The sequence below is a fragment of the Notechis scutatus genome, chromosome Z (assembly GCF_049901735.1).
Source record: "Notechis scutatus isolate UNSWTSFEM ecotype Mainland chromosome Z, rNotScu1.2, whole genome shotgun sequence".
NCBI lineage: Eukaryota > Metazoa > Chordata > Lepidosauria > Squamata > Elapidae > Notechis > Notechis scutatus.
The window spans coordinates 54,932,850-55,077,028 of record NC_142025.1 but is presented as its reverse complement, the minus strand read 5'-3'; the positions used below and the strand labels follow the sequence as shown (position 1 = coordinate 55,077,028).

The 144,179-nt window shown below is 36.7% G+C and overlaps 3 protein-coding genes across 4 annotated transcripts in view; 1 reads left to right on the top strand and 2 right to left on the bottom strand.

Moving 5' to 3' along the window:
- Positions 1-51,818, top strand: part of PIK3R4 (phosphoinositide-3-kinase regulatory subunit 4) — a 61,936-nt gene extending 10,118 nt beyond the window's left edge. The window contains exons 3-20 of one of the 2 annotated variants that reach the window (XM_087946072.1): positions 2,981-3,114; positions 3,228-3,810; positions 5,947-6,081; positions 8,075-8,296; positions 9,775-9,948; positions 13,451-13,596; positions 14,188-14,391; positions 15,275-15,476; positions 16,511-16,710; positions 17,531-17,741; positions 35,303-35,468; positions 43,607-43,771; positions 44,726-44,937; positions 45,686-45,817; positions 47,140-47,240; positions 47,717-47,805; positions 49,690-49,798; positions 51,186-51,818. In XM_087946072.1, coding sequence (XP_087802198.1) covers positions 2,981-3,114; positions 3,228-3,810; positions 5,947-6,081; positions 8,075-8,296; positions 9,775-9,948; positions 13,451-13,596; positions 14,188-14,391; positions 15,275-15,476; positions 16,511-16,710; positions 17,531-17,741; positions 35,303-35,468; positions 43,607-43,771; positions 44,726-44,937; positions 45,686-45,817; positions 47,140-47,240; positions 47,717-47,805; positions 49,690-49,798; positions 51,186-51,356 — 3,356 coding nt within the window. In that variant the 3' untranslated portion in view covers positions 51,357-51,818. The remainder of the gene's footprint in view (positions 1-2,980; positions 3,115-3,227; positions 3,811-5,946; positions 6,082-8,074; positions 8,297-9,774; positions 9,949-13,450; positions 13,597-14,187; positions 14,392-15,274; positions 15,477-16,510; positions 16,711-17,530; positions 17,742-35,302; positions 35,469-43,606; positions 43,772-44,725; positions 44,938-45,685; positions 45,818-47,139; positions 47,241-47,716; positions 47,806-49,689; positions 49,799-51,185) is intronic. The other variant, XM_087946073.1, reaches the window with a different exon arrangement.
- Positions 51,819-75,807: 23,989 nt separating this feature from the next.
- On the bottom strand, positions 75,808-84,942 carry LOC148128873 (collagen alpha-6(VI) chain-like). Its single transcript, XM_087947317.1, has 6 exons — positions 84,168-84,942; positions 82,960-83,056; positions 82,204-82,875; positions 81,973-82,069; positions 77,298-77,427; positions 75,808-75,940 (listed from the first exon to the last, which is right to left on the bottom strand). Exons 1-6 carry the CDS (start codon positions 84,720-84,722, stop codon positions 75,926-75,928), a joined length of 1,566 nt encoding a protein of 521 aa, XP_087803443.1. The 5' UTR covers positions 84,723-84,942; the 3' UTR covers positions 75,808-75,925.
- On the bottom strand, positions 84,880-137,501 carry LOC113421378 (collagen alpha-6(VI) chain). The gene is given in 16 exon segments (XM_087947316.1): positions 84,880-84,924; positions 85,393-85,404; positions 86,759-86,794; positions 100,795-100,857; positions 103,008-103,070; positions 107,279-107,756; positions 109,216-109,301; positions 110,014-110,366; positions 111,499-111,967; positions 111,969-112,060; positions 123,456-124,031; positions 129,784-130,341; positions 131,607-132,167; positions 133,060-133,677; positions 135,975-136,592; positions 137,413-137,501. Coding segments are annotated over 16 exon segments (4,689 nt in total). The 5' UTR covers positions 137,474-137,501.
- Positions 137,502-144,179: the final 6,678 nt, after the last annotated feature.

Sequence of the window (144,179 nt, the reverse complement as noted above, 5' to 3'; positions counted from 1 at the left end):
TATTAGACTTGATGACAGCATTGACTGTCAATTGAGGCCAAGTTCTGAATTAGTATTCTAACATATCAACCTCTAAATAAATAGGGCAAAATATGTGTCAACATGCCTTTATCATTATAGAGATAAATATGTAACAACATGATAGGAGATTCTGCTATATATTGAAACTTGCTTAGTGCCATTTAGTAATTGCTTATCAGAGTAGTTGCTTGTCGTCTTTGTGGTGAAGTTCCTTGGCTGTAGAAAGCTTTTTCTCAAAATTTGGAAGTCCCCTATTATAACACATTTGGGGCACTTCTTGTAATTCATGGTCCCCGTTTTTTAGTTTTAATTTTGTTTAAACATTGCTTATTTTATATTTTATTTTTATTGTAAGTGACTGAAGTATTTATATTATTTAAAACATTTATATAGCTGCCCACCTTTTAGCCAACTCTGAAAGATTTAAGAGATTTAACATATAAAATCATTTTAAAAACTGAAATACAACCAGTTAAAATATAAAACATTTAAAAGAAGAGAAACCTGGAATTAACCCATGTTAATGTAGCATCATCTAATCTCCCAACACTTAAGAGAAAATTCAAATCTTCAAGGCCTTAAAGCTAAAAGGATGAAAAGCAGTCAAACTTTAAGGGCACAGTGTTCCATAGGGTAGGGGCTGCCATGGAAAAAGCACACTTCCTAACTTTTATTGGATGACAATATTTGGGGAAAAGAACCAAGAGTGTGCCTACTTGTCTGACCTGGTAGGACAGATAGCTCTCCTTAAGGAAAAGTGGTCCTCAGGTAGCCTGGCCTTGTGCCATGTAGGGCTTTAAAGGTGATAACCAGCATCTTGAATTACACTCAGAAAGAAAATGGAAGTCAGTGCAGCTGGCACAACAGGAGTGTTATATGGGCAAACTTAGGACCCCCATTATTATGTGCATCACTGCATTCCAGACTTGCTGAAGTTTCCAGATGGTCTTTAAGAGCAGCACCATGTATAGCATGTGGCAGTAATCCAGATGGGAGATGATCAAGGCATGGATAACCCCAGAAAGCAGTAAATATAATAATTTTTTAAAAATTAATAAATTCACTTAATTCATTTCCTGAGATCATACAGCTTCCCTTTGCAATTGCTCCATGGTTCCAAGAGAAACAATGACTGTTTTAAAAAGTTGTAGATGGTGTTTCAAATTGAATCTTCAATATTGCACAATATTGCCCTGCTTACTATCTATATGAAGACTACTTGTCTCTGTGTGGATTTCAATCTTATGTGGAAGATTGATATTCTAACTAACCCTAAGTAGCTGAGAAATAAACTTAAAAATCATTTTGATGAAATAGAATATTATAATAATAAAACAGAACATTTAAAGGATATTTTTCTATTATATTTTCATCAGATTTTATATTAGATAGCTTGTGCAGTTTGTTTATCTGTATGAATTAGTTTGCAACTTTCAAGATTCAGTGTGGCATCACAAAAGGCTAAGGAGCTTTTTACATTGCTTGTAAGCAAGTCTTTGCTTTGTACTTTGTGCAAAGTAAATCTTTGCTTACTTGTACTTAAAATAATTGTTGTATGTAGTTGCAAAATCCTACATCAAATAAAAAAATGTAAAAGCATTATCTTTAGGTTTTGAACAAGCCAAATTGTATAATTAATCGTTTTCTGTTACTATATTTGATTACTCTTTTTTCAGTTGGTGAAAAATATTTCCAGTGAAGGAGATGGGTTCATCTATGCTCCTGATATCATCAGTTGACTAAATTATTTTAATGCAGGAATATGATGTTTTCATGTATATAGTTTGTCAAAATGATGCTCCAAGAATAATTGAGACAGGATTGGAAGTGTAGTGTACCTGTTTTTAATTGTAAAAAAATCATGACAAGTATTTGATCATTGTACTTCTGATGCTTAGCAACAACACTTCTGAATGTTACATACCTTGCCCATATATTCAAGGTCCAATCTAGCTTTAAAGTGAGATTCCAAATATTTTTAAATTATCTTGCTGCAGCCAGCTATTGAGAAATCTATTATCAGAGGCTGCATGTACTTGTCTATCAAGTTAAAAAGCCAAATCTTGTAATTTGTTTTGAGCCACCAGTTTTAATAGCCATAGAAAGAGAATCAAAACAGTTTTTGTTTGTTCTGGTGATTTTTGTCTGGATTTCTTAGGATACCAGAAAAAAAAAACCCAATATGACTAATACTTTTTTTCTCACTTCAACAAGATAAGGTCTGTTTCTTTTAAAAATTACAATAGAGGCAGTCACCTTGATAGCTTCTAGGTATTTTGGACAAAACTCCACTATCTATCTTGCTATTGGCCATGTTGCTTTAGGATTAGTAGAAACTGAATTCTTTACTCCAAGTTTAATTTTCCATAAACCTCACTGCCTCCTCTTTCCTAGCTGCATGATGCAAGCTAATACTGTATAATTAGGCTATTAAACACATGAGAATATATTAAGGAGGCAGATCCTTTTGTTGTTTACATAGTCTCAGAGAAATGTGAGTTTACATTGATGGGTAGATCCGTGTGATCTCATTGCAGCTATGTTATATATGTGAAGGAGTAAGCATGCTTTGAGAGTTCTCTCATATTTTTAACAAATGAACACAAATTAATAGAGCATATGGGTTTCATCCAATCAGGATCTTGACATGCAAATATGGAATGTTTTTTCATGTTAAACAATAGCCAAGTATGTGATATTTTTATTAGCAATCTAGAGCAGATATTTCCAAAGCAGATGATTTTAGATAAGCTTGTAATAAAAAAATAAAAAATTTGCATATTTATAGGGTTAAAGAGTGCTAATATAGTATATTGTAGATATACAAGATCTAGTAGTTAGAAAACATAACTGATTTAATTATGATCCTGGAAGCCAATACATGCACTTTATAAATGTTAAGTATAAATAAATAAATAATTCATAATTGTCTGGTCCTTATTTTCTTTTCCCCCCCCAGGTTGTGTAATAGCTGAGCTGTTTACAGAAGGTGTACCTCTCTTTGATTTGTCACAGCTTTTGGCATATAGAAATGGCCTCTTTTCCCCTGAACAGGTCTTGAGTAAAATTGAAGATCAAAGTATTAGAGAATTGGTAAATAATTCTACTCCCTTTATGGTAGCTTACTGTAGTTTTTTCTACTTATTTAGCAGCATTCTTTCTGAATCCTCCCCCTTCATTCTGCAATCTTGCCTTTTTTTCTGAAGGTTATTCAAATGATCCAGTGTGAGCCTGAAAAGCGTTTAGCGGCTGAAGATTACTTGAAGCAACAACGTAACAATGCATTTCCTGAAATATTCTACACTTTCCTTCAGCCATATATGGCACAATTTGCCAAGGAAACCTTTGTATCTGCTGATGAGCGCATCCTTGTTATCCGTAAAGACCTGGAAAATATAATCCACAATCTCTGTGGGCATGATCAAACAGAAAAGGCTGAGAGAGAGACAAAGGAAAATGGATTAGTCATCTTGGTTTCAGTAATAACTTCATGCCTGCAAACCTTGAAATACTGTGATTCAAAATTGGCTGCCTTGGAGTTGATTCTTCAGTTGACACCTAAGTTAAGTGTAGAAATCCTACTGGATCGTATCACCCCTTATCTCTTGCATTTCAGCAATGACATTGTGCCCAGAGTGAGGGCAGAAGCTGTTAGGACTCTCACTAAAGTTCTGACTTTGGTTAAAGAAGTTCCACGGAATGATACCAATATCTATCCAGAGTACATCTTGCCAGGTATTGCTCACCTGGCCCAAGATGAAGCAACTATTGTCAGACTAGCTTATGCTGGTAAGAAGTGAGTGCGGGCTGGGAGATAAGATGAAAAATTAGTATGACTCATTTATTCATCTGTTATTTGTTTTTCCTGTAAAATAATAAAGATGGCAGCTAATTATATGTAAGTGTAACTTAGATACTGAATTTTATTTCTTTATATCAGATATTGTTATTAAAAATTAATATTGATAATTGGACACAACTTTCATAGCAAGAATGTTTCTTGATTTTATGTAATATTCAATACCATTTATATAGGTATCTCTATATAATCAAGTTGGTGGATGCACTAAAACATTACGATAAAGTTCCAGGCTCTCATTCAGAATGTCTCTCAAGGATATGTATGAAGTCATACAATTCCTCCCTAGTGGTTGTGGTTAGTCTCAACCCCTATTTACAATAGGGTTTGTATAAGAAGGCTCTCTGCTACCTATATTGCCCAGTAGTATATTTCCATTAGCAGCTAATTTTTTAGACAAAACAAATAAGCTATTTATATTCCTTAAGAATGCTTATCTGGGACAAGGGGCACTCTTAATAATAAATATGATACTACAAATTAGCCTTTTTCTTGTAGCCTGGAGAGGGAGTCTGGATAATTAAAATTACCTGTGGAAATATTGGTGTCCATATTCAGTACACTACTAACTTTTTCCTGAAGTATAGATTGTCATGTTTGCATGATTGACAAAAATGTTTAGTTCATTCTTCAGTTTTCTCTGGGTGGTCAACCAATCATCATTCAGTTTTTAGGTGAATAAGCCGAATTATATACATTTAAAGAGAAGCATTTTTGCAAGTTACCTTAAAAATATACATTTTGAATGAAAGTTATTTTACAGTTATGTGAAAAAGTCCTGCACACTTTATGGTTTATGACATTTTTTGGATAGGCCATTGATTTTATGATATTTTATGCTAACTGCTATGCAAATATTGTTATATTTAAATAAATACTGGTGGTTTTTAAGTGAAAAGCATAAGCTTTTTGTAATTTGGTGCTGTTTGGATGGGGATTGTGAATTTTCTTGCATGCTTATAATGGCTATGAAAACATGATGCATACCCAGTGGCATATGTACTGCAATTACTAAGGCCGATGCTAGTGTTTTTATTGTTTGTGGCCCTGAAAAGGACCGTTTAGGTAACCAAACATGGTTACTAATATGAAATTGGCCAGCCCTTATTGCTTATCACCAGGCGGCATCGCTTTGACATAGACTGTACAGTATACCAAGTGGACCAACAAACAGTGGGCCAAGGTGACAATTTCTACTTGACTGGGAATCAGTGCAATAAGATTTCCAGCTGAAGAATTTAGGCCGTACTGCCTGAATCTATCTGAAGCATCCATTGCACGTGATGATCGTTGTATCACTGCTTCTGCTATTGGTCGGATACAAATCGTGCAGGGAATCATGAATTCCAAGCGGTATGTTGAAGTCCTGGAAAAGACCATTCTTCTTTCAGCTTAGCAACTTGTAGGGAAGGACTTTTACTTCCAGGATGACAACGCTCCTTGTCATTGAGCCAAGTCCATCCAACAATGGATGAAGAAGCATGGTGTTCGACTCCTGGATTGGCCAGCTCAGAGCCGGGATTTGAACCCAATTGAGAACTTGTGGGCCAAGATTGGTTATGAAATAAGCAAGAAGCATCCAAAGACCAGGCAGAAGCTGATTGAATCCATTATTGCAGCCTGGCATCACATTGTCACCAAAGATCACGTGCAAAGGCTTATACAGTCTATGCTGAAGCTAAAAATAGGATTGGCCTTAGTAATTGCAACACGTATTCCACTGGGTATGCATTAGTTAATCTGTTTTCATAGTCATTGTAAGCATGCATTGTAAGTATGCAAGAAAATTCACAACTCCCATCCAAACAGCACCAAATTGCAAAAAAACGTATGCTTTTCACTTAAAAACCAGCACTATTTATTTAAATATAACAATATCTGCATAGCAGTTAGCATAAAATATTATAAAATAAATGTCATAAACTGTCAACTGTAAAGCATGCAGGACTTTTTCATACAGCTGTAGAATGTTTGGAAAGCTTTGGTGAGACTTCTATGAGTAAGATTAATATAGTTTCAGTTATATTTATTCTGTGACACTTTGCTTTTTCTTTTAATCTTTGTAGAAAACATAGCATTGTTGGCTGAAACTGCTCTGAGATTTTTGGAGCTAGTCCAGTTGAAAACTCTGAACATGGAAAACGAACCAAACAGTGAAGAAACAGATGATACACCACATCCTAGTGAAAATTATGATACTGGTAATTTATTTCTTAAGTGTGTGATGTATACAATGAACCTGATGACATTTCCAGATAAACATCTATAGGAAAGGATTTCTGTTTTTCATGTTCTTTGAACATAACCTTTCCCATCCTAGAACTTTCAAGATATGCTGGCTTGGAACTATGGAAATTGGAGTTCCCTATATCTGGCAGAATATTTCTGATTCCAAAAAGATACTAAGACTTCCCATTTTTTGGAAATTATGCTATTTTTTCATAATCTACAGCATTTAAGTAACAGAGTAATAGTGAGGTAGTGTTATTAATAATCCACTCAGTAGGATTGCATCTTAATGTTCCTTTGTGAAATCACAGTTTATCTCAGAAAATAAATACCCCTATCTTAAGTTCGTCAACCTTCTGCTTATAAATTTTCAAATTCTACATGAATCTCATGTACAGTATATGGATTTATATACACAAGCAAGACTTTCTGCATGTCATGTTAGAAAGAAATTAACATGCAGTTATTTTAATAATGAAGTACGCTACTGGCAATTTTGAACAAGCTTACAGCCTTTTAAACTGTAAGCCTACATAATTGATATTATTATCTAATGCAAGATAAAACATGACTGCTAACTTGGAAGGGTTTCTGAATTGAATGGAAGTTACTTCACTAGTTGGAGGGTAATTGCTCTCTCAAGTTTCTCTCTTAAAGTTCTTTTTAAACTACTTTCCATTATTCACCTTTCCTCACCTGATACCCTATAGATCAGTGGTGGCTAACCTTTTTCGGCTCCCGTGCTGATAATTGCACGCACGCTCACTTGCGCGCTCATGTCCCAGCACCCAGAAGGCAATATGTGCTGCCCCCCCACGCCCCTTCCGCATGTGTACATGACCACCCCCTCGTGCACTGCGCGTCTGCACATGTGCATGCGATTCCCCCTCACGCACCATGCATCTGTGCATGCGTGTAGGATTCCCCATGTGTGCTGCGTGTCTGTGCATGTGTGCATGACTCCCTCATCGCGTGCTGTGCATCTGCACATGTGCGTGCTTTTCTCCCTCACATGCAGCACATCTGTGCGTACGTGCGCTATCCCCTCATGCATAGCATATCCATGTGCAGGCGTGCACGTCTCCTACACACTCCCTCCACCCCCTGCGCATGTGCACCAGATACCTGATATTCATTCAACTGTCAGGCAGCGGCACGCATGCATGCACAGTGGGGTTCTTCCAGGTGACCTCTCGCGTGCTGGGGGGAATGGCTCTGCATGCCACTTCCGGCACACAGGGCATAGGTTCGCCAACACGGCTATAGATTCTTTGGAGACTGACTCCTTGAATTCCAGGGTATGATTTTGGGCACTTTTTCATGATTTCCAGAAGATGTAAATAGTTGCTTTCCAGATATTCTTAGAATGCCCCAAAATGAGCTGATAAGTTTTAACTATGTCCCAACCAATAACATGTTTTTCTGAGACTCTTCAAAGGTTGAAAAGCTGAACTGTAACGCCCAACCTTTTAGAAGTTTCCTATCTCTTCTGTAATCAAATTATTTTAAGGTGACAGCAGTGTAGGAACTGTGTATGTTGCAGCTCAGACTGTGCTGAGAGCAAAATAATCAAGTGACTTGATCTTGGGTTTTTAATGTCCTGATAGCCAAATGTTATGAAGTATTACTATAGCTCAAGTTCAAAATGTGTTTTTGAACACATTTCATATTCAAATTTCCCCTTAGCTTTGAAGTTCCGTTCCCTCTTCGATTTATCATATGATACAGTTTTAAGAGAGTTGGGTTGTAGATTTGACTCTACTACATTTTTTCTCTTAAAATCTAGTATGTTGCATTTATCACTCATAGTGTCATGCCATAATTTACTGAAATACATAATTATGTTTTCATAAATATTAACAATTCAGCAGAGATAAAAAAGAAATTACTGAATAAAAATAATATATTTCATTGAATGATGACAAACTTATATTCATTTTATCTGTTTCTGTGTTACTCTTACAGAGCTTCAGGCCTTGCATGAAATGGTTCAGCAAAAAGTGGTCACTTTATTAAGTGATCCAGAAAATATTGTTAAACAGACTTTAATGGAGAATGGGATCACTCGTCTTTGTGTTTTTTTTGGACGACAAAAAGCCAATGATGTACTTCTCTCTCATATGATCACTTTTCTTAATGATAAGAATGACTGGCATTTACGGGGAGCATTTTTTGACAGCATTGTGGGTAAGTACTTAGCAACAAAAATAATACTTCCACTATATTATAGAAACAATTTTATATATAAATAAATCCCTTTAATGTGAACAGATACAGACTTAAGTCAGGTAAATCAACTTGTATTTATGTACCAGTAGTCAATAAGCTCTCTCACAAGATGACCAATCAGATGCACCCTGAATATTGTACAGGTAGTACTCAGGTTACAATGTTAGTTGGAACTGGGATTGCTCCACTAAGCAATGCAGTCATGAAGCAGAACATAGTGTGACCATATCACTTAGCAATGACTGTCAAAACATCACCCCTTGAGTCATTAAATCATTAAGCAGCAAGAGGTGATTATCCTGAAAAGGAATATGGGGGTGCCATGGGTCAGTCAGAGAGGCATGACAATATGCTATAGAGGGGAGTACTGCAAGATCTTGGTACTCTGTACCAAAGCACCTAGGAAGAAAAAGAACAGGGGCAACCTATAAAAGTGATTTTCAACCTTCCCTTCTGGCTTTCCCATCTTATGGGAATTTAGTTGGGAAGGTCTCAAATGGTGATCATATGACTATGGCTTACCACAGTGTCAAAATCATGAGCCAAACACTTGAAACATGATCGCACAACATCAGGGATACTTTGATAGCTATAATTTTATAGTTGCAAATTAGTTGGTGCCATTGTAATTTTTTAAAATAATTTTTTATTTTATTCCAAAGTTAAAATACAGACTTAAAGAAGGAAATAAAAACAAAGCAAAATAACTAAAGACAAAAACAAAAAAATGTGCATAAAAGAAAAAAAAACATAAATTGTCCCCCCCAGTTGAATACTGATGAATATTTCAACAATAATAGTTTCCTCCCCTTGCAAAATAGATTTACAATTTATAAAATTGGACAGCTCTATTTACTCAAGTAATTTGACCTATCATCTTATTTACTGCAAAAAGAGTTAGCAGTTAAACCTAACATCAAAGTGTCATTTATAATTTTGGTCATTGAACAAACAATCTTAAGTTGAGAAATCAGGAATGATGTAAACATATAGCTATGATTCATTCCATGTTGTCTGCCTTCAGCATATGATAATCAGAAATATATTATATTTAGCATTAATGATTAGTCCTTCATCTTATCCTTAAAGTTAATGCCATTGTTAGGGAAGCCATATTCCTTCAGATATTGCTAAATTACATTCATAGTCCTAGCCAGTAATGAAGGATGCTGAGAATTGAAACTTAGTTAGATGTGAATGGTCATGGGCTTCCCATTCCTGATGTTTTCCATTAAGCACTAAAACAGCGTTAACAAATTCTGAAAAAGATGATGAGAAATCTACAGAAAACAGCTCCTGTTCTTAAAATGGCATTCAGTTTCATTCTTTTTCAAAATCGGGTAAGTTGTTTTGCAATATATGTTGAATTTAGTTTATAAATTATTTAGTTTTTAGGAGTTATAATTTGTATTTTTTAAAATCTACCTGGATTTTAGGTGTGGCTGCTTATGTTGGCTGGCAAAGCTCTTCCATTCTAAAACCTTTGCTTCAGCAAGGACTCAGTGATATTGAAGAATTTGTAATATATAAAGCTCTCAATGCCCTTACCTGTATGTGCCAATTAGGGCTTCTTCAGAAACCTCATATATATGAGTTTGTGTGTGATATTGGTAAGTCAGCTCCCTCTCCCCCCCTCCAGTTTCAAAAATCTTTATATGGCATGTAATTTAATCACTAGTATATAGTCATTCTCCCTAATTTAATATTACCCACGTGGTTCCCAGAATATGCAATCTTCATAGTTTTTGGCTAGAATTCTTGCAATTGTTGTCTGAACATATCTAGAGAGTATCAAGTTAGGAAAGATTCTACTAGATCAGTGATGGCGAACCTATGGCACGCGTACCACAGGTGGCACGCAGAGCCTTCTCTGCGGGCACGCCAGCCATCGCCCAGCCTAATTCCACTGTGCATACGCGCGCCTCCCACTGGCCAGCTGTTCTTTGGGTCTCTGCCACGCATGTGCGGGGGTGGCGCAGTAACCGATCTCAGCAGTTTCCCCGTCAGCGCCCCGTACCTTTCTCCTCCCAGCGTGCCATTGCTTTCTCCTGAATTCCTTCCACCCATTCCTTCCCTGATCTCCATTGGTTCCACCCTCCGCAGGTGCCTCTCTGTGGCAGGAATGGAGGAGAAAGCCTGGGCAGGCAGGGAGAAACTGCAGGGATTGGGGAAGGCAGGAACAGAGGAGAAAGCCTGGGCGTTGAGGTGAAGGAGGAATCATTATTTTCTGTCCCATTTGGTCCTGAAAAGCCTTGTGCACCAACCTGGAAGCCAAAATGGGGGCTGGGGTCGGGGCGCATGTGTGGGGGGTCACATGCGCCGAGGTGCTTGCATTGCATTTTGGGGATTGGGGCATGCATGTGTACATTTGTTTGCACGCTTTGGGTACTTGGCACCAAAAAGGTTAACCATCACTGTACTAGATTAAAATGGCTTTATCTAATTATCAGTTGACATAATTTATTAAATTATCCTACTCATTCAAATGTAATGGAATTCTTTCAAAATAACTTTGATTAGTCATTGATAGCATTTTACATTCATAAAATTAAAAAGTTCCTGCACAATCCTATTGTTTCCACCTCTTTACTTACCCATAGTATAGAAAAAGGCAAAAAACTGCATCATGTTTTTTCATGGTAGTGCTAAGAACCATCCATTTGGAATCATCCCCAAATCCATCATCAGTAGATGTAGCCATAAAATCCTTTCTATTTCCCTAATTGAAAGTAATTGAACTATCTGGTAGAATATTAAGTTATGACTTTTGCAATGAATGATAGCAGGGGTCCTCAAACTATGGTCCCCAGGATGTATCCAGCCCTCAGAAGCAATTAATCCAGGCCACGGGGCAGTGCCACCCACATTGTCCTGCCCACCTGCTGGCCCACGCCCTTCGGTCGAGCACGGGCCTTACCTTCGTAGGCAGCTGCAGTGAGCAGAGTGGCACAAGCCCTGTTGGCTGGAACTGGAAGGTAAGGCCAATGGCAGGGGAGGGAAATCCGCCCTGGTCTGCCATGCTCAGCCAAAGAGCTGCCTTGAGGGGGTAACAGTGAGGCTTACCCACCTTTTGGGCCTGCCTCTTGGCCTCTGCGGGACCTCCAAGAGCCTGTCGTTCACTCGCCCACCCGCATCCAGGGAATGCACCGCTTCCAGGCCAGTCTGGCTGGAGGGTGCACAAGTGTCAGTGCACCCAGGTGGAGGAGCTGCTCCGGGACAACCAATGGGCCAGTCCTGTGACTAGAGCTCTGGAATATGGGACCAGACGGGCAGCTGGTGGCGCGGCTGGAAATCTCTACCATAGAGGGTGGTACAAAAAAATGGTGTAACCTGCAACGACTAGTGCAGTCTTCACTGGCTAGAGTGAGGTAATGGTGCTGTTGCGGCAAGGAAAGGGTAACGCATGCAGGCTGAAGCAGTGGTGGCGATGCCCGGAGCCTTAGTGTGTGGGAGCCTTTGCGCAGCAATAGCATTCTGCCTTCATTGCAATACATTGGTGCCAGCTGGTGCTGCCAAGGCAGCTCCCACCACCTCGAACTTGGAGCTGTAAGCTGAGAAGCCAATCCAGGAGCATCGCTCAGCCCCTCCCTGAAAGCCAGAATGCTCCCCTCTCACAGCCACCGTGCCCACTGCAAATAGTACTTTCCAGGAGCAGCGGCCTTCCTTTCTCCTGCTCAGCAGCCCCGTTGTACACGATCTGGCAGTCCAAGCCCGTCTAGAGAGATGCTCGGGCAGTTCTGCAACAGCAGGCAGGAGCGACTTGGTGCTTCCCTTGGGCACCCAGGGCTGGCGAGCAGCTTTTCCGAGAACCAGGGGAGGGGAGGCAGGCACACTGGCAGAGGAGATGGGCTTTGGTTGCTCGTTCTGCTGCAACCCCAAGCGACTGGCCTCAACTGTGGCTCACGGGCACTCTGTCCGCCAGGGGAACTGAAGCGGCGAGGCGCTGCCTTCTGCTGACCTTGCTTCCCCGGGCGAAGCTCCAGGAGGAAAGGCTTGCGAGGAGGGAACGGCATGAAGGGAAGCTGCAGGACCGGAGGACTGCAAGAAAATCGCCATCTTCGGTGCCACTGGCATGATAGGCCTAGCCACTCTGGCGCAAGTCCTGGAGATGGGTGAGGCAGAGCAGGGGGCAGCCTGTGAGGCAGAACAAGCAAGGGACCTGTGAAGGGGTGCCCTGTCCCCCCTGCTGCAAAAGGATGTGCTCAGGACACAGCTGCTTCCCAGAAGAAGTGGTGCAATGGCTGACAATTGGAGGGGGGAGAGTACCAAAGGATCATTGCCTTGCACTGTGGCTACTGCAATGAATATGAGAAACCCAACCAATGTTTTGAGTGTGGTTAACATCTCCAACCAATGCGCTTAGGCCACCCTGTTACTATAACCAGCCCTTTGTCCATGACTTGTCCATTAACACTCACCACACCTGTCAATATACCAACTCAAATTACTGCTCTAGTGAACATTGCACATCCAGTCACTATCACCTCACCAATGAATCTCCCAATACCAATGACATTAGCTGGCCTTTAAATATAGCCAAGAGACCCGTGGAAAGAATGTATTTCCTTCCCTAAGCATTGCCAACCTCTACACACTGGTTAAAAAAAAAACTAGAGCAAAAATGTAATGCAATATTAAAAAGAAAAGGGTGTTGCGTTGTATTGTTAATGAATTTTTAAATTGGCAAAATGGACTGCTAAATTGGCCATGCCCACCCAGTCACATGACCTCATAAGGCAAATCAAACTGTAGTCTGGACCCCCCAACAGTCTGCGGGACTGTGAATTGGCCCTGTTTAAAAAGTTTGAGGACCCCTGAATTATAGGTTTGTGGGTATTATTATGAACAGTTTGGAATAAAATCAGAAATATTACAAAGCAGAAAAGAATTAAATTCTTAATGGAATATTCTGCCACATGCTAAAATTATAATTACAAAGGGATGATAGATGAATAAATAGAAACATTCTTCCTCTGGATTCATTGATTTGAAGTTTGAGTAAGAATTATTACGTGCATGTGTGTAAGAAATAGTATAAGTTTTTCCTCTAGAATTTGAATTATGTTTCTCATCCTATCATATTAATTAATTAAAATTAACATTTCTTTTTAGCTCCTTTTTTGTGCCATCCTAATCTCTGGATATGTTATGGAGCAGTAGGATTTATCACTGTTGTAGCACAGTATTTGAATATTGCTGATGTTTATTGCAAACTAATGCCTTACTTGCACTCCTTCATCACCCAGCCAATAATACAGGTAATAAACCAAGTGGCATATTATTATCATTCACAGCAGTGCATTATATAAGAGATCTTAAAATTTGCTTTACATTTCATTTTGTGAAATCTGTTTAGACAAAAATGAGTGGTCACAGCTCGTATAGCTGCAATGAATCTTGCATAACTTTTCTTCAATGACAGTAGTACCAACTGTTGTTGCAACTTATTAAATTTCTCCATTTCTGTATTACTATTTTTTTTTTGGAGATAGAAGTATTAGAATCTGATAATAAAAATTGTGACCACATGCAGCCAATGACTTGTTCACTTTCTCTTTTTAAAATGAAACCAACAGTTGATTATGATTCACAAGACTTTTCAAAGGAAGCAGCAATTCTATGGCATTTTAAGTAGAAAGAGTATTGTAAAAGTAACAAATGGAAGCCAACAGTTAATCTAAAACAGTATTTGAAACCATTTAACTCAAAGTTAATTTTTACACTTCCTCTTTCAAAAGTCTGCCATTGTACTAGATCTCTGGAAGAAGAAAACTTTCTTTAAAAACTGAAATCCTTATGTTTTGTTTCCAATGGAACTGGATGTCTTCCTTGTTTTCTCTCAACTGCAGATAGATAAAGAAATTGTTCTCCTGAGTGTTCTGAAGGAACCTGTAAGCCGATCTATATTTGATTATGCTCTAAGGTCTAAGGATATAGGAAGCCTTTTCAGAACTCTACAGCTTCGTCAGAAAAAAAGAAGTGAGATTCTTTCTGACTGTCCACCTCCTGAAGATCCTGCAATTGCACAACTCTTAAAGAAGCTACTTTCTCAAGTAAATATTTTCGAGTATAATAATAGTAAAGCAAGGCAGAATCTATGGTTACACAAGGATATGAATCATGGCAGTAGCTATGCAACATTCAGATAGATGGGTGGCACTGTCACTCTTTTCACAAAAGCCCCCTTGAATTTATGTTGTGACATACCACTAGTCATTTTTCCAGTACTTCAGTAATGACCTCTAAAATAGCATACCTGTATTAAATAATAGAAATTGCTCTCAGGAAAAAAGAAATCTAGGTTAGAAACTTTGCTTATAGAGGAAGAACACATCCAGACTGCCCTGAAATGTGTTTTTATATTTAAGTATTGCTCTTTATTAATTGGAATTCTTATAAGCTTAAGGTTCAATCAGTGATTAAACTTGTGTGGTTGATAATTTTCTTAAAAGTGATATGTGTAGAAAATCCTTGTGTCAATTGTGTGGAAATATTAAATACTTTAAATAACTGACTTGTATAAATAAAATATAATACTATTAGTTTCCATTAATGAACAAAAATATTTTATTAAACCTATCATACTTTAAAAGTTATAATCTTTTTGACAGCTCTGTTGGATATGTTAGATTACCAAAATAATAATTGGTTATGTGGCTGAGCAAGGCAATCCGTGTCCTAAATTATTTTGATTACTAAAAGGCAACTTATTTTTATTTTTCACTTTGCTTTTGTATTTAGCAAAGGATTTATTAATACATAATAAAATATATAACATATAAAACATATAAAACAAAACATAATTTAGTTCTTGATTTCTAAAATGCACTAAGATTAATTCACTTTGATTCTATTTGCTACACATTATGTATAACTTGGAATTCTCACCTGTTTTTCACCAGTTATGATAATTTCAATACTGTGTTTTGGGAATAGGGAATGACTGAGGAAGAAGAAGACAAGCTGCTTGCCTTACGAGATTTCATGTTAAAGTCCAATAAAGCCAAGGCCAATGTAGTGGATCAGAGCCACCTCCATGACAGCATTCAAAAAGACGTAATCGACTTGGCAGCTTTGGGAATTATTGGGAGACAAGTTGATCTAATTAAAACTAAGCAGGAATCTGATGATAAACGTGGTTAGTATAGTTTCATGATTCACATCTTTTTACTAATTTGTATGTGGGAATATTCCTTAGTGCACCTAGGATTCAGATTTAGTCATGCATAAAGTAGGCTTTCCTATCATTTATACTATTTCCTGAAAATATTACTCAAAGGACAGGGGGATTGTGTTGAATGAGCATCTCTGCCATGGCTTGCCTTACCTTGTCTTTTCAAGGTAATACTACCTTGGCATATACAGGTAGTCCTCGACTTATGATCATAATTGAGCCCAAAATTTATGTTGCTAAATGAAGCATTTATTAAGCAAGTTTTCCCTCATTTTATGACTTTTCTTGTTGTTAAGGTAGCAACATGGTTGTTAAGTGAATCTGACTTTGCTTGTCAGAAGATTGCAAAAGGTGTTCATATGAATCCTGGGACACAGCAGCTGTTATAAATATGAGTCAGTATGAATTCTGATCATATGACCATGGGCTACTTCAGTGGTTATAAGTGAAAAATGGATATAAGTCACTTTTTTCAGTGCTATTGTAACTTTGAATGGTCACTAAATGAACTGTTGTAAGTTGAGAACTATCTGTAATATTCTTCTAGATGTGTCTCATGAAGTGAAAAGCAATAATTAATAATGAATGATTCTCCACCCCTTGCAGTTCAGGACATTGAGCACATAGCTGATGTTTTAATATCTTGTTGGAAATGAAATCAAATTTCAAACTAACAATATGTGGCTTTGTAGGAAATAATATACCATTATGGTTAAGCTAAGTCTATTTTGAATACAAATTAAATAATCTGATGTCTATATGGTTTAACTGCTTTATAAACATGGAGCACCTTTGGGAATTAAGTTGAATGTTTCAGAGTTATTTAATGTTAGGCTGAAACTTTTGTCCAAATTCTTACTTAGTCACTGATTTATTTAAATCAGGGTGGGTAAGTCCATATATGTTTATTCTGCAATGATCCCAACCATTCTGGATTTTTTGCTATACGTCATGTTCAGTCTCATGATAATCCTTCTTTTGGGACTTGCTGATTTTAGCTAGAAAACATGTAAAACAAGATTCAAATGTAAATGAAGAATGGAAGAGTATGTTTGGCTCTTTGGAACCCTCTAGTATACAGCATCCCCTTACCAAAGGCTATGTCCAAACCTCTGACCAGGAAGCTATCCAAACTGGAAAACCTCTTCGATCAGAATCCTCTGCTGGCATTTGTGTGCCTTTATCATCTTCTCCACAGGTATTTGAGGAAATATTTTAATTATTTTTTTGTTTCACCCTTAATATCTTTGATAAAGTATAAAGAGGGTAAATGCCAAATTCTGGTTAATTATGAATCAGATATTGAACTGAAGAACCAAGAGCCATTAGAAGGATCTATTATGCTTTTCCAATGTCATCTTATGATCAATAAACTAGATTCTGAGTCCCTGTTTGATGTAGTTTAGAGTTTCACAGAAGAACTTAGCCATTGATCTTTCAAAACAGTACAAAGTGCAGTTGTATAACATAACATATAACCTTGGCCTTTCGCTAATAATAAATATATATGTGCGTGTGTGTGTGTGTGTGTGTATATATGTATGTATGTATACATATATACACACATACACACACACAAACAAATCTAGGTATTTTACATATGTAACATATAACGTAGGCCTTTCACCAATAAAATATTTTTTCTTGCCTACTTGGTGAACATCAGAGCACATTTTCTCAGTTACTGTGATGAAAGACATTTTTTTCAGAAAACTTGCCAGTATTCATAGAATATTAACAAATGCATTTCTAAATGTCATTGAATTGCTTCATGCAAAGAAAGGCCTTGATGCTCATTCTTGATTGCTTTTGTTTGGATCTTCATATCAGTCATTGTAATTAATGAACCTAGATTCTTGATGCATTTGTTTTCCTGTTATACAAAAATAATGCACTAGCAGGTGAAGCCAAATTGAAGTCAGGAATAATCAGATTTCTAATGCAAAAGCTTAGAAGCTAGCTCTGTTTTTTATTATATATTATGTGATTATCCAGCATGATTTATGTATGGCTTTCAGACAGCAAATGGACAAGCTATCCAAGTCAGAAAACCAACTATACAAGTTATAAGCAGTGTAGTTTCACCCTCTACATATCAACTGCGCATTACTACTTGTAAAACTGAACTTCAACAACTAATACAGCAGAAGCGTGAACAATGCAATGCAGAAAGAATTGCAAAACAGATGATGGAGAATGCAGAATGGGAGACAAAGCCACCACCCCCAGGTAATTCCAGTGTACTTTTAACCATTAGAAAATCTATCAAGGTAACACAACATAGGATTTTAGTCAGTGGTGGTATTCAGCCAGTTCGCGCCGGTTCAAGTGAATCGGTAGCAAGGATTTGGCATGGGTCGCCGAACCGGTAGTAACTTCTGGCTGGCCACGCCCCCAACCTGGTTGCCCGGTCGCTGCTCGCTCGCCCCGTCCATCCAATGCGTCAGCCCGATGCTCGCCCGCCCAGTAACTCCTTAAGGTATTTCTTTTTTTTTTAACCTCCTGACAATCAGCTGTTCCTACAATCAGCTGTGCCAGGATTCCCCTCCTTCTCACTGCTTCACCCAGGAGGTTTCCCTGAGGCCCAGAAAGGCAAAAAATGGAGGGAGGGGGAGCAGCTCAGCAGGAAGGCCCCAAAAATGGGGTGGGGGGGTGCTGCCAAAAAAGGCCTCAAAACTGAGCGTGGAAGGGTGCTGTGTGCCCCTCCTAAGCTCCATTTTTTTTCTTCCTGAGCCCCTGGGGAGCCTTCTGGGAGCAAAAACCACCCCCCAGAGGCTCCCCTGAGGCCAGGAAGGCCCCAAAAATGGGGGGAGGGGGGCTGCCAAAAAAAACCCCATGCCTATGCAATCACATGGTCACGCCCACCTAGCCACGCCCACAGAACCGGTAGTAAAAATTTTTGAATCCCACCACTGATTTTAGTCCTGCTGAGATAACAGCAGATTTTGGAAAAGAGAAATTCTACTTCTTATGTTCTTTCCAATAAAGTCTAAAGTGATAAAATATCACTTCCTTGTTCTAGCTGTAACTTATGTTTTGTGAATGTAATAAGCATTTGCCTAGAAGTTATGAAATTCTCAGATTATCTAATCTTATCCATCAGGCTTTAATAAATCAAGTTAGTACTGTGCTGTATTTATTTATGTTTTTGAAATATGAAAATATGACTATTATTTTAGGTCAAAAATAGGTGGCTTCTTCTGAGCTAAAATAATAGCCATATTTTCATATTTCTGATGTCCATATTTCTGAAGTCCTGTTACCTTTTCCTTTCTTTTTAGATCAAGATCTGAAGTTTTTGAACAAGGATATGTTTTGTAATATATTGTGTTTCCCCAAAAAATAAGGTCTGGTCTTATATTTTTGGGGGCTCCGAAATAAGGGTTAGGGCTTATTTTTGGGGAAACACGAAATCCGGGTGATCAGCCTGGCTGGGCGCCCTAGTCCCACCCCCAATGCGTGCATAAAAGGCAGCAAGCACACAGGGTCTGACGGTGTTTAGCAGCAGCCACAGCCCCCCGGCCCCTTGATCGGCACACTCTGGGGCTGTGCAACTTGCAGAGCACTAGTGAGTTGATTACCTCTCTAAGCAGCAGACAGAGGCAGAGGCACAGAGACAGGTGATCCAGATGCATTGCACAGGTCACAGGCAAGCCTAAAGCCTCCTGCTGTCCACCCACTTTGTCCCACCATCTCTCAGCTTGCCTGCAGCCTGCATGGTGTGTTTGGATCACCTGCCTTCCCCTGCCTCTGTCTCTGCCTGCTGCTTGGATAGGCAATCAGCAGGCTGCAGCTGCTGCTGGACATCATCGCCCTCGCTGACTCCGATGCTGCCACAGCCACCCACACACCCCCTGGCTGATGACGACCTTAACTGGAGCTTATTTTGTGGGTAGGGTTTATATTAGGAGCACACTAACAATCAGCCTGGAGCTTATTTTCTGGTTAGGTCTCATTTTCAGGGAAACACAGTAACAGTAGTTACCTCTTTATATTATCTAATCTTAAGTATTAAAAGGTATGGCAGAGTACTGACTTCCTGATAATTACAATTGGCATTTATTTGGATATTTTTGAATTACTTATTAAATTTTCTACATAAAAACATTGGCTTAATATTGTCTGAAATGTTATCATAAGAAAACTTCAAAGTATATTATAAGATTAAAATAATCTACAATAAAATCTCAAAAAATTATGAAAATGATTGCCAGCTATTAAAAAAAACAAAAGTCTAGGTGATATAAATTTTTCTTAATTGCCATTTTGCAACTAGTTAAATGAGTTTCTTGTATTAAAAAGTATTCATAGAAATAGTCTTTAGTTCACTGAGTGAAATAGTTTTCTTCACTCAGTAATGATTTCAACATTCAACATAAGAGCCTCTGTGGCGTAGTGGTTAGAGTGCAGTATTGCAAGCTGCTTCTGCAGCCAGCTGCCTACAATTTGGCAGTTCAAATCCCACCAGGCTCAAGGTTGACTCAGCCTTCCATCCTTCTGAGGTGGATAAAATGAGGACCCAAATTGTTGGGGGCAATATGCTGACTCTAAACCACTTAGAGAGGGCTATAAAGCACTATAAAGCAGTTTATAAGTCTAAGTGCTATTGCAACATCTATGTGGACTGATTTTAATTGGTGATAAAAAACAGCCAAAGACATGTTTATATTTATATTTTGCAACTGAAAAATAGTATCTTAAGCACATATTAATCCATATGAAACTTCTGATATTCCAAGAAGAAAACCATATGCATAAATGGTCTTAGAAAATTAAAGATACCCAGCATAAATTGTGACAATTATTGACTAAATTATTTTGAATTATAAAATAATTTTTTAAATTATTTCATATATTATTATAAAAGTTTTTCAAAAGCGGCATGTATCAGAAATTTATAATTCTTATTTCATGCTAGTTTAAAATGTGTAAGCTGCTTTTGTTGATGTAGGAGCTGTTCTGCATAGAATCATTTTTGAAAAGATAAAATTGCTATTAGTTTGCCCTCCATATGTGCTACATTGTCAACATGCAATTTGAGAATACCTTTGTAAGTTTGAAGCCTCTAGAAGAAAATTATAGAATACAGGAAGATAGTGAACCTACAGTGGTGAGAGAGTTTGTGAATTTTATAGAACTATCCATGCCCTGCAGTATTTGACATACACTGACATAATGAGTCTTATTAAAGTTATTCTAGTTAAGCAAATCACATTCTGAACTATAGACTGCATCATATCTTTAATGAACACATTCACTACCTTGTTAGAAAAATTACATGAAGCCTTAAGTTATTCAGCTTTCAAGAGTGTCAGTTAAATCAGATGTTTTAGTTAATGAGATAACAGCCATAACTTTTAGAAATTCTGCCCTACTAAAATAGACATGTTGATTGCGGCTATGAGAGTCTGCGCTTCCTGATACAGGGTTGTAAAAGTGAAGTGAAGTGATAACACAGGGCAATGCAGAAAAACAATTTCCAAGGCTCCTACAACTAGGAAGGGCAGTAAAACTTTTGCCACAGACTTAGGCCTTCACCAATTTACCAAAGGACAAAAAGTGTACAAATAAAGAAAATGCAGTATCATTATTATTCTTTCTAATGGTTATCCAACAAAAATTATTCCAAAGACAAGATATGCAGTCTTCAGAAGGATTCAAAAGAAGTCAGGTCTATGAAAAAGTGCTTGCAGGTCTTTTATGTCAGTGTTTGTGAAACTGTCATAAGATTATTGGGCATGGGAGAATACAAGAAGTAAACCATCGTTCTTGAGAAATTATATGCTGCTGTTTCAGGTTTCTCATGATTTGGTAAGCCACTGCAACAATGTCCTATAGATAGATGAAAGTGGAACATTCTGGCATTAAAAAATGTTATTTGAGAAAAATAAAACACTGAATTACACAAAAAGAACTTCATTGCTACTATGAAGTTGTGGTAGAAATATAATGGACTGGGGTTAGTTTGTAGTCTCAGGGCTCAGCTGGCCCTGAGACCTTTGAGGGATAAGAGTTTTGATTGCACCAGGAAATTTTACAGGATAATATTGGGATATCTGTCCGTGAGGTGAAATTTTAAAAACTGTGGCTAGTGCAACACAAGAACAATCTTAAAAATACAAATAAGTCTACAATAAAATAGCCAAAGAGAAGGGTACAATAAAAATTTAGAAGAGTACAATAAAATAGCCAAAAAGAAGTGTCTGAATTCAGATTTTGAGTTTTGAATTGAAGCTTGAGACATGTAAAGAAATTAGTTCCTGGAAGATAACGCCAAAATGTCAATGGGTTGAAACAGTTTTAAAAAGGAATGAACCAAAATATCTCCAAGTAAGAGATTGATCAACAGTTACAGAAAATGTTTGGCTAAAAATCATTGTTGCTAAAAAAAAGGTGTTACTACATATATTTATTCCAACAATGAATATAATTGAACAATGAAATTTGACTCCATTATAGCTCTAATTGAGCTATAATTCATATATAATGTGTGTTGTTGGTTTATATATGAACAGGACTTGGGTGAAATTTAGATTAAATTACATGGCACAAAACAGGTAGCTGTCATTTAGTGACCACAATTGGGACTGGCAATGTGGTTGTTAAACAAAGCAGTTGCTAAATGAAAATCATGTGAGTGCAACTGTGCTTATAATTTTCTGCAGCTTTTCTTTGTTTTACAGCATCAAAAGGAAATGACCCCCAATAGCCCAAAAATTTAAACAATAGGGAAAGTTTGTGGAATAGGCAAACTTTGTTGCAAGGAAGCCAGATAAAAGGGCAAACTTTTTGCCTACTCCCTCGCCATTTGGAATGATGGTGGGATAATTAACAAGAGAATTGATATTTGATTTACATTCATTGGACAGGAAGAGACTGTAATAAGTGATCTAGCAGGTACACAATGGGGTACACACTGAAAAGAATGTGCTAGTGCCAGCTGCTTGCCTAGCAGGGTTGTAAGCTGTTTGGAAGACAAACAAAAGCCTTTAATATGAAATTGATTAGGGTCTTGTTTATCTCGAAACAGCAAATGTGAGCTCATTAGAGGGTTCTGAATGATTATAAAGTCACAGACTTTGTTTTTAGCACTTTTTACAGATGTGCTGCACTATGGAGAAAAGCTGCTCAGGAAGGCATAGCTTATTTAGGCAATCTCTTCACTTGGCGAGGAGGAGAGAGGAAAAAATGGGTCAGGCACAAGGCAACTTGTGGGCATTGATTGCAGAATTATATTTCATCCTCATAGCTGAGAATAGTTGGTTCTGGGGCAGTTATTAAATGAGGACTACCTATATTATAGAGTTACAGATATTCTGAAGAGTTCACAACTTTCTCCTACCACTGTAAAAATCTACCATTGTACGCCATAAACAATGAATTCCGTATAAATAGTTTACCAATGAAGTCCTGCTGCATTACATGGTCCTATTAGAGCTGCAGAAAATTTTAGTTTAATTCTAAATCAGGTACTCCATATGCAATATAGAAATATTTTATTTTAACACAAAATGCCTCTCTCCTTATCCAGTTACTTTATGTACTTAACATTGTTGCAGTTTTTCATGTTATTTTGATGTACAGTAGTGGCCAAAATTGTGGAAACCTTTTGGTAAAAGTGTATTTTTTGATGGCTAATAACACCACTTTTTTTGGAGTAGTACCATAAAATTATATATCAATGGAAAGATAATTTAATCAAGAATGTACAGTAATGCAACAAAGTTTGTTCAATTATCTGTATTCTATGAAACGTTATAGCCAAATAACCAGAAAAAGGAAGCACAACTTTCTTAGGTTGATATCAGGTAGCTTTCCTTCATCTGATTGCAGCCCAAAAGCATGAGTGTTTAGAGAAGGTGTCATCTTGTTTTTGCAATGACTCTTCTGTATGAATCTCCAGTAACATTTAATCTCTGGTAACATTGAACTGCAAACCAAGTCATACAAAACCTTCGCCAGACCAATTCTTGAATATAGCTCATCTGCCTGGAATCCACACTGAATAATGGACATTAATACAATTGAAACTTCTGGGGGTGACGTCGGGACAAAGAGAGGAGACGAAGAACAGGCTAGTTTCTTCACCCCCTTTCTTTGGTGCTGGAGTGATCCTGTGGGGAACATGAATCCTGAAGAGAATCGTGATAGTGTGGGGATACTCTAGGAGTGAAGCTGCGGAGGGCAAGCACCCTTGTGACAAAGAGGAAACCTTCGAGCCCAGCAAGAGGCTGTCATTTCTCTTTTTCTGTTTTTCTTCTTTTGATTACAAAAAACTAGGAGATTTAACGAAATAAGTGTTCGTATTTACACAAACTGCTAGCAGAGTAGTTTTTACAAGTTATTCTAGAGAAATTAAGAATAGATAAATTTAGTAAGACTTGATTAGACTTGTATATAAATCCCTATATTAATTTAGATTATATTTACTTAATTATAGTCAATATAGCAAATTTATTAACACTTAAGCGACTGTACTCCTATCTAGTAGAGCTATAATTAATACTTATAGACACGTATATTTGAACAGAACAAATACATATTTGAACAGATAAATTAACTTTTTACTTAAGGGGGGATTGTTGTATACCTATTTATTATACTTATTATACTTACAGTTGATACATTATCTGTATATTTTTATATATCTATACACTGATATATTTAGATAGTTATATATATTTATACGGACAAGATAAATTGTGTATTTGTGTGAAAGAACTGGAAAATTTATAATTATTCGAATAAGCATCCGAGAATTGGGAGAATTACATTGGTAACTTCATAAACTTTAATAATAATTTTAACAATCCATATTAGTTAATGCCAATTTGGGATAACGTGTATAGTATTTTAGGAAAGCAGACTGAAATATTAAAAGAAATGACAAGCATTACTACTACAGTGTTGAAGACTGGGAAAAATCCTACACCGGTGGCAACAACTTCAACGATAGTAGCTTCACCCTCGACACAAAAAACAATTGATGAGATGCTAATGGCAGAAAAACAGAACACTGCTTCTAACATCAGTATACAAACTACATTATTTACATTACAGGAAATGATGCTAAAGCTTCAGGAAACAATGATCATACAGAAATGAGAGCGGATATAAATGTAATCAAAGAAGAAATGGGAAAACTAAAAAATGAAATGAAATCGGACATATCTAATCTTGATGGGAAAGTTGGCTCAATTCAACAAGCCCCAGAAAAGAATGAACACACAATAAAAGAAGTCAAAAAATGAACGGAACAAAATGAAAAAAGATTAGAAAGGATTGATCAACAAATGAAAATAATAAAGAAATGGAAGACTCCTTGATCCACCTTGAGATGGATTGGACATCATTGTATCTTAGATTTCAAAATGTTGTGGAAACCAAGTAAGAAGATCTGGAAAAGGTGATGGCTGAAATCTTAGCAGATACATTAGGAAGAGACAAAAATGAAATACTGAACAAATTGGACAATGTGTATAGGGTAAGCACGAGTTATGCCAGGCGACATAAACTCCCAAAAGAAGTACACATAAAGGCTTACAAGAAGAAAGGTACGAGACATTATATATAGAATAATGAGATGAACCTGTTATCTACAAGGGAAAGGAGATTCAGATATTGAAACAGGTCCCGAGAAGGGTAAGGGAACAGAGACGGGGATATAGATTTCTGGCTGTGCAATTGAACAAAAGGGACATTCTCTTTTGGTGGCTGATTCCTGAAGGGATGCTATTGTGTGGGAAGAGAATTAAAATTGACACTCCAGAGAAGGCACAGGATTTCTATGACCAACTAGTCGGTCCGGAAGATCAGAGCAGCAAGGAGGAACTTGAATCAAATACCCAAGAGGAACATCAGCAACAAGAGAATAAAGAGGAAGAACAAAGAATGGGAAAGACAGATAATCAACAGGAACAAGAAGACTAGAAGAACTAGAAGAACTAGAACACAAAGAGAGATACAGGCAAGCAGAAGACAAGGAATTAGGTACAATTAAGAGAATGGGAGAAGAAATAAATCTACTATCAATTAATATAAATGGTTTAAATTTGGCAATAAAGAGGAAACGAACATTAGCAAAATAAAGTAAACAAAAAGTAGATATAATATGTTTACAAAAGATACATATTCAAAAAATGGGACGAAAAATATCTAGAATGCCAAATTAGGGAAATTATACACTGCGCCAGCAGATAAGGGAAAAAAGAAGGGAATAGCTGTATATATTAAAGAGGAGATAAAAGTGAAATTAATTTTTGCAGATCCCAATGGAAGAATTTTGATGATGGAAGTGTGGATAGCTCTAAAATCAGTATTATTAGTAGTAATCTATGCACCCAATGAAAACCAACAAAAATTTTACAAAATATTACATAAGAAAATTATTGAATTAGAACAAAGAAATATCTGTATCATAGGAGACTATAATGCAATAGTAGACCATAAAAAAGACTATAAAGGTGAAAAGAAAAAAGGAAAGAAAAGAGAACTACTAAAAGCATGTCTTGAAATGTTTACAGAACTTAATTTGATAGATGTTTGGAGAAAACTAAACCCAGAAAAAAAAACAATTTACTTTTTATTCTAATCCACACCAATCATGGTCACGCATTGATATGGCCTGGATGGGAGGAGAAAGTGGAAGACATAGAAATTTTACCAAATTGTTGGGCTGACCACAACCCACTTAAAATAAGCTGGAGAGGTAGAAAGAAAACAAGACGTGGGTGGACTCTAAACACTGAAATATTAAAAGATACCAAATTGGTTCAGAAACTGAGAAAAGAACTAACATATTTCTTTAAGGAAAATAATAGACAACACACGTCAACACAGAATTTGTGGGATACCATGAAAGCAGTTACTCGGGGGATCACAATATATATAGCAAAAAGGATCAAAGAAAAATTTGCTCAACTAAATAAGTTGCAGGAAACAATTAAGAAATTAGAGACTAAATTACAAAATGCTCCACAAAACATTAAATTAAAAGAAAAATTGACTTTAACTGAACATAAACTTAATCTAATAGATCAAGAAGAAATGATGAAAAATCTAAAAATACCTAGGCAAACATCCTTTGAACAAGCTAATAAATCAGGAAGGTGGTTCTCTTATAAGCTTAAAGAGAAAGAAAAAAGAATCATCTATCAACTACAAGATGAAAATGGAGAATATCATCATACAATAGAAAGAAAGAAAAAAAATACAATTGAACTAGTCCGGAGGTATTTCAGAGAAGAGTACTCTACTCCTCAGCTCGTAATAGATTACCTTATGCCACCAGGCTTGAAATTTTGAACCTAGACAACTTAGAACTGTGCCGCCTATGGTCTGACCTAAGCTTAGTACACAAAATTGTCTGCTACAATATCCTACCTGTCAATGACTACTTCAGCTTCAATCACAATAACACATAGGCAAACAATAGATACAAACTCAAAATAAACTGCTCCAAACTTGGTTGCAGAAAATACGACTTCAGCAACAGTGATCAACGCTTGGAACTCACTACCTGACTTTGTTGTTGCTGTGTTTTTAAGTTCTCCCTCTGGTCCGATCCAGCAGGGGGTGCCCAGCCGCAACCTGACTGACTGTATAAAAGCTGTATAAAAGGAGCTGTCAAACAGGCCAACAGCTGTTGCCTCATGGCTGAGCTTAATCTGTGGTGTTAGTGAGCAAAGCTTAAATAAAACCTGAACAACCAAGCCAGCTGCCTCACCTCATTTTGTAGTGTGTTTATTTCCAAGAACAAAACACTGGCAATGAAGGTAGGATGCCTTTCCTACCCCTGAGGCAGAAGGTGAGCTGAAAGAGCAAGTCACTAAGGGTAGACAAGTGAGTTAGAAGATCTCTGTTTGAGGCACATTAAGAATGAGTCACCCTGAGGGGCTTGAGAGCTAAATTCTACCTGTCATCCAGCCTCAAGGAATCAGAGATTCTGTGAAGCCGTCACTAAGAATGACAGTGTTAAATTCGTTTGTGCCATTTGGTGCTGCCACAGAAACCTGGGAACCATACATAGAGAGCTTTAACTGTTTCCTTGAGGCAAATGATCTGGTAGAGCTAACAAGCAGCAAGCGGAGAGCGCTGTTTTTAAACTTATGTGGCAAACAAATGTTTGACACTGCCAGAGCTCTTTTATCTACTCACCCTCTTTCCATAGTTTCCTGGGACGAGCTGATGGCTAAGCTGAAGAACCACTATGCCCCAACACCATCCCAAATTGTCCGAAGACATGCATTCCACCGTCTTGATCAAGCTGAAGGAGAGTCCGTTAATCAATATGTGGCAGGACGACTGCCCTGCACTGTGACTTTAAGGAGCTGGATGACGTCCTACTGGACCGGTTGGTATGTGGGCTTAAAGATCTTCACATCCAGCGCAGACGACTAACCAAACCAGACCTGACACTTCAATCAGCCCTAGATGAAGCATGCGCAACTGAGTTGTCAAATAAATCTACGGTTGAAATATATGGCGCCACCAACCCTGTTGCAGGAAGAAAAGCCTTAGCTGTCCATCAAGAATCCATTGACGAGGACATTGAACTGACAGGCGATGTCGACATCCATCGGCTTAAGATGGCGTCAGGTAATAAATGGCCAATTAACAAAACCCTTCATTCACAAACATGCTTTGGCTGCGGAGGTAACCATCCACGAACAGCATGCAGATTTAAAACCGCAAACTGTCAGCACTGTGGCAAAAGAGGCATCCTGTGCAGAGCCATCCAGCCTGATGATAGGGTCCAGACAAGACCAGTACCTACCAAGAGAACCCCCAGGAAATTTCCTAAGCTAGGGGAGTTTCACAATCCAAAGGGATAATTACCCTATAGATCCTAGAATTGGGCAAACAAATTTGTCAATTAAAAGGAAAAATTTTCTAACAGTAAAAATAGAAGGGCAAAACTGTCAAAAGGAGGTTGACACAGGATCTTCCCTGTCTTTGGTATCTTGGAGCACTATCGAAAGATTGGTGCCTAAGATGTCAAAGAAAAGATTGAGACCTGATTGGCTACCAGTTTGACAGCTCAGTATAAAAGGAGCTGTCAAACAGGCCAACAGCTGTTGCCTCATGGCTGAGCTTAATCTGTGTTATTAGAGCACGAAGCTTAAATAAAACCTGAGCAACCAAGCCAGCCGCCTTGCCTCATTTTGTGGTGTGTTTTGTTTCCGAGAACAAAACAGTTGTTACATCCTCAAACCCCAAAAATTTTAACCTTAAACTGTACCGTGGACCTCACTCCACTCCTAAAAGGTCTTTAAGGGGGCATGCATAAGCGTACCAGTGTGCTTACCATCCCTGTCCTACTGTTCCCATTTATTTGTACTCATTTATAATGTATATATACTTATACCTGTTTATACTTATATGTTTATATGTTATGTTCATACTTATACTTGTTTTCTCATACATGATTGACAAACTAAACTAAATAAATAAAATAAACAAATAAATTAACCAATCAGATCACAGTAGGATTCAGTTATTGATGTCATGTATTGAAGCTGAGAGGATATTTGTCAGCATGTTATGTGATTGTTATCAAGTTGGGGGGGTTGTGTTCATTTATTTAGTGAGCTTGTAAAACGTAATAAATTTAAAGTAATGATGCAAAGACTGGTTGCCCAGAAAACGATGTAAAATAGTAGTATTAAGTGAACAAGGCTACAGTTATAAGAAGAAAAATTAATGGAAACTTAACCAAAGGTGGCAGAGGTATAAGAAGATTCAGTCACTACAAAATCACACTGAAAGGCAGAAAAAGGTGCGCAACAGCAAGCGATGATAGAAGAATTAACAGACTGTGCCTACGTGACAGAAGAAAATCATCTGGGTGTATACAAGATGAAATGGTGCAATGCAATGTGAAGTTGAGTGCAAGGACTGTTCGGCGCAGACTTCAGGAATTTGGCCTAAAATCTTGAATTCCACCAAAAAAGCCACTTTTATCTCTCAAACAAAGATTGAAAAGATTAAACTGGGCTAAAACCCATGTTACCTGGACAGAGGAACAATGGGACAGTCTTATTTGGAGTGATGAGACCAAGATGTCCCTGTTTGGAAGTGATGACATAAAACACGTAAGGAGAAAAATAGGAGAAGATTTGCATCCTGATTGCATTACATGTACGATGAAACACCCAGTCAGTGTTATGATCTGGGGTTATATGACATCAAAAGATGTGGGCAGAATTTGTGTGATTAATGGGAATATAAATGGCCAAAAATCCATTAATGAAATACTTGAGCCCAAACTAAAGCCTTCCGCACATGATCTTTTCCAAGACAATGAAGCATTTATATTTCAACAGCTCCATGTTATGTTGCTGCTGTGTGAAAAAAGTGGTTTCAAGATAATCATATTCCACTGCTGGAATGGCCTGAGAATAGCCCAGACCTTAACCCAATTGTAAATCTGTGGAGCTGACTAAAGAAACTTGTTAGTCAGAAGTGATCCAGCAATAAAACCCAGTTAATAGAAGCAATCATTCAGTCTTGGTTTCACATTATAACAGTTGCAGAACTAAGACTTGGTTCACTCCACGAGAAGACGTTGTAAGGCCGTAATTCATGCTAAAGGTTACCCAGCTAAGTATTAACTGTGTGTTTTTGTATAATTTTTGTATATCTCATTTTTCCTTTTTTATATATATATATTTTTATTTTAAGACAAACATACACAGACAATACATAAAAAAAAACATAAAACCATCTTCCATTTTGTACATACAGTGTGTCAGTGGGTTTAGAATCTTTTGTGCGATCCTTTCATAATCATTGGTCACAATTTATATCAATCTCACATTGTCAAAGTAAAATATGCTTATCTATTTATCAATTACTAATTATCCTGCTATTTATTCCATCAATATTATATTATGCTATCATCCAATGGTTATATATGTCTACATTATATTTTGTAGCAGTCTATTAAACTTCTATAACAAAATTATCTATTCTGTTACCTTACCATGTCTTTTTATAAAACAAATCCCATATTATATAAAGTTGCTTGTCTTCTTGTTCTCTAATTTCAAATGTCAGCTTACTCATTTCAGCACAGTCCATAATTTTTTTAATAACTTCCTCCTGCATAGGTATTTGTCATTTTTCCAGGTCTTCACAAATACAATTCTAGCTGCTGTTAAAACGTTTACAATCAAATATTTCAATTCTTTATTGTATATGTCCGGTATGACTCCCAATAAAAAGATCTCTGGCTTAAAGTCTATATGTTGTTTTATCCTTTTTTCCAACCGTGTGTGGATTTTAGTCCAATATTTCTTTGTGTCCAAACATGTCCACCACATATGGTAATATGAACCAGGTATCTGATGACATTTCCAGCATTTATCTGATTTATTCTTAAACATTTTCACAAGTCTCGTCGGGGGTAGGTGCCACCTGTAAAACATCTTATACAAATGTTCTTTATATGCAGTTGACATTGTCATTTTATAATTTTGAGACCACAATTTTTGCCATTTTTCTAAATCAATCCCATATCCAAAATTTTCCCCCCAAGCAATCATCGTTTCTTTAACTTGTTCCTCCTCCAATTTAAATTCGAATGGATGTCCATAAAGTTTTTAAATTACCTTTTCATCAGTACCCATCAAAATTTTATCTAAATCAGTCAACTTATCATAAATACCTTCTGCTTTAGAGTCTTTATCAAACCTAGATTGTATTTGCAAATATGAAAACAAATTCATTTTTACACCTTGTTCTTCCAACGCTTGCATAGATTTAAGTTCATCCTTTTCATTCAATATCTCACCATATCTAACTTTGTTCCTTTTTATATATTATTGGATAAGAAAAAGCTTCAATAGTTGATATCCATGTTGGAATTTTTAAGTAATATTGTCTTTTTATGTTCTCCCAGTTCAAAAACAATGCCTCTATATATGTCTTCTAAAATACCCCTTTGTTTTAGTTCCCTTATACCAGAGAAAGGCATGCCATCCCAACAGCAAGTCATGGCCTTCTAAAGTCAATAATCTACTGTTCCTTAGTGTTATCCATTCCTTTACCCACATCAAACTTGTCACCTGGTAATGCAGCTTCCAATTGGGCAAGGAAAACCCTCCTCTTATTCTTGCATCTTGTAACAGCTTTATTTTTATTCTTGCTTTTTTACCCTGCCAAATATATTTCAACACAATTCTATTTAAATCTTCAAAAAATTCTTTCCCTAGTTGAATAGGAATTGTCTGGAATAAATATAAAACTCTAGTTAATATATTCATCTTAATTGTAGATAATCTCCCAATCAATTATAGTTGCAGTTTTTCCCATTTTATCAAATCTGTCGCAATCTGCTCTTTGAGTTTAACATACTGTAGTTATCTTCCTTCAGTGTACTACATCTTGATGTAATATGTATCCCTAAATATTTAACCTTGTTCGTGACCTGTATTTTAAAATTTTCTTCCAACTCTTTCTTTCATCTTGCTAACATATTCTTTATTAATATCTTTGTTTTGTCTTTATTTATTCTCAAACCTGCTACTTTTCCATATTCTTCTATTTTTTCTATTTGGGTGCTGTTTCCAATGGGTCTTCTAATATAAATACCAGATTGTCTGCAAAAGCTTGCAATTTATATTCCTCCTTTTTAATTTTCATTCCTTTTATTTCTCTTTCTTCTCTAATATTCCTGTTCAACACTTCCAATGTTAACACAAACAGCAGAGGCGACAATGGACAGCCTTGCCTTGTCCCTTTCAGAATCTATGGATTCTGTTAATTCTCCATTCACCATCACCTTTGCAGCTTGTTCATGGTATATTGTTTTAATGGCTTGGATAAATTTTTTACCAAAGTCCATTTGTATCAATTGCAGTAAAATAAATTGCCAACTCACATTGTCAAAGACTTTTTGTGCATCTAGAAACACCAAGGCCATTTGCTTTTCAAGATGTGCATCATTCCAGAGTATCCAAAATAATTCTCACATTGTCTTTGATTTGTCTCTTTGGCAGAAATTCATTTTGATCAGTACGAATAAAATTATTTAAGTATCTTTTTAGTCTTTCTGCCAAAATTGAAGCAAATATTTTATAGTCTTGAGTTCAATAGAGATATAGGTAATAATATATAGGTATAATTTTTAACTTGCTGCAGGTCTGTACCTTCCTTCAGTATAAGTGTAATGTATGCTTCTGACCATGTTTTTGGTATTCTTTTCTTCAACATAGCTTCATTCATAACTTCTAACAGATGAAGATTCAATATTTCCTGAAATGTCTTGTAAAATTCCGCTGGCAAACCCTCTGGACCTGGTGCTTTCCCAACATTCTGTTTTTTAAGGCTTCTGTTAATTCCATCATTGTTATATTTCCTTCTAACATGGTTTCAATATTTTTAGGTATCTGAGGTAGGTTCGCTTTCTGTAGATAATAATAATCTTCTTAGTAAATCTAATGTGAACTTCTCTTGGTAGTCTATACCTTGTGGCATATCTTGTATTGACACGAAACACTTCATTCATCCCATCCATCATCTTTTCTTTGGTTATTTCCAGTGCTTCTGCCAATATTTCTGCCATTATTTCAGTAAGGTTTTCAGCTTTTCCTTCTTCTATATTTTGAAATCTTAGATAAAATTCTGATTTATCTATCTCCCATCCTAATGGTTCACATCTGCCCTTCTCTACATTGCTCAGTCGAATATCAATTTTTCCAATTTTCTTATCTCTTTGTATATCTTCAATTTTTTAAAATCTGTCTTCATATTTCATCATCATCTGTTAAATATTTCCACTTTCTCATCTGTCTTTTCAATTTTTTGCTCAATCTTCTGGATTCCTTGCATAATCATCTGTAATGTCACTTCCTTCTCTTTCTCTTTTTCCTGTTGTAATATTGTCTGTATAGATTGTTGTCCTCCAGATGGTGAGGGGATTGGTATCGAAGAAGCTGGAACTGTTGTCTTTCTACTCATCTTATAATGCTTATCTGTAAAGAAAGAGAGAGAAAAAAGAAAAAAAGAGGAAAAAGGAAAAAAAGGAAGAAAAAAAAGACAAAGGCAAACAGTTGCCACTCCAAAGGAAAAAAGGAAAAAGAAAGTCTTCTGGCACTTGTATACTTAATCCAATTAGTTACAATGGTAAATGTAAAAAGTAAAAAAATCAACGATAAAAAAGAGAAAAAGAGAAAGAGAAATATTCTATATGTTCCTCTTAATAAAAAAAAAAAAAAAGATTTACATTCTGGTTCCTGGTTTAAAAAGTCCAAATCCAATTAAAGAGAAAAAAAAAGCCCAACTGCGGGGAGGGGTAGAAAGGGAGGCAAAAGGTAAAAAGCAATTCTCATATAAAACAAGCCTCTGCCGCCAAATATCCAAGACTCTTTGATAAATCAGTTTTTCAAGGTCACTTCAATCTTCTTTCTTTCAACTTCAACTCCAGCTATCTGTTCACAAATGAGCACCTGAATAAACAAACTGCCATACTTATCTCTATCTTTTCCAATACACAGCTCAGAGTCCTTGATTGTAACACAAACTAGTGAAAGAAAAAAGAAACAATGTATCCAAGCCTCTGGGTGGCAGCGCTACTTACTTTCCTTCACTTTCACTTCCCCCTCCTCAATCTACAGCCAGGAACTAAAAGAAAAAAAAGTAAAATATTTCCCCCCCTTTTTTAAAGGGAAAAAAATCTTAAATCAAGCAGAAGAGTGTTAATCAAAAAAGAATTTTCGAAAGGATTGTTAAAAAAAGGAGAAAGAAATACAAACAGAAATAAAAAGATTAACAAGTACCAGTCCAGCTTAAAGTTAAACAGCTTTGCCAAGTTCAAAATTCCAATAAAAAGGGGGGAAAAGAAAAAAAGCTTTCACTTTAACAATTAATCACGCCACTTAAACTCTTTTCACTGTTAGTCCACTTTAATTTTTGCAGGGTGTTCTCTCCAAGAAATAATAAGTAAAAGTTCATCTCACCAAACTGACACACTTTCTTCCAATCTCTTCCATTCCGGAGCTGTCCCAGCTTCAGCAGCTTGGAAGGCTGCCTCTCCGCCACCAGCAAAAAGAGCTTTCCCTGGATCAACCAGGGACTTTGCGACTTCCCTGGGATCAACAGGATGTGCCCTTGTCAATCACCGTCTCTACGGGACGATTTAGGTCCGTTGGGACCAACCAGCAGCTGAGATATCGACGGTGATCTTGGAGGATCAAGATCGCCCATCCAACCACTGCGCCGCCAGCTCTGCCCTCAGTCATATATCTCATTTTTTCTATGAGTTTTACTTCTTTATAACTGCTATTCTAATAGCAAATCCTTCATAAAAGTTATTGCATTACAGTCTTGATTAAATTATCTTTCCATTGATATATAATTTTATGGTACTCCAAAAAATGGTGTTATTAGCCATCAAACCTCAAAAATACATTTTTCCAAAAGGTTTCCACAATTTTTGGCAACAACTGTATTGCCATATTCAGATTAAATGGAATGGGGAAAGGGAAAAGAGAAGGAAATTGGTTTGTCTTGTGACATTATCAATAATTCCACTGTATTATTTCAATATTTGCTTATAAGAACTATATGAGTTGGTGATTCTCTGCCTAATAAGTTTCAGTGTCAGAGAGAAAGGATTAAGTAATACACAGCTAGCTATGTGTGTGCTTACTAATATTTGCATTTTATGTTATCTACCTAGTTTTGTATTTTATAATGCCTGCATGACATTGGGGAAAAGCAAGCAAGCAAGCAAGAATCCTTCATGCTTTTGTTGAATAAATGAAAAATACATTTTACTTTGCCTTTAGGTTGGCATCCCAAAGGGCTTCTGGTTGCTCATCTGCATGAACACAAGTCTGCAGTGAATCGTATTAGAGTCTCTGATGAACATTCAATTTTTGCTACATGCTCAAATGATGGAACAGTTAAAATTTGGGACAGTCATAAAATGGAAGGCAAAACAACAACCACTAGGTAATTTATAATATTTAGAGATGCAGATTTAATTCTAGGAGTATCTACCATATAGTTTATGAAATTAAAAAGCATAGAAAAATGAATAGAAAATATGGTTAGGGATCAGCAGGGAGAAAGAAGCATGCTTACAATATTTGAGAAACCTTTGTCTTTTTTCATACATGGGACTAAAACATTTTAATTTTTTAATATTAGGATACTGTACGGTACATAGTCCTACTTCATTGGGTCAGTTTGAGGTACTGCAGTTTTCTACATTATAGATAATTAATTATAGAGATAAAAATTCAATATTGGTTTTTTAATGAAGACTTTTTGCCACTTCAGTTTAATTCTAAGGGGCTTAACAAACAAGGAAATATAATAATACAATGCAAAAATAAAATAATTATAAACAAGTATGAAAGAATAGTGAGCCTAATGATATAATAAACACTAATATTAGTATCTCCGTGTGTTCCAATTACAATAATAGCTGCCTCAGTTCTCTGATGCTCTGGAACATTAATGTTGTTTAAAGCTTATATTAATAGTGAAAATACAGATGTCATTTAAATGGAGTTTCTGCAAAAAAAAGTGCTCACCTCTGGCCAAATCATCATATCATTAGAGGTAGTGTTCACTTAATGACAAGTTGCTTAGCAACCATTCTAAATTACAATGAATCTCCCAAAAGTTTCTTAAGACCCAGATTTCAAGTTGTGATGCCTGATCATGTGAATGCATTTTAAACACTTGGCAACCAGCCTACATATACTGCACCCTTTGTTCTCATCATCACAGTTTATGAGTTTTTTGACGGAAACCAACATTTGCTTCCAATTTCTGGCAAAAAAGGTCCATTTTAAAAGCCAGTATAACTTAACTATCATAATTCCATGCTCAATTACAATCATATATTGAGATCTTCTTGTATATCATTTAAGGAATGGTTTTTCCCTATATCTTGAATGCTTATATAGGACTGTGGAGACCTTTATGCTTACAGTTGCACAAACATTGACTCTCATGAGTTTCAAATTGATTGGTCAATCAATTCACAGATGGTTTTATAGAGACCTCAGTGCAAACATCTAGGCTGTGCATGCAGATACTTATCTTTAAACAATAACACATGCACAATATTATAGGGAGCAGGACTTCTTACTATTGCTTACACATTGAGCATTTTAGGTTTTGTAATACCTGAATAGAGCTAGTGTTATTTTCTTTGATTGTTTGGTATCAATCTCACTATTAATTGCCTAGGATAAAACCCTTGATTAAATCATGCGTATAATATAAATTCATTGAAATCTATTTGATTTCAATTATCATTCAGTTTTGTTTAAGAAAGTATTGAAAACAATTGAAAGGCTCAGTATTAAACAACCTGTCCAAAAAGTTCTTCCTCCTGAGTGGGAATGTTCTTTTCTAAGCTTTCACACTTAGCTCAATGCTTTTGAGACGTGCTGCAAAGGTACGTAAAATATGCTAATTTTTTTCCAGAGTTGTGACCAGTAGGTGTATGTAACTTTAGTTTCAAATCTTTGAAGTCAGCTTTTCTTTTAAAGCAAGGAAGTAGAGTTCAGTTGTGAATAATAATGATGTACCTATTGCTCTGATATTATATAAGCAATTTTATTTTACACGCCTATCTCTTCAATAAATTAAAAATTAAAACCCATTAACCCTCATTTTCCAGGCAAGGTTGCCCTTATCTCTGTCAAAGAACTACTGTGCATACATAAATTAAATACATGTTCCAATTTGTTGGGTTTTTTTGCCTGGAAATTCTGGGAATAATAGCTTTATGATAGAAATAATGATCTCTTAACAGAGGATCCTTATTAGAAGGGCATCTTCTCAGAATTTTATGCCAGACCTCATAATAAATGAAATGTATGTAGCTCACTGTTGTAATGACGAGGCAGTCGAGGTGTTTGATCATGATCACATGAATCATGATGACTTTATTGGAGTCTAGTCTTGTATTTATACACATTTCTAGTAATCCTCTAACATTGGTTAACTTTGGTTGTTGCTCAACCTTTGTTACTGTCTAGCATAGTAATTAACACAATTAACTATCTCTAGTTAAAGTCTAACACATGTTTACTTCCTCTCTAATCCTTCTTTGCATTAGTGATTTTGTTTGCCTGAGTTGTATTTGCTTTTGTCCTTATCTGAGGTTTGCCATCCAAGATAATGACATTCCTGCAATTACAACTCTACATATCCTCGTTTTTTATTTTAAATGAAGGATTCAAAGATTTATGAATGTATCTCAATCGTAGAGGATTTAAAGAAGAGGAAGTAGAATGAAACAATGTAAACAAATTTGGAATACATTGAATAAAACAACAGGTTACAATTAGTACAATAATAATAATTATAACATAAAAGAAAAACTGTCTGAGCCAAGACCAATCAGGGAGCCAATTGGTTAGCCACTCAAAAGGTGAGTACTGAGCATGGATATTATTTTGAATGTAGGATTGTAAATTGGCAAGCTCATCCTCAATAGTTTTATTCAATGAATGAAAATGCACAGCACATCCATGGTGTCCAACTAACTTACAGAACCCGCCTTGACGGGCTAAAAGATAGTCTATGGCAAAACGTTGCTGTAAGACATCTTGATTTAAGTCTTCTATTTCATGCTGCAAATCACGAATAATAGCAGCAGTAGCATTGATGGATTTTTCAAGTCTGCAGGTGAGACCAAGAATAGATCGTCTGTTTTCTTGAGCAATTATGCCAGGATAAGAGGCTAGAGTAATGACTCCTGTAATGGCCCCTGCCATTGCACGGCCAAATGTAGAACCAGAAGACAATTGTGTGTCAATAATAACTTCATCATTACATGTAGGCCCCAGAGAGAAACGCCGCTGTTGAGTTGATGGGAGTGTACCTATTTGAACAGGTAGAGTAAAATAACCTATAGCTGCACATTGATAATTCTGAGGATGCACATTGGTGGCATATTTATCAAAAAAGAACCACATATTAGGATCTTTAAGCTGCCATCCAGCGCATATCGATCCTGTATTAGAGTGATCAGAGGCATTAAAAATAGGAAAATTGTTAGGATACATATTAGGAGCTATATTAAGTCCATACAAAGAAGAATTAAAGGTACCTGACAACCAATAGTAGTTAGAACAATAACTATAATTCCCCAGCTTTTTTAATATGTGCTGGGCAGCATCATAATCAGACCAATTATGAAGCCAAGTGTGTTTAGCGTGACAACAGAAACACAGACCCCTTGTAAATTGACTAACTTTCAAATAATGCCAACGACAGAATTCAATTACATAGGGGGTTTAGAAAATAGCCAGGAGTGTGAAATAGATTGTAATTGTGGGACAATAAATGTAGAAGACATGATCAAGTTAGGGGTAAAAGAAATTTGACCAAATGCCATTGGGGCTCATAGTATAAAATAATATTTGTGCCATGGGTCATAAACATGTATTGGGCATGACGAACCCACAAATTAGGGTTAAGACGAACCACAGAAGTGTCATTTTGAGCAGAAACACCATTAACCATAAACAAGAAAATACAAAGCAAAATTGTAACAGAATTAGCAGTAATAATAGCAAAAACAGCAGCAACAAGATTTTCAGGAGTCTGAGGTAATGAGGCCTGTTGCAGTTGTTGTTGAGCTTGATATGTAGTAGATTTAACCTGTCCCCAAGTGATGGGTTGCGGGCGCTTCGACCTTGGAAGCTGGACTTCTGTGTTCAGATGAAGATTGAAATCCAGAATCAGGTTGTGAAGGCCCTGATACCATGCCATGATACAGACGAACACAGCGCGCTGGAACCCACACTGCTTGTCTAGTAGAAGGATCTTCCATGGCAGTGTAACCACAACCCCAGATGATCAGCGATGTAGGGCCTTTCCAGGTTGAATCTGGAGCTTGGCGATACTTTACCAAAGGCCTTGCTAAAGATTCAGTAGTTCGAAAATGCAAATTAACAGGTGAGTCTGCAAGAGAATCTAAAAAGGTTAAATAATTCCAAGTATATAATGCTACAGCAATGAGATTTTGAATCTTTCGCAGATGGTAAGGGCCAGACTCAGTTTGTAATTGTTTTTGAAGCAATGCCTTAAAGTATGATGAGCTCGCTCAACTATAGCTTGACGCTGAGAGTTGTAAGGAATTCTGTGCACTAAAGTAATATTCCATTTCTGTAAAAGGTTTGAAATTCCTTACTAATATAAGCTGGGCCATTATCAGTTTTCAACTGAGAAGGCCGACCCATCACAGCAAAAGAGGATAGGCAATGAGAAATAACATCTGAAGTACATTCATGTTTTAAAACAGTAACCCAAAGGAAATGTGAATGAGTGTCAATAGACGTGTGAAGATAACAGTATGGCTTAAAAGTTGAAAATTGAGTTACATCCATTTGCCAAATTTGATTAGCTTGGGTTCCTCGTGAGTTGACACCTACTGGAAAGGGAACTGCCAGTTGCTGACAAGCTGGACAAGCACGGACAATATCCCAGGCTTGAGATAATGAAATTTTAAATTGCTTTGCAAGCGATTTGGCAAAATGACTATCAACAGGATCAACAAACAAAGACACAACATCCTTTAAGGATTCATCTGCCTTCTGATTTCCTTCAGTCAAGGCATTAGTAAAGAGAGTATGACTTCGAATGTGTTCTACATACAAGGAATACAAGCGAGTTTCCAAACTATTCTTTAAAGATAAAAACAAGGATAACAAATTCTTATCCAAAAAGAGAGCACAATAAGAAAAATGAAGAGATTGCATAGCTAAATACACATATTGAGTATCAACAATCAAGTTAATAGGTTGGTCATTGAGCAATTGTAAAGCTAAAATCACAGCAGCCAGCTCAGCACGTTGAGCTGAAGTCTGCGTGGCAGTAAATTTAAAATACCATTGTTGTTGAATCTGCCAGACGACCACACCCCTTGTTGGTGAGCCATCAGTAAAAACTTTAAGAGCTTTAGAAATAGGATTTCTAAATGGAAGAAAAGGCCAGATTTAAAGTAGTAGTAACCACTATTCTAGGATCCTTGGGTAAAGAATATAATAAGTTTCCCACATATTGAGAAAAGGCTATCTGATATGATTCTGAAATCATCATCAAATGCTCATGTTCAACTTTTGTACGAGTGAAAGCTATGCTAATGAGATCCTGTCCTGTAAGATGTAAGACTCTTTTACGACCTTTAATAATCAAATCCTCTAATGCTAATGATTGATAAGGATAAATGTTTCTAGGCGGAGTAGCAGACAAATTAATCCAATCATGAATGTTGACTGCTTGTGGAGAGGCATTAGAATAAAGACATCCTGTGGGTAAGGGTGCAGTAGGAAGAATAGCTAAACAAAGTCCTATTGTTAAGGATGTTATCCTGTCCACATATCGATGCTTAAACTTATTCAATATTTCTTGAAGGCATGTTCTTTGAAGATCAGTTAATACAACTAGATCTCCTGGTGCTTGTGCCCCCTTCAAAGACTGAAATAAAGACAACATATCACCAGTTGTAATGTAGAAGAATGAGCACGCCCAATTAATAATGCCAAGTAATTTTGCCATTGTACTAAAGTATATGATTTCTGTACTTGTAATTCAGGAAGAATTGGAATGGAGCAATTATGCAACATTCTATGTCCTAAGTAGGTATAAGGTTCTACCTTTTGAATTTTTTCTGAGGCTATATACAGTCCCTGTTCTCAATATATCATCCATATAATGATAGACTAAATAGGAAGGAAATTTATTCCTAAAGGGTTGAAGAGCATTATCCACTTAAATATTGACAAAGTGTAGGGGAATTAAGCATTCCCTGAGGCAACACGCACCAATGATATAGTTTTGTGTGCATGCTATTACTAAAAACTCGAACAGTAAATGCAAATTTTTCTTTGTCTTGGGGCTGCAAAGGTATAGTAAAAAAGCAGTCTTTAAGATCAACTACCAATAATTTATAAAAATTAGGAATTAAGTTAGGATTTGTTAGACCACATTGTAAAGGACCCATGTTTTTATAAAGGATCAAATCCTGCAAGAGGCAAAATTTCCCATTTTACTTTTTTATAAAAAAAACAGGAGTATTGCAAAGACTATTAGAAAGTTCTATATGACCAACAGCCAATTGTTCTTGAACCAATTGTTGTAAAGCAGCAAGTTTTTTCCTTGATAATGGCCATTGTTCCACCCAAACCAGCATAGAACAGAACCATTTAAGAAGAAGAGCCATCATCAAGAATCAAATGTGCATTAAGAAGAGAAAAGATATCACTGCTCCAAATATTAGTATGAATATATAGAATGTATGGTTGTAGGAAAAAAGACTTACCAACAGATGTTGTAACATTAATTTCTTGAACACTCTGCCAAGCAGCTGTAGAACCTCCTATTCCCCACAATGAAGAAACTTTTCATTTTTGCCACTGTACTGGCCAATGTAAAGAGATGACAGTAACATCTGCTCCAGTATCCAATAACCCTTGAAATGGTTGTTTATTTAGGAAGAGTGTTAATAAAGGACGAGAGGAGTTCAGCTGATGAAGTAAACCTACAGATAAAAAAATTGATCCAAATCCTGCATCCACATGATTACCTATACCAGGAGATGGATTTTCATATAGAAGAAGAAACAATTGAACAACAGAAGAATTACAAGGAAGAACTTGAGGAAGATTCGCCCAAATCTGAATCATGAAGATACCAGTGTAATCTGAATCTATTACACCAGGCACAACAAAACAGCCCTTTTTGTGTGCAGAAGAACGAGGCAAAAATAAGCCAACTAATCCTGAAGGAAGAAAACCTTTAAATTGAGATGAAAATATTTTAACTTCTAAAGGAATTTTAAACTCAATTTCCTCTTGAGTGATTAAATCAATCCCGGCGCTACCAGCTGTGGCTAGGGCGGAGTGAGAGAGACTGCTGAAGCAGTCAGGTAATATTTGCTTCCAATCTTCAGGAATCATTGTATAACCATTTTTTATTCCTTCTACAAGTCCTTTTGTAAAATTACCACTAATCCCATAGTCTGTACCTACCTTTTTTAACTCTCCTAAGATCTGATAAGGCAGACCCTCCCATCCTGCTACTTGCAATCCAAGCTGTGGTCCCTGACCAGGATGATATTGTACTGGACAAACAGACACTAATTCTGCAAGTCCTGTTCCTGAGACAGAGGCATCATTTTTCTCAACCATTTTCTGAAAAGAAGACTGAACAATAGAGTCAGGAGGTTTTTGCCCTGTATCTGCAGCAGCTGAGGGAATGGAAGACATATATTCAGGTGAAGAAGGAGGATAAATGACAACATTAGTATAACGTGAAGGTGGAGGTGTTAAAAGAGAAAGTTCATTGTGACCAAATTTTTCAATTGCATATCTACATAAATGCCACACCTGCAAAACTTCTATTTCTGCTCTAGGTTCAGTATGCAATGTTTTTCCTATATCGTTCCCAATCAGTTAATTTTAAAGACCCCTCTTCTGGATACCATAAGCACTGAGCTGCAATCTCCTGGACCAGCCTTAAGAGATTTTTCTCTGGTACCTGAGTATTATTTTTCTTCAACAAATAGCCTAATTCATCTACATGCTTCCTTTGTTCCTCTGAAAGCAAAGACCCCATACTTACAGAAACCAATAATGGTTGAGAAACCCCAAAGGGTTGAAGGTGCACCAAATCCTTGCCGGATCGGTAAGAGGGTCCCTGTTCGGGCGCCACTTGTTGTAATGACGAGGCAGTCGAGGTGTTTGATCATGATCACATGAATCATGATGACTTTATTGGAGTCTAGTCTTGTATTTATACACATTTCTAGTAATCCTCTAACATTGGTTAACTTTGGTTGTTGCTCAACCTTTGTTACTGTCTAGCATAGTAATTAACACAATTAACTATCTCTAGTTAAAGTCTAACACATGTTTACTTCCTCTCTCTAATCCTTCTTTGCATTAGTGATTTTGTTTGCCTGAGTTGTATTTGCTTTTGTCCTTATCTGAGGTTTGCCATCCAAGATAATGACATTCCTGCAATTACAACTCTACAGCTCACCATGTTCTTTATCTGTGTAGCATGGAGCATCAGGAATTTCATTGTAATTTTGGATTTTTTTCTATGACTTATAACAGATCAATTTTAACATATTCTCGGATTGGGGGACGTGTAACAACACTTACTTTTTGCCAGGGTTCTCACTATTTGGCTATAGCTTCAGATAATGGGTCCATCCAACTTTTTGGGATTGAAGCTTCAAAACTCCCCAAATCACCTAAGATTCATCCAATACAAAACAGGTATGTGTAGTGTTTATGTACAGTTTTTATTTATTTCCTATTGATTATCTGCTATGCTTACTCCTAAAGTTAGCAGTAAGAATACAAGACGGGTTATTATGGATTTCACTACTCAGCATATTTCAGCAAGAGCTGTGGAGCTAACATTTTCGAGAGGATGTCTAGATTGGGGGAAACTGTAATAGGACTTTTGGGAGATATTTCATTTAAAATATATACAAATGTTAAAACTAAATTCCGGTACACGTATTAATGTTATTGTGCCTGGGGAAAAAATTAGTTACTTTACGCTTTAAGAGAATATATTGCTTTTGTCCAGTGACTTACTGAGGTTGCTTTTTCTGCTCATTTTCAGAATGAGCTAAACTAATATTTACTAAAGATAATAAATCCAGAATTAGAGCTACAAACTGTCTGCTACTCCAAAACTAGTAAGGTTAAAGACAAGTCCTTGTCCTTGCTTAAAGACAAATCACTAGGTGCATTTGAAGTTATGACAGATTCTTCCCTGAAATTACTTACAATCCTATTTCAAAGTTAAGTTTGCTGCAGTTTCCCCACAGTCATTCACCATTATGACCTGCCACAGGGATGCTGCATCCCTGTGGAAAGCAAAACAGGGTGTTTCAGGACATGTGGGGAGGCCTTGAGAAGTCCAAAACAGACAGGCTTGACTAGCACTAGGTCTCCCTCATCCCCAAGGTACCCTGTGCTCCACTTAATGATGCACACATTCATTTAACAACTGCGTTAGATAAAATAGGGTATGGAAGTCATCAAGCAATGTTGTCTTGCTTAACAATCATCACTATTTGTGACTATAATGGAAAGGCTTCATTACAATCATAGATCAAGGACTACCTATATTAATAAAAGCTGTAGGAAATATTTTTCAAGGGTGTTAACCATGATAAATTTCAATGAATAATGTCTAGTTCTTTTTATTTTATCTAGGTTTTTAGATCAAAAAGATGATGGCTGTGTGGTAGACATGCATCATTTCAATTCAGGAGCCCAGTCAGTGCTGGCATATGCCACTGTGAATGGTTCCTTAGTGGGATGGGATCTGAGATCCTGTAATAATGCCTGGACATTAAAACATGATTTACGCTTGGGACTTATAACCTCATTTGCTGTTGATATACATCAGTGCTGGCTCTGTATTGGTAAGTGTTGTTTTCTTTTAATGAAATAATTATATTATTAATGTGTAAATAAAATTGTTCTTTACCACATGTGCTGAGTGCAGATGATAACATGCAGATGATATAATGGCCAATTTAGATTGGTTCCTGGTAATTGAATTGATCTGGGTTCAACTCCCACTATTTCTAGTGCAAGAAATAATATTACAAGAGCAAATTAAATAAACAATCCTCATCTTACAACTGGTCATTTTACAACTGTCCAGAGTTATGACAGCCTTGGAAAAAGTGATTTACAGCCAGTAAAGCTGTCATAAAATGTCCACCATCACCACCTGTAATCACATGATTGCTTTTTGGGTGCTTGTCAGTCAGCTTACATTTATGACCGGTTATAATTGTTGACAGTGATTTTTGACATTCTTTACTATTTTGCTTCTCTCCAATAAAGAAAAACAATGATTTGGAATTACGACCACATAATTTGTTTAATAACTGCCATAAAAATGAGCATAAAAAATCACATCTGATCACATGGGTGCCTCAACTTAAACCACCATGATTAATGGCTGAAATTTCTATCCAAATTGTGATTGTAAGTCGAGGACTACTTGTAGTCTAAATTTCTTTGCAACTGACATAAACAGCTATACATAAATAATAAAAAGAAAATGTATCTTTAAAAATCATATGGACATCAGTGCTAGAAATTGGAAGACATTGCTTAAAATGCATTATGTTACTGATCTGTTTACATTTTTCTTTCAAGGTACAAGCAGTGGGACCATGGCATGTTGGGATATGAGATTTCAATTACCAATTTCCAGCCATTCCCATCCTTCTAGAGCACGGATCAGGCGGCTACTTATGCATCCTCTTTCCCAGTCATGGGTGATTGCAGGTACAGTTAATCATCTTTAAACATCCAAATGCTTTCAGATTTTATGATTACTTTAAGTTACTGGAATAGCATAACATAGCATAGCATAACATAAAATATAACACAGCATTACAGTATAGTACATTGCAATATAACATAACAACATAGACAAATTGCTGAGGATTATCATCCTCAGTCATGGGTTTACTGTATACAGAGAGCATTTATTTTAGATGAGACGGGCTGGAATTAGTTAGCTTACTTTATTGTCAATGCACCTCGTACGCGAAGTCAAACACCATCTTCAGTGCACATCATGACCATGACAATCAAAATAAACACAAACACACATCCTTCACCCTCCACACATTGAACCGAAAACCCCCGACACCACACCAATACTGCACTATACAGCAGAATTCAAAAGAGCTACTGCCCTGGGATAGAAGCTGTTTTTCAGCCTATTTGTCCTTGTTTTTATTATTCTGTACTGTCTGCCAGATGGTAATAGTTCAAAAAAAGGGTTCCCAGGATGAGATGGCTCTTTGAAAATGAAACTTTCTTAAGGCAGCAGAAGCTATAAAACTCTTTCAAAGAGGAGAGAGGGCAACCAATGATCTTCTGGGCAATGACGTTAACCCTCTGGAGTGCTTTCCTATCTGCCACTGTGTAATTGGCAAACCATACAGAGGTTCAGTAAGTTAAAATACTCTCTATGGTGTAGCGGTAGAAGATCAGCAGAAATTTTTCATTCAGTTGTTGTTTTCTGAGAAGTCTCCAGGTAGTATAATCTCTGCTGGGCCCTTTTGACCAGTGCTGCAATGTGAGCATCCCAGGTCAAGTCCTCTTTTATGGTAACACCCAGAAACTTAAAACGTGACACTTGCTCCACTTACTTTCCATTGATAAGCAAGAGCTGGATGTCTGATCTGTTCCTTCTATAGTCCACTATAAGCTCCTTGGTCTTATTGGTGTTGAGGACCAAGTTATTGTCTCCACACCATGAAAGCAACTGGTCCACCTCATCCTGATAGGCAGATTCACCCCCCACCCCCCCGGAGATGAGTCCCACCACTGTTATATCATCTGCAAATTTAACAATAGTATTCAGAATAGAATTCAGGTAAATGGCAAAAATTCTCCTTGAATCTGGGATCATAATAAGAAAAGAGGATTAATAGGAGGCATACTGCCTCACTAAACATCTATAAATGGCAACAGTAGAATGTAGGAAGGTAACAGAACAGGTGGCAATAGTGGAATGTAGGAAGAAACCAAAAATGTCAGTGGGTAATCAGGCCATGCTGTCAAATTATAACTGCTATTTGTTATTGTTAATATAGCTGTTCAAGGCAATAATGAAGTCTCCATGTGGGATATGGAAACAGGTGATCGACGCTTCACATTGTGGGCTAGCAGTGCTCCTCCTCTTTCAGAATTACAGGTTTGCTTCTGAACTTGGGGTAAAACATTTCATAGTGTAGATTACTGGTTTTAAAAGAGCTAGATCGATACTAATGCTTTTAATAATGAAGAAGCATATAAAACACATTCACCATTTCTTTCATTGGGTGCCTATGCATTTTCTGGTGTAATTCAAAATGCTCATGTTTACCTATAAAACCCAAATAGCTTGGGAGAAAAAGTACCATAAAGTGTGTAAAAAGAGTACCATCTAGTGTAAAAAAGATGATTTGAAATCATCTGGAGAAACTCTTTCAATATTGGTAATGCATTTTTAAAAATGTTAAATAATCAAATCTAAAATATGATTTTTAATTAACACATAATTAGGTGATGCTGCAAATGGGTATTTGCAATGAGTTAATCATGCAATACTATTTAAACTATTTTGAAAATCTTTCTTTCAATATTTTAACCCCAAGGCCTGTATGTTTAATACATGTTTCTGTCTATTAGCCTTCATCTCATAGTGTTCATGGAATATACTGTAGTCCAGCAGATGGAAATCCTATATTATTGACTGCAGGTTCAGACATGAAGATAAGGTAAATTATTCATTAAAGATAAGATAAATGCATAAATTGCAGGGGAAATTTAAAATCCATCTTACAAAGTACAGAGAAATGTCATCCAATATGAAGCAACGTTTTTATCCATTCCGCATCTCTGAATCTTTGTCACACTTGTTGTGAAAATTTTTATCCAATGTGGTAATTGTTAATATGTAACACAATACCTGATAAGAAGCTTTTAGCAGATGTACTTCAACATTAAATTGATTCAATTTAACTATTTCTGGGGATTCTGGTTTAAAGAGAGATTGCATGGATAATTGACAATTATGGTAGCCTGACAAATTAAAGAATAATTATACAGTCCCACCATTATCTTGCTCAGTCTGGCATTGCTGAAAAGTGGTGCAAGCATAGATTAAAATTTGAATTAAATGAACAATTCTATCATTCTTCATGGATTGTGTGCTTCTCAAATGCACTGACAAACATACGATTAATTTGTAACTACTTTCTAGTGACAAATATTCTTTCAACATTTTCCAAGTTCTCTGTACTCTGATAGTTTTTCATTGGCATATGTGTTTGTAGGATACACAAATGCATTTTATACAGCAACTGATATTGGTTGTCTGTATTTTACTCTTACTCTTCTTTAAATTGCTGTTCTGTAGCCAGGCTGGGAACATTTCCAGCTTTCGTTTTCCTTTTCAAGTTATGCCATTGTAAGGACCAGCCTTTTCCCCCCACCCCCTTCAAAATATAAGTATGAACCCTTGAAAACTTTGTATTTCAAAAGGAATCTTTTTATTAAAGAGGGGTAAAGCAGGTGAAAATTTAGAGACGAGTCTGGGGTCCCTCAGGGCATGCAACTAAGGTAAAGGGAATTAGAACCACTCCCTGCAGTTCAATGTGGATTCCACCAATCCTCAGGTGTGAACATGTTATTATCCCACTGTCTCTGAGAAAGCAGATAAGGAAAGGTTCCCAGGAGTTATCTTCTGGTGCTGCAATCCACATGGCCCCTTCCCTTACATTCCATGAAGAGGTGAGTTTTTTCCAGGCATCTGGGGCACCAGGCAACGGTTATAAATTGTGTAAAAGGTTATACAAAGCCAATGTAAGAAATAGGATATTTAGGATGCATAGAGAGGAAAAGAATTAAATGTATCAAATCCAACTCCCTCCCCCCCCCACTTTCTTCCATCGAAGAATGGCAGACACACAGATCTGACAGCCATGTTATATCTGTAAGCTTTCATATATTGAAAAAACTGAACATTAATTATTGTGGAATGAAAGAACAAAAATGGTGGCAATTTCATCTTAATCATTATTCTTGGAAGCATTAGACATATCTTCATATGACAGATATGGATGCAGTATTTCTCTATCTGCTTAAAATAATATTTTCATGAAAAACCATATCTTTATCAGTTGACTATACCTTCACTAATTAGCCAGTTTTTATCTAGTTCTTTGTAGTATTTTTAAAAATCAGTTTTTAAAGTTATATTTGCAAAATAAACAAAAAAACAATATGTTTCTTTTGAAACAGATTTACATATTTTGGTAATTTAAAAAAGTGTAAAGCTGGGTAATAATAAGAGTCTCAGAGAGGGATAGAAATAATTATTGAGCATGATGCACCAACCTTATTTGATTATTTAATTTTTTGAACATATATTTTGCTTTTGAGTAAACATGGTTAGGATTGAACTGCTGGTCTTGGAAATATATGCATAATTAAATATCATTCACAATGTACATTCTTTTAAATACTGGGATTTGATTACTAGTAACAGTTAAACATGAAGTAATAAGTAGATACTAGATACAGAACTTAACAGCTTATTCAAATTATTGCTTTTGAGGTGTTTTTTGTTTTTCTTTCGTTTGTTTGTTTGTTTACTGCAGATTCTGGGACTTAGCTTACCCTGAGAGATCATATATTGTTGCTGGAAGTTCTAGCTCTGCATCAGTATCATATTATAGAAAGATAATTGAAGGCACAGAAGTTGTTCAGGTACATTAGTTATGGTTTTTACCCAACTCATCCAATTTCTACACATTGCTAAATTTATTTGTAAGATTCATTTAATTTCTCTAGCATAGAACTTAAAAGGTGCTTCCAGATGGAGTACTCACTATCCCCAATTCTCACATTCACCACCATGCTCAAGCAACTTCATGCTTTATTCAGCCTTCAAAGTCTTAATTTCAGCATGTTTTTGTAGTTAGAAAATCCCTTGGCCAGAAATCATATCCATTCATTCATCACATCCATATCATGTCATGATATTTTAAATTAAATAGCTGCCACTTCAGCAGGCCAAAAAAAGTCCTATATTACATTGTTAGCTGTAACTCTCTCTTCTCATGAAAGTTAATGGTGTTTTTGCATCAGCCACTTTTCTTGAATATAACTATTTAGTGAGGCTACTGTATTGAGGGATGGGAGAGGTATTCATATTATCCCAGATTGGTGGTGAGAAAGCTGGGTATAAAATGCTATAAAGGTAGTTTATTTAAGAAAATGTATATGACTGCCCAACTCACAGTCAGTGATTCTGAGTGGCTTACAAGCATAACATCTCAATAAAAAAAATTATAAAATCAATAATCTGCCATGCCCCAAGCAACAATAACCAAACAAGCCACTTGATGGGCTACATATCATTCTGGAATCCTCAGGCAGATTGGCAGAACCACATTTTCAGGGCCTTGCAAAAGAGTGTCAAAGTGGAGAACATCTTTGTAAAAATGATATTCCACAGGGAAGAAGCTAGAATGGAGAAGGCCCTTCTTTTGGTCCTACCAGATAGGTGTTCTTAAGAGAGGGGACCTGAAGAATTCCCTGCCTCCCCACTCTGTTATTTCAAACACATCTAATTGGGAAAATGTGGTCATTCAAATAATCTGATCCCAAGCCATGATGGACTTTAAAGATGACAACCAACACCTTGAATTAAATTAAAAAGAATTTAATAATTGTAAATTTTACTTTACAATAAAGTAATGTTGCAATGTTTTGATAGAGCATCTCATTAAAGCATTAGCATATGTGCTTTTTTAAAAAAAAAGGCAATTAATTAATTATCCTGTAATAATGGAATAGAATATTTGTAGATCAGAGTTGAACTGTGCTGTCCTTTGTTCTCTCTGAGCTTGTTTGTCTTCTTGCAGACATTTCATTACATACTTTAGCTGCTTTTATCAACAGCTAAACTCAGAGAGCATCAAGGACTTCAGCAAATGTATAACAAATAAACACATTTAGTGGTAAAGGATATGAAACAAATTTCCTAGTTTTAAAATAGAGAATTAACAAACTGATTTAATATGGGAAATCTTATGCTAAAACAACAGTTTTTATAGTTTGGCGCTTCTATTTCATGGTTTTCTGTCATCAGGAAATTCAAAATAAGCACAAGATGGGACCTACAGATGAAACCCCTCGAAGGGGTCCTGAATCTTTACCAGTTGGTCACCATGACATCATCACAGACATTGCTACTTTCCAGACAACTCAAGGATTTATAGTTACTGCATCACGAGATGGTATTGTCAAAGTGTGGAAGTAACGTTTACACTGATTTATGTATGTAAATAATTGTAATAAGGAATTAGCATAGGATTAGTTTTCTTTGAATAATTGTTTCTATAGCACAGGGGACAATGGTGTTCATGAAAGTAACTAGTGACTCTCTTGTCAACAGTGATCACTAATACTAGTAGCCCTCTTGGAACCTGCCATTATATTTACATAGAATGATTCATGTAGCATTTTATCAAACTGCCAAACAAAGGAAATTGAAGTGAAGAAATTGTATTTAACTTTTTAACCATCCTATTCTTTGAAAGACTTTAGAAATTTGTTTATAAACATGAAAAAATGCATTAAGCTACATCAACAATATTTATGTAAGCTGACTTTTTTCAACAAAGCCAAGTAAGAGAGTGTTAACACAAAATTATTGCACTTTTGTTTCTGTATATTCAAACTCTGTATGTGTAATGTTGAAAATAAAGTGTTCGGATCACTTTTCTGTGTCAAAATAAAGTTTAATATGAATACTGTTCTATAGCCAAGTATGAGAATATGAATGAAAGTATCAGTTGTAAACTCTATTCGGGTTTTTTTTTTTTTTTTTGCACATTGCACCATATTTCTTTTATATAAACATTACAAAATTTATATGGCCTTTCAAGTCAGTGACTCTGGGCATCTTACAGATAATACAATATAAAATACAAAACAGCAGTAACACCTCACCCACCCAGACAAGAACAGTCAATCAAATAAGTTATTTGATGGGCTTACCATCTCACTCTGCATTCTTATTGCAAAAGCAGGTGTTCAGGGACTTGTGAAAGAGTCTCAAACTGGGGGGGCAGTCTTATATCTGCAGCAATGATATCCCATAGGGAGGGAGCAACAGTGAAGAATGCCCTCCTCCTTGATTCCACTAGATGTACTTTTTAAGAGATGGGACACGTAGAATTCCCCATCTTCACATTCTGGTGGGTTTGGTAGATATGACTGGGAAAAGACAATCCTTCAAATAACCTAGTCCCATGCCATATAGGGCTTTAAAGATAACCAGCATCATGAATTTTGGAGCTGGATGCAGCCAGTGCAGCTCCCACAAGATAAATGACACGTGCATCTAGACCAGCATAAAAACATGTGGGTCACTGCATTTTGTATTTGAGCCATGGTGGCGCAGTGGTTAGAGTTCAGTACTGTAGACTACTACTGCTGACTGCCAGTTGCCTGTAATTTGGCAGTTCAAATGCAGTATGTTTTAGACCATATGTGTTCAAACTTAAAACAGGCATATAGAGCAATTCCCTTCCCCCACCTGGGCATGTCTGCTGCTGTGCCGCCTTAGTAAAAGAATACAGCCAGTCATGAAAACAGTCAAAATCTGGCCAAAAGGAGCACTCACCCAGTTGCAGGATTGCTTTGAAACCACTGAGTGGAGTATATTTGAAAATCTACTGGTAGAACTGCATGAATACACTGACACTATACTTTCATATATTAAAACATGCACAGATAATTTAACAGTGGATAAGTCATCAGAGTCTATGGGAATTGCAAACCCTGGATGTCAGCAGAGGTACAGATACTTCTGAGAGCCCGAAATTCCGCCTTCAAGGCAGGTGACAGAGATAAATATAGAGGCCAGGGCAAATCTAAGGAGACGTATTAAGGCAGCTAAACAAATATAAAATGTGGAGAACCATCTAGCAGACAATGACCTGAAGCAGGTTTGGCAGGGACTGCAGCACCTAACCAACTACAAGGGCAACACAATGAAGAGAGTCAATACTGATGCCTCGGTGGAGGAGTTGAATATTTTTGCCCGCTACAAGGTCAAAAGACCTGACCCTGTACCCCCAACCCACTGGCCCTCCAACTTCCAGCTATTCACCCTGCATGAACACTAAGTGAGAGCTGTATTGACTGTGAGCAGAGAGTGTTGGTCCAGGAAAGGGCATAACTGGTGAACAATCCACATTTGCATTAAGGCCTTCCTGGTCATGACTGCCACCTGCTCCATGAACTGGAATTGTAAACCTAGAGCTCCCCAGTTTATGCACTTAACTCACCATGGTTCAAAACATAACTGAATGTCATCAGCATATTGATGATATCTCAGCCCATGGTGGCAGATGATCTCACCCAGGGAATTCATGTAGATCAGAGGTGACAAACTCAATTTCATTGAGGGCCGCATCAGGTTTGTGATTGACCTTGGCCAGCAGGATGTCACCATGTCAGGGAGCGCCTGTGGTGGCCCGAGTGCTCTGCCAGCAAAAATGGGCTTCCGAGCTCCATTTTCAGCTGGGATGGATACCTGCAACCCTCTGCCAGTGAAAATGGAGTTCAGGAGGGCTACATGTGACCCTTGTGAGCTCCATTTTCTCTGGCAGAGGCACTGTGGGCCGGTCCTTTGCCATTTCCAGGGCAGTCCCACAGGCCAGATCTAAGCATCCCATGGGCCAGATCTCCCCAGGCCTTGAGTTTGATACCCCTGATGTAGATGTTAAACAGAAGCAGAAAAAGTACCAAGCCCTGCAGGACCCACATAGCAAAAAATAAGGACAAGGCTTTTGCTTCCTATCAACACTGAAAGCAATCACAGAGGAAGGAAGTGAACCAGGGAAATAGAACTCCCCCACTCCCAATTCCTAAAATCCCTCCAGAAGCATACCATGATTGATAGTATAAAAAGCCACTAAAAAATTAAGTAGAGTGAGGATAGATACACTACCACCATCCTGCTCACACCAAAATTCATTTAAAAATGCGACCAATGCTGTTTCTGATCCATATCCAAGCCTGACTCCTGAATATAAAGGATCTAGATAATTAACTTCATCCAGGGACCTCTCAAAGCCACCTCAACAATTTTCTCCAAAAAGGGAAGGTAGGACACGGGATAAAAATGCATAATATGATGGAATCTAGCAATGGCTTCTTAAGAAGGTGAACCTGCTTCAGATGCCTCCACTAGACCAGCAACCATACCAGCATCTAACTGGAAACAAATCCAAACATTTTTGCTTTCTAGATAAACCAGCAAATTCTGCAGCATGCCACTTCAGATAGACCTCTGTATTCTCCTTCCCCAGGAGAGATGGCTCACCTTAAAGGGGATTGCTGGCCAATTATATAGAATAGAATAGAATAGAATAGAATAGAATAGAATAGAATAGAATAGAAGGAACCTTGGAGGTCTTCTAGTCCAACCCCCTGATCAAGCAGGAGAATCTATACAAGTGACTGTCCAGTCTCTTCCTAAAAACCTCCAGTAATGGAGCACCCACAATTTATGAAGGTAAGCCGCTCCCCTGGTTAATCGTTGTTCCCTGGTTAATTGCCCCTTATTGTTAGGAAGATTTTTTTTTCTTAATTCCAGGTTGCCTTTCTCTTTGATCAATTTCCAACCATTATTTCTTGTCCTGCCCTCTGTTGCTTTGGATAATAATTTGACTCCCTTTTCTTTATGGCAGCTTCTCACTGAAATGCTACTATCATGTCATCCCTAATTCTTCTTTTCTTTAGACTAGCCAGATCCAAAACCTGCAGCTGTTCTTCATGTGGTTTAGTCTCCAGGCCTCTTCTCTTGAACTTTTTCCAAGGTCTCAACAACTTTTTTGTAGTATGGTGACCAAAATTGGTTGCAGTAATCTAGGTGTGGTATTATTAGGGATTTGTAAAGAGACACTAATACTTCACGTGATCTTGATTCTATGCCTCTGTTTATACAACCCAGGATTGTATTAGCTTTTTTGGCTGCTGCTGCACGCTGCTGGCTCATATTCAAATGATCTCTACTAGGACTCCAAGGTTTCTCTCACAGTTATGTTTTTGAGCCAGGTCTCACCTAATCTGTTCTTACACCTTTGATTTTTCTTGCCTAAATGTAAAGTTTTGCTTTTCTCCACATTAAAATTCATTTTGTTGGATTGGGCCCATTATTCAAGTTTGTCAAGATCTTTTTGTACCCTGAGTTTGTCTTCTGGGCTTTTACTTAGGCTTTGCTACCCAAATTGCCACCAACTAGCCTTTAGTAGCAGCTATTACCCATATTCGATTGAGTTCATCTCTTGTCAGCACTCTAATCGTCTCTATCCATTTTATCCCTGTCAATTTCCCTATATACCATGCACAAGGTTATGAGTTAGAAGAGGTTATGAGTTAGAAGAGGTTGTATAGGCACAATCCTATCCAGAGCTCCTTCACCTCTTATTCCAAGCATTGACTAGAAGCTCAACAGAGCTATACAGCAGATCTGCAATTATAACCTCCAGTTTCTTCTGAAACCCATCAGGGTCCATTGTATCCACCTATTGGTCCCACCTCTCTGTGGGGAGGTACAACTCTGGATAGGTTGTGTCCATCTATACCAAGCTGACCATGACAGGGAGACCAAAGATTAATTCCAAGTCCCACAGGCAGTGCTCTAAGAAAACACCATGTCAGATGTGTGATCACAAGTACTAATCAGGCTTGGATAATCTGGGACAGGCCCATGGAATTAATGCTTTCCATGAAATCCTGAGTTACCGCCAACCTCACCTCCAGGGGTGACAGGTTGAAATTTCCCAGAATTATTAGCACAAGGAACTCAATTGCCAGATCTGCTGGACCTGGGGTGAGGTCCAAGAGCCTGGAATGGAAAGCTTCCAGGTAGAAGTGAGGTACAAGTGAGCTCCTAGGTACAACAACAGCAATCTCACATGATCCCTTGAACCCAATTTAAGAAAAAGGGTCACATAGCTGCCCATTTATGGAGTTATGCCTCTGGAGATTGTCAGATATTCTCTGATGACAATAGTGTTAGGGATATACACCCTAGCAGAACGTGCAACGGTAGTCAGGCAGGCAGGCGGATATGTGAGACAAACATTGTTGTAGTTTACACTCAGTAAAACAGATACAATGTGCTAGTTAAATAGTTTATTCCAGTAAGATTTATAGCATAGTCAAACAGTCCATATATCATACACTAAGTTCAGTCCATCCGGGGATTATTTATTAGCAAAGTCCAGTGTCGAAAAAGAGGTCAGTAAACTCACAAATAATCAGTCCAGTAATATATCTCTTTTTGCAGTAGAGATATGAAGAAAATCAAACCTCTTTTCTTCGTTCAGCAATAGCAGGGAAAACACGCAGTTATCACCATCAATCCATCATTGTCAGCAATCCAGTAAAAGCCAGCAAACAGTGAGCTCTCTTGCTCCCTCTTATGGTGATTTTACAACCGCACCCAAAATACATGTTTTACAGTTAAAGTGATACACACACTTAAACTCACTAACATAGTTTATATATATTATTTTACCCAAACTAAGTTAGGTAACCAATGTTATTCCTAACATTCTCCCCTTTTGGGTAATATAATAACATATATATCTATTTACAACTTTAACCCATAGTTTTCACAACTTTCCTTGTGCTTTACTGCACCTTGGGCTTTTGTAAAGTGATCAGCAAAATTTTCTTCAGTCATGCAATATTCCAGACTTATTAAACCATTTTTTACAGATTGTCTTACATTCAAATATCTAAGATCAGTATGCTTAGATCTCGTTTTTACAGCAATATTTGTAGCCAACCGTATGGCTGCTTACACTACAATGGAATCATTAACAGTTATTCCCATATCTAATAACAACTGTTTATACAGAATTAAATCAGTACATAATAAAGATAGACATGAAAATTCTGCTTCCATTGTGGACATACTTATGTGTTGCTGTCTAATTGACCTCCAACCAATCAGTGCTTTACCTAATAGTATAGCCATACCTGAAGTTGATTTTCTAGTGTTTATGTCTGTTGCAAAACTTGCATCAGCATATGCACTTAAAATCAAATCATCTTTTGGCTCCAAATACAATGCATAGTGCATTGTCTTTTTAAGATACCTTAATATATGCTTTAGCGCTTGCCAGTGACGTTCAGTGGGTTCAGCGTTGAATCTTGCCAATTGATTAACGCCATATGCAATGTCTGGCCTTGACCAATTGCTAATATACGATAAACTACCAATTAATGACTGATAAATAGTCTTATCGAATTTTGAACTTTAAGCATCAGTTCGGCAAAATTCCTGACTCATTGGAGTTTTTGCTGGCTTACAAAGTTCCATTTTATACGTTTTTAGCAATTGGTAAATTTTATCTTCTTGAGATATCTTAAAGCCACTCTTGGTTTTGTTTATTGTCAATCCTAAATACTGTCTTAACTCCCCTAATTGCTTTAATTTTATCCTCTTACTTAATAATGATATTATTTCAGTAGCTTCATTATTAGTCTTTGTAATTAAAGCAATATCATCTGTAAACAACAATAATAATGACACCGTTCCATTAGTCTCTCTCTTAAATAAACATGGCTTAAACCCTATATTGTTTAACTCTTTAACAATATATTGGTTCCATTCATAACCAGATTGCTTTAATCCATAGAGACTCTTTTTAAGTTTCCAACAGTCATTATTTTTATTATCCTTAATACCTACTGGTTTCCTTAAATATATAGTGTGCTGCAATGGTGCATGCAGATAGGCAGTTTCTACATCTAAATGATTTATGATATAGTTTTTCTTAGCTGCCCACGCTAAAGCTGCTCTCAAGGTTGTTGCCTTTAAATTCGGTGCAAATACTTCATCATAATCATATGCAGTTTGATTAAATCCTTGAGCTACTAACCTAGCCTTATGGGTAACAGTCCCATTTTTACCAGTTTTTAATTTAAATATCCATTTGCAGCCAATGGACTTTTCACCTGGAGGTAATTTGGCATTTTCATAAACTTTCATTTCCTTTAATGAATTTAGTTCTTTCTCCATTGCCTTATGCCAATTTTCCTGTTCCTTTGCTGGATACATCCTAAGTTCTTCAACAGTAGTTGGAACTTTACTAACTTGCAAACTACACTTGCTTGGTACCTGTCAGGTGGTCTGGTTACACGTGTAGAACGTCTAGGTATTACAGGGCTTACAGGTGGACTTTCATGTTCTACCTGTTTCTGGTTATCTATTTCTTCCTCTTCTGGTATTTCTTCCTGTTCTGGTCCTATATGCTCTTCCTGTACTTCCTCTTTGGTCTTTTGGTCTTTTGTAGGTTTCTATAATTACTTCCTCACTTGAATCTTGCTCCAGTTTTTCCCATCCTACATGTTCCAGGAATTGTGCACTAGCACTACAGTAAACTCTAGATGTACCTTTTCCCCAGAATCTGTATGATTTGTGATTAGATTCATAACCTACAAAGAATAACCTTTTAGCCCTATGCTGCCCCTTTTGTCTCAATTGTGTAGGGATATGCACCCATGCTGGTGCTCCAAATGTATGCATGTAGCTTAGGTCAGGTTTTCTGCCATGCCACTGTGTGAATGGTAATTCACCTGTTGTTGAGTTAACAACATTATTCAATATATGATTACCACACATTATTGCTTTTTGCCACAAAGTTTTAGGTAATCCTGAATCTGACAGCATAGTACGAGCCATTGCTTGTATTGTTTGGCCTTGTCTTTCTATAAAGGCATTATGTTGTGGCCTATATGGTGCAGACTTTTTATGTTCAACACCTGCCATCTTCAGTCTGTTTTGGAATTTATTGTTTATAAATTCCGTACCATTATCAGTTATAAGAGTTACTAATTTCCTTTTAGTTTTTCTTTCTGCAAATTTAAGCCAATTAAAGAAATTTTGATATGTTTCCATTTTGTTCTTCATTAGATAACAGAAACCATATCTTGAATAATGGTCCATTATACTTAGTATATAACGAGCACCTCCCACACTTGGTTTTTTAGGACCTATAATATCAGCAAATATGACCTCTAGAGGCTCTTTAGTTTTAAATCCATTTATTCTATTTGCTGGTATTACCTTGCTTTTTTCTTGACTACAAGCATTGCATTGCAAATACTTACTGCAAAGCTTCAGTTTTATACCTTTAGTTAGTTCTACCGTTTGTTTGAGCATTTTAAAATTTATATGCCCTAAACGTCTGTGTAACAAATGTATGCATTCATCATGAGGTTTAACATTATTATATACTGTGTTAGCTACCTCTAATGAATTATCATTTAACACATACAATTCACCTGTTAAAGTTGCAGTCACTTTTTTACCTTCTTTTTCTATTATGCAACTTTCTCCCCTAAAGGTAATTACATAACCTAGTTTAACCAAAACTCTAACCGAAAGCAAATTAAACTTAAGTTGTGGTACATATAACATTTTTACATTTTCTTTTATGCAAGAACAATATGCTATACCTTCACCTTTAGCTTTCAGTTTCCAGCCATTAGCTAACGATATCTGGTGTAAACTTGTGGATGTCTTAACAAATCTTTTCTTATCTTTCGTTATGCAGTGCAATGCTCCACTATCTACAACCCATAAATTATTATTCACAGTTTCGTTGCTATATATGGCTAACTCTATGCATTTTTTATCCTTTTGATGCCTTTTAGCATTCTGGCTGGCCTTTTGGCCTTTTCCTTGTGAGACAAACATTGTTGTAGTGTAAACTCAGTAAAACAGATACAATGTGCTAGTTAAATAGTTTATTCCAGTAAGATTTATAGCATAGTCAAACAGTCCATATATCATACACTAAGTTCAGTCCATCCAGGGATTATTTATTAGCAAAGTCCAGTGTCGAAAAAGAGGTCAGTAAACTCACAAATAATCAGTCCAGTAATATATCTCTTTTTGCAGTAGAGATATGAAGAAAATCAAACCTCTTTTCTTCGTTCAGCAATAGCAGGGAAAACACGCAGTTATCACCATCAATCCATCATTGTCAGCAATCCAGTAAAAGCCAGCAAACAGTGAGCTCTCTTGCTCCCTCTTATGGTGATTTTACAACCGCACCCAAAATACATGTTTTACAGTTAAAGTGATACACACACTTAAACTCACTAACATAGTTTATATATATTATTTTACCTAAACTAAGTTAGGTAACCAATGTTATTCCTAACAAATAGCCATACTCTTCCCCTGTCCTGTAGTCTAGGCTGTTGCCATACTGGATAACCTGCTAGGTACATTTGTAGGAATGTCTGAAGAAAATCAAATCAACTGCTTCACAATGATAATCAGTCTGAAATGATATGCAGTTGTTGATAATCAGATTACTATTATCTGGAGGCACCATTAAAAATGAATGAGCCGCAGGACCATGAGGCCTATATTTTGGTCCTTGTAATCAGGATAATCCAGAATTCAATCAAGAAGACACTGTTTGAACTTTTGGAGAAATAGGATTAGGCTGGAAAATTTGCATTCATTCAGGAAATACTGGGTGTAAACATCAACAAAAATTGAAAAGAGATGGGAAGGAGGAGAAGCAGAAGATATTTAATAGCTTTCTTAAACTATTATTCTCCATTAGTAGTCATCAGTAATCTTGCCATTGTATTCAATTTGCTGCTTCTAAATCATCTCCAAATGTGCTCCCCCCAATAATGTGTTAGAGTAGTGTAATATAGTATATAAAAATAGACACTGCAAAAATATAAAAGCCATAGACAATCTTATGAATATTATTGTAAGATAATAAAAGGGAAATTGCAACATAGGTTGCTGAGTTATGAAATGGTCTACATCTTAAACAACCAAATATAGAGATTATGGAGACTTTCAACATGATAGAGGAGGGATGAGTGGCAATATAACCTTTATTCACATATGGCTTTTCTGTGATGAATATGAGACAAAGATTTATTTTGACTTTCTGGTTGTGTTTTTATTTCTGCTTTGAAAACATGCATAAGAAAACAGATTTATTTATATTAGAACTTCTCAAACAAAAATGAGAACAAGAATAAAAGAATAAAAAGACAGTGGCAGGGATGATAGGCATATTAGTGCACTTATGCACACCCCTTTACTAACCACTTAAGCATGATGTAAGGTCCATGGAAGTCAATTTGTGACTGAAACTGTGAAGATTTGTAGCTAAAACAACTGAATGAGGTAGAGCATTAAAAACTTTGACAACTCTATTACAGAAATCATATTTTTTACAGTCAAGTTTAGAACAATTTACATTGAGTTTAAAGCGGTTGTTAGTTTGTGTATTATTGTGATTAAAACAAAAAAAACATCATTTACAGGTAAAACATTACTACATATAATTTTGTATGCAATACCTAGGTCTGATCACAAGCGATAAAATTCTAAATTATCCAAACTGAGAATTTCGAGCCTAGTAGCATAGGGAATTCCATTGTGTACAGAAGAGTGCAAAACTTTTCTTGTGAAATACTGAAATCTGAACCCACTCAATTGTACTGATGTCAGATATATTGTATGGTGGGGATTCCAGACAGGTGAACAATACTCTAAGATTGGTCTAGCATGAATTTTTTAAACTTTAATTAGCAATACAATGTTTCTAGAAAAAAAAACCATGCAAAATTAAATTTACAACTCTTAATGCTTTAGCAACGCTGTTACAGTTAACTTTGGAGCATAGATCATCAGAGATAAATACACCTAGGTCCTTGACAAAGTGTGGGTCATCAGCTAGTTCAATGCCACCTAGCTTTTACTTGACATTCTGATTATATTTACCAATATGTAAGACAGAGCTTTTAGTGATTGAAATTTGAAGTTGCCAAATAGATGACCATTCAGACACATAGTCAAGATCACTTTGCAAAAGAACAGAATTATCTGTAGTATTGAATAATTTTATATCATCGGAAAAAAGGATGCAATTATTTTTAAGTTGATCACATAAATTGTTGATATAGAGCAAACAAAGCATGGGACCTAAGACATTGCCTTATGGAACACTGTTAACTGATGCAGGATTAGACAGTGAATTCCCTATTTTGAATTAGGGTCACTCTTTTTAAAAATTGGTATAACTATAGCTGATGAGGCAGAGAACTAGTACTTCGAAAATTGTACACAAAGGTTCAGCTAGGATGGTAGCAAGCTTTTTCAAGAAAAAAAGCACACAAACCATCTGGTCCTATGGATAGCGATGGTTTTAGATTGCATAATGCTAATTCAACATTATCTACTGTAAATTTAATATTCAGCAATCATGAGGATGGCTGATGGTCAGATTCCAAAAGACCTCCTGTATGGAGAATTAGTGCAGGGAAAGCGCCCTAGAGGGAGACCACAGCTGTGATATAAGGGTATCTACAAGAGGGATCTAAAGGCCTTGGGAATGGACACCTACAGCTGGGAAACCTTGACCTCTGATTGTTCAGCTTGGAAGCTAAAGATGCAGCATGTCTTCAATTCAAAGAGGCAGTCCCAGTGAAATCCGGGGGCTGGACAGGAGACAGATTGTATCTCTCCTCAGTGTGGAACAGATTGCCACTCTCAAATTGGCCTTATTAGCCACACTAGACCTTTTTCGGAGTACGATACCATAGTCTCTTGAGACTGAAGGATGCCAATGATGCTACAATTATTTGTGGTTTGACTTGCGAATGAGGGACTGCAACCATTGCTATCCACAAAACTGAACTAAAAATGAATGGAAGAGTTTGGCGTGGAATCACTTGCAAGTCTTTTAAGTTTTAAGACATAAGACATAAGACATAAGAATTTATTTGTCATTACACTCGCAAGCGGGTACAACGAAATGAGGTGCTCTTCCACAAAGTAAAAACTGGACAAACACCACTAAAAAGAAAAAAATTAAACTAAACACAACCAACCATACAATCATCTCTATGCAATTTAAAAATGTAAATACCCCATTACTCTCAGCCATTTAATTCCACAAAAATCTTATGACCCTGCATTCAAACTCAAAACTGCACTTGGATAAAAACTGTTTCTTAAATCTGGTGGTCCTTGTTCTTAATACCCTAAATCTCCTTCTCCATGGTAATAGTTCAAAGAGCTGATGTCCCGGATGAGAGGAGTCATTCAATATATTAAGTATCTTCCTCTTACGTCTATTCCTATACAGTTCTTCCAAAGAGGGAGTGAGCAGCCAATGATGTTTTGGGCCGTCTTGATCACCCTCTGAATTGCCTTTTTCTCTGCCACTGTGCAGCTCGAGAACCATACACAGAGACAGTAGGATAATATACTCTCAATTGAACTCCGATAGAAGGTAGTCAGTAGACTCTCAGCCAGTTGTTGTTTCCTAAGAATCCTTAGTAAATACAACCGTTGTTGTGCCTTCTTAATTAAAGCAGTGGTGTTTGCACTCCAGGTCAGGTTATTTGTAATGATGGTCCCGAGAAACTTACATTCAACCACCTGTTCCACGAACTCCCTCTATATACAGTGGCTGAATGTCTGCTCTTTTTTTCCTATAGTCCACTATAACCTCCTTGGTCTTCTTAATATTAAATAGAAGATTATTATTTTTGCACCAGTGGGATAGCTGTAATACCTCATCCCGATATGCAGACTCATCATCCCCAGAAATAAGTCCTACAAGCGTAGTATCGTCTGCAAATTTCATTATCCTATTGTTGGGATGTTTATTTGTGCAATCAGATGAATAGATGGAGAACAGTAGTGGACTAAGGACACAACCTTGTGGAGTGCCAGTGCTAAGTGTCTTGACAGTAGAAATATAATCATTCAGTTTAACTCTTTGTGGACGATTTGTTAAAAAGTCCAATATCCATAAACAAATAGAATCTGGAAAATCTAGATCTTTGAGCTTGGCTATTAATCTGTGCGGTATGATGGTATTGAAAGCAGAACTAAAATCTGCGAACAACATTCTTACATAATTCCCGGTGTTTCCAAATGGGATAAGGCCATGTGAAGCACAGTAATAATGCATCCTCGGTTGATCTATTTTCTTTGTAAGCAAACTGAAGCCCATCAAAGGAATTGGGAAGGCAGGAGATAATATAATTTGAACTAGCTGCTCAAAGCACTTCATTAAGATGGAAGTTAGTGCCACCGTCTATAGTCGCTCGGACCATTTGTGGGCAACTTTTTAGGCAGTGGAACGATGGTGGAAGCCTTGAGACAACCAGGAACCACACATTGTGTCAAGGATCGATTAAAAATTTCGGTCCATACCCCAGCTAACTGATCAGCACAGTCTTTTACCACCCGACCAGGAATTAAGTCAGGCCCAGCTGACTTTCTGGAATTAACCACCTTCATTTTCTGCCTCACATCCTGCTCATTCACAATGAAGGGGAGGCTCTGCTGAGTAGATGATGGCAAAGGGACAGTTTCAGTGTGATGGATCTCAAATCGAGCAAAAAAGTTGTTCAACTCCTCAGCCACCGCCACACTACCATCCGAAGAGACCTTTTTTGCTTTATAGTTCGTTAGTTGTTGAACCCCCTGCCAAACCTGCCTCATGTTATTACTGAGAAAGCAATCTTCAATTCTCCTCTTATATTCGACCTTAGCTTGCTTAATGCCTCTCCTCAAGTTCGTTCTTGCAGCACTATAATCTAGATCATTCCCAGACTTAAAAGCCTTATTTCTTGCGTACAACAAGCGTCTAACCTTCCCGGTCATCCAAGGTTTTTGATTAGGATAAACCCGGATACATTTATCCACCGTGACAGTATCAATACAGTGTGCCATATACCCTAACACCGCAGCCGTGTGATTGTCGAGATCAGGATGATCAAAAACTTCCCAGTTTGTCTGTTCGAAGCAGTCCTTTAGCTGCTCCATTGCTCCCTCTGGCCAGCTTTTCACCGTCTTGACTACCGACCCTGCCTGTTTTCTCAGAGGAATATACTCCGGGGCTAAAAGCAGGGACAAGTGATCCGACTGGCCCAGATGTGGTAATTGTAATACCCTGTATCCATTTGCAATATTCGTGTAGACCTTATCCAAGGTGTTCGACCCCCTAGTGGCACACCTTATATGTTGATAGAATTTAGGGAGGACCACACGAAGATCTACATGATTAAAATCTCCTGCAATAATGTATACAGCATCTGGAAATTTGCTTTGCAAGTTGCCAATTTCATCACCCAGGAAGCCCAGAGCCAAATCTACATTTGCATCCGGCGAATGTAAACAGCAAGAATAATAACAATGCTGAATTCCCGTGGAAGATAGAAGGGTCTGCATCTAACAGACAGATATTCCAGCTCCAAAGAGCAGTGACGTGTTATAACCTCTGAGTTTGTACACCAAGTCTCTTTAACAAACATACACACTCCACTTCCAACCAAAGTTGTAAAAGACTCGCATAGAGTTTGAATTTAACAGCTTTTTCTCTTGTTTGCAGAAGTAATTGGTGCATTCATCTTTAATTTGATGACATAAAGCTTTGTAGCAGGTTTTGAAGATGGCAGTGTAACCTGTCTTCTTGTTCTGCCAAAGATATTTTTTCTTAGATTGTAATTTTCTTATTGCCTTGGGTAATTTACTCTTTATAACTTTTTTGGTTTTTCTTGGTACATATAAATTTATATGATTAATTTCAAGCAAAAAAATGTTATAAAAATCTTCTACATTTTTACAACCTGAAAACAGATGGTACCAAATTAAAGATGCAAAATTAGCAGCTATTAAATCATAGTTTGCCATTTTAAAATTAGTTTGAAGAACAGTCATTAAGACCCAGTTCAGGAGAATGCAGGTTAATGCAAAAATCAATCATATTATGATTGCTGTTAGAAAAGGGTTCTATAACATGTAAGCCATAAATTAAATTTAAGCTATTACAGAGAATTAGATCTAGACAATTGTTGAGCCTAGTATTGTTACCAACTAACTGCTCCAGCCCCAAGGTTGTAACAGCATTGTAAATGGACTCTAGGAAAACAAGCTGAGGAGTAGCATTAATCTTTTTCAATCCTAGGAACTTTTTATAAAAAATTGCAACAAAACCATCTCTATGATTTTCACAGTCAGACCGAAAAATGTGATAATCACTTGCATTTAAAAAAAGTGTCTAGAAAAGACACATTCAACCAAGTCTTACAAACAAAAATGAAGTCAAATAGAGATATGCTTCAAGAGCAAAAGGAATTCTGACATTTTGTTTGTGAGGCTTCTTGCATGAAATAGTTTACACATTAGATCCATAGGAGTGAACCTTAAGGAGATGGAGGGAGTGCATACTTAACATTGGTGGAACAGGATCATTAATATTAGGGTGTGGACCATAGTTTTTACATTTAATACAGTTAGCACAGTAGTCGACATATAGATAGGTTTCACTTTTGTCCAAACGTTCTTTAAGCTCTGCACAGAACTCATGGGTGCAGATACCTTGTGGGATGGACAAATCAGGCCACGAGCACAACTTCTTGTGCTTTTGGCAAATGAATTTATTGTGGATATGAAATCCCATTTACAGGCTTCACTTTTGCAAACAACTTTGCAAAAACAGAGTTTGGTCCACCACTTCATTTCCTTTCCTTTTTCTCTAGAGCTGCCAAATGCGCTTCCATACTGTCAACCCATTCAAACAGAACAATGAATTTGTAAAATTTAGGCTTACAAGAGGGGCAAAACAATAGAAATGCAAACTGGGAATTTTTAGGGATGTTGAATGTAAAAATGGGCAACACTTTTGGTTAACTCTAGACATTTGTAATGAGCATGTGAGTCGCACAAGGAACACTTAATAGTACTCTAGTCTTCCTCAAATTCTTCAGTACAGATGAAACACTTACAGGTATCATTTGACTCATCAGGAGATGTTACCGCCTTTTTAGAAGATGGCATAATCATAGGCGACGAGCGTTTGGCAGTCCTCTTCATTCTCCTTGGTTCTCTGATTCTCATTTCCAATAGCTGTCTGGCCCATGGCATTAGACCCTGCTCAGTGATAGATCCTGCTTAGTGTTAGACCCTGTTTGGCACTAGGCCCTACTTGCTCGGTGTTAGGCCTGCTCAGCTTTAGGCCCTATTCAGTGCTAGACCCTGCTTGCCGCTAAGCCATGTTCGGCACTAGGCCCTAAGAATTCTTTTATTGTACCTTTATGTGGCACAATGTATATGGCACAACTCACCTTATCCATTGTTTAGGTAATTTTAACAATGTTCTGATATCATTATGTTATGTCTCACCTTTCCAATGAGGATGGAAAGTCCGCAACTCTGACAAAATACAGGCAGGCAAGAAGATTCAGTAGTTATAGAGTTAATTCTTTGAAGCAGGCAGTCTCACACATGCTGCCTCCCAAGTCCGACCAGATAAGAGCAACATAAATCACGCAGGCTTTCAGGAAACAGAATGCACCGAAGCTCCACAGAAAAACTCACACTAAATTAACACGTTGTCCCGAACAAAAACCCAGAGCTAACACAACCACTTTTATTCCCTGTGGGGCGTGTCAGTCTCTCATCTCAGTCTCTGATTTGTCCTTTTTTTCTGCGTTGCATCTCACACTTTTGCCTGCGTCTTTGCCTCGCATCAAACCAGCATTCCTCAGTCAGAGGCTCTGATACGCCCTCCTGGTTATCTGCCGACACCTGAGGCACAACCAAGGAGGAAGGTCTTGCCGAAGAGGAGAGTCCTGGGGAGGAAAGCAATTCCAAATCCTCTAACAAAGCAGGCTCAAACCTCAGAGCCAAATCCTCCTCTTCCTCATTATCCAAGTCTGTGTCCTCCAACAGAGCAGGCTCAAACCTCCGAGTCACAACATCATTTGAAGTTCTAAAATTTGGTAGTACTGATTTTATTCCTCCTGTTCCCAGCAACTGTTTTTTCAGACTCTCTCTCCCCCATAATATTTGATTTGCTGATTTTTTTAAAAATAGATTTTTTATTATATTTTCCACAAATACAAATCTCATATACAGTTTTTGATAGTAGTTCAGCATTGACAAATATATATTTTATATATCTTAATATATACATTTTTTTCTATAAATCCACAATATCTATTGCTACATAGATAGGTGTCGGCAGATAACCAGGAGGGCGTATCTAGAGCTACATTTATCTTATATGCCTTATAGTCTATATGTCTAGTCTATTATTCTCTTAAGTTTTCTTGTAATAATTACATTTTCTATTTTCTTATTTTTTATATCTATCTTCTAACCATTCATACCATTTATGCCATACATTGTAATATTCGGAGTTCTCCCTTTCCTTCATTTCAAATGTGACCATTTCCGCACATTCCAATATTTTATTTATGACTACATCTTTGGGGGGGCGGGGAGTGTTGGGTCCTTTCCACATTTGTGCAAAAGTGATTCTGGCTGCCATCAGTATATGTAGAATAATGTATTTTATCTTTTTTGGGTATTGATCCATAGTTAGTCCTAATAAAAAGAGTTCCGGTTTAAGTTCAACTTGGTGCTTAATGATTTCCTGCAGCCAGTCTTTTATTTTAATCCAATATTTCTTGGTCTCAGGGCATAACCACCACATATGATAGAAGGTTTATATTTGATCTTCTTCCAGATCTGTATGTAGTCTCTTATTTGGTGTTGATTAAAATAAGCATGTGCTTTACCCCTTTTTCCCCACAAAAATGCATGCCAACTTATCTGGAGGTCATGACCTTCTAGCATTAAAATTCTCTTATCTTTTAGTTTAACCCAATCTTTTATCCAATTTAATACTGCTGCCTGATAATAAAGTTCCCACTCCAGTAGTCCAAAACCACCTCTGTTCCTACTATCCTGTAATATTTTTAATTTAATACGTGGCTTCTTGCCCAACCAGACGAACTTGCCCAACCAGATGAACTTAGTTGTCATTTTATTTAGTTCAGTAAAAAACTTTTTGTCTAGTTTTATCGGAATCATTTGAAATAAGTACATTAATTTAGGCAAAGTATTCATTTTTATTACTGCAATTCTTCCTAGTAATGACAATCGTAGCTTTCCCCATAATTCTAATTCTTTTCTAATTTGTTTTACTAATTTAATATAATTATCCTCCTTAATTGAAGAACATCTAATCATATTCCTAAATACCTCACTTTTTTGCAGTCTGTACTCCTATTTCATTTTCTAATTCTTTTTTTGTTGCATGGTACAATTTTTGATTATCATTTTAGTTTTATTCTTATTTATTTTGAGTTCAGCCACTTCCCCAAATTTTTCTATTTCTTGTAACAATATATCTCCAGTATTTAATGAGTCCTCTACTATAAATACTAACTCTCTGCAAATGTTTGAATTTTGTATTCTTCCTTCTTGATTTTGATCCCTTTAATTTCAGAGTTTTATCTGGTTTTGGTTAGTAACACTTTTAAGGACAGGATATATATGAAAGGTGATAGTGGACACTTGTCTCATTCCCTTGGCTATCTTAAAGTCATCCATACAATCTCTGTTTAATAATGCACTTGCCCTTTGATTCAAATATATTGCTTGTAATGTTTTTTCTATATTCATACCAAAGTTCATTTTTTTTATTTGTTGTAACATGAACTGCCAATTGAGATTATCAAAGGCTTTCTGTGCATCTAAAAATATTAATGCTGCTTGCTTTTCGGGGTGGGCTTCATAATATTCAGTTACATTTAACATTGTTCTAATATTATTTCTTATTTGTCTGTTTGGTAAAAAGCCATTTTGATCAGGATATATAATTTCACTCAGTATTGGCTTCATTCTTTCTGTTAATATTGTCATAAATATTTTATAATCAGCGTTCACCAATGAGATCGGTCTATAATTCTGGATTAGATGTTGATCAGTACCTTTTTTTGAAATTAGAGTGATGTATGCCTCTGACCGGTAGGATATTTTAATAACATATTAAAATATGATATTTTAATAACATATGGAGATAGTTAATAACAAATTCCAAATCTGAGTAATGAAAAAGAGATTTGGCAAATGCATGCAAGACAAAAAAATAATAACTAGTACCTATCATGGTTAGTGAATCTGTTAAATAAGAGTGGGAATTACTGAGACAGACTAGATGATTCAGGGTAACTCTTTTATTTTAATAGCTAACAGGGTAAACATCAAACCATGTGCTAACACAGCAGCTGACAGGCGACAGCGGATCATGTCTGACAGCGCTCTTTATATAGCGCGCTGTCAGATGTGGTAGCCAATCAGCTGTCGCACTGCTTCCTGCTTGTATCTCCTCCCCACTACACTGCATGTGTAGTCTTGTAGATATGCAGGCTGTAGCTTGTTTCTTCAGAGCAAAGACCTTGGAGTTTGTTCGCTGGGAGCGATTGTGGTAGGAGTTGAGTTTGTCGGCCTTTGTGTATTTATTCTGGGTGAGGTAGTCACCCTATTGGGAGCACAGGCAATTGCTGAAGATGGAGTATCATCATCGAATTGATCAGGGAGGCCCAGCAGTGATTGCACTAGTAAGTCCTGTGTTGTTTCCGTGTGGCTGGGGTTTGGTGCTTTTGGTTTGGAGTGGTGGCTACTTCAGAGTTGGACTCTTGGGTGTTGCTAGGGTGAGCTGGGTGGCTTCTCAGCTGGTCTATGTGCTTATGCCACAGTCTCCCATCATCCAGTAACACCTTGTAAGAACGGGGTCCAGTTACACCCAACACCTTTCCTGGTGTCCATAATGGCGATCCCCCATAATTTCTGGCAAAGACCCCATCACCCTCCTTGAATGCCCTGAGGTCCATGTTTGATTCAGGTGTATGGTCAGGGGCATAATTGGGGTGCAGCCTATCCAGATGGTTATGAAGGCCCATTAATAACTGCTGGACTGTAACCTGTGATGAGGCTCGGGGTCACATGCTGCACCAACAGGTATTTGGCCACTTTGGATTCCCAATCTCCTGGGCCCATTTTCATCAGGGCTTCTTTGGCAGAAGACTGCCTGACCATTAGAAGCAGGATGGGAAGGGGCAGAGAGGGCATGCCTGATGCCTAGTCCCACCAAGAATAGTTCCATGTTGGCAGCAGTAAATTGTGGACCATTATCTGACACCAGAAGGTCTGGAAGACCATGCGTTGCAAATATTTTTTTTAATGTTCTGATGATGGCATCTGAAGTGATGAATGATATGGGCACCATTTCTAGCCACTTGGAATAAGTGGCCACAGCTACTTAAAAAGGTTCTACCTTGAATATGTACTGTTGACCAAGGCTTTTTTGGATTCTCCTGTTACATTGGTGTTGCTTTTGGAGGTACAGGATGTGAGACTTGGCAGGGCTGGCACCCAGAAACCCAGTTAGTGATGTCTTTATCAAGTTGGGGCCACTGAACATAACTACGTGCTAAGCTTTTTATTTTAGCAATTCCAGGGTGCCCCTCATGAAGGGATTCCAATACCTGCTTGTGTAAGGTGGATGGTATTATTACCCTGCAACCCCATAACAAACAGCCCCTTTGTGCTGAAAGTTCATGCTGTCTTGCAAAGAAGGGTTGGAATTCTTTGGAATTGTGCTGTATGGGCCACCCTCTTTTAACCCAGTCCAATACTTGTGAGATTACTTTGTCCTGTGCAGATTTCTTTGCTACATCAGAAGCAGTGACATGAGTCTGGAATTCATCTATCATTAACACAGGCAAAGCAGGAGCTGGGTCATTGACAATAGTTGGCAAGGGACAGCAGCTCAAGGCATCAGCATGACAGCCCAGTATCATGAGCATGACAGCCCGGTATAGTAATGACAGCCCAGTGGCATCAGTATGACAGCCTGGTGTAGTAATGTGTAATTATAGGCAGCCAGGAATATAGTCCAATGAATCATGCATGGTGACAACACTTGGGGTGTCTGCTTGTCCCCGTCCAATAAACCCAGTAATGGTTTGTGGTCTGCCACGAGCTCAAAATGTCTACCATACAGGTACTCATGAAATTTCTTTACACCAACCTTGGCAAGAGCCTCCTTGTCTGTCTGGCTATAGTTACGTTCTGCAGTAGCAAAAGTCCTGGAGAAGAAAGATATTGGGACTTCTTTGCCAGTGGGTAATTTATGGCTCAGGACTGTCCCAATGCCATATTGGGAAGCATCACATGCTAATACAATAGGTAATTGTTCATTGAATTGAATTAATACACTATCTGAGGTCAGAAGAAATTTTACAACCTGAAATGCTGCAGCCTGCCTCTTGCCCCTGACCCAGGGTGTGCCTTTATCAAGCAATCTATGTAAAGGCTCTGCCAAAGTAGCCTTGTGAGGTAAAAGGATTGCATAGAAGCTTAAAAGCACCAGAAATGCTTGAAGTTCTGTTTTGTTTTGGGGCGTTGGTGCCTTTTGAATGGCAGTGATTTTAGATTCAGTAGGATGGAGACCAACAGCACCAAGGGAGTATCCTAGGAAATCTACCTTGGTGACCCCCACCTTCCATTTATCTTTATTAACTTTAAGTCCTACCTCTTGTAGTCTTTTGAGAACTATGTGTAAATGTTCAAAAGTTGTTTTCTAGATGTGGCAGCTATCAATATATCATAAAAGTATGGTATTATTCCTTGTATGCTTTGCAATATATGTTCCATCAAATTTTGAAAAATGCCTGGACCACACTTACTCCAAATTGAAGGCACCTGCACCTAAAAGCCCCTCTATGTGTGATGATGGTTTGAGCTTTTGCAGTCAGGTCATCCACAGGCAACTGTTGGTAGGCCTGTGAAAGGTCTAACTTTGTGAAAATGGTGCTGTAGTCTATGGAGTGTATTAAATGTTGAACCACAGGTACAGGGTAAGAGTGTACTTGTAAAGCTCTTTTAATTGTACATTTGAAATCAGCACAGATTCATACCAATCCATCACCTTTGACAGGTGTCACTATTGGGGTCTCCCATTTTGAGTGATCAACAGATTCCAATACCCCTTGTGAAATTAATTTGTCCAATTGTGCATCAATCTTTGGTTTAAGGGAAAAAGTCAGGTTCCTGTATGGAACTGATTCCCAATCCCAATGACTGGCACCAGATTTGATTGGTAGTCTCTGAGGTGAATGCTGCAGGGCTGTAAACATTTCTTTGACATCTGTGGAACCAGGCTTTTGATAGTACTCCAAGAAATAATTGATAGGGAAGCCCCTGTATCTATTTCCCTTTTTAAAGGGACTATTCTCAATTTTTACATTTACAAAAAAAAATCTTTCCCCCTAGTCTATTTGTTTGCCCAAAAACTGCTTTGATATTCCTATCCAGCCCCTCTAATGTGAAGCAATCTTCATAATGAGCTGTTCCTTTCTCCCTGGTATTTTGAAAATTTGGGTTCTGAAGTGGTGGTAGAAGAGCCCTACAAACTTTAACTAAGTGCCCTTTCTTTTGGCAGCAAAGACAGACTGCATTTTTAAATGTACAAACCTGTCTCTGGTGATTTCCCCCACAGCCTAAACAAAAAGGTATTGTCTAGTGAGGTTTTGCTTCACCAGACCATTTTTTGGCCATTGGTGTTCTGAGGTGATTAATATCCTGGTCAGGATCTATATCTTCTTCAGTCTGTTCCATATGAACAGACTGGTTCTCTCTACCTGTAACTGTCTCACCTGATCCCGGTATTTCAGCTGGAGATTGATTAGACAGCTCAGCTGCCTGAGCTTCATCAATAGCTTGCTGCAGTGATAAATCTGGCTTAACTAGCAAATGTCATTGAAGGCGGAGGTCTCTAACTTCATAGACTAATTGATCCAAAAGGATTATCATCTAGTTCCCTGAAGCCACAATGCTGAGTGGCTTTTCTTAGAGCAGCCATGTAATATATATTCTTGCCCTCAGCCTGATAATGCCTATGAAAAGTGTGTCTCCTAGCTATTCTGGATGGCTTAGGCACAAAATAGCTTCCTAGGACCCTTAAAATAGTCTCCCAAGATACCTCATGTACTGTCTGAGGTGACAAGAGCGCAGCTGCCATGTCAAAAACTTCAGCGCCACAAAAACTTTAAAAAAAACCACTTTTTTCCTTTCTGCTGAAATATCGTGCAGGTCATTTGCCTTAATAAAACACTCAAATCTGTCAAGATAAGATTCCCAAGTATCAGTTCTCAACTGATATGGGGCAAAGGAGAGTGCCATTGCCATTTCAGCAATGGACAGCTCTGAGTGACTTCAACAGTAACTTCAGCTCTGAGTAACTTCAGCTAACAGATTCTGAGTGACTTCAGCAAACAGATTCTGAATCTCCAGCTGGTTGTCTCCCTTCTCTATCCCATCTTCATCACCAGTGTTAAATAAGAGTGGGAATTACTGAGACAGACCAGATGATTCAGGTAACCCTTTTATTTTAATAGCTAAATGCTGTAAATGTAAAACATAAACAGCGCACTAACATAGTGACTGACAGGCGACAGCTGATCGTGTCTGACAGCGCTCTTTATATAGTCATGCTGCCTCCCGCTTGTTTCTCGGACCAGACAGAAGACTTAATTCACAACAGAATCTATATAAGTATCATAAATCAAGAATGATTATCTGTATGTTTCATGGAACTATACTATATATAAGAAAATTACTTTTGTGTGGAAATTTATAGCAGCAGTAAGGAATCTATGGCCCTCCAGATATTATTGAATAACTCACAATCTATGGCCACTAAACTTGCTGACTAAGTGTGTTTGAAATCCAACAGATTGAAAGCTAAGGACCCAGAACAAATTTCTGTTGTACTTGATTGTACTGTAATCTGTCTGATGTTAATGTCCTGGAAGTCCCAATGAGAATAGTATACAAGGTTTAATTGTGAGAGAACTACTTGTGTTGATACCACATGACAAAGTAGCAAGAGGCAGCAAAAGTTCTTTGGGTAATTATCCAGAAAAACTGAAACTCAAAAACTGAAACTAATAGACATCTGTCTAGACAGAAAGTTGTGGTGATTCACCTAATAGCTATTGTCATCTATATTTTATTATTGAAAAATTACTGAAGTGGTCAAAATAGTTGAAGTTTCATATGTGTTCATATTTGTTCAGTTTCAAAAACTATTTTCTCATATCCATGTATCTGTTTGTGGCTCATCTTGGTTTTAACTTATTAACTTAACTTATCTAGATGTAGGATGGAAGAGAGCTTCAAAAATGCAGAGTTTAAGCATTATAATTCAGTATGTCAGTTTTTGTCAGGTATACACAATTTGTTTGTGTTTCCTTTTCCCCTGCAAATTTAAATTCAGATTGAAGAATTAATTAAGAAAACACAGCAACTGTTGCTTAAAACATTTCATAATTTTATACTATGCATTATTCTAATTTAGGACTATATTGCATATATCAACAGTCTTCTATTGCTTCAGCACAATTGCCAAGGGCATTATAAATTGGGACATTAATCATTTTTTAAGAAAAAATCCAGGCAATATTGAAATTTCAGGTCTTTATTACTAGTGACTTTATACTCAACTAACTTATATGAACTGGAATAGATTCTGCATACCAATATTATCACATTGAATATAAAGCAAGTTCCCATTTAAAAATATTATACTGGCAATGTGCAGTTATTGTGTTTAAAGTCTTTTCTGTCCAAAATTCTTCAAGCTATTTAAATTTCATGATCTTCCTATTTCAACAGAAAAACTAAAATTGAGGTTATAGATTCACAAATGAAAATCTTTTGTCCTTAATAGCCTTTAGCTTGTCTTGCTAATACAATCATGTTGTTCTTTCCCGATTTTTCTTCAATTCTTTTAGATTTTTTTTCCTGCTGTTCTGACATCAATTGGTTTGTTTTTTCAAATTTTCAAAGAAATAATGTGGAAGATTAGTCAAATTTACGTAAAATATTTGACAACATTCAACAAAGGTTATTTCATTAGTCTAATGGTAGATTTGAACACTTCATTAATTTCCAAACATCTGAAAATGAAAGGAAAAATGTTTACTGATTAAAAATTGTAATTTCTTATATTGTTATAAAAGAATAATCAACTTTTCCCACAAGACATCCTTAAAATATGATTTATAGTTCCCATAAATCCTTGATCAATACCAATCCTATTAACTGACTAAGGCCACTGGATTAAGAAAAGATATAAAACTCAAAACTGCAGAGGTACACATGTCTGTCACCCCAAATCTTAGATCCATTCTTGAGTGATTTCCATAAATTGTTACAAAAATATAATATTTAATCACAGGAAGATTAAAATTAAGAATTGCCATATGGATTATATAATTTTCAATACCGTTGAGCATACATTGATACTTAATGCTACAATCACTCCCAGGTATATAATATAATATAATATAATATAATATAATATAATATAATATAATATAATATAATATAATATAATATAATATAATATAATATAATATAATATAATATAATATAATATAATATAATATAATATAATATAATATAATAATATAATATAATAATATAATATAATATAATATAATATAATATAATATAATATAATATAATATAATATAATATAATATAATATAATATAATATAATATAATATAATATAATATAATATAATAGTGACCCATCTAATTCAGTAACAAGCAATTTGATGCTAATCACATTTCTTGATCTTCAGTCAGTTTATCCTGGCCATGCTGGCTGGTAAAATGAAAGTTGGAATCTTAAACATTCAGGAGATGTCTGGTACTACTGGTAGCAAATAAACTGCAAGTCTGTCTGGGATTGTTCAGACAGTCAGCTTACCTCTGCATGGTGGTCATCAAGGCATGAATAGCTAAACTGGTCACAAGCTTATGTACTTTGCAGAAATGAACCAATTGGGAGGAAAGAAAGAGAACCAAATGCCAAACCCATCCTACCACAATCAAAATTGGAAGCCTGGAAATGAATGTCAAGTTTTTGTATCTTCTTTGAACTCCACATAATGGTCAAATTGTAACTTGTAGACTATACCTTCTGCATGTGGCCCAGCAGAAATATGGTAAGGTAGTCTGAGGCTGAAAGTTTAACTATCCAAATATCTTTATATATTATTAATTATACAGCTACTGTACATGCCTGATCCAAGTAATATTTAGTATTAAATATTCTTTATACATAGACGTGTAATGGTGGATAGTGGAAGAAATCACAACAAAGGACATTATCTATGCAACAGCAGGGAAAGAAGCAATATTTGCAATGTTTATATCTTAATTTACACAGTTACATAGCTGGCTAATTAAAATAATGTAATTGGGCAATGTATAAAAGGTGCTTTAAAAAATGAAAATCTACTTACAATAGATGGATGAGCATTGCTGGCTATCTTTTCAGGGAATAAAGAATCACTTTGCAGGTGTTCTGGAAAAGCAGAGCCATTCTCATCAATTAAATGAATTTTATTTGGTGGAGTCTTGTCAAATGGAGTGCTGCAAAAAAATAATGTAATAGAAACTGGAGTCAATGTATTGGCAAATGTTTTAATGCAATACATAAAAATGCTACATATTTTTTCTTAATTTCATTAATAAGCAAATTTTGAAAGTGTTATTATTTTTAAAAAGTCTACATTAATGTCTCCATCAACTGATGGAGAAAAAAGAATCTTAAAATTTGGTGAAATAAGAAATAGCTGAATTTTCAAGAATGGATTGTACTGAGTTTTATGACTAAGCTAACAATGTCTGACTAAAAATTTAAACTTGGAGAATAGTGAAATTAACGGAATATACAAAACAATAAAAAAGAAATAAAAAGGATCTGTCTGTAAAAAAATAGCAAGATAAAATTCAAATTCAGCAATAATGGCTTACGTATACACAATACATGGCACAGCAAGGCAAATAGAAATATTTACAATATGGTTTTTAAGGCAGTCTAAATGTCTACAGACAATGTAAATTGTATAAAGAAGGGGGAAGTTAGAAATTAAATAACTATCTATTTTTTCCAAGAAGATTCTTTTTGTTTTTGTTTTGTTTTTCCTTTTTCTCTTTTTTAATGTTCTTTTTAAACATTTATTGTTTAACAAAAAATAAAATAAAAAAATACAGTGGAAACTTCAGTATTGATGGGCTGTGTGTTAAAATAAAGCCAGGTCATGGCACACACTTGAAAATAAATCAGGAAGACTGCAATTGTGGAGTCAGTCTGGCAAGAACGAAGAATTCTTATCCACAGGAAATATGCACATGTAAAGCTTGTAACAATTCTGGGTAGTTAGAAAGCTGATAAAAGTAACAAGAGTTAGGCAACTTGCAGACCTCAGCTAAAAGTTAGGAATAGAGATGGCTTACAGCAAACCAAATGTGTATTAGATCACTCCTGAAGCATTCATTAGCCAAGTCTTAGGAATAGGGACAACTAGAGACCAAGAGAACAAATTGTAGAATTATTACTAAAAAGTTTATTAAATAATATTTCTTATTATCTCACTTTGTCCTGCCTCCTCCTTTAGTGAAAAAGTATACAGCTTACTTAATCCTTTGTTCTTGGTTCTTGGCATTTTGACCAGGAGCCCTTTTCCTTGGAGTACTCCAATTAAAAGCAATCAGAAAACCTGCACCTCGTGTCTGGCGTCCATCATTGACTTTGGCAGCAGACTTAGACCCGAATTGGGTACAACAGTATTAAATAAACCTTCATAAATAAGTCTTCAAATGCAGAGGAGCCATGACAGGAAAGTATGCCATTCCATTCAGGGTAGTGTCAGCTTTGAAAGCTTTCTCATAAAATAATTTGAAGGATTTTGCAACTGTTTATCAATGTCATACTTAGCATTAATTGCACTGTTTAAACAGCCCAATGTTCATAAATATTTTAGAAGTCATATTTAACATTCATTTAAACTTTGTTTTCCTCAGCTTTAGTTTAGCTTATCTAAATTGTCACAGCTTGTAATCTGTTCTAGTTTCTATCATACAAATATCACTTTATTCAGCTATCTGTATTTATAATTTTTCACATTTTATAATGTAATTAAACAACAGCAAGGGGGAGGATTATTGCTAAAAAGTGGGTTTGAATGGTGTGTTTGTAATTTTACTGACTTCTCCAGTCCCTTGCTTTCTACAGTAATTAAAACTCAAAGCTAGATAGCATAACATAATCTTTATTCGCTTTTGTAAAGAACTCCTAAATAATTTCTAAATCACCTGAAAGAAGACCTGAACCTTCTTTCCCAACAAAACAAAACATTGGTGGAACTTGGAGACATTAATTTCTAGTAATTATATGTTATTTATTAAATAAAACCAAGATGTATCACGTTAGAATTACTGCTGTTGCATAACAGTTTCGGGGGGAGGCTGCGCGTGCACACACGCACACACACACACACTCTAGCCTTATGCAGCTCTCTACTGAGGTCCCAAGCCTTTTCAGAAGGCCAGAAGGTGGGGAGGCATTTCACTTCCAGCAGCAAGATGTTCCACAGGGCAAGTGTCATGGCATAAAAGGCACTTTTCCTGGATCCTGGCAGATTAAATTCCTTGACTAATAGGGTCTGCACTAGGCCCCTTCTGTCAGAATAAGAAGAGTGGGCCAATCCCATTGAAGCAACATATGCAAGTTAAAAGTGAAGCCTATAGCCAACCACACTGATTAATATGGTTCTTGCTGTTGCTGTATTGGACTGCTGGCTGCCTTGCTTCAGTGAGCTTTTATATTTTTGTTTTCAACTTGATGAATGGTTAGACAACAAGTGAAGGTTGTGCTGAGCCTGGAGGTAAATCTGAAGGATAAGTGAACATTTTAACATGCTATTTTCATAGAAAGTTGTTTCACAGGCCTTCAAATGCAGAGGACTCATGACAGGAAAGGATGCCATTCCATTCAGGGTAGTGTCAGCTCTGAAATTCATTGCTGTCATCAGTGCTGGGAGGTAAGTGATGTAATGACATAGTTTTTAGTAGGAAAAAATATGAGTTTGAAAGTCAAGGTCACAGAGAGTGATGTAGTAAAAAATTGTACATGCAAGATAATTGGTTCACGTGATTAATGAGGTGTGAAAGTGGATGGAGGTAGGTGGAATTTTGTGGGAGGTATACCAGTACTGAAATTCCACCGGAGGATACCAGGTTTTTTTGTTCTGAATAAAGTTTTGAGATTATGCCTGTCTTGGAGTTACTGTTTCAAACGAAGGATTTCTGGAAGTCTCACAGGTAGAATAATTAGATAACAGGTAGATATTTACTTTCACATGTGAGAAAACTGCAACCTCAAACTCTGTGCCAAAATAAGGTTTTACTGTTTTCAGTTCCTATCTTAATATAAAACATAGCCTAATGTTTTATTTAATCCACTATCATGTACTTTCAAAGCACAGTGATTCTCCAAAATTTCAGATATAATCTTTAACTTAATCCTTAATCTTTGTTTTCTGAGATTATTTGGATTTTTAAAATCTTTTTTAAAAGTATGAAGTGTTTCTTTATTATAAGTGTCATGCCCCCGTGAGAGTCTGAATCCGAGGAGGAAGACAAACAGTGTCAGGGAGCGGGAGAATGGTTCTGTTGGCTGTGGAGGAAACGGGAAGGGCAAAATCAGGCTGGGCAGAGTAGGGAAGATGTAGAACAAAGAAGAGGGGGTTCAGAGGAAGACCAAGGCCCACCTCCTCTTCATCCTAGGGCACGCAGAGAAGAATGGAGAAGAGAGCCATGTGGGTTGCATGGCTTACAAGGGAGGAAAGGGCCCCAATTCCCTTCACAAGGCACATCTGGGGAGGGAGTTTAAAGAACCAGTTGGGAGGGGTGTTTGTTGGGAACAAATGTTGAGTTTATCTAATGTTGGTTGCTGTTATCTTAGTTCCTGGAATCCTCCCAACTGGTTGGATTTACTGCTATGTTACTTCACTTCTGGAACTCCTTAGTTTGCCCTGCCAGGTGTATTACTTTATCTTGCTTTGTTGGATTTATAGTTTAAAGTTTTCTGTTTACACTGTTTTGGATTGGAATATCAGCAGCCAAAAGCGGTTGCAGGTTCCTGGGAGAGTTTTTCTCAAGACTAGAAGGTAACTGGAACATTGGGTGGCAAAGTTGAAGCTAATAAAGGCATTCTTATTAACTGGCTGGGTTGCCTTTGTGTCACACCCCAGGTCATCACAATAAGTATTTCTGACTGAACCCAGGATTTCAAAGCAGAGAAGGATTGTTTCTTTGGGAAGGAATAGATGCACATGGACAATATTCTGTTCAGTTTCTAGGTATGCAGAGAGTCTCCAGTTTGCTTCTCCAAAACCCTGAAGGGTGGCACTGCCTATCCTGTAAAACATAGAGTAAAATGTGGGAACACTGAAATGTGATAAATTCATGATTTCCCTTCAAATCAAGGCTAATATTTACAATCAGACCAGAACCAGTTGTCAAAGTTTCAAAATATTCTGGGATGCAAAGGGCAGGTTTTTTTTTCCTATTTAGTTCTGATTTATCATCTCCAGTTTCCTATTCTAAATTATTGTGATAACTTTTCTTAATTACATTAGCTCAGAAAATAGTACTGGGAAGATAACAAATAACTATCTAAAGTTAATAAATGTTGCAAGTTAGAAAAAGTAAATTTTTAAAAGGTTTATTTATTAATTTATTAATAATTACAGGTTAATGTATTTATGTATTTATGTTAATGTATTTATTTATGTTGTTTTAAAATATATAGCCAACTTTTTCTTCTTTTTGTCTTACTGCAGGAAGACCTACCTGCGGAAAACCTGGACTAAGTATGAGATACTGAATCTCCAAGGATATGATAATTTTTCCTTACTTTTCTGGCAGATACATAAAAAGATGAGGTAGTAATAACCTGGTTCTTCTCATGGCAGTTGATCTGAACACAAAGTTACTGGTTTAGCATTTCAGCTAACTCAGTCCAAAGAATTCAACCCATGTCTTACATCTTTTAATTTGCCTTAAAAAAGATTGTATCAATCTTTTTTTCAAGATTATTTCAGTCTTTCTAGTTATGAATCTGGACCTCACCCAACTATTTTACCTGATTTGGCTAAAATATTTTCAAACATTGCTTTCATCTTTATTACTGCACAGTTGAAATAGATGTTTAATGAATTATCATTTTCTAAAAGATATAAACATTTCCCTAAAGAGAAAGTCCTGCATATTCAATAGAAACAAAAGCAACATTCTCTAACAGTATTTTTTCTTTTCTTTTTTGGAGAGCTCAGCAAAGCAGTCAGCTATCATGCAACTTACTTTTGAGCAGATGTATTAATGGCTTCAGAAATTTGACTGCATATTCAAGTTCAGCTTTGTGGATTCTGCCAAGCTGTACTATGTGATGTTCCAAAGGAAGGCTTGACAGTTCCATAAGTTCTATGTAATCATATTGAGGTCCTATTGAAAGCACAAATACAGCATAGCCTTTGCATTTGGCTCTTAGGGCTGCATCACTCAACACTTCCTTATCCCAAGGACTTGTTTCCCCAACAGATATGATAAAAATAGCCTTTTTTTCTCTCTGGTTAAGTCCCTCTGAAAAGATATTATCAATTGTCCACTTTATGGCATGGCCAAGTGCTGCTTCTCCATTTAGTTTCTGAAAAGACTTTTCAATATGCCTCTTCATTTGTTTTTTACTTTCATATGTCACCAAGTCAAATTCAATTTTTACTGGAAGTTCTTGTCTTTGGAATTGGAAATTCAGTGGAGCATGACTCACAACAGCTATCCGATCACCTATCAAAGAGGTCTTTGGATCTGTAGAAATTTCAAAGCTGTCCAATACTCTACTTAGGAAATGTTTTAGTTCTTCAAATCCAGTAGTGCTTATTTTCCTGGAATTTTCCAGAATGAATGCAGCATCCATATAAGCCTCAGTTTTGAAAGGTTGCGTTCTGAAGCAAGATTCATCTGGTCTGCATTTGTCTACAAATAATACACAAATATTTTAATTATAGAAAATTATTGAAATTGAGATCTGATTACTTTGCAATTTTCATTTGTTCTTACCATAGCAAATTACGCACACCTGAAGTCTTTCTAAGACTGAAAGATAATCACTCTTCTGATGGAGGTGGATAACTTGAAACAATCCTGTGCTGTCCATCTAAAGTAATGGAAAATAAAAATATAACTTGGCACAGCTTGGCAACAAGATGTCTGACTCTATCTGCATCATTATTAAATCCAATGACAGCTTGCAGGACAATGTTTGATAAGAATTGATGCTTGACGGTTGGGATTTCATAAAATATATATTCTCTTCATCATAGGAAAGATGTCCTTAAACCATAACTAATTAAGTTAATAAAACTGCAATACAGAAAAATAACTTCTGTCTGCTGCCCATGAAATGTATAATACCAAAGGATAAATACAGTTTTTCATATTTATCCACAATAGCTTCTTCATATAGATATGATACATTGTCTTTTGTTACTGTGCCATGGTGCCATGCTGGTAAGACAAGTAAACTCACACCCCAGTTTTGGCTTTCAAGATTACAATCCTTTGTGCAGAATCCTAGTCTGTGAAGAACATATGGGTGAATTAGCCAGACAAGATAGTTAGGCTGTTTGGTCTTCATTTCAGGATCCTTTTATGGGCGGAGGTTATTTCAATTTTAGATCAATATTGTCTCCCTGTGTCCAACTCACTTCATTAGGCTGAGCCTAATTATTTTGAATTAATATTTTGCAAAAACAGTTTTTGCACTGAGTCTTCTAGAGCTGTGATATAGAAATCCTCACCTTGTTCTGTTGCTTGATTTAAGATATTTCCATATCCTTCTTACAATTAAACAATTGTGCTGATTTGCCAGTATCCTTCTTCCTCCCTGGCTGCTTCAAGGAATGGCTTTATCTTTCCCCATAGAGAATCTAGATACAGTTTTATGCCTCTTTTCTCACAGTGAGAAAGAAACTCAGCAAAAGGCATAACCACAACAAAGCCAGAATTATATTAGTGGCTGGGTTTTTGTATTCCAACTACCACCCATTGGTAGCTCCATAGGAATAGTAGATGGAATCAGTATGGATATTTATTGAATAGCACATATCTGTAGGACAGAATAAAAAGGCTATAACAATGAAAAGGCCTTCATTTATAGTAATTTGATCTGTAACATTTAAATATCATATCAGGCTCCATACAGTATGTGCTAAATTTCTTGAAACAGTGCTTCTGATAACCAAAAAGAAAAAAGGCAAGTTACTCACCTCAAAAGCTTGGGTAATTTCAGGGATGCTTTTAAAAGAAATGACTGCTGGCTGGATACCTAAGGCACTGAACTCTAGGACCGCTGTACCAATCGAGTCAGGATGTTCAGACTCTCCATTGCTGAAGAAGACAGCAACTTTCCTCACATTAGCACCTTGGAGAGTTCGCTTGAAGAGATGCCTGGCAACAAACCTCATGGATCCACCAATGTCCCGTCTGTTGGTTGTTCTCTGCAAATAAAGTCTATTGAGCTCCTGTAACAACTTGTTCTTGTTCTGGAAATCTGTAAAGCGGATCAGATAGTTGGTGTTGGAGCTGTAGGACACAACAGCCACTCTGGCTCCCACAGGACAATTGCTCTCTCTGATGTTTGTTTGGTTCACAATATCAATGACAGTCTTTCTCATTTCTTCAAATATCTTAGGATTGGTATCTTGAGATATATCCAAAGCAAATACTAATTCTGTTGGATATGCTGGACATTTTGGTATTCCTGGAAAGCAAATAAGATTATAAAAATAATCATATCTTGCCCAAAGATAGCAATCAACCATATTGGACGACAATCTTTTTGGATAGTTAATTATCCTGCCCTTTTTAGGACTCTTTAGGGTTACAAAAGTAGACAGGACAACAAAACATAACAAGCAGAACTGTGTCACATATGCATACTAGAATAGAATAGAAAATAGAATAGAATAGATATATTGTCTAAATGTGATTGGCCACACAAGGAATTTGTCTCTGATGCATAAGCTGTAGTGAACATACAAGCAATAGGTGAAAAATCATGAACATAATCATAAAATAAAATCATCATAAATCATAAGATACAACATTCAGTGATACTCATAGGATACTATATAAGCAATCAACATAAATCATAATAGGATACTAATAAAAGCAATCAACATAAATAATAAGATAATGGTACAAAGCATTTAAAAGAGGAGCAAGCAAAGCACCCATCCTTCATTAATAAAAGAGCTGCATCCTTTGGAAGGCATGCATTCTGAAGCAGCTGCATCCTTTATCTGCATCTAACTTTCCAATAATCTTGCTTCAAGTGCCTGTACTCACTCTACTATTAATGGTGGAGCAAGGGCTGCATGTAGAAAACAGAAAAATAGTAAAAAAAAAAAAGGAGAAGAAGCTGCACAGGCCTGAGGTCATTATACTTTCATACAGAACAAAAGGAGAATTAACTATTGGGAAAATACTCACCTGTCCAGCAGGCTACACAGAAGAAAGAAAGTAAAATATTATTTCAAGCAATACGATTATGAAAATTCTTAAAGAGAGGAGATACTCTTATAAGATGTTCTTATTAATGATTATAGGTATCCAATAATTGCCTCAGCAAGGAACAATGTGTAAAAAAGAAAGCTGGTCATCTTGGTAGTTTTATCACTTTTGTGTAAATGTTTGAGTTTTTTTCCACACTGTTTTTTCCACACTGGGCTTGATCACATTGCCTCAACTATTTGCTAGCATTCTCATATGTAAACAGCCATACTTTTCATATTTTTGACCAGAGATAATGTTCTTGATGTATCTACATTACCAGAAGCTCTGAATGACTAGTGGTATAATCATTTCTAAGTGAAAAAAATAGTAGACAATTAACATACTGTAGTATCAAAACTAGTCAAAGAAATGTAATCTAACATGACCTTTTAGTGGTGCATAAACAAAATTTCTGGTCTCCTCAGTTAAGAGGTTAGTAATGTAGCTTTGGTTATGCAACCTATGCTTGTTCCATTATATTTTTATGCTATTATAATCCCACAAGAATCAAACAACATGATTTAAGTCTTAAACAAACATGTAATCATTTTTAATGGGAAACAGTATACATATATTTTAAGTAAATGAAATTCAATTAATTAGAGCTAACAACCTCACTGTTCCCATTATAAATGGTTAAATTAAATCAGTATTTTCTTATATAACATATTCTCTGTTCTTCACAATTTGTGCTCTTGGTTGATATTTCTGTCATTTAATATTAAAGATGAAGTGGAGATACTTACAGCTATGTTTCTGTACATATTCAATAAGTTCACAAGGATGAAAAAAATGAAATGTAAAAATATTATTAGATAAAAAGGTTTTCAAGAATGTGTATTAATGCAATGTTCCAAAATTGGCAGCTTGTGTGTCCTGAGGCAGCAATATCAAGGCATTATAGATTTTTTTAAATCAAGAATTTAAAAGAATCATCATTCCAATATGTTTTGAAAATATTAGGATTCATTTCAACAGATAAGAAATGATCAGATTTCAGTTTCTCAAATTTAAATGCTCGGTGAGTAATCCTAACCAGCTTTCTTTTAGTTCTATTTGGATATTGGACATGCTGACTACCTTCACATTCTCACTAACCACTCATAGTACCATAAAAATTATATGGCATCGTGCAGATATCCATATAACAACATATAGGTTTGATGTCTGCATGTGCATTAGCATTCATGGCAGAAAAGGTCCCAATGGAACATCCTTACTTTAATGGAAGCCAGTGTGTACCTGAGTCTAGAAATAAATGTATGATGAGAAAATATACTCAATTCATTCTAGTAATACATACTGAATAGAAGGACTGGCCCTTTGCTCCTTTTGGACCCTAGAAGAATAAAATTAGAATTAGACTTTTGCAAAATAATTTACAGTATAGCTTCATCTCCAAGTTTAAGATTTTTATATCATAAAGTGAGAAGCTTCTGTACTGACATAATTACAATGTAGCATTCCAAGTAATGCATCCATCAAAAGCAGAACTCCAAGGCACGTAGATTCTTCAAAGAGCATGTTTATTGGATACATCATATCAGCACAGCTAGGGAGAACCAACTCTACAAGTTCCTGCAGTTTTAGCCTAATTAAAAGAACAAATATTCCCCCTCATAGATGTGACCAGTCACATTATCTAATGAAAGTAGCTGGCAGGCTGCTTGGTCACTCCTCTCCTCTTTCAACTGCCACCTGTTGGGATGACCTTGATTCCCATAAGAAAACTTTTTGTTTTAACTGTTAGCCAATCTATCTACTTTCCCCCTCCCTTCCACCTCTCAGGATTCATGCAATTATGAGGCAGCAAAAGATGGCTTCAGCAGGTTCACTTCAGAGTTGACAGTCAGATCTCTCCCCTTAACTCAAGAGAAGTTCCTGGAAAATTAAAAAATAAAATAAATTAGTCTTCCATCAGTCACCCATCCCTCCCCCCAGAAGTTCTTTTGGCTTTTGAGGGAATTTATTGAGGAAATTCTTAATAAGTCTATCTGCTTTTATATCCCAGCTTTTAACCAAGGTGGCCTCGGACAATGGGTATCCCTTCCATTGCACTAGGTTGTCATGCCCCTGTCGAAGTCTGAATCTGGGGAGGAAGACAAACAGTTGACAGGGAGTGGGAGTGTGGCTCCATTGGCTATGGAGGAAACTGGGGAAGGGCAAAGTCTGGCTAGGCAGAGCAGGAGAGAGGTAGAACAAGGGAGAGGGAATTCAGAGGAAGACCCAGGCCCACTCCCTATTCATCCTAGGGCACACAGGGAGGAATGGAAAAGAGAGCAATGTGGGTTGCGTGGATTATGGGGGAAGAAAGGGCCCTGATTCCCTTCATTAGCCACACCTGGGAAGAGAGTTTAAAAGAAATGCATGCTGAGTGCAGTGTCTGCTGGGAACAAATGTGAGTTTATCTTGTGTTGACTTTGGTTATCTGTGTTCCTGGCATCCTCCCAACCATGTTGAATTACTGCCATTCCTTCACGTCTGGAATTCCTTCTCCTGCCCTGCTGGACTAATTACCTCACCTTGCCTTGATTGGACTTATAGTTACAATTTTTATTGGCTACTTTTTGGGTTTGATTCTCTGCAGCCAAAGGCTGTTCCTGGGAGAGTTTTTCTCTAGCCAGAAGATAACCAGGACATTGGGGGCAAAGTTGGAGCTAATAAAGGGACTCCTACTGATTATCTAACTATGTTGCCTTTGTGCCGTGCCCTGGATCATCACAGGTATTGTAGCCTCCCCTTGTACAGTCCAGATTCTAGGATTTTTTTTCTCTCATAATGCACTATGATAATAATGCACTCCCTGCACTATGATTAGCTTTGGGGCTATCCGGTCCACTGGCCTGAGACCCTATTACTGGCTTTAACAAGCTACTGTGGAAAACCTGATGCACTTTCCCTAATAGGCAGGGGAGTTTCAGCTGCATTGTGACAAGGTTAATAATCTTCATGATAGGGAAAGGTTCTATAAATTTTGGTCCTAGCTTTTTACAGGGTAGCTTTAACCGTAAATACTTGGTGGAGAGGTAAACCTTGTCCTCTATTTGGAAGGGCATGGGGGGGGGGGGAACCAATGTTTATCAGTTTGCATTTGGGGGGAAAGTTGAGTAATAATGGGGCAATTTGAACTATCAGCTGACTCTGTTGCCTCTGTGTTTTGCGCCGGGTCATGACACCCACAGCTACTGTGCACTGCATTGTTGTATGCCACCTCAGCAAAAGGTAACAAGTCTGCTCAATTAGTTTGTTGGTAATTGACATAGCATCTTAAGTATTGATCTACCATCATGTTAGTCTATTCTGCCACCCCATTAGTATTAAATAAAATGCTGAGCTAAGCCCCTGGGAGGACCTAATGGATCTGATAAATTCCCTACAGAATTTGGCTGACAATTGGACCCCCCCCCCGCAGTCTGAAATGATTCTCTTAGGAACCCCATGCAGCTTATAAATGTGCTTTACAAATAGTTTGGCTACTGGCGGGCTGATAGGAGACTGGAGCAGGCTATAAAATGGGCTTGCTTGGAGAAAAGGTTGATCGTTGTCCAAATGACTGTATTTCCCCAACTCTCTGGAAGCTCTACTATAAAATCCATGATGATTTCTTCCTATGGACGGGATGGGTCAGCTACTTGTTGGAGCAATGTTGCACATTTTTTGACATAGTTCTCAATGTCCCTTTTCATCTTTGACCACCAAAATTGCCTCCTCGCCAAGTACAAGGTTTTCAGGAAGCTGAAATGTCCTTCCTGTTATGCATCATGGCTTCTTTTAAGTACTTGGATGGAAGAGCTACTGCTGCTAGTGAAGCCCCACCCTAGCATGAATAGGTGTGGCAGACAACTATTTATCCCCCTGCCAGTCCACCGATAGTCTGCACTTCTCAATCCTATCTGGAAATTATCAGAATTCTTATTGGAATCTGCAGTGCCTCCTGAGCATGTGTGTGTGTATGTCTCTGATGCCAGAAGAAAGTGAGCACACCTTCCAGGACTTCCTTTTCAAGTGTACGAAGAGAGAGACAGAGACCCCTGGTGTATAGGGCCAGTTCAGGGGGAAAGGGAGTGAGCATCACTTTCCACAGGACATAGAGACTTCGTAGCCTGCTGTGAGACAGTGGCTGTTGGCACTCCTAATAAAGGGAATGTTTCATTAACTACAAAGGGCTTTTCATGTTTGGGAGCCGAGTCAGAACAATAGTCCTTTGTTAACCCTGTACCATGGATTGGCTGGCAATTTAGTTTTTAGCTTTTGAGTCAGACCCACTCCCTCTTCAGCTCTTTGCCTTTGCATTTGTTGCCTGATGGTGGCTTTTGTTGCTTTCTGGGATGGAGGCATCATGGCGTGGACCACTTCCTTGTGCTTCTGTTGTATTGTGGCATTTGTGACAAGGTGTCTACCAAAAGATTTAGTCCCTCCATCCCAGGATGTACATAAAAATGAATCGATTGAAGTACTGGGCCCACTGAACTTGTTTAGGTGAAAGTTTCCACAGGGTCCTAAGTGCCTCGAGGTTTTTGTGGTCAGTCCATATTTCAAAAGGCACTTGGTTTCCCTCAAGGAAGTGGTGCCATGTCAGCAGAGCCCAGCAGACTGCATATGCTTCCTTCTCCCATACTGCCCACCTTCTTTCAGTCTCCACTAGCTTTTGGAAGGTGTAAGTGCATGGCTGTAACTTCCACTCTGTGTTTTCTTGGAGGAAAACTGCAGTCACTGGCATCCACTTGGGTGATAAAAGGCTGCTCTGGGTCTTGATACTTAAGAATTGGCTCTTTGGCAAAGAGTCTTTTAAGCATCTCAAAAGCCTTCTGTGATTCAAGGGTCCATTTTAAGGGCTGACTTGGCTGAAGTTTCATTCCCCACTCTGGTCTTTAAAAGCTCAGTGATTGGGAGGGCGATTTCAGCAAAGAAGGGAATTAACTGTCTGTAGAAATTAGCAAACTACAGGAAGCTTTGGAGTTGCTTGTGGATTCAAGGGGGTTGCCAATCTAGGACAGCTTTGATTTTTCCTGGGTCCATTTCCACCTCCTCACTTGACACCTGATATCCGGGGTAGTCTAGGATGGCCTTGTGAAATTCACACTTGGATAGTTTAGCATACAGGTTTGCCACTAGGAGTTTCTTGTGCACCTGGTGCACCAATTTGATGTGTTCCTCAATAGTTTTGGTGAAGATTAGAATGTCATCTAAATATATGAGGACCCCTTTGTACAGGTGCTCATGCAGCATGTCATTGATCAGTTGCATGGGTCCCCTGAAGGCTGAACAGCATCACTTTGAATTGGAAACTCCCCAGTGGGCAATTGAATGCTGTTTTTCCCCTCCTTAATCCTCACCCAGTAATATACCTCTTGCAGGTCCAATTTGGTGAAGATTTTCCTCTTTGCTAAGTGCAACAGCATGTCTTTCATCAGGGGGAGTGGATACATATTTTCCATGCAGACTCTGTTAATTCCTCTAAAATCCACACATAGCCTCATTGTTCCATCTTTTCTTCTCTTTGAACAGCACTGGCGTAGCCACCCTTGATTTTGCTGGCTGTATGAACCCTCTGGCCAGGTTCTTATCAATGTACTTCCTTAGCTCCTTCATTTCATCACCTTGGGGTCATGGAGTTCAGCTTCACTTTGGGTGGTTTCACCTCTGTCACAATCTCTGTTTCGCAGTCAGTGGGGTGATGAGGGGGCCATGTGTTGCATTTTGCTCACTGAAAACTTCTGCTGGGTCCTGGTATTCTTCGGGAATCTGTGAGGTGTTCTGATGCAGCCCTCAATTTCTTGCTTCACTTAGTGTCCTTCAGATGCTGGACAGCTCCTCTTTCTGGAGTGCTGGGAGGGGGAAGATGGCCTATTCCTAGCCTTAACTTTTTCTTTCCCTTGGGGCCCCATTTGTCTAGCCAGGACACCCAGGATCACCGTCTCTGTCATTTTTAGCACCAGTACAAAGCGGATGATTTCCCAGTGCTGCCCATCTCTAGCCTTACTGGTTCTGTGAGTAGTGTGGCAGGGGTTCCCCCTATCAGTGATCCATCAACCTGCTCAAATCTTATAGGCTGAGTTTTGCTCTGATCTCTAGCTTCAGGACAGTTTGCAAACTGACTAGGCAGTGGGTGCATCCTGAGTCTATTAGGGCTTCCACATTCCCCTGGATCCAAGTCTTTGGTGCAACAACTTTCACAGAGATGGTGAAGGGGAGGATTGGCTTCATTTATAATCAGGTCTCTTCTCCCTCATTATTGATATCATGGGGTGCAGGCTGCTGGGTGTTCCTCACTTAGGGGAGGATGACCTGGTGTGTGAACTCTCACCTTTTGTTGGGGCTTCTTTGCCTTGGTGGGCTCCGGTGGCTTCCCCTTTGGCTGGGAAGCTGGTTCTAGACATTCGGCCACCTGATGGCCTTGCTGGCCACAATGGAAGCACTTGATGGGTGGTCCCGAGGCTTTGCTAGGGGACTCTGCGACTTGGCCGGAATTTGATTGTCTCCCAAGCTGGCACTTCTCTGACTGGGCCTTTGTCTTTTGCGCCATGGTTCTGCACTTCTTGTACCAATTGAGTTTGAGATCCATTGCCACTGCCATCTGATACCATTTGTGGATCTGGTCAAATGCATGTGTGCAGCAGCTCACAGACCAGGCCCTCCTTAAAGAAGTAGACCAATAGGCTCTCTGGCCACTGTCACAGCTTCCCAGCCACTATCCAGAACTCTTGGACATACTCCTTAATGGACCAGCCCTTCTTCTTAAGCTCATGGATTTCTACTTTGGCTTGCAGGGCCTGGGAGTCATCTTCAAATCTAGCTCTTAGCTCTTGAAGAAAGGTGTTGATGTTCCCCAACTCTGGTGTGTCCTCATCATGGAGTTGGGTCAACCATTCTGTTGCCTCTCCCTCCAGATTCATGGTCACTGCACAGACTATTGCCTGGTCACTTGGGTAGTCTGCCACATGATTGTCTATATGAGCTCACACCTGATTCAGGAAGAATGCAAGTTTCTCTGGGTCCCTGTCAAATGTGACTTTTATTGGGGGAGGAGTGGCTGATCAAGGAGGAGGTTGCGATGGCACCAAAGCTGGAGGCCAATGCCCAGGGACCCAGTTGGCTCTGGGATAGTATGCCCATGGTAGGGATCCCTACCACCCCAGAGGGTTGTGCAGGTGGCGGGCAGGCTCACCACCTCATGATGGCATGCAGTGCTTCACGGTGGCCCTGGGCTTTACTGTGCCATTGGCACCTGGGAGGGCTACTAAGCTGCTATGGCTGGACCCGGGCTGTGGCACAGTGGAAACAACAGGGTAGGTCAGCTCAGGATCACTCTGGGCGGTTCAAACCTACACGCCTATCCCATCCCCTTGATGCTTATCTGATAGAACCTCTCCTGCAGGTTCTCTACTGTCTCACCAGGGAAGGGCAGATTTGTGCAGCTCAAGGGTTCCACTCACCCTCCAGTGTGGGGTGAAGGTGACTGAAGTCCTACGTGGATGTCAACGGGAATCCATTCCAACCTTCTGGCCAGAGCCCTGGTGCTGGAGGTCTTCTTTGGCCCAGTACAAGTCCCCAGTGGCTGGTGTCTCCTTCCGGACCTTTGGCTGGGTCACTGCCAGGAGGGCGACATCCACCAGCATTGCTGCCATCCTCAGGCTTTCAGTATGGACCACACTAGCACCGGTAATTCCTTCTCTCTCTTTTTTTATTTACACAGCCTTCCCTGAGTCTTCTCTACTCCTTCGAAAGATTGGGTGATCAACCAGGGCTCAGGACTCCGGAGAGTGGAAAGTTAGGAGAGTTGGTTTAATGTTAGCATTCCAAGTAATGCATCCACCAAAATCAGAATTCTGAGGCAAGTAGATTCCTCAAAGAACATGTTTATTGGATAAAGCTAATGAAAACCAACTCTAAAAGTCCCTGTGGTTTTAGCTTAATTAAAAGAGCAAATATTTTTGAGAGTTCCAGTTTGCAGGGCTTCGGAATCCGCGATCGTGCATGGTTTCTGCCTGGGCTTGCCGCTGGAGCGTCCCGAGCCAGCTGGCTTCAGGGCTAAGCCACCCCGTAGAGGTGGTGAAGACGGGGGAGACCCAGCAGGGTTTGAGGGGAGCCGCATCTCTCCTCCTCAGCTGGCTAAACTCCCTTTCCCAAAGGTGGTAAGAGCGGCGGTCAGAAATGGCCACCTCAAAGAAGCACTCAGCCGGAAAAGAAAGTGCAGGAGGAAGTTAAGAAGTGAAAGTTTTTGGCTGACCAGGACAAAAAGTAACAACCAGGGTACCCTGGAATTTAAATTTTGCAAAAGACACATCACTCCCAAAGAAGAGTCGGAAACAGCGAATGAAAGTGAAAAGGGAAAGTTTTTTTCCCTTCACTCTCCTTCCTCACGCTGAAGATCTGAATAAAGAAATCGGAAAAATCCGCTTTCGCACCAACAGGTAATTAAACTGGAAATATAATTAAATGCCAAAGATTTCTGAACACTAAAAAATCCTCTTTTTTTGCTTTAAGTGGGAAGGGAGAGGAAAAGAATAAGGGCAGGACTTGGAAGGAGGAGACTGCTTGGAATTCAAAAGAATTTAAAGTTAAATCTTAACAAGACTTCTAAAAGGATACATTTTAACTGGAACTTTGCAACTAAATAGTAACCCCAAGAAGAGAAAGTGAAAAAAGAAGAAAGTGTTAAAAGAAATAGCTTGTGTGTATTTGGATTGCTTGGTGATTTTGGGACTTTTGGAAATCATATTTGAATGACTAAAAGCAATTGGGTGGTTGTTGTTGTTGTTGTTGTTTTTTAAAAAAACTCTACAATGGCATCACCTCTGGATGAACTGAATGAACTGGATGAATTGAAAATCGAATTTAAAAAATATAAAGAAGAGGAACAAGAAGGGAAGGGCTCCTTTGGCTCCATTTTTCAATTCTTAGAAATGGCGATTGGTGTCTACAAGAAACAACAAGAAAAGACTGCGCAACAAGAAGATTGGGACAAAGAAGAAGCCATTTTTAATGAACAAGTAATTCTATCTGGGGAAGAAAAGGAAAAGTGGGGAAAGAGAATGGAGAATTTAAGACCTAAAAAAACAGCCAAAAAAGGGAAAAATAATGTGAAAAGAGGATATAATGTTGGAAAGCAACAGAAAAGGGGAATACAGAAGAGGGAAATAGAGATGGAGAGACAGGGGGGTAAAAAGGGGAGAGAGAAGAAAAGGAAAAAGGAAGGGAAGTTACAAAGGTTTGGAGCAAGATGTAAAGAAACAGGATTTATTCAGAGATAATGGGTGAAAATTTAACTGAAAAAGGGATTCTGTAAAGGTACATAAGATTGTATTGTTATATTAGTAATAGAAATAATATTAGAAAATTGGAAACAACATATGATTAAAAAATGGATTAAAATAGTTAGTGTAATTTAGTGAAACTTTTGTGAATAAAATAAATGAAATGAAATAAATCAGAGATTTGAACTAGGAAGGAATGGGAACATTTGAACTACTCAACGTTTTATAAAATATAAGTGAAGTGAGAGGGAAGTAATTATGGAAAGTTTATTAGTGTTTCCATAGAAATATGATACTTATTTGAAAAGTAATGTGTAAAATGTTCAAGATTTGAATGAATATTAATATTAATGATAGAATCGAATTGGTATGGATTGTTGTTTTAATTATGTTATATATTTATAATTTTTTCTTTTTAAAATAGATTGTGTAGTTTTAGAATGTACCAAGCAGAATCCGAACGGAAGTTATGTATTATATTAAGTGTTATAATTTTAGGGGAAAGATAAAAAGGCATCATACTCCAATCAGTGATCACAGGAGAAATTTTGCTTAATGAGAAAAGATAATAGACAGCTGAAACAGGACAGACAAAGAATATAAGTATGATGATTTGAATTGAGATGAAATAAATAAAATAAAATTAAGAAAGTTGAAAGAGGGGAGAAGTTATATAGAAAATGTAGAATGGTAATAAGATATGGAATGGAATATAAAAATGAGCATGAATTTGAATTTGTGTCTGCACGAAGAGATGTAACCCGGGATCAGGCTGCTTTCAAAAAAGATGTTTTATGTTTTTATGTTCTATGTTTTGTTTGTTTATGTATTGTTTTTAAAAATCAATAAAATTTTCAAAAAAAAAAAAAAAGAGCAAATATTTTTCCACCCTGATGTCACCGGCCACATTGTCCAATGAAAGTAGCTGGCAGGCTGCTTGGTCACTCCTCTCCTCTTTCAACTGCTATTCTGTTTGGATGACCTTGGTTTCCACAAGAAAACTTTTTGTTTTGACTTTTTGCTAGTCTATCTACCTTCCGCCCCCCCTTCCCCTTCTCAGGATTTGTGGCAACTATGAGGCAGCAAAAGATGGCTTCAGCCAGGTTCACTTCAGAGTTGACATATACATGTGATGGTATGCTACTGGTTTGGATCGGTTTTACCAAACCAGTAGTAAAAAAAGCTGAGGATCAGCTGAGAGGAGGAAAAAAAATCTCCAATCAGCTGAGAGGAAAAAGAAGAGAAAAGCGCGGGATTGCGCTTTTCTCTTCTTTATCCTCTCAGCTGATTGTAGGTCTCAGCTGGTATGAGTGACATTAGGCAAAGCTGCATGCTGACATGAAGCAAAGCTGCATGCTGACATGAGGCAAAGCATGCCCACCAAGCCATACCCACCAAGCTATGCCCACCAAACCGGTGATAAAACAATTTTAATCCCACCACTACATACAACATGTAACTAAGTTATCTAAGTTGGAGGCAGAAAAGATCTGACATTTCCACAAGAAAACAGTTTAAGAGTACCCAATAGATTTCTTACACTCTGCAATACCAACTATGCAGATCCTTCCTTGCCTTCTTCATTAACCCCCAGGGGTAGGAAACTTACTGTTTGCATGTAAAATTGCACCAAAATTCCCATTTTGGTGGCCTCTTGATTTAAAATTTAAAAATGAGCCTCTTAACATCATGTTGTCCAAATTATTTTCAGTGGGGTGGTTTTCATTGTCTTCAAAAAATAAAGACAAATCACCCATAAAATTAATTCACCTAGTCTTCCTCCAAGTCCTTTAAATCCCAACAAAGTTTATATTATCTGTCCTGACATAAAACTAACAACGGTTAACAATGGTTTCTTCATTATATTTTACTTCATTTGAGTTAAAAAGTTAGGAAACCTCTGACTTGCGGTTTGCAAGGTTTCGGCGGCGGCAGGGATTCGCGATACCGCGCGATCCCTGCTGCGTTCACCGCCAAGGTTCCCCCGATCCGTTTGGATCTGGGGGATATAGCTGCCCCGTAGAGGCAGCTGAAGACAGGGGGGATCCAGACAGGGGCTTGGAGGTGTCGCAGACCCCCTCCCCAGCCGGCAAAACCTCCTTCTCCCAAGGCAGAGGAACGGCGGTCAGCAATGGCCGCCACGAAGAAATCTGCAGCCGGACAAGCAGGTGCAGGAGGGAGAAAGCTGGAAGAAATATGAAAGCTGCTTTTAACTGGGACAAGGCAAGAGAAAGTGACCTGGAATCTTGAAGGCTGCTAAGTATACATTGTTTCTAGTGAGAGTTACAAGCTGCGAATACCCTAAAAGGGAAAGGTGTTGTTGTTTTTTCGTTTCACTCTCCTTCCTAACGTGACAGCGGATGGGAAAAATCTTTTCGGCTGTGAGTGGGAAGGGAGAGGAGAAAAAAATTGGAGCAAAATTTGAAAATAAGGAGAAGATTGCCTAGAATTTTAAAGAGTTTAAACATCAATAAGGCTTCTAAAAGATATATTTTAAAGGGAACTTTGTGATTAAACTTTAACCCCAGAAAGAGAAAGTGAAGAAGGAGAAGGTATTTAAAAGAAATAGCTTGTTTGGATTGTTTGGTGATTTTGGAACTTTTGAGAATTATTTCTGACTAAAAGCACTTGGGTGGTTGTTTGGAAAAAGTTTTTCTCTACACAATGGCATCACTTGTGGATGGACTGAAACTTGTATACCAAAAATGTGAAAAAGAAAAGCAAGAAGGGAAAGATGTCCTTGGCACTCTTTTTCAATTTTTAGAAATGGCGGTTTATACTTATGTAAAGCTGAATGAGCAACAGGATGGTGGGGACAAAGAAGAAGCCATCTTTGATGAACAAATAACTTTGGTCGGAGAAGGGAAAAAGAAAGAGAAAAAGGAAAAGAAGACTTTAAGATCTGGAAAAACAACCCAAAAAGAGAAGAATAAGGTGAAAAGGGGACATTATGTTAGGAAACAACAGAAAGGGGGAAAGCAGAAGAAGAAAAGGGAGATGGAAGGGGGTAAAGAGGACAAGGAGAAGAAGAAGCAAGGGAGAAAGGAAGGGATGAGAAGCCTTAATGGTGGGGAGCAAGATGTGAAGAAGGAAAAGTTTTTTAGAGATAATGGATAAATTTTATTGAAAAGGGGATTCTAGAAAGGTACATAAGATTGCATTTTTATATTTGTATTTAGAAATAACCATAGAAAATTGGAAATAATATGTAATTTAAAATGTGATAAAATATTTAGTATAACCTAGTGAAATTCTTGTTAAGAAAAAGAGAGTACTGTAATGAAATATGATTTAAGTATGTGATGTGGGGGGGGGGGGGAATAATTTTTGGAAAACATAAGTGTTCCCACAAAGGCATGATATTTAATTGAAATGAGTAAAATGTTTAAGATATAAATGATTGTTAATATTAATGATTAGACTATGTTATCTTAGTGAAACTTTTTGTGAAATGAGAGATTTGAAGTAGAAGAAGGAGGAACATTGTAATGAAATAATGAGCTATAATATGTGATGGGGGGGGAATAATTATGGAAAATAGGTGCTCCCATAAAAGTATGTGATTTAATTGAAAAGTAATGTGTTAAATGTTTAAGATATAAATGAATATCAATATTAATGAATAGATTTGTATTGGTTTTGATAATATAGTATAATTTTAGAATGTACCAGACAGAATCCCAATGAAAGTTATGTGTTTTATATTAAGTATTATAAAGATAGGGGAAAGAGATAAAGGCATCACACTCCATTTAGTGTACAGGAGAAGTTTTTTTTTTTTTTTTTTAAAAGAAAGATAAATGGATAGCTGGAAATAGAACAGACAAAGAATAATAAATATTATGATTTGAATTGAGAGGAGATAAATAAAATAAAATTGAGAAAATTTAAAAGAGAGGAGAAGCTATACAGAAAATTGAAAATGTTAATAAGATATGAAATAGTATGTAAAATGAATATGAATTTGAATTTGTGTCTGTACCAAGAGTTTTAACCCGGGACTAAGCAACTTTCAGAAAAGAGATTTTTTATGTTTCTATGTTTTGTGTTTTTGTGTATTTATGTTTTGTATGTCTTTAAAAATTAATAAAATTTGTTCAAAAAAAAAGTTAGGAAACCTCTATGGCTAAAGTCAATACATTATTACTAAACAATTTTTAATTACATAGATTTTTAAACAATCATAAATTGTGGATTATAGACCAAAATAATTAAGTGTATGTGTGCATTGCATGAAGCCCAAACAACCCTATCTTATCTCACCTTCATTGTGACTTAGCTATAAATTATAAATTGATCCAGTAGGTTACTATAGAACTAGAACCAGAGGTTGCCTAATGAAATTGAATTCTGGAAGAATCAAGAACCGACAAGAGGTTTTGTTTTTTTACACAACATATAATTAAATTTTGGAATTTGCTATCATGAGATATAGTACTGGTTACTAGTTTGGCATCAAAAAAGGACCAAATCATTGTAGTCCTGGAGATCAATGGCTATTAATCTAGATAGCAGTATGACTGCCTCTGAACGCACTGGTACACTACAGTGCTTCCCTTTGTAGGTGGTTTGTCATTGTGAGAAAAGACTACAGGGCTGTTACGGTCCAAGTCAGCATATATTCTTATGTTTTCAATAAGCAAGGTATCACAGACATGCAAATAAAGGGAAGAAAAAATCATAATTGCAATCAAGGATTAACCAGCCTGACCTATATATGAAACTTACCTTCAGAAGAGCAAAATAAATGCACTTAAAATTTATTATTTTTTCATGAGGACCATGATTAAGCGTTCTGTGAACCCTTAAAAGCTTTATTACAACTTATTAAGCTAAAATAATTGAAATAAATAAACAATTCACATCTAAATACCCGTGTTTCTCACAAAATAAGGCCGGGCCTTATTTTTTTTTTAAAAAAAAAAACAGCTAGGACGTCTTTTCGGGGGTGAATTAATTTCTCCCCCCCCCCACGCACCAGAGCCGTCTCAAACAACAGCGTCTGAGTCACTCCTGCTTTCCCCCCGTCCTCGTAATAACAGGAAAAAAAAGATTTTGAGGAGCACCACGTGCTGCGTTTTGGTTTAATCCTGAGTGACTGGGTGGGCGTGATAAGAGCCAAGCGAGCGTCTCTGCTGCTGCTACCCTTGGTGCTCCAGCCTCAGGCTCTGCAAGTTTACAAAATTCCCGGTGCGCAGCCCGTTCCTGCATCCCTAGCACCCAGGCCGAGCTGCAGCTGTCCCTCTCTTGCCAGCACCGTCTCCAATAACAGCGGCAGCAGCAGCAGGAACCATGGAAGTTATGGAGGTGGTTCCCCCACCCGAGAAGCGGCTGAAACGCTTCCATGGTTCCCGCCGCTGCTGCCGCTGTTATTGGAGATGGCTCGCTCGGCTCTTCTCACACCCACCCAGCCGCTCAGGATTAAACTAAAATGCAGCACGCGGCGCTCCCAGGTAGCTCAAAATGTTTTTTTTTCCTGTTGTTATGGGGAAAAGCGGGAGCGACAGATGCTGTTGTTGGAGACGGCACTGGCAAGAGAGGCGCCAGCACTGGTGGGAACCGTGGAAGCTACGGAGGCCTGAGAAGCGGCTGAAATGCTGCCGGACATCCACGCCAACACTGCCCGCCTGCTGACCTGCATAAGGGAGGGGTAAGGGAGCCCTCCATGCTCCCCCTCCATGGTGTTAGGAGTGGCTGATGGTGAGGCATAGCTGCCCACAGGGCACTCCTAATGGAAAGTTTCCCCCACCTTCCCCCCCCCAAATTTTGCATGTTTTAAACTAGACCTAAATTTGGGGGGAGGGGCTTAATTTCATTTTATGCCAAGAAAACATGCTGGGTCTTCCTACTGGGGGGGGGGGCGTATTGTTGGAGAAACATGGTAGAAATCTATTGAAGGTCAACTAGATTAAGATGCCTAATTTTGGCTATACTTGAAAAACCACTCAGATAATTTGGTATCTTTAGGGGAGGGGAGAGGATGGAACTAGAAAAACGTGTATATTAAATTCCAACTGTCCTCTATCTAAAGTTGATATTTGTATAGATACAACAGTACAGCTTCAATTAATTAATTACATACCAGGTGTCCAGGGTAACCCCATGTTCCTAGTTCACCATCATCACCAACTAATCCTGGAGTACCCTGAGAAACAAAAGCTGATTTGTTTCAGGAGAAATATAAAAGACTGCACATTTATATATTCCCAACCAGATTTTGAGGCAGCTATCTTTCAGTAGCAAATGTGGGAAAGAATAGTGAAAAAATATTAATAATGAAATGTTTTACAAGAGTTGCACAGTATGTATTATTATCTGGAAAAAATTTTTTTTCCATTGTCCACTTCTCTTGGACACCAATACAATAACGCTAGGATTTCCTTAGCCATAGCCAGTTTTTGCTGGTAAAGACTAATGACGAAAGTTGTCTGCTTATACAAATAGAGGCTACAGCCCAAGGTAAGGTAACCCTGGCAGAGCCTGAATGTGATAAGTATTGCAAAGTTTCAATAAAGTACATTTTTGTTCATTTATCACTGCTATTTTCTATGCCAAAGATATCAGCAATTGCTTGAGAAGTTACAATCTAAATGGACAAACTAATTTCACAAAGTTTGGAAATCTAGTAAGATTTCAACTATATAATTTTAGGACTCAGAAGAGCCATCTGAAGAAGTGACAGATGTCAGAATATTCATGAACTGACAGAGTAACAAGGTAACAAGGTCAGCCAATGAATAGGCATAGCAACTAAGTCAGCCAATGAGGACTGTTTGGAAACTGAAACTGGAAGGAGCTTGGGTGTGGCTCTTCAGAGTTCTGAATCTGCAAACTAGTGAAGGATCAGATGATGGAATGTATGTGCGGAGGCACTGGGGATCAGAGGAAGGGTCATATGTAGAGATAGGACCCAGGTATGAATGGAATGGACATGAGAGTGAGGAATATGAATTCTGATAAAACATTTTATCTTGTCTTCATTTCTGTGCCTTAAGCAGCCTTGCTCCTTCCTGTCTCTCTCTACAGAAGGAGAGGGGTCATGGGGGAGTGGAGGTGCTGCCTCAGACAAAGATTTAAAACTGCTTTTACTTTTCTCCGCAGAAAGGGGAAGCTACCTTGAGCTGCTCTACAATAGGAAAGGGGTTGGAACCGTATATTCTTAACACCTTAAACCACTAGTCAGAATATTAGGGACAAGAATAGCTTGCTTATATGAAAATCCCCCAAAACCACATAGCTGGCACATGAAACTAGGACACTTTGCAAGATACCCACGACCTGGGGTGAAACACAGGTGATGCAACATTTAGCTATTTAGGGGGCTGAGATCCAAATAACCAATCAATATTATCTGTTATGCATGCATTATTAGGGGAAGGGCAAAGGGCTGAATGCGACCATCCCTTGACTATAAAAATTGCTGTAAGATTGTAATCGGGGCCCTTGGTTAGCTTTTGAGCCAGGATCCTTATATCTTGGTACCAAAATAAAAGTATAATTTTGTATCACACCTTGTGTCCGGTGACTTATCAGCTTCAACACCAAGCAAGAGCCCAGTTTTGGGAACAACACTAGTCTGCAACTCTGAATCAAAACTGAAACTGTTCTCTGCTGTTCTCTTCTCTCCTTGTGTTTTGCCTGTAACTGCTACCACGTTGGAAGAATCTGCTGTTGATATTGTAAATTTACTTCATGTGTTATTATGTATATAAAGAAGTTAATGAATCCTGCTGAATCAGTTATTTGTATGTGCTTTCTGGATTTGATTTCTGCAACACGCTCTGATAACAGGTGACTCTGAATACCACCTTTCATATCCATTTGCATTATATTAACAGAGATCCTGCTGAAAGATCTCCGTTTTATTATGAGACAAAACCCAGGCTGTACTGTCATTACAGATTCCAAAGCACCATAAAGCAATGCATGATTCTCCATGAGGATTTCTGTGGAATTTTTATAACTGGATATATCACACAAAAGTTTACATTTTGAGCCCAACTCTTGTGTATTTGAAATTTCATTATTTTATATTGAAATGAATGAGTTACTTCAAGTCACCAAATGAATCATAATCATAAGCACGTTGTTGGTTTTAGAAATTTGATGGTCAAGGAAATTTGATGGCTCCGAGGAAATTTTGAGAACTCAGTGAAAAGGGACTGCATAACTCCCAAAAATACATTTTGCATTATTCAGAAGAGAAAAATAGCAATATATTAAAAATACAGCATGTAATAATCAAACAAAACCATGGACACTAAAATAGCTTTTGTACAGTTTGTTTCACAATACCATTCTTCCTCTTTTTCCTTTTACTCCAGGTTTTCCAGGATTGCCCATATCTCCAGGTTTTTCCTGCCAAATATAGCACAAAGTTAATAAAATGTATATAAATATATGATATATAACAATGCAAAAACACAGTATACTGCTTATTCTGATAGGTAGAATTATCTATTTTAATTAATGTTACAAAGAATTCAATGAAATAATTGGAATTAGATATTTGAAGAGATGATAAGCATCTTATAGAAACTGCAAAAAGAAATTTGTGACATAGAAACATAGAATCATATAATTGGAAGGAACCTTGGAGGTATTTTAGTACCATTTCCCTACTCAAGGCAGGAGTCTTACACCATCCTGGTCAAATGGTCATCCAGTCCGCTTTTGAAAACCTCCAATGATGAAGCACTCACAACCCCATGAGATTAGCTATTCCATTAATTATTTGTTCTCACTATCAGAAAATTTCTCCTTTACTTCTAGACTGGATTTCTCTTTCACAAACTTCCACTTATTACTTATTGTCCTAGCCTCTGGTGCCCTAGAGAAAAAAAAATCAAACCCTCTTATTTGTGACTACTCCACAAGTACTGGAAAATAGTTATCATCTCATCTCTAATCCTTCTCTTTTATAGGCTAGACATACCTAGCTCCCTCAACCATTTGTCATATGATTTAGCATCCAGACCTTTTATCATCTTTGTTGTCTTTCTCTGCACATTTTTCTGGGTTTCAACATATTTTTGTATCACCTCACTGCATGCTTCCCTTCAGGTAGATATAGTTCCATTCAAGACTATATTCTGAATGTGGTTGATCAACCAGTTGCACATCCTTATGGTTGATGGTCTATCCCACATTTTTTCCATCTTACCAAGAAATAGGTTATGGTCTACCTAGTCAAACACTTTGCTGAAGTCCAAGTATCCCATGTCCTATCATTTTACTGATCCTTACTTACTTTATCAAAAAAATGGAATAAGTCCTGTCTGGCATGTTCTGATTTTAACAAATCCATGCTGGCTTTTAGTAATCATCTTGTTTGTTTGTAGGTGCTCACAAATCCTCCACTTACTTTTTCCGGGATTTTCCATATATTGATGTCAAACTGATTAGCCTATAATTTTCTGGATTCATTTCCCCCCTCTTTTTCTAGATTGGAACTTTTCCAGTCCTCTGAGATTTTCACTGTGCTATATGAGCTTTGAAAAAATATATTCAGTGGCTCTGAAATTATACCTGCCAGCTCCTTCAAAACCGTTGGATATAAACCATTTGGCCAGGTGATTTGTACTTATCTAGGGTGGATAGGGATTCTCTTACTAATTCCTTGCTTGTTTTGATTTGTATATCTGTTCTATCTTTCTCAGTGCTGATTTTGATAGGTTTGGCTTGGCTTTTGTTAAAAATGGAAATATGTAAATCATGCAGTTTGCAAAGTAATATGATGAACTAGTGTCAGAGTATATTCATGAACTGGAATAGAGCTTGGTAACAAGATCAGCCAATGAATAGGCATAGCAACTAAATCAGCCAATAAGGACAAACCGAAACTAGAAGTAGTCTAGGCTGGAAACTGAAACTAGAAGTAGCTTAGGCATGGCTCTATATTAAGCTCTGCAGCTCTGAAGCTGTTGAGCTCTGAGTCTGTCTATTGAAAATGAAACTGCTTCTCTCCTCTGCTGTGTATAATACTTGCCTGCTGAACTAAAGTGAAACTGATGTCTGTTTCTGAGCTGCTGAGTTGCTGCTGAAGCTCTGAACATGTCTTCTTCTGTCTGAGTTTCCTCCAACTGGTTTCAAAAATCGACTTATTATGTTTAGAAAGATGTTAAATGAAGCATCAGTCATCTGTGTTTATTTTTTTGGTGCTGAATTAACACTGCAAAAACTCTGAATAGGTTATGGGCCCAGAAGGCCAGAAAAAGGCTTGAGGAGGAAAAATCCCTTAGGAGGGGGCCCAAGAGGAGCAATGGAAATTTCCACAGCCAGGCTGTCTGCAGAGGGCAGCACAGAGATAAGAGCCTTGGAGTTTCCAGAGACCAGCAGAAAAAGCAGGAGAAGATATCAGATTACAACCCAGCAACAGAAGAGGTGCTTCGTTTCTATTCATTTAAAGAAGGACTGCTTGCAAGACAGAAGTTTGCAAGGACAGGTTGATGGACAGATTTCTGTTGCAAAAGCCTGCAATAGTAATGGAAGAAATCAATAGCTGATAGACAGTGGGTCTAGCCAAATGATTATTAATAATGCTAAATTGTTTTACAGGATGGAAGCAGCTGCAGGAGAAACAGTAGCCTTGGCAAATGGCAAGAAGGCTAAAGTCATTGGAAGTGGCAGTATGCAAATTCCACATTTGGAAACAAGGTTTAATAATATTTTATGTGTGCCAGAAATGGAACATAATTTGCTGAGTGTCTCTAGGTTAGACAAGCAAGGATTTGACACCACATTTGTAAATGGGCAGAGTCTTATAAAGAAAAAATGGGACTGTCTGTGCAAAGGGCATAAAGCATGATAACCTTTATATGTCACAGGGACAAAAAGTTCAGTGTGCACAAACATTTGGCAATGTTGCAAAACATGATTCATGTGTTCATCTTTTGCACAGAAAGCTTGGTATTCCAACTTTAAAGTTGTTCAAAAAATGGACCAGTATGCAGAAGGATTGCATGTAAAGGGATGTAAGGCATATTTGGATTGTGCAGTATGCAAAACATCAAAGTCCAAGGCATTCCCAGTAAGCAAGAGCAAAAAAAAAAAAAAAAAAAGTAAGCAAGGCAGACAACAAGAGTTCTAGAGCTGGTACATGCAGATTTGGTGGGCCCAATGCAAGCCAGTTTTCAACAGTGGTTGGCACAATTAAGGAATAAAACACAGACACACAAATCCTTACACAGCAGCTGAGAATGGTGTTGCTGAGAGATGGAATGGAGTCTTGCAAACCATGAAGGAATCACTGCTAGAGGATTCTGGTCCAAGCAGGTCATATTGGGGTGAAGCCATATTGACTGCTAATTATTTAGTTAATAGGTTGTGGAGTTCCTCCATTAATGATACTCCATTTGCAGTGCTATATGGGAGAAAACCATCTCTAGCACATTTAAAGGTGTTTGGAAGCAATGTGTAGGTGCATATTCCAAAAGCAATTAGAAGAAAGGGGCAACCAAACGCTAGAAAGCTCAGGTTTGTGGGCTATGAGCCAGGCTCAAAAAGTTATTGCTTTAGCGATGGGAGCAAAAGAATAATATTGTCAAGGTCTGCAAGCTTTGCAGAGCAAAATTGGAACAAAATTGATGCAAATTTGTGGAATGATTCACTTAGTGATGACGATTCACTTAGTGATGGTAACTCACTTAGTGATGGTGTCAGCGTTCAGGGAGGAGAAGCTGAACAAGATATGAAGCAATAGAGGGTTGACACACAAGAGCAGTCAGTGCCACGCAGGTCAGAGCAATTGAACAAGGGGATTCCACCTGACAGGTATTCTGCTAGTGAAGTTAAAGTGTATGGTATGAGCCAAGGAACTACAAAGAAGTATTGGCATTACCTAAAATTGAACAAGTAAAATGGAAAGAAGCCATGGACAAGGAAACGAAATCCATGGGAGAACATGAAGTGTTCACATCTATGACTTTGCCACAGAGTACAAAGCTGTAGGATGCAATGGGTATACAACAAAAAAGTATTACCCAATAATGAAGTACAATATAAAGCAAGGTTAGTGGCACAGGAGTTTTCACAGATGAAAAATGTGCACTATGAGGAGATGTTCGCACCAACTGTAAAGGAGTGAGAGCATCAGGCTGGCACTAGCATTGGCAGCAGCACATGGCCATAAAATTTGGCATTTTGACATAACCATTTCATTTCTCAATGCAGAATCAGAGGAAAAATTTTACATGGTTCAAACACCAGGGTATGAAAGTAAAAAGTCTAACACAGTATATAAATTGAATAAGACCATATATGGGCTGAAGCAGTCAGCCAGGAATTGGAATATCTATTTAGATACTGCATTGAAGGGTCTTGGGTTCAAGAGTTGCAAGGCTGATGGTTGCATATACACTGGAAAGTTAAAAAGCGGGGATCAATGCAATTGCATTAGATAGGTATAAAAAGGAATTATCAGCTATTTGGAGGGAACTATGAATATTGAACTGTCTTCAAATACAGGTACAACTAGCATGTATGTGCGAGGGGAACCTTTACTCAGGCATAAAATGGATCCCTAAAGTCTCAAAATCTAATCTATTGTTTTTATCTTATAAACTTACCATATACTGAAACCATTTCCCCTGGTGAAGTTCCTTCAGGCGTCTGGCTGCTGTCTGAGTCCTTATGGGGTCCTCATACATTAAGTGTAGGTGATGCCAAAACCCCTGATAGTCTGTTAACAATGGACTCTCTTGCACTAATAAAGGAGTGGCCCACTTGGCAGCCGAGCCCGAAAGAAGGCTTATTACAAACCCCACCCGAGCCCGGTCATCAGGGAAATCCTTTGGCCTCAGAGCCATAAACAATTGGCACTGTCCCATGAAAGCCGGGAACATTTCAGGCTGCCCAGAGAACTTATCCGGCACAGCTACCGGGCATTTCCTATGGGGAGGGGCAGGAGGAGCAGCACGAGCCTGCAGCAGAGTGAGTTGATTAATCAGCTGAGTAACTTGCTGCTGCAAAACCTGGTTATCGTTCTGCAGCTGGTTAAGCTGCTGCTGCTGCTGCTGCTGTTGATCCATCTTGGTCAAAAGATGGCTTTTGTTAAGGTTCGGGACAAAAATGTTATGTCTCACCTGTACCAACGAGGTGAGAAGTCCAAATTTCCAACCGAATATAAACAAGCAAGCAAGTCCAGTAATTACAGGGTTAAATTCCTTGAGCCGATAAAGTTCTTGGCAGTCTCACACAAGCTGTCTGCCAAGTCTGACAAGAAAGCAGGAATATAAATCACAAGCTGTCACCGCACACAGGATACTCCGAAGCTTCTCTCACTAAGTAACACGTTGTCCTGAACAAGTTCCCAGAGCGAACACACCCACTTTTATTCCCTGTGGGGCGTGTCAGTCCCTCATCTCAGTCTCTGATTCGTCCTTTCTTTCTGCGTTGCAGCTCGCACTTTTGCCTGCGCTGTTGCCTCGCATCAAGCCAGCATTCCTCAGCTTGATCCTCAGTCAGAGACTCTGATACGCCCTCCTGGTTATCTGCCGACACCTGAGGCACAATCAGGGAGGAAGGTCTTGCCAAAGAGGAAAGTCCTGGGGAGGAAGACAACTCCAAATCTTCCTCTTCCTCGTTGTCTAAGTCTTCGTCCTCTAACAAAGCAGGCTCAAACCTCAGAGCCAAATCCTCCTCTTCCTCATTGTCCAAGTCTTTGTCCTCTAACAAAGCAGGCTCAAACCTCAGAGCCAAATCCTTCTCTTCCTCATTGTCCAAGTCTTCGTCCTCTAACAAAGCAGGCTCAAACCTCAGAGCCACAACACATGGTATATGATATGATATGATATAACATGGATCCAGACTAGATAACTGCAGTTGTTGAATCCTTCTAATATGGTAGAAATTGTGTTGAAATTGTAACATCTTTTTGCTATATAGATTGGACAAGAACAAGATCTTTTGCAATTCTTTGGAAGAGATTGCGAAGACCAGACTCCTCTCTAGAACACTAAAAATCTCCACAGACCATTCTCATTCTGGACATTCATATTTCGATCTGTTACCATCAGGGAGGCATTATAGGACTAAGAAATTGAGAAACAGTTTCTTTTCTGAGGCAGTAATTGTCTTGAATCAAACAGTGCATTTGTGATTTAGTCCTATTATTATTATTATAATTATTTTAGTTTTTAGAACTCTGTAGTTTGATTGTGATGTGGTATTTGGGGCACTGTGCTGGAGTAGCTTTCAAATTTCATTGTATTCGTGGAATGCAGTGACAATAAAGGTATTGTATTCTATTCTATATTCTATTCATCAGATGAAAATCATTTATTAGAATTTGTTACCATTTATTAATTACTAAAAATCACTTAATCTCTTGCCTTTAAATGTTAAACAATTTCTTCTTTCAACTTTTTAATTTCTAGATAAGGTTATTTTTAGATTAAGCAAGGAAGGGCAGATGAGGACTTGCAAACCTGAATCCCAACAAAGAAGACTTTTGAAATAATAATGTAAATCATCTGTTTGAGCTAAAGTATTACATTTGATTTGCTGATTACCTTGTATTCTAAGTTCTTCAGATTTTTGTCCAAGTGCTATTATATTATCATCCAAGCCATCTGAGAAAAGAAGTAATACCTAAAAAAATATAAAGACAATGAGATTAAAATAAGAACATACATCAAGGAAACCAAAACAAGAACTATAAACACAGATTCATTCATCAAATAGTTTGATGAGCTTTAAAGAGAAATGTATACATTTGGAGAAATGTAGGTGCACTTAGACAAACCATCATTGACAAAGATTACAAGAAGACACATTTCTTCTGTTGAAAATTATTAATTTCTAGATGTCCCAGAATAATGTTGCAAATCAATTCTGGGTTGTTCACCGGGACTAGAGATTAGGTTAGTCTAGATTTGTAGTCCCAGTAACTAACCCAGATTCAATCTTGTAATATATATTCTTTTAACTCTTCATTATTTCACGATAGTAAAGTTTGCAGAAAACAACAAAAAATATTTAATTTAATATTTTTGTATAACATTTCATTTATCCTGTAAAACATAGATAAACTGAAATTATTAAAGGCTATTACATAAATATTTCAATTTTCTCAAAATGTTTTAATGCAAATAATTAGCTCAAGGATCATTCCAAACACAACATTTAATATACAATATATCAAAATGATTATAATTCCTCTAATTTGATTCATGCAATGCAATTTTAAGGAAGTGCAATATTATTAATTAAGGAAACCTATATTATACCAATTTAAATAATAAGCTGGTATCTGATATAATGCAGTATTTTAATAAAAACTATTAAGATGGAAATAAATTACCGTGTTTCGATTTTCTATGTCAGTCACATTTTTAACTAAATTCCAAAGAGCATCCAAGAAGTCAGTGTTGAGATGAGATGGTCTGTTGACCACAACGTTTCTGAGTTCTGTTACTATATTTGTGTCATCAACATAATGAAATTTTGCCCAGAAAGGTTTATCTGTGTTTTCTACTGAAATAGTCACACTGAATTGTGCTTTTTTATCCTTAGAGCAACTTGTGCTGCTTAAAGATGTTAGGCCTTTTATAATATCAGGAAGATAAATCTCCAAATGATGTTGCTCACTGAATAAATTGTTTCCTGGCTTCTGAGATGACATATCAAATCCAATAATAATATCTACAAAACATGCTGTTTAGATGAATATAAAGGCAAAATATCAGAAAATAACAAAAAACAAATTTGCAGTTAAATTCAAGCAAATTGTGACAATATTTAACATTGTATTAGAACTGATTGCTTCTCATTTCTTGACGGGTTATCTAGATAAGCAACTGTGGGCAGATTGTACATAGCCAGCTACATGTAAATTTAAACTTAAATTTAGTTTAAATTTAAACTATGACTTAAATGTTTTTGGCCATCGTTATATTGAAACAGTTTAAAAAGGTAAACCAAATGAGATGCTTTGAACTGAGCTACAGTACACATGTAACATAAACATTTGATACCATCTGACCCTCCCCCCTCCTTTCCTTAGACTATAGATATAAAATTAAGATTATTGGTATAAATTGCAAATCACCTCTATGGACACATAATTTCCTAAACTATTGTTTGTTTTAATGATTTATTAATAAACCACATTTGCCCATGTCCACACAACGTAGAAAGATACACATTATAGTTTAATGCTGGGGCTAACTAATCTAAAGCCAAATAAACTCCATTAGCATGTCATGTGAATCTAGCCATAGAAAATGTCTACATTATTTATCTTTAGTCTACTTTTCACAGAACAAATATATAATTTTCTATGTTCATTAAAGTTTTTTTTCCTTTTTGGGAAGGGAGCATTCATACAAAATTTATTCCTATCTATTAGTTTTAAAGCATTCTCAAATCACATGCCAGAACCAAACAATGGAGTATAATTAGCTTGACTGTAATAGGTAAAATGATTAGAATATAAATAATATATTCACTAAAACACTGAAAAAAATGCACAGATGATCTTATCTACTTAGTTACATTAGGCATTAGAAATGTTTATGGATGCTTAATGAAAATTTTTACTTCTCCTTAATAAGATCTTTTTGCCTTATTCACTTTTTCACTCTGCAGCCTGTAATGTTTTGAAAAGAAAATAAGAAAAGGACAAGGTCCTTTTTTTCAGGCAGAGGTTTAATCAGATGGACTTCTGGATTTTGTCCAACAAACCAAATAACAAAAGAGATGCTATTTGACAAGAAACAAATACTAGCAACTAAAATCTATTATTATGTAAGCAACCAAGCATTTATTTTAATTGAAAGGAACTTATTTGCTTCAGTAGTCTCTTTACAAATTTCCTTATTTACATGATTAACAAGAGTTTTTAGATCACTGTAATGGTCAACCTTATATTTTCTGCTTGGGGAGTTGGTAATCTGCAGAAGTTTTGAATCAGTCACATTTCCTACTGCAACTGCATGGATTTCCACACCTTCATCTCTCAATTTTTTTGCTGCTTGAGGAAACTCATCATCTGATCTTCCATCAGTGAATATGAGCAACTTTTGGTTAACACTTCGAGCTACTCTTTCTTTGCTGGTTTTGAAAAAGGTTTTGACTTTTCTGAGGGCATGTCCAATCAATGTGGACCCTCCTGTGATCAGTGACATATTAGTAATTTTACTATACAGTTCTGGTAGATCTTGATAAGCACCCAGCTGGAATACTTCTTGAAGTGTATTACTGAATTGGGCCATTCCAACTAGAATATTGTCTTTATTTATAATTGACTTAAGCAAGTTTTATCACAAAATCCTTCACAGCCTTCAGTTCTTTGTCAGGGATACTTCTGGAATCAGCTAGGATAACAAGTTCTGCTTCAATATCACATTCTGCAAAAGGAATCCAATAAAAAAAACATGATATACTGCTTTAGTATGGCATCCAAAGAGCAATAGGAACCACATAAGACAGGTTAGAGAGAATATGAATTCCAATTTGCACAAGTCTGTTATTTTAAAAAAGAGGCCAGCCAGTGGATCACCTTAAGAATCTGTAAGCCTGGGAGGATGGAGCTGGCGTCGCGACGATACGGCATGTGATCTTGGAGATCTGAGATCGCAGCCAATATCTTTGCTCCTGGACGGTCCAAGTGGATCTAAACCATCCCGAAGAGACGGTGAATGTAAAGAGTGTATCCTGTCAATCCCAGGGATATTGCAAGTCCCTGGTAGATCCAGGAGAAGCTCTTTTTGCCAGCAGCAAAGAGGCAGCCATTAAAGCTGCTGAAGTTGGGACAGCTCCGAAACAAAAGAGAATGGAAAGAGAGAGTGTGCCGGTTTGGTGAGAACTTTTTCTTTATTTTAAGACTTGAAAGGACACCCTAAGGGAAAGAAAGAATCTGTAAAAGTTTTGACAGAAGTGATTAAGCGGCGATTTTAAACAGGAATGTCAAAGTAATATTTTTTTTCTCATTGCTGGATTTTCTGCACATGAACTTATATTTTGAAACTGGACTGGTTTTTTTTTCTTCTTTTTATATATTCTTCTCTCCTTTTTGATTTTATAATATTTTAAGCCAGAGACTCCCTTTTAGTTATTTTTTAAATATTTTTTTCTTTTTTATAATTAGTTATTATTATATTTTGCTTGGAAAAGGAGGGGGAAAGTGAAAACTAAAGAAACTTTGTAACACTGCCAACTAGTGGCTTGGAAATATTCTTTTTTTTTTTTTGACCAGACAAAGCTGAGAAAGAACTGAGACTTTGTTTCAAGGACATTGCCTGTTTGATAAGATAGAGGGATGAGCATGGGAGAGTATTATTACAGGTGCTCTTCTGGGTTTCTATCAACAGCTGGAGTCTGGTGTTGAAGCTTAGGAAAAGAAAACGTGATAAGTTTTTGGAGAAGAGAGTTATAACAAGAGCCTTGGATAATCAAACAAAGTGCAGTGTGCTCTTTTTATTCTTTTTAAGCTGTGCTACCCCTCCTCATCAGTTTACTTTTTTTTTGCAATAGCTATTTGGATTTTTGACTCTTTGGAACTTGGCTTTGTTTTTGTTTTTTTGTTTTTTCTTGTCTTTGGAAGTTAAATTTTTATGTCTGCTTTTTATTTTAAAGGAAAAGCTTTAGTATTAATGCTTCCTTTTTTTTTCTTTTTAAGGGAGTAGCCTTTTTCTTCTCTTTCCTTCCCTGGTATTTTTGTCTTTCCATCTACCTTCCATATTGGTTTTTTTTCTTCTTTTTTTTGATTTATTTTTATGCATACTTTTATATTTGAGACCTCTTAATTGGATTAAGGTGTTGAAGAACCTGAAGAATTTGTCCTTTCTTTTTTAGCCTTTTTCTTCACTTTTTCGCCTTTTTTAGGATTTTACAACTTTTTCTTTTGTGTGTGTGTCCATGGTGTGTTTATGGTCTTTCCCTTCATTTTTGAATTTTTACTGTCATCTAACCAACTGATTGGATTAAGGTTTAGAAGAACCTGAAGATTTTGAACTTGTCAAAATGAGTAGGAAATTAACAGCTCCTGGTTCTTCAACTTCCACTTCTTCCTCTCCACCATCTGGAGGACAACATTCAATACAGACAATATTAAGGCAAGAAAAAGAACAAGAAAAAGTGACCCTGCAGATGATTATGCAAGGAATTCAAAATATTCAAACAAGATCAGAGAATATTGAACAAAGAACAGAGAATATTGAACAAACAACAGGGAAAACCAATGAAAAAGTGGAGAACATCCAACAAATGATGATGAAGTATGATGAGAGACTCCAAAAAATTGATAAACTGACTGACTTAGGTAAGATTTTGACAGGTACAAATGAAAAGGTGATTAAAAAATTGTATGGATATTTATTAAAAATTAAACTAGAAGAAGAACAAGTTAAAGAAACTATGATTGCTTGGGGGAAGAATTTTGGATATGGGATTGATCTTGAGAAATGGCAAAAATTGTGGTCTCAAAATTATAAAATGACAATGTCAACAACATATAAAGAAAATTTGTATAAGATGTTTTACAGGTGGCACTTTCTCCCGACAAGAATAGCAAGAATGTTCAAGAATAAATCCGAAAAATGTTGGAAATGTCATCAGATACCTGGCTCATAGTACCATATGTGGTGGACTTGTGCGGATGCTAAAAAATACTGGACTAAAATCCACACGTGGTTGGAAAAAATGACAAAAAACATATAGATTTGAAACCAGAAATATTTTTATTGGGAATTTTACCTGAAATATATAGTAAAGACTTGAAATACCTGATTGTAAATGTATTAACGGCGGCTAGGATTGTATTTGCTAAAAACTGGAAATTTGAGAAAATACCATCACAGGAGGAAATCATTAAGAAAATATTGGAATGTGCTGAAATGAGTAGATTGACATTTGAAATTAGAGAACAAGATGATAAACAATTTTATAAAATTTGGGATCTATTCTATCAATGGTTAGACAATAAAATACAGTAATGAAATATGTAGACTTTTAGAAAATAATAAATATATAAAGGTATTCTTTTCTAATTATATCTACAAAATGATTCTAGGATAGATCAGGGACGATGATACGAATTGTTATAAAACAAATTAAGTAAAATATGATCATTTTGGAAAACATGAATGAATAAAAGTATAGTTAATAATGATATTAATGTATTTAATATGTTGATTGAAAATACGAGATTATATACAATGTAATTATAATTGAAGACTATGAAATGGAAGCACAAAATAATTTGTAAATCAACCGGCACACTTTATGTACATATATGGAAGATGATTTGATGTTTTTATGTTTTGTTTGTTTATGTTTGTTTTAAAAGCCAATAAAAATTTAAAAGAGGGGAGAAGGCGGAGCCACGTCGCCACGCTACAGCTGTAATTTCGGGGCTCCAAAGTTACAGCTGATATCTTCGCCCCTGGTCGGTCCAATGGACCTAAACCGTCCCGTAGAGACGGTGATAGTAAGGGGCGTGTTCTGTTGATCACAGGGACACCGCAAGTCCCTGGTGGATCCAGAAGAAGCCCCTTTACCATCGGCGGAGAGGCAGCCATTAAGCTGCTGAAGCAGGGACAGCTCCGGAAGGAAGAGAAGAAAGAAAGAGAAAGTGTATCGGCTGGTGAGATTTTTTTTAATTTATTTGGGACAAGGACACCCTAGAAGAAGAAGAAACCTGTAAGATTTTTGACAGAACTTGATAAGATGGACTTAGTGGCGATTTTTTAGGAGATGTCAAAATGAGGCTTGGCTTTTTACTTTTTTTTTTTTTTAGTGAACTTCTATTGTGATTAGTAATTGTAACCAGACTGGTTTTTCCTTTTATAATTACCTATTTTCTTTTTCCTTTTTGACTGTTTATATTTTTAATAGAGGCTCCCTTTAGTAATTTTTTCTTTTTTTAAATATATACATATATATACACATATTTTCTTTTTCTATTGGGCTTTTTTTTTTTCCGGGAAGAAGGGGGAGTGGAGTACAGAAACTTTGTAACTCTGTAACACTGCCAACTAGAGGCTTGAAAATACTTTACTTGAAGTTGAGAGAACTGTGAGAAACTCTTTCCCAAGGACACTGAGTTGATAAGATAGAGGGAGGAACTCTGGAGAATGTTTTCACAGGTGTCTCTTTGGGATTTCTACAATCAACTGAATATTTGAAGCTTGGCTTTGAAACTTGTGGAGAAGCCATAATAAGAGCCTTGGACGTTTAAATAAAATGCAGTGTGTTCCTTGCTTTACTTGTTGTTAGCTTTTATCCCTCCTCCTCAACCCTATAGCATTTTGTAATATTTGTACACTTTTGCTTATTACTATTATTATTATTTTTCATTTATTTTTTTTCTAAAGGGAAAGCCTCAGAATATTTTTTCCTTTTTTTTCCTTTTGGGGGACTTTTGCTTTTTCACCTTTATATGTATATATTCTTTTTTATGGCTATGTTTTATTTTCTTGAGATCTCGCAATTGGATTAAGGTGTGAAGAACCTGAAGAATTTTTCTTTTTTTTTCCTTTTCTTTTTTCCCTTTTTCCTTTTATTATTATTTAATATTATTGGGTTTTATTCTCCTTCTGACTATCGCAAATGAGGATTAAGGTCTAGAAGAACCTGAAGAAATCTTTCTTTTTTCCTTGAAAACTTTTTCTTTTTTTAAATTTTGGGCTTTTTATTTTTTACTGGTTTTTCTTTTTCACGTTTTTCCTTTCCCTAATTGGATTATAATTGCCACTCTGCCAATTGGATTAAAAGAGTGGGAAGATTCTGAGTTATTTAAATGAGTAAGAAAATTCTACCTTCTGGTACCTCAACTTCTGCTCCTGCCTCCCCATCAACTGGAGGACGACTTTCAACAATGGCGAAGCAAGATAAAGGACAAATGGATCTAACGACGGTTATACAAGGAATTCAAGAACTTAAAATGAGTATTGAACAAAGGACGGGGAGTATTGAACAAAAAATTGAAAACATCCAACAAATGATGGTGAAATATGATGAGAGACTGCAAAAAATGGAAGAGAAAGACAATCAAAGAGATGAGAAACTGCAAAAAATGGAAGAGAAAGACAATCAAAGAGATAAGAAAATTGGAAATATTGATGACAAACACTTGAACAAAACAAGAATGAGATGTTGAAGTGGGAGATGGACAGATCAGAATATTACCTCAGATTTCAAAATATAGAGGAAGAAAAAGGACAAGATCTTGCTGCAGTAATGATAGAAATCTTGGCTGAAGCTCTGGAAATAACAGAGGAAAAGATGATGGATGGAATAGATGAGATATACCGAGTTTTTACAAGATATGCGTCGAGGAATAAGCTACCAAGAGAAGTTCATGTCAGATTTACCAAAAAATCTATTAAAACACAGATATTACAAGCGGCAAGAGAGAAGACATTGAAATATAGAGATAAAGAGATTGTGGTTTTAAAACAAGTACCCAGAAAAGTTAGAGAGATGAGAAGAGAATATCGATTCCTGACTAAAATATTATTGGAAAAGGAGGTGAATTACAGATGGTTGATTCCAGAAGGATTAATGGTTACATGGAAAGAACAGAGATACAGAATTGGCTCAATTGACGAAGCAGAATCGTTTTATAATGAATTCTTTAAAAGAAGAGATATAGAGATAGAAAAAGAGATTACTCTAACTGAATTTCAAGAGGACCAAATAGAGATGGGAAAAGAAGAAGGTGCAGTAGGTGGACAAGTGGAGACTAAAGAACAACGTGAAGTAAGATCAACGAGAGCTGTTAGACCTAAATATAAATCATAACTATGGAGGAAAAAAAATTGATTTCTTTGAATATAAATGGACTGAATTCAGCTACTAAAAGAAGGAAAACCTTTCATAAAATAGAGAAATTAAAATTTGACATAATTTGCTTACAAGAAGTACACATTAAAAAACAACATCAACAATTATTGGTGCGACCAAAAATAGGGAAAATTTTTACTTCTCTGACCCACTGTAAGAAAAGAGGAGTGGTTTTGTACATTAAAGAAACCATTCCAGCAAAACTGATTTATACTGATGAAGACGGAAGAGTATTAATGGTTGAAATAGTGGATAACAATACAAAAATACTCCTGGTTGCAATCTATGCTCCGAATGATAAACAAAAAAGATTTTATAAAAAATTACATATGAAAATAATTGAATTGGACTATGCTAATATATTTATAATGGGAGATTTTAATGGAATTGTAGACAATGAATTGGACTATACAGCAAAAATAACACGACAAAATAGGAAGACCCTCCCTAAATCCTTTTTTGAAATGATAGAGGAACTAAATTTAAAAGATATATGGAGGGAAAGAAATACTAAAACTCAACAATATACTTTCTATTCGAATAGACATTCATCATGGTCCAGAATAGATATGATTTGGACGTCAACAGAATTATTATCTAATATTCAAGAAATAAATATTGAAACAAGTACATGGGCAGACCATAACCCAATGACAATTAAATGGAAAGGACAAAAAAGAAGATCTAGATGGACATTAAATAATACTATTTTAAAGGAAAAAGACTTTACACAATGGATGTCAACAGAATTATTATCTAATATTCAAGAAATAAATATTGAAACAAGTACATGGGCAGACCATAACCCAATGACAATTAAATGGAAAGGACAAAAAAGAAGATCTAGATGGACATTAAATAATACTATTTTAAAGGAAAAAGACTTTACACAATGGATGGAAAAAGAACTGGCCTTCTTCTTTAATGAAAACAGAAAAGAAGATACTTCAATACAGAATGTTTGGGACACAATGAAGGCATATGCAAGAGGATTGATAATGGATTATACAAAGAAAAAGAATATTAGGAAGAGGCAAATGATTAAAACTTTAGAAGATGATTATAAAAAATTGGAAAAAGAATTACAGAGAACGCCACAGAAAAAAAGATATTAAATTTAAAATGGACATAATCAAACATAAAATGGATCAAACAGAGAAAGAAGAATTGGCGAAAAAAATCAGAAGCGCTAAACAGAACTACTTTGAGGATGCAAACAGGCCAGGTAGATGGTTAGCATACAAACTGAGAAAAGAGAAAGAATCAAGGAGAATACTACAGTTAATGGACGAACAAGGTCAAGTTTGTCATGGTAATAAGGAGAAAAAGAGAATTATTCAAGACTTTTATGCACAATTATACAAGCAGGAGGATTTTGATGAGGGGAAAATCAAACAGTATTTACAAAATGCCAACCTACCTAAGATACCTGATGAAACTGGGAAAATGTTAGAAAATCCTATAACAATGATGGAATTAACTGAAGCACTTAATAGGCAGAATAATGGGAAAGCACCAGGACCAGATGGTTTCCCGGCAGAATTTTATAAAACATTACAAGAATCGTTGAGTATTTCATTGTTAGAAATTATGAATGAAGCTATGATAAATAAGAAAATACCTAAAACATGGTCAGAAGCTTATATTACGCTTATCCCAAAAGAAGGGGCTGACCCATCACAAATTAAGAACTATAGACCTATTTCTTTATTGAATGCAGATTATAAAATATTTGCTTCAATTTTGGCAGAAAGGCTTAAAAAATACCTAAATAATTTTATCCATCCTGATCAGAATGGATTTCTACCAAAGAGACAAATTAAAGACAACATGAGAGTAATTTTGGACACTTTGGAATACTATGAGGCACACCCTGAAAAACAAATGGCTTTGATATTCTTAGATGCCCAAAAGGCATTTGATAACGTGAATTAGAGATTTATGTTATTATTATTGGAACAGATGGGCTTTGCTAGAAAATTTATTCAAGCAATAGAAGCCATATATTACAAGCAAACAGCAAAAGTGATGATAGACGGAGAATTTACAGACCCTATCAATATTAAAAAAGGCACAAGACAAGGATGTCCATTATCCCCTTTGTTATTTGTATTGACTTTGGAAGTGTTAAATAGAAATATTAGAGAGGATACAAATATAAAAGGAATGAAAGTTAAAAAGGAGGAATTTAAATTGCAAGCCTTTGCGGATGACTTGGTCTTTATTCTGGAAGACCCTCTAGAGACAGCTTTAAAATTACTGGAAAAGATAGAGACATATGGTGAGATGGCTGGCTTGAAAATAAATAACGACAAAACAAAGATTCTGACAAAAAATATGTTATTAAGACAAAGAGAAGAGTTGGCAGACCTATTGAAAATTCAAGTTACGAATAAAGTTAAATACTTGGGGATATTTTTGACGTCAAGATGTACTACACTGAAAGAGAATAACTATATTAAACTTAAACAGCAGATAGCATCTGACTTGAAAAAATGGGAAAACCTACAATTATCTTTGATAGGTAGAATTTCAACAATTAAAATGAATATTTTACCCAGAATTTTATATTTGTTTCAAACAATACCAATTAAATTAGGTAAGGATTATTTTGAAGAATTAAATAAAATTGTGTTGAAGTATATATGGCAAGGTAAGAAAGCGAGAATAAAACTAAAACTTTTACAGGATGCTAGAACTAGAGGAGGATTTGGCCTTCCTAATTGGGAGTTGTATTATCAAGCTGCAAACTTAATGTGGGTTAAAGAATGGATAACGTTAAGAAAGTCTAGATTACTGGCATTGGAAGGACATGACTTATTATTGGGTTGGCATGCTTTTTTTATGGTATAAGGGAACTAAATCGCAGGGTTATTTCAGAAGGCACTATATACGGGAATCGTTATGGTTGAATTGGGAGAAAATTAAGAAACAATGTTATTTGAAAATACCAGTTTGGTTATCAACTATCGAAGCTTTTTCCTATCCCATAATTTATAAGAAGGAACAAACAGTTAGATATGGGGAAATACTGGATGAAAAGGGTGAACTTAAAACGATGCAAAAGTTAGAAGAACAAGATATAAAGATGAATTGGTTTTCATATGCGCAAATACACTCAAGGTACCTTAAAGATTCTAAAACAGAAGGATTTTTATGATAAATTGACTGATTTAGATAGGATTTTGACAGGTTCTGATGAAAAAGTGATTAAAAAACTATATAGTTATTTGTTGGAAATTAAATTAGAGGAAGAACAAGTCAAAGAAACAATGATTGTTTGGGGGAAGAACTTTGGATATGGGATTGATTTAGAGAAATGGCAAAAATTGTGGTCTCAAAATTATAAAATGACAATGTCAGTAGCATATAAAGAAAATTTGTATAAGATGTTTTACAGGTGGCATTTCCCCCCGACAAGAATAGCAAGAATGTTCAAGAACAAATCTGAAAAGTGCTGGAAATGTCATCAGATCCCTGGCTCATATTACCATATGTGGTGGACTTGTGAGGAGGCCAGGAAATACTGGACTAGAATTTGCATATGGTTGGAAGAAATGACAAAAGAACATATAGATTTGAAACCAGAGATTTTCTATTGGGAATCTTACCTGATACATTTAATAAAAACTTAAAGTATTTGATTGTAAATGTGTTAACAGCGGCTAGGATTGTATTTGCTAAAAATTGGAAGAGTGAGAAAATACCATTAGAGGAAGAAATTATTAAGAAAATACTGGAATGTGCTGAAATGAGTAGATTGACATTTGAAATTAGAGAACAAGAAGATAAACAATTTTATGAAGTTTGGGATCTTTTTTATCAATGGTTAGATAATACAATATAATAATAGAATATTTAGAAACCTAGGAAATAATGAATATACATTTTTTTTTTGTTTTGATAACATTTTTAGAATATTTTATTAAGATAGATTTGGTATGATTTTACGATCTGTTATAAAATAAATTAACTAAATTATAGTTATCTCGCTTAAGTATGAATTAGTAAAATTATAGTCAAATGATTGTTTAATAATGATATTAGGATATATAATTGTTGATTGATAATATGAGTTATTATGTAACATAATTATTATGATGACTATGAAATGGATGCAGAAAAAGGAGTGGTAAACCAACCGATACACTGTCTGTAAATTTATGAAGAATGATGATGTTTTTATGTTATGTTTTATGTTTTATGTGTTTTTATTTGTTGTTAAAACCAATAAAACTTTTTTTAAAAAAATTTAAAAGAGGAAGAATCTGTAAGCCTGCAGAATTTTGCTCATGCTGTGGCAGCTCCATTGCTTTTTCTTGGGTCTATCTAGCATATATCATTATGTTTTATAATCAGTATATAGCTGTCCCTCTTGTGTTTTATTTACTTGAAACTAAGTATGTAGCTCATCTATCTGAATTAGGACTACATTTTTCATTGCCAAAGATTCATTTTTCCCCTTTTTTGAAAAGAAGGAAAAGTTTGCAAGCTTCCTGTTCTGATCTTTAAGGAACTAAAATATAGATGAGATCAACATGTTGCATAGTAATATATGGCAATAGGATAAAGCAGATGTCAAACTGTTACATGTCTTCGACAATTATGGAAACAGTTGAATTGTCTTCATCTCAATAGCCTTTAAGTTTAAGGCCCCATTGTTCAGCTACCAGCCATTTATTTTATGGATAAATATAGAAATCTAAGGTACTCTACATGCGGCTAGCATTGAATATGACATGGAAGTTACAATACATCCAGAATGTAGGGACACATGGAATGTTGGGTGTTCCTAGACTCACCTATAAGCTGCAATGGCTCTCATTTTTCTTCTGGGTACAAGTCAAAGTGCTACTTATTATCTTTAAAGCCCTACATGGCATGGTTATCTGCAGGACTACCTCTCTCTGCCCAGTCCACCAGAGTGGATAGGATCCCTTCCCTTAAATACTGACATCTTGTGGGAACTTGGAAGCATGCCTTTTCTACTGCAGGCCCTGCCCCATGGTACACCCTCCCCCCTGAGAGCCAAAAGGCACTACCCCTCTATCTTTCTAGAGAACACTTAAATCCTGGTTCTTTCTCTAGGCAATGGGATAAGGTGAGGCCAGGATAGAATGAAAATGTGGGTGCATTAGAGAAGTAAGGCTACAGTGCCAGATTTTTCTGTTTTTATTTTTATTGTGTTGGTTTACATACTGTTTATATACTTTTATACTGTTTTATTGGTTGTAAGCCCCTCAGAATTGTTTTAAGATGGACAGCTTTATAAGTGATTTAAATTAAATAAATCAATAAATACATTTTTGTATTTGTATGTAGATACAGATATAAATTAATGCATGATGGCAGTGCTTAACCTTTTGTCACAACATATGTAAGTAGTGGGCACTGGGCCAGATCCATTTGTCAGTAGCAGGATTTGGGATATCTTGCCTCAAAGGACTCTAACATTAATGAAATTGAAAATAGCATTTTGAATAAAAGCTTGGGGATTGACTAAACACATTGGAGTTGGCAAGCTTAAAATATCACATCATGCTTATCACATCACTTAGCCCAATATCTTTTGTGTATGTGTGTGTGTGCATGCATGCCTTTGAGTCAGTGTTGACACCTGGCAATTGCCTGGACAAATTCGTAGAGTTTCCTTGGCAAACTTTTCAGAAATGATTTATCATTACCTTTCTAGGACTGAGAAAAAATAACTAGCTCAGGGTCACCTAGACGGCTTTGTGCATAAGACAAGACCAAAATTCATAGTCTGGTGCCTTAAACATTATATCAAACTAGTTCCCTTACTTATTACTCCATATTGTATGTACACACCTTGAGTGGTTCATAATAATAATAAAGGGGGATATAACCAAACAAATGAATACACTACTATTAGATTGTTATTCACTTACTCCTGGGGGGAAAGCATCACATATAGTAGGAAAAAATAGGCAATGTTACCTGGTCTTGAATCAATGCACAATTGATTCGACAGGTTTGTGGTTATGTTTTCCAGTCCCTCAAATGATGGCATGTAGAACCAGTAGTCTTTTGATCCAGCCATGATTTCAAGTTCCTCACGATTTGCGTCTTTTATTCCAATGGCATAAATAATAGTTCCTTTCTTTCTGAGTTCATTTGAAGTGCTATCCAGTATTGCCCTATCATGAGATTCTCCATCAGTTATGACCATAAGAACTTGAGGGACCCCTTGGTCTATGCGGCTGCCATTTTCTTTAGTTAAAAGACTTTCTGAGAGCTGAAGAGCCTTTGCTGTGTATGTATCTCCTTTTAAAAGCACGTTGTCCTGAATAAATTTAATGATATCTGATCTTTTGCTATAGGTATTCAGCTTGAACATAATTTCTGGATTATTGGAATACTTTACTGCTCCAAACTGAACATGGTCTTTACCTACATCAGACTTATTTACAATGCCAATTATGAAGTTATTCATGAGAATGTAGTTGGTTTCACCAATACTGCTAGAACTATCAATTACAAAAACCAGATCTAAACGGTTTATCCTTTTGCACTCTGGAAAGAAACAAGAAAAGATAAAGGCATCATTTACAACAAATTCATATTGTCATATATTTTTTCTCCTACATTCATATTTCTTTACAACAAAAAGTGTATGAATTTTAATTAATGTTATATTTACTATAAATAGGTTACCTTGCTGATGTGCTATTGTTTCATTTATTTGAAAAAGAATCTTATTGTTTTATAATTAAAGTTATCATGCAGTTCTACATGCATTTTTACTGAAATGATTAAGATAAATATCATCTGAAATTATCTCACTGATAGTATGGAGATTTGATTTGAAATAGCTTTGAAAAAGTTATGATTGGAATGACTATGCACAATCTGTAGCAATATTTTATCATATTTTCAATTCCATTTTTTTTAGAAAATCAGTATCCAGACTAGAAAAACCTGTTCTATTGTTATGTATTATCAATCAATTTTTTGATGCACTTTAAAAATTAAATGTTAAATTAACTGAGTTTCTATTTTCAATTATTTTATTATTAAGAATGGCATGAATATTTGTGTCACAAGATCATTGGAAAGAAAACTCACTCAACTGTGAGCAGCTTTTGCTATTATGAGCACAAAGGACATTACTAAGATTAAGTAATATGAGATTTTATACCACCTGCTACATTGTACCCTAACCCAACTCTTTTGCCTCATTATTGCTTTTTCTTAAGAAGACAAGACTAACAGATCTTTCCTGCCATATGAAAAAAACATACAGATATGCTCCCTGAAATATTAAGCAGGATTTGTTTTAATCCATTTTTAAATTATAATTTTCCAAAAGATAAAAGAACTCAATAGTGTTCATTTAAATTGTTTAATATATTGTGGCCTTTTTTGAATTCGGCAAATACTGTAATCCCCTAAACATTCTTAATAGAAGTTTTGGTTCCATGTAAATTCATATCTGGCTGAATCTGTTCTTCTAATTATTGATTCACGATCTAATCCAAAAAGAAGATAAATAAAAGTTGTATGTACCTGTTCACTTAGGGACTGCAATATTGCATGATAATTGTCAAATGATAAACTGTCTAACATGGAGAGAGAATGGGTTGTGAAAGCCATTGGAGAGAGGAGTATAAAACCAGGGATGTCATAATTCTTGGCTCAAGAATCTCTTAACAGTTATGCTATTTCACCTCTCATTCTGTTATTATATATTTTATTCTACAATTAGAGCAGTAGCTCACACCAATACCTACCTATCAATTAAAATCTAAGAAGATGGTCTCTGGAGAGAGTCTTTTGTATGCCACTGACAGTGATGGGATTCCAAAATTTTCACTACAGGTTCTGTGGGTGTGGATTGGTGGGTGTGGCTTGTTGATCATGTGACTGGGTGGGTGTGGTCATGTGACTGGATGGCCATGGCCAAGTCAACGTCTCATAGCAGCACAGCACAGCCACAAATTTCAACCCTAACCCTAATTCATAATCCTACCCCTACCCCTATAAGAATGAGGTGTAAAGAATGGCTGATATCTGTACAATTAATAATTGAAAGATAAATACTTAAAATGGAACAATTACCAAACCAAGGGAGTTTGTTACTTTATGCCAGTATTGCCACAAAAATCTTTCCAAGCTAACATTACCTTACATTAGCCCAAGGATTACCTGGACCAACAGTCCCTTATGAAATGAGAGCTACAGCAGAGAGAGAAGACAGGGGATTGAGGGGAAGCCATGTTTAGTCACCTAAGCTTTTTAGACTTTTCATCTTAAAAATGTACTGAAGCTTTTTTCAGCATTCCAACCAAGCAGCACTGTTCTGTGGGAACTTGGAAGGACAGTGCCAGAAACCTCACAGCACCAGAAACCTCAGAAAACAGTGCCAAGAAACTCAAGCCAGCCTTTCCCTCTTTAGGAAAACCAAAAAACACCAGCTGAAAGAGAAAACTCAGAGCAGACAGAGCTGACAATAGAAACAGTTAAGTGGAGCCATGATAAGGAGATTAAGGCTAAAAATAACTCCATTAACCCATTAAGGCAGGAAGACAGGATCCAGGGCAATCATTTTAACTAGAGGCACACAAACAAACCCATCAAGCTGCAGGAGCTTCAAAGGGGAATTAATAATTAAGCCTAAAAGGCTCAAATTCTCATTTCCAAACTGCTTGCAAACCAAGACCCAGCTGTGTCACACAAGCTTTTTGCTTCTTCGTTTTTGTTTCTGTCAACTTTTTGTTTCTTTATTAAAGAATCCCACTGCTGTGGTAAATGTTTAAGAGAGTGGGGATGGGGTCCACTGTCTAACAAAATGGGGATTGGGGACAAACACACACACAAAATCTCACTTATTCCAAAATATAAAAACTGTTGCAAAGCAAACTCAGAAAAGTCCACAACACCATCAAGGTATGAAAATGAACACAGAAACAACACATCTCATAGCAGCACAGCATTCAGCCACAAATTTCAAAATATAAAAGCATAATGTCACATAAAATTTGTTTGCAAGCAAACTCATAATATTTGTTTGCAAACTCACAAAATTAACTCACAACACACTATGTATGTAAATATTGATTTTTTTTAATAAAAAAGAGCAACTTTTACCCAAAATCAGGAGAAGCAGGCAGGCAAATTGAGTTGCTCACAGAATCACAGAGTCACAGATCTACCGTTCTGCAAGCTGCTGCCTGAATCTGCACTGAAAAATAGAAGCTTCAGTCTTCAGAGTCTGGGAAGGAAGGCAACGTTCCAGCCATTCAGATCTGCTGTTAGGCCACTTCTCCTTGTAGCACTAAACTGAGCTCCTTGGCTTTTGAAATCCAACACTGAGTACTCAGAGACACCCTCTGTGCTGTTTTTTTTTTTTTTTTTAGCTCAGCTGAGGCCTGGTTTGGAGAACCAGTAGGGACTGAGGTGAGAGGTAAGAACGGGGAGGATAGGTGAGGCTAGTCAAAATTTTCCCTACCATTTCTCTGAACCAGTCAACATTTTCCCTAGAGGTTCTCCTGAAACCTCTCCAGCAACCCCTTGAATACCATCCCTGCTCCCTGGAGATTTGGGCCTTTATGCTTGCAGATTCACCGAGCTTCAAGGCAGATCAGGACAGCTCAACTGGGTCAAACGTGTGGGATGCAAACCAGGGAGCCAAATGAAAAGCAGCAGCAGCTATGCCAGGTGAGGGGATGAGATGAGGAGTGACTAGGCAGTGTGGGGGTGGGCGGCGCCAGCCAGAATTATTAGAACCGGTTCACCTGAACCAGATAGAATCCCACTACTGGCCACTGACTTGAAATAACAGTGACCTGTCAATCAAATATTTATTATTGTCAAAGACCATCATAAGGAAAGTGAAGTACAATCAATTAAAAAGCATAGAAAATACATCAAAATCATATTTGTGTATGTACATATGTATGAAAACAAAAGTCTAAAAGGTGATCTAAAAAAGAGGAATAGGAGAATTAAATGGATGTAAGAAACATAGGTTAACATGGCAGATTAAATCTATTCCAGGACAGATTAGAATAATGAACTAGATGCTCATAAAGACTAGTTTATGGCATCATCATCATCATCCATCAGATTTTAAGCACTGCTTTGCAATCCTGGGCAATATATCTGAAAGTAGGAGGGAGATGTAAACTTGTCCTATCCACTCTTGGTATTTATGTAATAATGGGGCTATCATGCTGACCTGCTGCAAATGCCTCTATTGTGGGATTCTCTCCCTGATAATTTGTAAATGCCCCCCCCCCCTTTTAAACTTTTAAACTTGCCTATGCAATGGCTGGATCTGTTCATTCTGTTTCCTTATTAATATTTATAAATGATTTGTAAATATCTAAATATGTTATTATATTATTATTTCTTTCGAATTGTTTAAAGTTAAACGTAAAATGATTAATAATTATTTCTAATTTCTATGATTGTTAATTTTTAAATTATTTTTAATTGAATCAGTTTAATTATGATTTGGTTTTTTTAAAACAAATATACAGGTGAAAGGGTGAAGAAATATACATTTATCCTTTAAAATTTACCATCCAAATAAATATTGATATTCCTAAAGGAACAAATATATGAATAATTCAATATTCAAAAATATATTGAAATTTTAAAACAATTGACATACTGATATTTAAACCCAGTAAATAATAACATGAAAAACCATGCTAGGATAGGAGAATCAATATGAATCAATAAAATAATGTTCTACTCACATACTCAATGGAGAGAGAAAATAAAGAGTAGTTAGTGTCAGGATTTGATTACAAATTGAACATAACTACATTATTTGCTTTCAGCCTAGCAAAGTCCTAGTATTTGATCAGCCCAATTCTGGGATAATTCAGCACACATATTGATTTGCCCCGGGAATTGACAGAAACCGTGTATTCACAGTGGTCAGAGTTGTTGTCAATGACTTTTCTTGTAACCCAAATATGCAGCTGGCATGCCAACTTCAGATTTTTCAAACTGCTGCAATAGTCTTCATGAATAGCAATAGCAATAGAAGTTAGACTTATATATAGCTTCACATTGCTTTACAGCCTCTCTAAGAAATTTACAGAGTCAGCATAGTGCCCCTAACAATCTGGGTCCTCGTTTTTCTGACCTTGGAAGGATGGAAGGCTGAATCAACCTTGAGCTGGTGAGAACTGAACTGCCAAATTGCTGGTAGTCAGCAGTCAGCAGAAGTAGCCTGCAGTACTGCATTCTAACCACTGCACCACCATGGCTCTACCCAAAGTCCTTCCCTTTGGGTAACTGGTTGCCACACCCCCACTTAATCTTAGAAAAATAATCTAACCAAATGCCTCCATTTCTTAACATCAAAGTTAAGTAAACCCTGAGATTTACAAGAGGAAGGATGGACACAACAGAGACAAATAGAAAACTGATTCAAATTATGCATATGAGGGGAAAAAATCTTCCTACATCCACCAATTCTTGACTTCAGCAAGGATATACAACTTCAGAATATATACATGTTGCAATATCAAAAAGAATGAGTGTGACAAAAAAAAACCCCATGATTTAATATGTTGATTTAATGTGAATTAAAATCACATGAAGTTAAAGAAACATTATTAATATATTTATTTTATAAGCATTTCATTGTTTATCTCGTTCATCAGAATTTCAAATTGCTAGAAATATGCAGAGGGGTTCAATAAATTTTATGAAAAAATGAAATATTTTAGCAATAGAATTGGTCAAAATGAAACCCTAAATTCATTTATCTTCCGAAGTGGACCAAAATCTTGTTAGGTGCCCCACTAATATTTTCCTCAAGTGCAGAGTCTGGTTTTTCCCCCCCAGATCAACAAGTACTGAACCATTGTGTTGTGATAGGAATTGACCAGCTGGCTTGTTGTTTAGCTTGATGTTCTCTGAAACAGAGTGAATGGCCAAATCACCTTGCTGGGGTTTTTTGGCCTAAAATGGAACTAGAAGTTTCCTGGTTTCTGGTCTTATGCCTTAACCACTGAATCAAATTGACTTTTTTAAGGACATATCATCCTTATTCCAAAACAGTGTATTTTGATCTTTTGAGCAGGAATCCCAGGTATTCATCATTCTAAGGTAACATTTTCACAAAATCTGGAAGTATATCTATGACACTTTGCCCACTGTTAAAGCAAACCTCATACTAAATTCTCTGCCTTTTATAGTATCATTTTAATTTTATTCAGAAATTTATAAGGCCCATGTTGTTTTTATTCACCCAACCAAGTAGTCACTCATATAAATACCCAAGAGCAAAAGACTGAATACTAACCATCCAGCTTATATGGACTGCATATGCGAAACATGATGTCTTTCTCTATGTATTTCAGAACATCATAATCTTTCAAGTAAAACATGTTGTTTGGTGCCCCGCTGATCTCTACTAGTTGTGTAACATTAGCACCAGTAATCCCAATGGAATAGATAATGACACCTTCTTTTCTTAGAGCACTGGATGGTTCTCTTACATTATCATGTGCTTCCCCATCTGTGAGGAGGATAAGAATTTTGTTGACAGAAGGCCGTGCTCTTTTTGCTGGTTTGAAATAATCAGAAACAAATTGCAGAGCTTTTCCAGTATAAGTGTTCTGTTACATTTGAGTCATGTTCCCAATAGCGTTAATAATGTAATCTTTTGATGAGTTGAGTTGGAACTCTTCTTTATTGGTGCTACTGAACTGTACAACACCGAATTGCACTTCATTTAGACCAACACTACACTTATCTACCAATTCTTGCATGAACTTCTTCATCTTCTCAAAATCTTGATGGCTTATACTTCCAGAGCTGTCTACTAAGAACATGACATCAGCTTTCATTTTCTCACAGGCTACAGAAAAAGAATAACTATTAAACCACTGAATTTCTATGAATCTAGAAGAAAAGAAAAGCAAGTTTCAGAAACATTGCTTCTTATTTACTCCTAACCAGATAAGTCCTGAAATCCACATCAGAAGCTTTGTTTACATGAAAATCTGCTTTTTAATTATACCCAATACACCCAAATATGGAATGAAATGGATTTCTTAGTATGTTTGAAGCATATTTCATTATATTTTCAGTTAAAATATTTTAGATAACTTCAGTCCTTTTCATTCTTATATTTCTACAGCTATCTTGTAATATTATTTGATCATGTCAGGAATGCCTATTTTAGCATTGGTGCTATTGTATATTGATATAGATGTAATCTCTTGAATTATCTTCCTCACAAATACAATCATCCCAGTTTCTTGCAATGCTGCAGAAATGATTTGCATTGCTTTCTTTTGAGAAATATTTACAACAGCAAATCAATTAATCAAAGTGGAATGCCGGAGAATGCCATCCTCAGTCACCCCAAAGAGTCAGTTCAAACCTTTTCAAAAATGTGTAATATAAACATAATGTTTATGTTATAAACATAACATAAAACAAAAAGGCTTCAAAGATTTTCTGTCTGGGTTTATAACACTAAATTAATATCAGCTGCCAGACTATAAATTACAATGGGGCTAATTTATCCTCAGCACTTATGTTCCCTTTGCAATCAGTCATTGAAAGTTCAAAATACTGAAATCAACAAAAGTTTATCCAGTTAAAACAAGAGTATTTTATAGCTATTATAGTTTATTTTTTCTATATGATCTTCCTATTTCAGAATTCAACTGGGGAAAGGTAAAACAGTAGTGTATTTGGAGGGGAAGAAAGCCTCTAACTTCACAAATGCAGTGTCTTTTAACAAGTCTGGACCCCTGCAGTTCAAGTGCTCAACAGAAAATATCTCTATACTATCTATAGAGTTAACATCATTTACAACATATAGTAAGCCATTACGTAGGGCAAACAAGCAGAAGACTAGCAGAGTGCATTCATGAACATCAACTAGCAGGCAGAAAACACAATGAAAATTCCTTCATTTCACAATGGACAGACTCAACAATACAGTTTCAACAACATAGGACAAACTATGAAATAGTTTACACTCACTAGTACTGATGATGTTACCTAATCATGTCATGTCTGCAAGCAAACAATCAAGTTTAGAAAGCATCAAGGACTCTATATAACATAACATAACATATTTTATTTAAAGGATTAGTGGATGCTTCTTACCTTTTTCAGAGCATATGTCTCGAACAATTTCATTTTTTATATTTTTCAAGGAGTCAAACTGTTCCACATAGTAAACCTTTGATTCTGAGTCTGCAATCTCATTTAACTGTGTGATATTAGCAGATTTCACACCAATAGCATAAATATTGACTGCTGATTTTCTTAGCATTTTAGAAGGTTCCAGCACATTATCATGTGCTTTTCCATCTGTCAGTACAATGAGATAACAAGGGACTTTGCCACCTCACTGTTTTTTTGCCTTTTCAAATAATGGCTGCATAGACCATATAGCAGCTCCAGTATATGTGTCTACTCCCATTTGGATTATATTATTAATGGCTTTTTCTAAATGGCTGATTTTCATATACTTATCAAGTTCAAATTCTGTTTGATAAAGAGTTCCAAACTGAACAACTCCAAATCGAACATGATCAGGTCCTATGGTAAATAGCTTAATTACTTCCTTTAGGAATGTCTTCATCTTAATAAAATTTGAGGGACTGATGCTTGATGAACCATCAATGAGAAAATAAATATCAGCCTTTTCTGTTTCCATACATCCTGAACAAATAAACAAATTTAAGACAGATCAGAGGCAGGTAAATAACTTATTCTCCTCTACAAACATTAATTGAAATCCTGCATTGAGGAAGGAATTGTGTCTCTGAAAAATAGTTTTCCTCAGTCTCCAAATTTTGTACATAGTCCAGAAGGATATATTCAATGACATCAAAAGCTGCTGTGAAATATAATAGGATCAGGTGGCATGCATTCTTCCTCTCAAATCACTTGGTCAAACACATTACAGACCCCTGAATGAACCAGGAAAGGCATGAGTCAACCATAAGTGGTAGAGATCATATGAGAGAACACCCTATCAACTGCATTGGAATTTGCAGAAGGAATTCCAGAGAATGTAGTTAAGTGATATCTCTGAAGGATATGAGCATTATTGTTAAGTTATCAAGTAGAACTTCTGACTTGGATTTCATACTACTGGCATTATTTATTCATTTATTATTGCTTTTGAATCCCATTGCAATCAAAAAACATTTTTGATGATTTACAATTCAATAATGCACAATTAAAAATTAAAAGCAAAACTAAAAATAATTTAAATGAAAATATATTCCATCGAGATAATCAATAGCAGATAATAAAAATAAAAGTTGGAGTGCTGAAAGAGTGACTGGCCCAAAATCACCCAGTTCAAGATGAGACTTGAACTTCCACTTTCTAGCCTGGTGCTTTAAACAAACTGGCTCTCAAAATTTATTTATATTTTAGTTACCCAACTGCAATGGACATTGATTTGTCAGAATGTGTCAGAAACATGAGAGAAAAGGCAAGGTTGATAGAGTTGGGTTGTTTAAAAACAAGACAAAGCAAAACAAGCATTCAAATACTTTCAGCTTATTTAACTAGGTGACATGCATTTCATCAATGACATTACCTGATCGGAACTCTTCTGTTCTTTCAGCTTCGTCAAAAAACATATGAATATGTTTGAATAGTTTCTTCTCAAAAATTTTAGACTTATCTGCCAGATTTGAAAAATGGTCAACTTTTATAATATTTCTATTTGGGGGATAGGATACTACTCCACCTAACTGTGTGATATTAGCCCCTTCACTGCTTATGGCAAATACTGTCACACCCTTCTGCAAAAGGAGACTTGATGCTTCAGTTACACTATCCTCAGAGGGTCTGTGGGCGATGAGGGTAGCTATTTGTTCCACACCTTCTGTCCTTCTGCTTCCAGCACTTTCAGTAAAAAATATTTCTCTAGTAAAGTTTAAGGCAGCACCTAATTTAGCTTTTCCTTCCCTGGGAGAAAAGCTCTTGATTTTAAATATAAGATCTTTTATCTCTGTTTCTGTGTTCAGTTGAGAAAGTACACGAGGCTCATTGCTGTATGTCACAAGACCAATTCTGATGCAGCTTTTCTGCACATCAAGAGAGGTTGTTATGTTTTGTAAGAAAGATACAATATATTCACTATTTGTAGGTGAAACAGCTTCATCCACCACAAATACAACATCTGCAATTAAATCATCAGAACAATCCACAACTGCAATAAAAAAAGAACACACATTATTAATTCTCTTTTCTTAACAGTTTCTTTCCTTTTTGCAGGCTTTCTACTTGGCGTTTGCCAGAGTCTCTCATCAATATATTAAAAATTCTTTTTAATTTAAAATAATGCTAGCAAAGCATATTTTAACCAGGAAATTCCCATAGGTTATTTGAACACAAATAAGAGGGGGCCAAATTATTCTATAAAGCACCAGAGGGCAGGACAAGAAACAATGGTTGGAAACTAACCATAGAGAGAAGCACCCTGGAATTAAGGAAAAACTTCCTTAACAGTGGGGACAATTAACCATGGAAACAGCTTGCCTCCAAAAATCATGGGTGCTTCATCACTGGTGGTTTTTAAGAAGACACTAGACACTTATCCAAAATAGTATAGGTTCTCCTGCTTGAGCAGGGGGCTGGACTAGAAGACCTCCAAGGTCCCTTCTATTCTATTCTATTCTATTCTATTCTATTCTATTCTATTCTATTCTATTCTATTCACATTAGAAAATAAAAATTTGGAGTATCTGTAGTCCAATTCTTTGTCTTTAGACGTGAACCATAAAACAAAACAAAGATGATAGAAAATATTTCTGAGCAACTAAACTACCTTCCACAAATGTACTTTTAGAAAAGTGACCAGACATATCCATTATAGTAGTTTTCTTGCACCAAACCTCCCACAGCAGTTATTTTATAAAAACATTTACAACATAGTCTCACATTCCTTAATTTTCCCCCAAGTGGTGGGATTCAAAAATTTGTTACTACCGGTTCTGTGGGTGTAGCTTGGTGGCATGGCAGGGGAAGGATACTGCAAAATCCCCATTCCCTCCCCACTACTGGGGAAAGGTTACTGCAAAATCACATTCCCTCCCCACCTCACTAACCTGCTTTCCAGCTCCATTCTCCTGTGCAGGGCACAGCTGGGACTCGGGAGGCAGAAAATAGATGGGGGGGGGGAAACAGTCAGAGGTGGTATTTGCCAGTTCTCCAAACTACTCAAAATTTCCACTACCGGTTCTCCAGAACTGCTCAGAACCTGTTGAATACCACCTCTGCCCCTAAGAGTGGGCTATCCCAGGAAAATAATGTGTTCCTAAGGATTGCCTACTCTTGATCAGGACTGAAGTGAAAAGTAGGATATGAGTTTTAAAAAAGCCTCTAAGGATCCTTGAGAAAGTGCTAGAAAAAGTGCAGGTAGGAGCTGAGGGAAGGATAATACAGTGAAATTGGATGAGGGATGTGTAAATGAAAATAATGGAGAAAAATCAAATTCCTGATACTGTAACTCCTAATGAAAAAAGTAGTTTTATTCATTGAGAAATGAATAATATCATGCAACTCATTTATCACTTGAGAGAAGGGAACCATCCTAAGGGAGATTTTTGTGACTATGATGCACGTGAAAAAAATTAATTGACCTGCCCTGGACCATGACTATTCATAAAGTGATCCTTCTGCAAAATGTACATGTTGGGTTTATTGAAAGCATTATCACAATTAAGAAAATATAATTGTTTAAAGATTCTCTCTTCCCTCCTATTGGAAAGATTAAATTTAGAGGAAGAAGTTCAGTATTAGAAAAGAAAGAAAATCTTCCTCTGTAGGCCCTTCAATGTGTACCTTACTACATCTCCATTCTGTTCTGGAGATTTATCTAGGAATCATGGATCCTAGATACCTGCAATGGCAAGTAATTTACTCAATTGCTGGATCTCCCCTAAGGAAATGAAAGGAGAAAAAAGCATCCTGCCCTCCCAATTATAACATTATAGGAGCTTCAATTCCAGAATGGCATGAGATGAATAATTCATTTGTGCTATGTACCAGTGTTTCTCAGACTGGCTGGAGAATTCTAGGAATGGAAGTCAACCACTTGGCTTCTCCAAAATTGTGCTTCTCCAACACTGCAGGCAATTCTCTCAAGTGATAAATGAGTTGCATGATATTATTCATTTCTCAATGAATAAAACTACTTTTTTCATTAGGAGTTACAATTTGGCAAAAAACTAGTACATTGTAATCTATATATTACATGTGTTCTCAAATATTTCATACAATATAGCAGCTGTTCAACCGGACATGCATGAATAAAATATGAAATAAAATTCTAAGTAGGTTTTGGAGAACTACGATTTTGCTTATACAAGCCCAGTCATGTTTTTTTTTTCTCTTTAAGTAGTAATTGCTCCAGGATGCTCTAACTGATATTTTAAAAACCCTGTCCTAAACCCTCATGGTTAATCTAATAATATTTGTGATAATGTACTGCATCATTGCTTTTACCTTTTATGGGCATGCTATGAGCATAAATTGTACTTGGTGGGGTAGCTGTGGAGAAGACTAAATTCTCATCTATTGCTATAGTTGATTCAATAACAGACAATATATTTGAGGAAAACTTTTGGAGATCTTTTAGTGTATCAAAATGGTAACTGAATGGATGTGTGGCCATTGACTTCAGCTCTTGCTCAGATGCATTCAGCATTCCTAAAGCAATTATTTTTACCCCATCTTCTCTCATTAATGTAGCAGGTCCTTCCACGTCATCTTGTGATACCCCTGAAGTGGTAATAATCAAAACCTGGTGTCTGTCTCTTCTTAGTGCCTTGAAAATAGTCTTGTGGATCTTTTGTATGGCATTCCCAGTCCTTAAAGACCCACCCTGGAATGAAAATCTCTTTTTAACATGGTTCAGCATAGGGTTTTTTCCTTTGAAGTCATCCAGCTGGAATTCAACATGGATATCATCACTGTATTGGATAAGTGCAAGGCGATATTTATTTGGCCCTATTGGAAGATTGTTGATCATTCTATTCACATAATTTTTTAATGAGAGAAAACCTTGTCTGCCGAAGGTATTAGAGCTGTCAATCAGAAGGACAACATCTACAGACTCAGAGGCTACAGCAAAAACAAAACAAGAGTTAATATATAAAACATTATAAACGGGTTTGAATATTAGTAGCTCGGGTTGGTAGTTAGGCTGTTGGTTAGGCTCTGAGCTTGGCAATTTGATTGCAAACATTTTGTCAATATGTGAGGAGACATCATCAGTGCCTTTTTGAATTGTGCTTGTCTGTCAGAACACTGGCCTTTAAATATCTTTTTATGAGATGCAAATTAGCCTGAGTGTTGTTTGTTTTGATATTTCTGAGCATGGTTTGAATCAAACAATCTAAAATCAGACCACGGTTCAGAAATATCTGAACAAACAACATTCAGACTAATTTGCATCTCATAAAAATATTTAAAGACCTGTGTTCTGACAAATGAGCACAATTCAAAACACATTGCTGATGTCTCATTGAATGATGATGAAACATTTACAACCAAATTGGCTTGGAGCTCAAACCAACAGCCTAATTATTGTAAACTGCACAGGTACAATTAAAGAGTGCAGTATAAACATTTTTATAAATCCTCGTACATAATCCATCATGCTCCCATCCTCACAGTTTGGCCCAATTTACCTAATATACAACTGAGGCTTCTTTGTTTTTATACTTGCCTAAATTTTTTCTCACTCAAAATCAAACATGCATTTTGATAAAGAAAATAACAATGTCAAAGTCATTCAATGTTTTAACAATATTTTTAATTTTTAACATTCTAACACCCACCCATCTGCTGCAAAAAACTGTGCCATTTAATCGACTAATAGGAATACAGGACAAGCTGCATTAGCAAGTTGTGATGAATTTCCAAAAGAAAAATAAAATACCAGGTTGCTGTGTTTTAGAAGCCTGGGTCCCAAGTATAACAAGGAGCAAAGTCAGAAACATTTTCAGATTGTGATAGTTGATCAATGAATAAATCTAGAAATACAAATAAGAACAAAGTAACAACATCATGTTACTGACAATGTATGCTGATGTTGTTGACAACATCAATAATAATATCTTATATTTTCAAATTAATTGTTTCCTTCAGCTGATCAAAGCCTTTGTATATTGGTCCCTAGCATGATGCCTGCTAGATTGGATGTCAATTGTTAGTCTCCTCAACCGATATGACCAATAATTCTAAAGCATCTAGGATGAATAAGCCCACCTTTGAAAAGCATTGCATTGTAAATTAGCTGTCAATGTCTCTTCCTTTGCTGGCCAAACTTGGAATGGTGACATAAGCTTTAATAGTAACTACATTGTTGATAGCCTGTCTCACTTTCAAAATCAAAGAGTATATTTAATTTCATTTTTATACCTTGGTCAGTCCCTGATATTACAACAGGAATGGAATGCCATTTGGCAGGCAGAACTTAGTACAATAAGCTCCCAAGAAGCTGATTGGTGAACATCTTAGAATGCAAGCTAGTTCCCATTAACATGGGATCAAAACAGCCATTCTAGGCAACCCTAGTGATATGATCTTCACTAGTGGCAATTGTTTGGCTTCTTTAACAATAAACTCTCAGATCATCTGCAGCAGGTGGACAAAATGTGCAATATGATAAGTGCAGCATCATGCACCTGCTATCTTGTACATTTTGACCATCTCTTCCCCCCTCCCCCAATAAAAAAGCCATATACAATATACTTCTGTAAACCAGAAACTTATTTTGGAATTTTGCATGAATTACATAACCCAACTGCCATATAGTCCAATGTAGTGAAAATAAGGCTTTGAAGTGTCCAAAACTAACTATGCAATTCTTTTGTTCCTGAACAATATCTGCATCCCTTTTAAAGATTTTCCAATTTTAATAAATCAGAAATATAATAAATCTTTCCAACAAATAGAACAATAAAATGAGCTTTAGAAAAATGTAATTTAATCTCTTTTCTTGAAGAGCTTATTATTTTAATTGGGTTTCTGGGGAAAAAAGGCATTTGAAAATATGGCAGCAATTAGGCGACACTGTTCAGTGAAATATTTGTGGTCTACTGGATAAAAGATTTGACAATCTCTTAAGAGTATAAAATTCATTACAACTCTTTTGATTATAGTAACAGTAGTTATAAAACAAAACTTCTCCCTTTTACACTTTATGGAAATTTGTCTTTAGCAGTAATGGTCTCTACTTCATCTATTTGAAAGCCTTACCAAGATACTAAATTAAACATGTCAAGTGTCATGAAAGGATAATTCATCCCTAATGATTTCCTATTGCAAGTGAATGGGAGAGGCACTAATAAGGTAATAAAGCATTAAAAATTCAATGCAGAGAAAAGTTAAGTCTTGCACTTAGGCAAGAAAAACCATAAGTGCACAAATAGACTGGGTGATAGCAGACTTAATAGCAGTAACTGTGAGATGGATCTGGGAATCTTAGTGGACAACCAATTAAATATGAGCCAACGGTATGCAGTGGCAGCCAAAAAAGCCAATGCAATCCTAAATTGCATTAACAGAGGGATACAATCAAGATCAAGTGTGGTACTAACACCTCTCTGTAAAGCCTTAGTAAGACCATACCTAGAATACTGCATCCGGTTTTGGTCATCATAAAATTAAAAAAAAGTTGAGACTATAGAAAGAGTGCAGAGAAGAGCAACTAGGATGATTAGGAGACTGGAGACTAAAGGATATGAAGAATGGTTACAGGAACTGAGCATGGCTCGTCTAGTGAAGAGAAGGACCAGATACAGACACATGATAGCAGTGTTCCAATATTTGAGGGGCTGTCACAGAGAGGTGGGAGGGTCAATCTGTTTTCCAAAGCACCTAAAGGCCAGACAAGGAATAATGGATGGAAACTGATCAAGGAGAGAATCAAACTAGAAATAAGGAGGAATATTCTGACAATGAGAACAATCAACCAATGAAAAAGCTTGCCTTCAGAAGTTGTGGGAGCTTTATTACTGAAAGCTTTCAAGAAGAGACTGGACTGCCATCTTTCAGAAATGGTGTAGGATCTTCTGCTTGGGTGGGGGGATTGGATTAGATGACATACAAGGTCCCTTCCAACTCTGTTAATCTGAATCCGGTCAAAATGTTTTCCTGACTCAGGATTGTGACCAAGGTTTTCTGCCTCATGGGTAAAAGTAGCATTACCAGTACAGAGTACTAAATGTCTTGATTACAGAAGGACAGGAACTTCAATTTGCTGCTCTTTTACAGCCGGTCTTGAACTACCAACATTTTCCCTTTCCTCTATATGTAAAAAAATATGGGGGACATCTTTTTCATAAAAGGGTTGATCCTTTTCTTTTCATATTATTTTATCAGGACTATAAGCGTATTCTACTGATTGTAGTTTGCGAGTTATCACTACTTTTGTCACTCATTGTTTTAACCTTATGGATTATAATTAATCGATTACTTTACCATGCTTAGAATAAAAAACTGGATAGAATTTAGGAAAACTGAGCTTTCTCACTAGTCCCATCTTCAAAAGCCAAAGAAGAAGTTTATTTATGGCAATATAGGAGAAATAGAACTTCTCCTACAATTTAAATCAATAAAGCATGTCACCTATTTCCTTCAGTCTTGCCATACTTAAACTCTATTTATCCTAACATTCTTTTGACCTAGCTAATCTATCATATTCCTTCCTCCTCCTTCAAAAACTATATATCAAGCAGGCATTTTACACAAGCATATTTATTTTAGTTTGAAAGTCATCTATAATTGTTCCCTTTAGAATCATTTTTGTTCCCTTTAGAATCAAAGTGTGGTCTCCTGCACATGTGTGACTTTTCTTATATAGCAGAAATTAGATTTTCTTTGAAGCTGAAAGCCAATAGCAAAATCCAATATCCATTCTGTTGCAACAAAAATTTGAGTGGCTGTGGACAAGTCACAAATGTTCATATAAACCACATTCTTTCTGCTATTGCTTTTTAACATAAAAAGAGCATATTGCCTGCTGTTTGTGTTGTGATGATATATCTCCAGTTACTTCTGCATTTCTGAAGCTTTAAAAATTCAGAGCTGAAAACCTTACTGAGCTTTCTAATGACTTTTTACCTAGGCAGAAGCAGTTTGGGGGGAAGATCCCTACTGTGCAAGTAGATTGTTGAATGATGAGAAACTGTAGCCTATGGCATGTTTTTAATTTTTCTTTGTCAACTCCCTTTGTTTTTATTTCCCCCATCTCCCCCTAGGATAAAGACATTTATTTCATATCCAGTTCTTTAAAATCTATTAAAAATCATTATGTGTTGTCCATAATTCATTTTAACATCTTTTGTATTCAACTTTCACAAATGTAATTTTTAATTAATATATCTCTGAAGAAATATTTTTTCAAAAAGAAATCAATCTCTTCAATCCAAACAAATATTTTGATGAATTTTACAAATTTACTACCACAAAACACCACTATAGAAATTTTACTCTCTTCTTTATAGCAGCGAGATGTTTTTATCAAATAATCATCCCAAAAATCCAAAAAGCATTGTAGTGTGCTGCAGTGTACTTTCCACAGCAGTTTTGGAGGGCCAATACAAAAAAATAATAATGTGCTGAGATTGTGCCCCTGTGGACAAGGGACTATTGAAACTGTAGCTAATCAACAACTTATTCACTAATAAGTTGGGAGATGGCTTTTGGATTACAATAGTAATGAAAAAAGTCATTGGACCTGAAGAAAGGCAAATTGCAGAAGAGACATATTTGTATAATTCAAGGCTTTAGGTATCTGGCTAGGCTACCTAGCTATGATGGTGCTGAATGAAAAATAGTTTTGATAGGTTCTTATAGCCATTGCAACATCCCCGTAGTCATCTGATCTTCATTTTTTTTTTACATTCTCTGTCAGTTTCCTCACAAGCAAAGTCAAGGGGAAGCCAGCAAGAAGTCAAAACTCACAGTCAGATAAAGTCTTCACTTGAGCCCTGGTGACACCATGGTTAGAATACAGTATTGCAGGTTGACTCTATCCATTGCCTGGAGTTCTATCCTGACTGGCTCAGGGTTAACTCAGTCTCCCATCCTTCCAAGGTCAGTAAAATGAAAACCCAGATAGTTGGGGGCAATATGCTGATATTGTAAATCGCATAGTGGGCGGTATATAAGTCTAAGTGCTATTGCTAATGACCTGCACAATTTTTGCTTAAAAACAGCAACAAGAATTGCCAGGATTATCATTGCTAATAATTTCAAGTGAAATAAAAATAGTGTAGCTTTATGGCCTAGTCCAACCAAAGGTGTGATTTATTATTTTTATTTCTCCTGGTTTCATATTCTTAAGTAAATGTGGTTGGTTCTGAACTTATTTCTTAAAAGACATGAGCTCTAAGAGCAAACATAGATGAAGCAAAGAGAAGCAAAAAGGAGTGAAGCAAAGAGAAAAGAAATACCAACTACATTGGAATATTATGCATATTTCTACTTGCCCCAATTCCAGAAGCATATCATAAAGCTGGAAAAGACAGGAAACAGCAATCTGAATGATCAAGCAATCAAGTTCTTTCCCCTTCAAAGGAAAAAAGAAGAAAAATTTCTGAATCTTCTTAATTAGGAAGAAAAAAGATAATCAAATAAACTTATCTAAAATTAAGCATATGCCATTAAGTGGAGAGAAGCAACAACACTTGGGACATCCAGTGAAATTTTGGTATCCCAAAATCAGAACAGAAGGATGTCAGATCCTAAAAATTATAAACAGATGCTGTTAATAATTTATTGAGGGTAGATTTATTGATAATCTTTAAGAGATGATGACTAAATGATGTCTCAAGCTAAAAAAAATAGAATGGACTGGAAATCTGGACTCTGTTGGCTGATCATTCCAGAGCTATTTCCTTACTTAAATAGAGAAATAGATGGATGGGCAAAAAAGTAGTGGGTTCAGGAGCAGCTTCTGACTTCCTGGCTGCTTCCTCATTGAATTTCATTGAAAGTGGCTGGCAGGGAGCATCAGAAATCTTCCTTCCTTCCTTCCTTCCTTCCTTCCTTCCTTCCTTCCTTCCTTCCTTCCTTCCTTCCTTCCTTCCTTCCTTCCTTCCCTCCCTCCCTCCCTCCCTCCCTTTCTTTTCCAGGAAGATGATTGAACACTGACATGAATGAGTCATTCAGCTAACTCCTTAGTTCATTTTATTATGAGCTTGATATTTGATGAAATGCTTATATTTCCATACCAAAAATGAGTAAAAGAAAAAAAATACTATGTTAACTAGATATGCATGAATCATCTTATATAGGGTCTTTATCAAATGTTTCATGCATGCATTGTCCTGGTCTATCTCATTTCCTCATTAATGAACATGTTTAAAATGAAGAAATAATTCTAGCATATATAATTTCATATTTATACATTGAATGTATAAATCAATATATGTGTATGCATATTCAACACATTTTGATATTTTCTAAAACTGAAAAGAGGACTGCAAATTTTAAAACTATTCAACAAGCAAAAAAATTGCATAATGGTTTGGCCATTCATTTGCAGCATGGGGCAAATCAATCATGTTATTTCAAACTTTGCAAATTCTTTATGCATCACCCCTTGTAAAGACCTTTTTCAGTTTGATTATTATTATACTCAGGTTGTAACATATCTTTATTTGTAATATATTTTATTAACTCTAATGGGACTTCATTCTAAGTAAACACATGCAAGATGGAAGGGGTTTCCTCCCCAGAAATATCTATATTTACAGATGCTTTGAAGCATTCCCAAAACATAGAGAGGCAAAATTTTAAATGTGAAACTTCATTTTTGCATAGTTGTACCAGAAGGAAACATGTATTAAAACATTTTAATAATATTCATTTATCCCAGCAAACAATTGTTTACTTTTAAGCATAATCCTATGCAAATTTAGAAGATAAGAAGCATTTATTTTAATGAGGTATGCTTTTACATATATATGCATAGAATTACAGACTAAATTCATCAATGAAATAAGTAAATTTGCTTATCTTGGATTGATAATATCAGCTATGAGTATTTTTTTTAAAAAATAAAATCATCTCAAAATTTAGACACTTTAGCTGCATGAGAGAATGAAAATTCAGGAAAGGTGCAAGAAAAAAAGGAAGAAATAGCCACAATGTGTGAACAATATTGCATCATCAGAAGGATAATATATTGTTTAAAATAATATTGCTAGAATCAGTACTTAGCTCCTAATTTAAAATTGAATGTATATACCTTTGAGAAAAATGTACTATTGTAACATTAAGTAGAAGCAATGCTATTTGTAGTGTCAAAACAATTCTCCATTGTCTTGCATATTATTCTACAATGTCAAGCAAATATTTTCAATATCAAAAATTATCAATATTATTTCCCAATATCAACAATTAACAGTTAAGGTTAAATGGACAACATCTGAAAGTTATCTTTCTATTTTAAAGAAGGTATCTCAACCTCCAAACAGCAGAGAAGGATCAGACTATCTTTTTTAGTCAACATGAAGATGACTTCAAATGACTTACCAATTAATTGGATGCTTATAATGTCCTCTTCTGTAAAGTATCTGAGAAAGACCAGCTCTTTTATGATCAGCACTATCCCATAAATCTTTCCAAAAGACAGCGATTCGTTTACATTAAAAAGGTCCTGCCTGTCCCAGCTGAGAAGTTTCAAGCTTGGCC

What these genes read in the sequence shown, in the direction of transcription:
- LOC148128873 (XM_087947317.1), bottom strand. Translation starts at nt 84,722, where the DNA reads ATGGTTGATTGCTATCTTTGGGCAAGATATGATTATTTTTATAATCTT. An exon ending in AAATTACCCAAGCTTTTGAG is followed by an intron (nt 83,057 to 84,167) that starts GTGAGTAACTTG and finishes CCATTACTTTAG; the next exon opens with ATGGACAGCACAGGATTGTT. An exon ending in ATTAATACATCTGCTCAAAA is followed by an intron (nt 82,070 to 82,203) that starts GTAAGTTGCATG and finishes TATATCTTTTAG; the next exon opens with AAAATGATAATTCATTAAAC.